General features: G+C 38.8%; 5 protein-coding genes across 13 annotated transcripts; 3 read left to right on the top strand and 2 right to left on the bottom strand.

Annotated features, from left to right (window-relative positions):
* The first annotated feature begins 1188 nt into the window (after positions 1–1188).
* On the top strand, positions 1189–27561 carry DHX32 (DEAH-box helicase 32 (putative)). Its single transcript, XM_030029866.2, has 11 exons — positions 1189–1559; positions 4334–4527; positions 5985–6357; positions 9080–9325; positions 11606–11705; positions 11813–11971; positions 21680–21871; positions 23562–23711; positions 24805–24995; positions 25874–26055; positions 27369–27561. The coding sequence occupies exons 1-11, from the start codon at positions 1290–1292 to the stop codon at positions 27559–27561; spliced, it is 2250 nt and encodes a 749-aa protein (XP_029885726.1). The 5' UTR covers positions 1189–1289.
* A 227-nt stretch (positions 27562–27788) lies between these two features.
* LOC115348008 (BRCA2 and CDKN1A interacting protein) lies at positions 27789–39509 on the bottom strand. The gene is made up of 7 exons (XM_030029863.2): positions 39366–39509; positions 36000–36074; positions 35234–35314; positions 34009–34101; positions 33280–33467; positions 31765–31942; positions 27789–28202 (listed from the first exon to the last, which is right to left on the bottom strand). The coding sequence occupies exons 1-7, from the start codon at positions 39507–39509 to the stop codon at positions 28032–28034; spliced, it is 930 nt and encodes a 309-aa protein (XP_029885723.1). The 3' UTR covers positions 27789–28031.
* Positions 39510–39913: 404 nt separating this feature from the next.
* Positions 39914–60430, top strand: UROS (uroporphyrinogen III synthase). 5 transcript variants are annotated; one of them, XR_003925709.2, is made up of 11 exons: positions 39914–40113; positions 45360–45449; positions 46166–46249; positions 47260–47356; positions 49123–49197; positions 50443–50517; positions 54772–54839; positions 55335–55420; positions 57415–57513; positions 58142–58309; positions 59588–60430. XR_003925709.2 is itself a non-coding variant. In XM_030029864.2 (10 exons), exons 2-10 carry the CDS (start codon positions 45387–45389, stop codon positions 58286–58288), a joined length of 810 nt encoding a protein of 269 aa, XP_029885724.1. In that variant the 5' UTR covers positions 39914–40113; positions 45360–45386; the 3' UTR covers positions 58289–58950. The 5 variants fall into 5 exon arrangements, 2 of the variants coding, with proteins under 2 accessions (XP_029885724.1, XP_029885725.1); XM_030029864.2 differs by lacking the exon at positions 59588–60430 and having other exon boundaries at positions 54772–54855; positions 58142–58950; XM_030029865.2 differs by lacking the exons at positions 46166–46249; positions 59588–60430 and having other exon boundaries at positions 54772–54855; positions 58142–58950.
* Positions 60431–63402: 2972 nt separating this feature from the next.
* Positions 63403–91555, bottom strand: EDRF1 (erythroid differentiation regulatory factor 1). Of its 5 annotated transcripts, XM_030030752.2 has the most exons (25): positions 91349–91555; positions 90277–90485; positions 88110–88176; positions 87062–87187; positions 86420–86544; positions 85788–85947; positions 84412–84513; positions 83999–84120; positions 82892–83003; positions 82014–82161; positions 81831–81939; positions 81375–81486; positions 78630–78890; positions 77063–77134; positions 76800–76950; positions 74352–74540; positions 73091–73291; positions 72483–72701; positions 70380–70603; positions 69818–69976; positions 69381–69530; positions 68548–68701; positions 68159–68274; positions 67256–67419; positions 63403–64251 (listed from the first exon to the last, which is right to left on the bottom strand). In XM_030030752.2, the coding sequence occupies exons 1-25, from the start codon at positions 91412–91414 to the stop codon at positions 64080–64082; spliced, it is 3690 nt and encodes a 1229-aa protein (XP_029886612.1). In that variant the 5' UTR covers positions 91415–91555; the 3' UTR covers positions 63403–64079. The 5 variants fall into 5 exon arrangements, with proteins under 5 accessions (XP_029886612.1, XP_029886614.1, XP_029886615.1 ...); XM_030030754.2 differs by lacking the exon at positions 84412–84513; XM_030030755.2 differs by lacking the exon at positions 78630–78890.
* A 3871-nt stretch (positions 91556–95426) lies between these two features.
* On the top strand, positions 95427–101278 carry TEX36 (testis expressed 36). The gene is made up of 4 exons (XM_030031507.1): positions 95427–95534; positions 96360–96491; positions 99101–99181; positions 100505–101278. The coding sequence occupies exons 1-4, from the start codon at positions 95484–95486 to the stop codon at positions 100751–100753; spliced, it is 513 nt and encodes a 170-aa protein (XP_029887367.1). The 5' UTR covers positions 95427–95483; the 3' UTR covers positions 100754–101278.
* Positions 101279–144179: the final 42901 nt, after the last annotated feature.

The raw sequence follows: 144179 nt of genomic DNA on the forward strand, positions 1-144179 counted from the left end.
TGCCAATAATCAGCGTGTTTTGTGAGCAGCATATAATTGGCCTTATCTCACTTGGATTGAGATATTCAGACTGCTGAACAAAAGATTTTCCCCTACTTCTCTTTGTTGGTTTTCTATGCTGCTGTCCTCAGAAAATGCATTAATAGCATTGTAGCCAATATGGTCCAAAGCTATGAAACAAGAAAAATTTGTAAGAAGAGGCAATAACTTTTATTATATTACTTAGTGCAGAAAAAGCTTGATATAGAAAAAGCATACAAGCTTTGTGCTCAGTCTGTTCAAGACATTATCAGTATCATTGTTCAACAGGACACTTGCCTCTGGAACTAAAATAAAAAATGTTATTTAATATTTTTGTTACAGTACAGATCAGTCAAGATTAGGAGACTCTATTTTGTTACTTTTGAGGCCTAAGAGTTGGAGTTAGTTTACGTCAGTAATTTGTTCTTCCCCCATCTTTCAAGGCCACTTCTGGTGCCCTTGAAGAATTAGAATTGGCATCTCTCTGCTTTCTTTAATGTATTAAGTACATCTTAGATTTTTAATTGTGGCAAAAAGCTGTTAAAGCCTCGCAAGACTTCGAAGTTAATACACAGAGTACATAAAAAGACTCTTTGCTACTCCAACTTTCTAAACCACTACAAATAACATAAAATAAAAACACTGCCTGTTCCTGACAGACGCTTTCACGCAGCAGTTACCTCCCGTTAACTGCACGCTCGCAGCCCCTGCGCTGTTTTTGCTGCACCCATTTTTGGTGAACCCCATTGTGCCGGGATTAGCCGGCCACATGACAATCTCTGCAATCACAATAATCGCCCCGTAGCCTCCTATTCACGGCAGCCGGGGCACAGGCGAGAGCGATAAAGGTCAGGCTCAGCGTGCTTTTTCCCAGTTATTCTCCAGCCCGGCCAAGCAGTAGCAGACAAGAGCAAACACACTGGCTGGTACTCACGGTCCGGCTTTAACGTGCTACTAAAGGGCAAAAGCTACTCGGCTTCTGTTTAACGTCTTTTGGTTTAATCACTGGTATTTTGAAGAGTTTGGAGGATTTTTTTAAATATGTTTTGTCGAGGTTGTTGAACCACTTGAAGTGTGACAAACAGACCACAAAGGCGGCAGCTGGATCCCAAGACTGAACTTTTAAACTGAAGAGCTGGGAAATACTAATCCTGAAGCAAGCAGAAATGGATTTCCTCAGGTTTAGGGGGCCTGAATGATCAATCAGTACACAAAGGACCCCTTCTACTAATAATGTTTTTTTGCTGGGAATAATATATGTAAGAAAAATGGAGTTTTTAACCATTTCTCCAGAGATCCACTGCTTTTCAGAATTACTTGACTGCAGCGATGGTGATGAAGAGGAAATACTAGTATGCGGAGAAGATTTAGAGCTTAATCCTTTTGATGGCTTGCCTTACTCTTCCCGTTATTATAAACTTATGAAAGAAAGAGAAGAACTTCCAGTATGGAAAGAGAAATATACTTTTATGGAAAGTTTGCTCCATAATCAAATTGTGATTGTGTCAGGAGATGCTAAGACTGGCAAAAGCTCCCAGGTCAGTACAACATTTGGTTGGGGTTTTTTAATTATTTTTAGAACATTTAATGTTGTACACTTTTCAGAGTTACTATTTTACTAATAATACATATTTTTAAAACAGAAAAATCTTTTTGCAATTTACTATTATTTAATATTTATTATATTTACTATTTACTATATATATATATATATTTACTATTTTTTTTACTGTTCACTGCTGTTTCCCTTTACTTATGTTAGGCACATCAATATCCAGATTTATATTATACTAGTATCCGGTTTCTGTCAGTAGTGGACTATTGCTATGCCGAGTACCGTATGGCATTGCAATACAATAACATCCAGTTCTGAAGAGTTCAGCTGCGGTGTACACACACATAATTGTATTGAGTTTAGCAGTTCTCAGTGTAGAAACAGATGTGCAGGCATCTATTTTAATGTGAGGTGTTAAGGCCAGAGAGGGAAAGTGAAATATAGAAGATGGCAGAAGACTAATGCAGTCAAATATAGATTTAAAATACGTATATATAAGCATATATTTAAATAACTTCTTCAAATACTCACAAACAATTGGCACTTACTTTACATTTGTCCATTACAAGCTGTTTTTACTGGGTTAATGATGTCTTTTGGGCATCCGGGTAAGTTGAGCACTGAACAGTAACACTTCTCAGACTGTGATTGTCTGACACAGCTTCATAAACAACTGAAAAATCTCCAACTACAACTTTTTATGTACTAAATACTAAATTTAAAAATATCAAGCCCTTTCTGAACACTGAAGACCACATGGATTAACTACTATAGTTTAAAATTCAGAACCAAATATACACATAACCTTAGAAAAATTCTGTATAAAATTTTCTTGTATCTATCAGTATGTGCACTGTAAATTATTGCTTTGTTTGTACATCTAAACACCACATCTCAATTTGTAAACCTATCAACTATATACTTTAATATGTATTACAGAATGTATCAGCTAAAATCCTTCCCTACTAAAATTACAGGTGTATTTCTACTGTCTTCAGAGAGGCCATAGCTAAGTGTAAAATACTTTAGGATTTATTTCAGATCGCATTAGTATTTTATCAATAAACCATCCCTTCTACATTTGGCTGGCCACTATTTTGTTTATTTGGAGAATTTTATTGCCTCCTCCTTAATAATGACTAAAGTTGTCATTTTATTCTTTTTTTGCCCATCATCACATTGAACGCCCAGCGGAATTGGTAAACTCTGCAATGCCTGCATTGGATTCAATGCATATTCTTACTTCGAAAGTGTGTTTTGGTTCTGATTAGTGCTATAACAGGAAAAAAATACAGTGGATTTGCAGGCAGGTCATAAGAGAAGGTGAAAAAATTTCTCAGGGAATGAAGGATTGAAATCAGTAGGGCTGTTTCTCAGGGAGAAGTAATGGTCTTTCCCTCACTTCAGCCAAGAGCAAATGCTTTTTCCAAGAATACACAATTACTTTACAGAACTCATATTAAAAGGCATCACTGAAGCCAAGATCTCAGTTGACTCTAAACACACAAATATCCCCTAGGACTATCAAATTCTTTTGTAATAATATATAACAACCTAAGTCTGTTACCACAGCAAGCGGAGAATTTTCAAGCAAGTGTTATAAGCCAAAACATTATTGTTTATGATTGGGATCAGGCAAAAACTTTCCTGCAGGTAAAGCTGTAGGATAATTACTGTTGCAGGGCATCTCATATCTGCCAGAGACTTTCATGCTGGACACTGCTAAAGATCACATATGGAAGTAGAGACATCATACTTCTCATTGAAAATTCCTATGCTCCTATAAAAAGGATACACACCTACCTGGTGCCTGGAATATTTTTTGGAGTGCAAAGTCTTTAGCCCTTGTTATTGACTTCTAATTTATACAAAATAAACTTTGTGTAATAATAAACTACATGCTAAGATACGTTAGCTTTTTCAATTGCCCTTAAACAAGTTTAATAAGATGTAACACATTGCTGGCTGTTTTTTAAACAATTTTAGAAACATAAATAATTATACAGGAATAAATTATATGTGGCTGATGCACCTGGTTTATATATGTTGATTAAGTAAAGGATTTGAAACCTAATACATCCACTACAATAATATCTATAATGTAATTTTACTTTCTCATGACAGTAACACATTAGCATTTTCTAGTGTTGATTTTTCTACCGTAAATATATAAATTAGAGAGCTACTGCATAAGTTTCTGGAGCAGTTCAGTTTCATTTTTATTTGTTTACGGAGTAATCAATCTGAAATTACATATATTTACTATGGCATCTGTCAGTTTGAAATCCTCTTCTTCCTGGGACATGTTTCTCATGTCAAGCACCTGAATATGATATAGCACGGGCAGTTTTACTACTGAGCCAGCTGAGAAGCCCCTGACAACAACTGCACTAACATTGTTGGATCAATCAGGAGATGCTTAAGAACGATACTGCCAGTGTTACCTGCTCCCCAGAGGCCAATTCTGCCGCTTCTGCAATATATTCAAACTAATCTAAGTCCAGTTGAGAAATTCCCAGGTAAACCTTCTGGCCCATGTCACTCCAACTCTTGACTACTTAAGAGATTTTGGGTCTGGACATTTATCAAGGCAGATAATTTCTGTGTTAGGTGCAGCTCATCCATCAGTAGTCAGGCAGATGATAAGAGGCGGGTGCTCAGGTTGATTTAGTTCTTCCACACTGTCTACTTCTTTTGCGTTACAGTCTCTGCTAAGTGTGTTAAATACCAAATATGTCTGTTTTCTTATTTACTTAGATTCCTCAGTGGTGTGCTGAGTATTGCCTTTCTGTCCGCTATCAACACGGCGTAGTCGTATGCACCCAGGTCCACAAGCAGACAGCGGTGTGGCTGGCACTGCGTGTAGCTGATGAAATGGATGTCAACGTTGGCCATGAAGTGGGCTATTTTGTCCCATTTGAAAGCTGCTGTACAACAGACACTATCCTGAGGTTTGTGTGTTTGGTTTTCAATGCCTTCAAACTAATATGTAGCCTATAGTTCTTTGCAAGTGCAAAAGTTTGCAGCTGACAGCACTCCAGTCCCTAGCTCTTCACTGCACCACTCCACTAACATGGTCAGGACAGATAACCTAACCACCAGGGGGAAACATTGCTATAGTTGCAAAAGATTTTTGCATACAGTATAAAAACAAAAAAACCAATTCTGCTTTATAAAGTTGTGTATAATATTTTAAAAGGCAGATACTGGAGATTTTGTGATTGATCAATAAACTGTAAAAGGCTTGAAGGAGGTATTCTGTGCTAAATTGTAGTAGAGATTTAAGTGGGCAAGGTTACCGTCTGTGCAAAACTTCATTAAGCGCCTCAGTAACCTCCATATCATTCCACTTTTTCTTTCTCTGTTTTCCAGTACAGGAGTGTTCATTACCATAAGAGAACATGGGATAATCCATCACAAAGTAAAGGTGGAATTTAAAAGCAATCAAAAATCATGGCTAGAAAACAGTATATTCAGTAACAAGAGAAAAAAGCGTTTAGGAGGATTTTTAAGAGATAAGAAATGCACTTAATGTATTAAATATAGGCAGGTGACAGCAGCATCACAGGGATTCAGATTTTGAGCCTCTCTGAAAGTTAGGACAGTTATTTTCTCTGGTTCCTTAATATGGCAGGCACAAACTATAACATCTAGATCATAAGCCTTTTTCCCAGTCACTGATTTCCAGTGGAGAAGAGGATACTCTACTCACCACTTCTGAAAATCAAGTTCAACCACTCTTCCTTTTGTGTGTCCTTTCTCTTTCACGGAGAACTCTGTAAGCCTCATCCTGCAGCACATCTTCCTGCAGCTGCTCGTGATGTGAAAGGGAGATGAATCCTACCCTCTCCCACATCGAAACTTGGTTCAAGAATTCAAGTCCTGCTGAGCAACACAGCAAAAAAATATAATTAAAAAAAAACTTTCAGTAGCAGGAATAATAGGGATAAAAGTGAGGAGGACCTTACGGTATGAATTAATCTCTCACCTTGGTTCTGGCACTGTCTCAAGTGCTCATGTACACCTTCTTTTCCTCATCTAAAAGTATTAGTTCCTAGCTCGAGAATTGGTTATGGCATGCAATATGCTTAGATAGTTTGGAAGATGAAAGGCAATATAAGTTATGATTTTAGGGCAGATGTATTTCTTCTTTTGCCTAGAGCATCCTTTCAACCATAGTGCCACTTAGTGTCATTGAATTACATTGAGTTTCTAGTTACTTAAAGGAGGATTTAAACACGTAGTTGAGACTGTGATACTGGCTACAAAATAGACCCTCTGTTCTTATCAAATCTTTCTTGTTAGAACAGAAAGAACCAAGCTGCCCCCAAGACCCTGAATTAATTTCTTACAATCAAATCTGAATATTCCAAGAAACTTTGTAGAGTGTTCTGTTTGTATGTTGCAGATACTGTACAGATGATATGCTACAAAGGGAAATGATGTCTACACCTCTTCTGAACTATTATGGTGTTATCATCTTGGATGATGTGCATGAAAGAACTGTTGCAACAGATGCATTACTTGGCCTTCTTAAAGATGTCTTGATATCAAGACCAGAACTGAGGCTGGTAATACTCACTGCGCCCCATATGTCCAGCAAACTGCAGAATTATTACGGCAGCATCCCCTTCATAAGAGTGGAAAACAAACACCACGCAGAGGTTGTATACTCTTGCAGCATTCAGAAAGACCACTTTCTGTCTGCACTAAGACTGCTCTTTGAGATACATCATACAAAAGAGAAGGGTGACATTGTGATCTTTCTGGCATGTGAACAAGTAAGTTATTAACTGATTCCAATATTTCTGATATTAATCAAGAAACAATTTACATCTGTGTTTTTATATGACCTATAAATATCTTGTTGCCAGTATCTAAGACACCAGACACTGCCAACAGTTTTTATCATTTCAGGTTTTTTTCTACAAAGAAGTTACGGTATACATAACACTACATTTTTTATATATATATATATATCTAGCATAAACTAATACAAGGAACTACCAGATTGTCTGTAGGCTTAAAGAAAGGCCATCATCCTTCTGTGTGATGCAAAAAGTAGCAAAGGCGGCACACAGGGACAAGGGCCATAGATGTAGGGAGTTAATACATCACAACCTATTCTGGCATTGGGTACACCACACTTTGTGTTATCCCTGTTTTGCAAGAACAGACAGCTGTCCAGTTTGCATAAATGTCCTACTTCACATGAATGTTTTTGCCTTAAACCTGCCTAAAAGGTTCTTCCATTTGCATTCTCCTTTATGGCTGCAAACTTCCTAACCATTTGTGTACACAACAGCAGGAGGCAAATGTCAATCCGAAGGTGCTACAGATAATGCAGGAATCTGCATGGGCTTGGCTATTCTAAATAGTGGCATCTCTGAATCCCTGAAGACAGCAGTGATGCCCTAAATCCACTGCTGCCAGGATTGCATGATCAGGTCCTACTCCAAAAAATTTCACAGTACTTTATAGCTGTCAAACAATCTGCCCATCAAATATACATTCCAAGACTTGAAATTCTTATAAATTATTATTATTTATTTCCTGATAGTGATCTTCAACCTTCCACTTTGTATCATTAAATCTGCTTTAGAGCAACAAATTCATGTTAGTAGCTCCAGGAGATAATGACTTTTCACAAGCAAAGATAAATTGCCATAAACTACCCATGTAGAATTGCTTTTCACTGTAAAAAGGGATGGACATGTAACACTTTCACTAATGCTAATTATCAGTTGTAAACTTTAGAGACACAAGTTTTACAAATGATGAATTAATGAATTCTCTGTATCATTTCCCATATTTACAATAAGTAATGTAAAGAGACAAAACACATAGTCTTTCAATTTCGAAGGACTGGGAATAAAGTCTTATTTCTGCTAAAAAATATTTGATAGGCAAGTCTCACACAATACTAAAATAATAATTTCTTTCTTGCCAAGAAGAGATTACTTAGTTCTCTCTCTCATGATGAACAAAACACTCATTATGAACTGTTACCACACAGTTCACATCCCATGCATTCTTGCTTAACTGTGATTTAAAGTTTCATATTGCTAATGGCTCACTGTTCCCTAGCACTCAACTGTCTTTTAAGCTGAACAAAAATATGAATAAACTAAGAACATTAAGATTTATGTGTTGTCTTGGTGCCAGCCTTGCTATTAGATGCCACTGTCGTATCTTCATAAGAGTTTTTATAGAATACTTTCAACCTATAACTACTATGAATGTAGTGACATTCTCAAATAGAAACTCAATCTGATTTCTCAATTTTGAAAAGTGTTTGCTAATAAAAATGCTTTTGAAAAAAAAAAATCCCTTTCAAACTGAACAAGTCTATGAATGATTTTTGTATACCTTTAAAAAAAAAAAATCGTTGACAACACAAATGATTTTATATTTTAAAAATAGACTAAAACAACAACAACAAAAAACCTTTTACAATTTATATTCGACCCCTGAATTTGTGGACTGTTTTAAAGGTGATGTTCCATTAACACAGCTTAGGGACATTTTATTGACTTTATTAAGCTTTCATAGAGTTTATTAATCATTAGGAGGGACCCCCCCCCCCCCCCAAACAAAAAATCTTCACAATACTTATATGTTCTTAAACATAACGATTAAGGTAAAGTAGGGAGGTTTCTGCATACTTTGATCTTTTTATGTATTGTAGTTGGACTAAGAACATAATGGCAGTTTCCAAAGTGCCCCAAAGAGGGGCTCTGCCATTTTAGCCCTTCCAGTGATGGGGACAGTAGGGATTGGAGAAGGTTGGAGCAGTGATTTGCTGTGATCTGGTCTGACTCCAGGAGCACCCGTGCACATGGCACCTTGGCCAGCAGTGCAGGTCACCCCGTTGCCAGCCCTGAGGTGCACCGTGCACATATAGTGAGCTATTTCCCAGAGGACACTGCCACTCAGGGCACCCCACGTGCATAACTTTGGTTCCAGCAAAAGAGAAAACATTTTGGGCACAGCAGTGGGGTACCTGAGTACCTGCTACAGCATTACCAGCCCTACACACACAACAAATTCGCACCAAACTCTCTGGCACTAAATCACTGATGTGGATGCATCTTACATGTCCTATATACATAAAGTTTAGTGACCTTTTTGTAATTTCTCAGCCTTGCTATTCCTATAGTATATTTTTGGACAACTGTCTTCCCCTGGAGGTTGGTTTGGATATGACTAAAGCCAGAAAAGACTATTTTGAAAATTGCAGAAGAGAAGATGACATTTCAAAAAACAGCCCAGCTTTTCCCTGGTCTATAGTTAGCGGATACAGTCAGTAAATTCTCATACATAGTTCTGTTCCCTTTTGTTTTCCTTTAATTATTAATCACATAAGATTTAAATGTTGTTATACTTTGATACATAGTTAAAATTCATTTTAAAGTAAAGAAGTTGCTTTAAAATTAAATATTGATATTTGTTTTACATATTTGAGAGGAAGGGAAAAAAAAAATATCTTTCTCCTGATTACAGGAAATTGAAAAAGCTTACCAAATGATCAGACAGGAACAGTCTAATTTAAATCCTGACCTTGGAGAACTCATCCCAGTTCCTTTATACCCCACAAAACAAGACCTAATTCCCAAACCAAATCAAGACAAACAGAAATGCTGCAAAAAATACAGAAGAAAAGTGCTACTCACCACAAGCTTTGGAGAATCTTTGATTTGGATTAAAAAAGTAACCTTTGTCATTGATGTCGGTGTTGAAAGAAGAAAGGTTAGTAAAGTTAACCAGAATCAGTATGCCAAAAAATGAACTATGCATAAGATTTTTTTCAGGGTGGGGTAAAGGGAAATGTGCAGCTAATAGACTGATGCAAATGGTTTCTAAAGGATCAAGTATTTTTATATTCTTTCATAAGTCAGATTCTATAATATTTTTAACATTCAAATTAACAAAATTTAAATACCTTTCATGGACATCTGATGTGAAAACCAAGCAAGAAAACACAATTACTTCCTAAATTCAGTCAGAAAACAAAATCTTCAAGTTTCTAAAGCCAGATTAACACTCCCAGCTGAAACTGCCATTCATTTGGGCACAAAACAATTGACATTTCACTTGCAAACTATATCTCACTTTAGTTTGGGCCTATCAGTCATAATTATCTCTTCAGTATCTTATAGATAAAGCAAAATCAGTTTTGCAGATCAGATAAAGCAAAATCAAGAACAATCAGTTCTTGGCTACCTATTGGCAGATTACCTGGTTTAGTAGATTAACCTCATCCCTTGTTTAACAACTTTGTAATCAGTGTAGTGCCACAGATCATATAATGCCACAGGATGCTCACACAGGGAACCACTCACTTTTTAAAGCTGCTTGTGCTCCTTCCGGATACGTGCCTCCATCCAAGTACCTCAAAATGCTGAGATTTATCAAATTAATCTTGACCTTTTACCTTTCATTCTATGTATGTCCTCAGTTCTTGTTTTCCACCCTGTCCTGGGAAGGACTGGTGCAGCTGCAAACACGTATCTCTTGTTTCTTTCATTTATACAAATCTGATGTCCTAAAGAATGAGTGACCATGTAGGAACAAGTCATTACATGAATTGGAAAGCTGCACTACTACAGGCTTTGTAACAGTCCTACGTGTTTTGCTAGTCAAAATAAATATTGCAGGAATAGGCAAAAGAAACAATATAATACAGTTTCTTTATACAATCCAGAATGGAATCACCAAAATCAAAGTTAAGTGTTCCTGAAATTTTGGATCAGGCATCATTAACCCTGATTAGCCTTGAAAGTAGTTCAGGCAAAAGCTTGGGAACTACCACTACTTTTCATTTGCAAAAAACTGTGTCTAACACTGTCATTTTTAAAGGTTCTCATATGGGAGTTTTAAACTAACTCAGCCTCAAGTCAAGGAAAAAAAAAATTGTCATACTTTTGTGTGAAACTAACAAAAGCCTAAAAGCAGTTTTCAGTTAGGCCGTGCATAACAACTTATTTCTGGAACTACAGTTGTCTTGGATGACGGAAATGAATCTCACTTCCACAGTAATCTGAAGCCCAAAGTAAAATTCTGTGCTTCCAGACTCCTGTGAATCAGAGATATGAAGCAACGGGAACAAATCAGTTTCAACACAGTCCCGATGGCCATCAAATCACCTCTATTAGTTATGCAATTTTTACCCTTTAATTCAACTATTTTGTCCTAACAGCTAAAGTTTAGTCCTCTAATATTGATGCCTCAGCAATTCAAATTCACATTCAGTCCACACAGCTAAAAGTCAATAGAACATAGAGGGAACAGGCAAAATTTTGTGCAGAAAAAAATCCTGCATAAGTCTTGCAGTTGGGTTATATAATAAATTTACCCAGAGGAAAAGAAATTTGTCCCCTGCACTGAAGCTCATTTTATCTTTTTTATTAAAACCCTGCTTAAAGTAGACAAAGTTGATTCAGATGACATGATTAGACAGTTGCCTTATCCAGATGTTTTATGTCTTGCCATATACTACAGAAGCTTATGGACATCATCTGGTGGTCAGAATAGTGAGTGAATTGGCTCCTCAGTTTAATCAAAATAAAGTACAATTAAGAAAAAAATAAAATGGGGCATTGTACACCTTTGTTACAGTCCTTGTCTCCTGTACTGAAGTGACAGATTTCAGTACTAAGACTACAAGCTGGAGTTATGGAACAAAATGCTATCAGACAACGTTGTCATTGGAAGAAATAAATAATCTTTTTTGATGCCTTTCTTGATTATACCATAGATATACATTTTGTGCTTTAGTGAGGTACATTTCTTCAGAAAAAGACATTTATCTTAGAGTATATTTACAGAGTTATTGCAAAACTTAAGTGTCTGTCAATTTATCAAAGTGCTGACTGCTCTCATTTCCAAGCTGGTGAAATATGTAGTATAAAAAGAAATGAAAATGTTACTACACTTTCTGTAAAATGACCTAGACAAAAATTCAATACAGACCATTAATATTTTTGTAGTCTTCGCTTATCTGATGCTTAATATCTCTTTCATTTAAAGGTGTACAATCCTAGAATCAGAGCAGACTCTGTTATAACGCAGCCTATCAGCAAAAGTCAAGCAGAGATGCATAAACAAATTCTGGGCATGTCTTCATCAGGTAGAATTATTAGCTCAAAATTTAAATCCATTAGCTCAAAGTATTAATAGAATCAATGTGGCAATGCAAAAAAAAAAAAAAAGTAATTTTCCTGAAATCTCTTCCAGGAAAACTCTTCTGCTTATATCCTGAAGAATTTACATACAAAGAAATGAAATCACATCTACCAGCTAAAATACAGGAATCTAACCTAACTAGCATGGTTCTCTTCCTGAAGAGGATGGATATAGCAGGGTTCAGACACTGTGACTTCATAAGCAGGCCAGGTAATGATGATGCACCAATTTTCCATATTTTTATTATTATTTTTGCAGTTATTTAAAGATTAATTTTGTCCTGTTATTCACAGTACTGTTTTTTATTGAAGTACTTGTAACAATATTGCTACTGCTTTTATCACTTATCCGCTAGAACCATGCACAATGCAATAGTTGCACTTAGAAAAATGGTACCGTGTATGAACTGTTTGCTCTGAAAAAGGCCATAAAGTATCTGAATGGAATTGGAATGAAAAAATCAATATTCCAAATATCTTCTTATCTAGGTTTCATATTATTTTCCTGGAACCCACAAAGAAAATTTGTCCCCCATTGTACACATATCTAATAAAACATATGCCTTTAATCAAAAGTTTACAACCCAAATAAACTACTGTTGTTACCTAGGAGATATATTTGGAGGAAATCAGCTTTCTTCTTATCCTCCAGCATCTCCCACCTCAAATTTACAATAAGCCGTTACTTAAGGACAATAGTATTTATAAAATAAAGCCAAATAAACTTTCAATACTAGACAGGGAATACTCTGAATTTTGAAGTAAAAGTGTGAAGAAAGTGGTTGCTTTTTTTTATTATTTTTCTGACTTCATATTTTAGGGCTTTTTCTATAGAATGATATTCTCCTTTGTTCTGACCTACCACAAAACCCAAGTACCACTGCAAATTCTGCTATTGATTTGAAGCCAATTAAACTGAGGGAAATAGTACTGATTTCACTGGTTTGGGGATCATGTGACCTACCGCTAGCTTCATTTATGATAATTTTCCAGTGCAAATAGGAAGAATTCCTATATTATCCTCCCTTTCCTCATGCACATACACAAAATTAGAACAATCACTTGTCTTCTACCTGTTGTGCACTGTAATTAATCAGTAATAAAGAGTTTAATTTCCACTGTTGCATGTTGTGATAGATTGTAAGTAGAATTTTTAAGTAGAATTTATTCTACTTTTCCCTTGACTGCCTGTTTAGCAGAAACATGCCTAAAAGAAATGTGAAAAAAGCATTGCCAGTCTGAGCGGTAACTCATCCAAGACTGATGAGAATTAGAGTATTTTGGCCCTATGAGTGTCACCTCTTGTGTCGAATCTAGGAAACCTTAATGGAAAATTGTTATGGAATACAGTTGGCTTCCACTCAAATTTAGGCAGTATTTTACCAAAAGAAAAAAAAAAATTCTAAAATGTATTGTTGCTTTTACTGAAGAGAGGTTGTGGCTGCCCCATCCCTGGAAGTGTTCAAGACCAGACTGGATGGGGCTTTGAGCAACCTGGTCTAGTGGAAGGTGTCCCTGCCCATGGCAGGGGGGCTGGAACTAGATGATCTTTAAGGTCTCTTCCTACCCAAAACATTCTGTGATTCTATGATTTAAAGGCACAATGGAGACAGTTGGTATTCAGAGAGAACGAAACGCTAGAGGCATTTAAGGAATTCACAGATGTAGGAATTCTAAGTTTTGTCTGTATTTTTGAGATAATGCAGCTGAAGAAAGCGTCTTGCTGATGTGTACAAAATTGTAAAGGCATTTGATGAATGCATCAGCTTTACTTGGATTGGCATCAAATATGAAAAAGTTTTTGCTAACTAGATCAAAAGTGCAAGGTCAAGGTATTGAAAAGTTTGAGGAATTACTGAAACAGCGTGAAGGAATGTTAGACAAACTCTTTGAACAAAGAAAAAATCCCACAAACACTGTAGGGGGTCCACTGAAAGGAGATGAGAAAGTCTGCACAATTTCCTCGTCTCCTTCCTGTCTTAAGGCCCCACACAATTAAACATTTGAAGCATTGCTTTAATTGTCTAGTACAACGCTTCCTTTATCCTAGGATAGATCACACATTGGCTTTTTTTGCCTTGGAGCTTTCTTTTTCCAACTTCTGAGTGGGCAACAAACCTCTTCCCTACTAATACTTAAGTTATATCCCTACCACAATTCTCCAGAGATGACTATAAAGCTCACACTATCGGAATACAGTTTGAAGTATCTGGTTGGTCTGAAAGAAACAGAAATACTGAAGGAAGCAAATTTGTAAGGGGAGTTAGTTATTGCATTAGACCAACTTACAGAACTCAAAATATGTCAAGCTTTCAAGCACATAAAACCTTCTTTTGGGCCCTCCCAAGAGCTTTGGGTCAATGATCTTAGCCTGTGAAAGCCCAAGTTTTCTCATTCTGTGCTGAGATAGCCCCAACCGGTCGTACACACTCAATGCCACACAGGTCTCCAGTGGCTAAAGAAGCACGACCTCCTCCAGCAGAAGTAGAGACCGAACCTAAAGTCACACCATGGAGTCCTTGCTGCCCAGCTCCAAATACCTCTGGTATCCAGTTAAAGGGTAGCCCTGAGGCTTTTTCATTGCTAGTCATAAAGTCAAATAGATGTTACACCATTCTGGATTATGTACTGCGGGAGAGTGTTGCAGAGTAGGCAAAGAGAAGAGCTATCAGAGATGGAAAGCATCCTTTCTTGAGCAAGGGATTTTAGCTTCCCAAGAAGGTTTCATTATCTTTGCTGCAGTTGGTTTAGTTGCATAAGCCTTCTGTAACCTGAAGTGATGAAGAAGGCTGAGGAAGAGGAGGAGGGCTCTCTGAGACGGTATACAGACCTAAGTGAAAAAGATGAGCAACAAAGCTCACAAAACAAGCAGTGTGGCTTTTCTGACCCTAAGAAAACTCCTGGCCATATCAGTTCTTATTCACATCTACTGCCAATGCATACAAAGCCAATTTGCCCACCCTCGACCAAACATCCCACAAGATCAACTGGACCAAAAAAACCTCCCACAAACAAGCAAACAAAAAGACATGGCAGTATTTCTATATGCTCTCATTTGACCTGGCCAAATCATACAGATGCTAAAAACACAAACAGCCTTTCTATTTCTGCCCAGCAGAGTTTGTCCTGGGCTTGGCTATTCCGTGTCTCTTCACCTCCTTGGACTTGACTTCCCTTTGAGTAAAGCAAGTAAACACATTGCAGCATCCCCCATGTGCCACACATGCCACAGGCTTTCCTATCCACCATTTCTGTTCAGCTAACATTCTCAAGTTTTCTTTGCAATTGAAACAGATGGAGGCTTTGGGTTCTTTTAACCCAAGGTGAATTTTTCCTAAACAAAATAATGTTTTCACTGAGATGACAGAGTAATGTATGGACATGAACTACTGAACAAACAAATCAAAAGTACACTGAAATTCATAGCAAGAATTCAAAGAGAAGTACTTCACAGTCCATTCCCTGTACATGAAGTAGAGAACATATAGCAGATAAGTAAAGAAACAAAAATTACATCAGTAAAACATTTTATTTCTGCTCAACAACAATGTGCATAAGGTTTTTTTCTGCTGCTCTTTGAGGAAAAATAAAAGCCTGGATTAACTCTGACTCATTACTGCATTGTGAAAGCAACAAACATGTCAGGCTTACAGCTGCTGCATTTAATTCACACTATAATCGAGATGAGCAAATGCAGTGGACTTGTTACCCTTTTTAGAATTCATGAGCCATATGAAAATGTATTTGGCACTGCAGCTCTGAAGTGCATTATTTGAATTCCTGTGCCACTATCATAGGCATGTGTTTACATTTTTATCAGTTAATCAGCTAGATCTTTACTGTGTTATATATAATGGGACAAAAGAACTCCTTTCCCATAGATTGCAGCAGCATTATGTATTTTTGTAAATCACGGGAAAATCCTTATTTAAAGTATGCAAATCAGTATAAAGATGAAGCCATGTAAAACTTCCATAAGAAATCAAGGTGAAAGCAGTTTGCATATGCTGCATTCATGCAGAATTACCATAAACAATTTTCAGATTAAAATATTTGTTGATGGTCATGGATACCATGACTTTTGAGTGCTATGCTATTATTATAACCCCACTAAGAATATATTTCTAGAATATCCATAACAACAAGAGTTGTATAAATGCATATAATTTCAAATTGTTTCAGAAACAAAATTTGTTTGTGTATTTTTTCATTAGAAACAGACTGTCAAAGACAGAAACTCAATGCACCATGTAAAGTCTGCTCAACAGAGGTCACTTCATGGCAGATTCCTTATCTTAAGTTCACTTGTTGATTCTTTGATGTCTTAATTTCTCCATTTCATCGATTAAATAGTATTATATATCTCCTAATGAAAAGCTTTCTGATAGCATAGACATGGCCACATACCTCATAGTCTTCACTACACAAATCAGTGGAAAAGCGTAAAAGGAATTGGAGGAGGTAAGGACCAGACAGCAAACACGCACAGGAATCAAAGTATGGACTAGACAACCTGATGCTTAGCAGCAGTCCCATATCTATGGGATAAGAGGCATCAGGAATGGCAGTCAGGGCAGTATGTATAGCCCAATAACTGAGCACATACCACACTGAATGTAGACAATTGTTTAGAATAGGGAGCTGGTATCACAAAGGGCATCCCAAAAATGAGAAGGGGTAGCCCTCATTAGTAGGTTAAAGCTGGACTACTCTCACATCACTTACTAGAGAGTAACAAAAGAAACCAAAGTGATTCAAAATATTTTTTATGCCATTATAGAATATTCTTTAAATTATACTCTTTGTGGATATACATGTTGCACAGTCACATACATGCTTTGAGGATGACACAAAGCAGATAGAAAACCAACTTCACTAAACAGTCAGTGCTATCCCTGGTGTGCGGATATTACTCAGTATATTTGTGTTAGGAAAATGCAGGTCAGCCTCTGTCCTGGCTGTCCCTGCTAGCAGAAAAGCACAGTAGGGACCATTACCAGCCAGCTTGGAGGAGTGAAGACACAACATAAGGGGGAATGGAAAGATTGCAAGGTATGAGTTTGGAAAATTAATTTTTAATCATCAACTATAACTCTAATTTCAAAATAATAGTTATGGAATTGGTGATGTCAGAGCATGACAGACTCAAAAAATCCTACCTCAGAAGCTATAGGGGGGAAAAAAGAGAATCAAGATGAAGCCTGCACACAGAAGCTTGTCCTTGCAGAAGAAAAATCTTTGCATAATTTAAAGAAAACTTGGCACTAGATTTCTCCATATCTTCAGTTTGCTATCCAAGGAGCAATGTTAAAAAACAGTAACAGAAAACGCCATTCCCCAGAACTGTTCTCCCTGCAGTAATTACTTTGGCAGTTCTTCATGCCATTAAGCCTAACAGAAGCTGGAAAAACTTGTGGTTTGCCAGGCAGTGAATCAGCTCCTTAAAGACAACATCCCTTCACCTGAAATTCATGTCAGCTCTAACTTTATAACAGTTATTTCCGTGGAAAGAAAAGATCTGTCAAGGAAAAAGTATTTTACGTACTCAACATTTTCACAGAGCAGGAGACCAGAACACAGGACCTGTAGATCCTCTAGATAAGCATGATACAGCAGTTAAATGGACTATTAAAAATCATGAAATTTACGTTTCATTCCTATCTCTATCATTCACTTATTACAGAACTTTGGGTGAATCACTAAATCACTTGCTTCCTTACACAACAAGAATAATACTTTTGTATTAATCTTATCACACCTTAAGCACTTCAATTTCATCCATGTCAGATGTGATACTGAAAAGATTAAAGGTGCAGCTACCTTTAGAAACATAACTTACTCTGTTCATGTCAAAGTTACAAAAAACTGTGAAATAACAAATATCATTTTAAGTCAGCCTGAAACTCTCAGAGAAACCATTTCAGTGCTAACAATAACATTTAGTTAAGTATTTGCTTTACTAAGCCTAAGTATGATCAAGAGTAGGATCTGTATTTATAGAAAACTGGTCAGATTTCCTGAAACAAGTCCAGAGCAACCCAGTCTTAAGTAGCCAAAGAACACAGGGAAGGGAAAGAAAATATCAGATAAAGAAATACCTTTTAAACTTCCAGGGATGTGATGGTTTCTTGCTGAAAATACAGGACACATCTTGAGAGCTTCTTTTTAACTTTGCTCCCGTGAAAGCAGCAGTCAAGTCACAAAGCCTTGTGGTTTGCCTCGATGGCAGCAGTGGTTGGCGTTGGCAAGCAGCCCTAAAAATAATGACTCTTGCTAGAAATCATTGTAAGACAATGCAGGTTTCTGTTCCTTAAAAAGAGCTTTCCATATCTAAACGCTTACACTATTGTTTTATCATAGTTTTTATTTAAAAAGGAACCATACCATAAAGAACTCTCAAATGAGAGTTTGCTGTTCTTACAATGGCTTTTTATTGAGTTTGTGCCTCAAAATGCAGACCCATACCTGAAAGCCCTATTCTGTTTTTCTTTTTTTTTTTTTTTATTTGTTCCTTCACCTGCTGTAATCTACCTTTACTATCTTGTCTTTTCTAGCACAATAAAACTCCAGGAGTCTTCATTTTCTTTTTTTTTTTTTTTTTTTTTTTTGTAACACTCATAGAAAAATAGGGAAGTAATTTGTGCTTATAAATCTCAAGGCAACTAACTCCAGGGCATAAAAATGCAAATTACTGATGCTACCAGGGGATTGAAAATGGCTGCCATATAACCATATATTTTGTAGGTTCTAGCACAAACTACTTTGTTGATTTCTGGAAATTAGCTTTCCATGATTTCCTAGTAATTACTATATGTCTGAATGACCATTTTACTCTCCCTGTATTTTCAATCACCGATACCTATTTCCTGCCACTGACTCTTATTCTTCATCAGCCGTTACTTTTCATTTCTTTAAACTTCCTAAGTATTTTCTTCTCAGATGCTTTAGCTATTGCAAGGGCTCATCTTTTATCCCATTAAACCTCATATGTCTGATAACAAATGTTCTCTCTAGACAGAAACCCCTCATGTTGTACAGGCAGAGGTACGAACTCTAATACTGAAATGAAACAGGTCCACAGTTTTAACAGGAATTTACAGACTCATGAGAGAATTTCTCTAAAAACTAATAGTAAGTGTTTTAAAATTAAGTGAAGTCACAACACTAACAGATTCACAGGCTGGAAAAGTTCTGCAAAAGCTCACATAAGGAGAATTAATAAACTATCTTTTCCCTTCAAACATTAGTAAAAGAAAAGGTTTAAAAACAACAGGTGCTTGCTTGCTTCCCATTTTACCTTTTTCTTTACCTTATTATAACTAGTTAATTACAGTGATGGCAATAAACTAGCAGTTCACTGCTAACGAAGTAAAAACCCAAACTCAAGATTTTCTTGCAGGAAGGCAGGGCACCTGAAGGGTGGCGTTACGGCTAAACATGACGTACCAGCTCCTTACAGGCTTGCTTTTTCTTTTAATCTTCGTGATGAAGAAGTAGCCTGCCAAAGACAGGTTCCCGTTCATACTGAATTCAAGCAAGAAATTATTTCTAGTCATCTACTAATGGAGATAAAAGAACAAATACACAATCTGCCTGTGTGGGTAGCTGTGGTTGTGTTTTGGTTTTTTTATTTAGAGATTTTTTTTGACATTAATATGCAACGTGACAGCAGCCCACAGAAGCCTGAAAAATTGCCGGTGCAGTCATTAATTTCCCAGTGCTGGGTATGCTCGGCTGGGGACAAGGCCAAGTCCTGCTGTAGTGGAATTTTTGCCACCAACTTCAATGGGACTAGAATTTAACTTGTTATCCATAAAACAGAGAGAAATATCGAACAGTCCCTTAAACTGGAATAAGGAGAAAGTTGCTGCAGTGATAGGAGAGCAGTTATGAATTTAAATGAACTGGCACTCATAAAAGATATTCACCATTACAATAAGACCTCAAATAGAAAACTACCTTTGAAAAGAGCTGGGAGGAAAGAGCCTTCACACTTCAAGAGTTCCCGAATTTCCACCGATGTCCTTCATGCTCTAGCAACTACTTTTTGGAGAATGTAGGCTTGACAACTTCCACTCAGCTTTCAGGTTCACTCTCTCTAGTCGCAGGACTGTAGCCACCGTGGTTGCACATAAAGCATTTCTATGCTTGTTTTGCCAAAGGGACCTACTTGCATCAACAGCAGATTTCCTACAGACCTGCTTGAGTTCTCATTTTAGGTACCGATTTGCTTAATCCTGTCCTTTCAGACATGTTTTCTTATCACTGCAACTGTGAGGGTCCTGAATTCCTTACACCATTCATTCAGCAGAACAAAATGCCACTGAGAAAACACTTAGACTAACTTTTCAAAATCTGAAAAAAGTCAGAATAACACTTCAGATTCTTCTGGCACCATCTATCAAAAGAAAAAACAGTCAATAAGAGTAAAAGGGTTAGGGTATACATAAGCTGATTCTGTCTTCCATTGCCTCAGATGCAGAAAAGCAAGAGAAAAATAGTGGGAAAAAAAGGTAAAGGAGAAACGCAGCATGATACTTAATGAGAAAGGAGAGTCTTTGTCAAACTCCTTCATTATTTACTCCCACCCAGCTGAGAGCTTCAGAAGAGCTACTACAAATGCCATCTTTTGGTGTATCAAGAAATAACTGATAAGATGTAATGATAACTGATGAAAAAGGTGTATCTGTGTCCATGGGGATAAGCCACTTCTCCTGTATCTTCAAATCTTGTGGGTTGTTGATTTCATTCACCCTCATCCATGAAAGAGGAAGACAGACCTATGACTTGTGCAGGTACTCCTCATAGAATAAGCTTAATATGCCATTGATCAAAACTGAATTAGTTGAACAATTAACTGAATTAATTGTTGATGCTCTAGCAGTCTTCAGAAAAAGCACATGGACCACTTTAGCCTGAAAGCTCGGTGTTCAACATACGCAAAGCAAACCTTCCTACCAAACATTCCTGGCAGGCCTCCACTTGCATTTACCTAACTTCTAAGATACAAACCCCATCACTTCAGTCTTTGTTCTCCTCTGCTTTCACTGTTCAGATGCCCATCTTAAACGCTAAACCCTAACTCATTATATCCTTCATGTTTGCCTCTCTTCAGTCCATCTCGTATTCATGCTCCCTACTCACTGTGTGGTCCAAATTCACTTATTTCCCACTTTTTTCCCAAATCAGTTTCTCAGCCTACCTAATTATTTTCCTATATTCACTCATCATTTTTTCTGCCTCACTGTTCGCACTTCTAACTATGGAGGTTGTAAGGAAGTTATAACCTACAATAAGGGAAAATTGAACATTTAATTTTGGGCAGTGAGAAAGTACAGCCAATTGCTAGGGAGACATTTTCTTTTACTATGTTCCCATTTTTCTTCTGACATCATGAGAAACTGTGTAAATAAATAATAATAGCAAGAAAAAAAAAAAAAGGCAACCAAGAGAACTCCAATGCAAGAACGGCAAGACATCTACAACTTCTGTAGATGTTTGTGTATCTCTCAGCACCCCTCAAATGTGACCACCCCTCTCTAAAATGAATGAACGTACACACAAAAAAATACCTGAAGACTACCAATAGTGGAAGGAGTTTTTGACATAGTCTGGGCGCAATACACTATTCAGCGCTGTGTCTGGACTTTTGACAAAAACTGTTCTGACACAAAAAAAGATCAACAAAGTTATTTGCAGCCCTATAATTGTTAGCCCTTATTTTCTTCCTCTAGAATGTTCTCAGCCTTCCGTTCGTCTCATTTATTACTTTTTCTTCTTACTCATTGTGAAATAATAGAAGCTGACTTCCATTATTTTCACACAGGAAATATACAACTGAAATACTATAATGAGAATTCAGACATTCATTTATATGTAGCCATTCTCAAGAATTTGAATTATCTTTCCTTTTTATTAGCTCCCGAAAGCCTGATGCAGGCTTTGGAAGATCTCGATTATCTAGCAGCCCTGGATAATGATGGAAACCTTTCTGAATTTGGAATTATTATGTCAGAATTTCCCCTGGATCCACAACTATCAAAGTCAATCCTGGCTTCATGTGAATTTGAGTGTGTTGATGAAATGCTAACCATCGCGGCCATGGTAACAGGTACTCGTAAATAATGTCTTACTGCATGGCTTATGCCACCTGCCAAATCCACGTAGACTCTTTCAAAGTCTTATTCACAAGGGCAACCCAAAGGCAAACTTTTGTTATTCACATCCTGCTTATTTCAAGTAAATTAATATCTTTGGCTGTTTAAGTCTTGACTTCAAGCATGCAATGAAACACAAGTAATGAATCCGTAAGTAGCGCTCCATTTCCATGCTTCAGCTGCCCCATTAGCTTCCAACCTTTTGTCAGAAAGCATACACAGGACATCCCTTCAAAATGAACATTCTTATCTCACACTCATGTACATTTGTTACAGACTGGAGCAGCAAATTAGGAGAAACTCTAATTATAAACAATATTGAACTGTTGACCTACAAAGAATTACTTTGTGATCTTGTTTCTCCACTTCAAATATTTTATAAAACTAACATAACCTTAAGTATCCATACCATTCTGTCCTGATGGATCGCTCTGCTCCTACATGGCACTGAGACAAACCAGCTGGCCCCAAAGACTGGACACATGAAGTCTGGACTGGAACATTTATATTAGAAGGTTGTTAACTATAGAATTGCTTTCATATGATGCAACAGAACTTTCAAACCAACGCATAAACCCCAGAGATTTAAAACTTTTTCATTCTGCGAAAGCTGCTATTGAAATCTTAATACATCAAAGATGTACAAAATCAAAGATTTTAGGATAACCGAGAGGAGGGTGACTCCAGAAGTTCAAACAGCAAATAACGATGATGACTTCTCAGGATCCTACCAGACAGTGCAGGACAGGGCTAGACTTATATCCCCTCGGGTCTCAGTGTTACATAGTGATGGTGGCTCCAGCAATATTTAGCTGTCTCACTTCTCTCCACAGCAGTCTCCTAACCATATAGCACTATGCTACTGATTTTACTGCATAACTCTAGTACAGAACCAATGCTTGAGAGCTATCTACTGCTCAACAGCCACAGCTTAACCTTGCCTGTAGAGAATGTTTTAGCGTGGCATTATTGTGCTCTGCCCAGAGGGAACATCTTAGGCCCAGAAATTGGTGAGGAGTCTTAGACAGCAAGGACATGAACACACAGGATACCATGCTGAATTAGTTGTTTTCCTTATAGAACAACTTGGTTTTATGCCTAAACTGGCTTGATTTTTAATAGTGGGCCTAAACTTGTGATAAAATTTTTAAGTACATACAACAAATGTAAACGATTGAGCATAGGCACACTTTAGTTTTTAAAAAGCTCAACCATCTCAAAAGACACAATTATGTAGCACAGTACCACAACAGAAGTAAAATGCACTGAACGCACAAATTGCAACATACAGGACCAAGTAAAGGCATTACATCCATAGATTTAGTTTCTTTCTATATTAAAGAAACCACATGCTTGGATTCTGGATAAATTGGAACATGCCATTATGAAGCATTTTTGGCACCAGTCTAGGAGAAAGCTGCTCACCTTCTTTTGTGTTTACAGCACAAATTAACTAAACAAGATTGAAAGAACATCCACATAAATAAAACCTTAGTGAATGCAATAGATTCAGTTCTTCAGCAGCAATCCAACACTGAAGATTAAAGGGAACCGAGAAAGGAAAAAAACAAAAATACCAGTGGAGTTACTATCTGTGCATGCACCTGCGTGTCTTAATAACCACTGGCTTGATTTTTTTCTAAGCTCCGAATTGCTTCTTACACGCACCTCCTGGAACAGAAGAGATCGCTCTTACTTGCTGGCGAAAATTCTCTCACCCTGCAGGAGATCACTTCACCCTTATCAATGTCTTCAATGCCTTCAAGGAAGCCAGCACCAACTCTGCAAGCCAATGTAAGTGTACCCATACCAGACAAAATGAAGCACATTGTAACCAATTTTGAAAAAAACAAAACAAAAATCTGAACAGTCGTTGTTATCATTAATTCATAAACCCTTTCTGAATGATTCCTTCTAGAATTGCTAATTTGCAGGGAGAAGCCCAAAATAGTAGACATTGCAAATGAGTATTAGTTTTAGTTTACTAACTAATTGAAAATGACCTAGGGCAGCATACCTCATCCAACAGGGATACGTAAGCACTATTACAATTGTCATTTTAAGTGATACTGTACAAAAACAGAACGATGGTTCCTCCTGTAAGAGCACATAATCAAGGTTTAATATGTGAAGTGACAAAGTTGAGGAGGGACTTGATTCCCCCAAGCAGCCTAACAATTCTGGTGTTTTCCTGATAGCTGTCAACTATAAGGAAAGTTTAAGGGAAAAAATTGAAAGTAGTAAAGTTCACATTTACAGGAAAGCAAATAAAAGCCAGGGGACTGCACAGCAGACAGCAGCTCTTCACAGCATTTTCCTGTGCTCAAACATCTTGCTCGGGTTCACTTAGCCTGAGTCCAGTACTTGGAGTGCTAAATTTGCATATACTAACTAAAAACTTAGAACAGTAGGATTGTTTCACGTTCAGTCATGCTGAATGCTGAAGAGAGGTCCAAGAGAACCTGTCCTTCACCAGCATGCAGGATCATCACCAGCATTACAGATGTGATTTCAGTTCCATATCCTGGCCTGAATCCAGAAAGCCTGAAAACAGAGTTTCTACTCATTCCATTTGAAGCTATTACTTTTTACAGACCAAATAAGGGATTTTGAATATTTTTATGCAGAAAGATATAGCTAAAATTCTATAAAACCAAGTAAGGATATTGAGTATTGCCCACTTACTTTACGAGCAATATCAACGAGCCTAAGCTGCCCACATGGCTCGTTATCAGAATTTTGGACAGCTCTGACATAGCTAGTCGCTCCAAAATGTTTTTAATCTATTGTACCAGTCAAAGAGCATTTTATAGTGCAGTATCTCTGTGGATAGTACCTATCAGTAAGACTTTGCTTTAAGCCAAAATACTGTTTTTTTCCTCCACAGACTACAGTAATGAGAAATGGTGTCGTGATTATTTTCTAAGCTGTTCCGCACTGAGGATGGCAGAAATTATCAGAGCCGAACTAGTAGAGATTATGAAGCGTATTGAACTTCCCATTTCAGAACCGGACTTTGGATCAAAAGAAAATATACTAAGCATTAAGAAATCTCTCTTATCTGGTTACTTTATGCACGTAAGGAAAAATACTGTGGTTTCATCTTACTGCATTGTTAAGTTATATAGAATGCTTTCAGAGAACTTAAGTTAGGTAGTGAAATCTCTCGATCATCAGAAAGGATAAAAACCATTTTTCCCAAGCGTACCAAACACTTCTGCCGATGCTAATTTTCTGTCTGGGGTTCAGCTATCACAGCATGAAGTCCACACACTTCCCCACAAGAGGAAAACTGTCAATATGCCTTTCACTCACAAAACTCTTTTACCTCAAAAAATTCTTTAACTTGTAATATTCTCTCAGACATTATTTCCTTTTCGAAGATGGTTTTGTGAAAATACCCTGGAAACAGAGAATCGACTTGTTGAGTATGTTTAGATATACATAATATACAGTTTTCTTCATCTCAACCAAATGAGGTACTCTAACTGTAATTGTAAACATGAACAAGAAAGATTTAATATAGTCCCACTCGAAAACATGCTTTCCTTCACATCACTATGCTCCGCCTAAATACAAGAATGACTCCTCCAAACTACACTACTTCAAGTAGTATTTTAAAGTCTTACAATTCTTTAAGAATACATCTGTTTTCACACAGACCCTTCAAAGCCAAGTTCAGATACTTATTGTGTAAGCGTGCCCTCATTTGTTGCAGACAGTTCCCTTTCAAATATACTGATCAACACTTTCTTTAACCCTAAGCCTCATTTCATAGTATCCAGTCCCTAGCTTTCCCACAGAAATTTGGGAAGAGGTTTAGGCTCTCCAGTTGAAAGTATCTGAATACGAGTTTAATTCCTGGGTTTAATATAACAGGCAAACACTGATCTATGCATCTCATACATTCAATTAAGTAATGGATAACTCCTTGCATTTTTTTTTTTTTTTTTTAGATTGCTCGTGATGTAGATGGCTCAGGTAACTACTTAATGTTAACACACAGACAAGTGGCCCAGCTTCATCCTTTCTCATCATATTATAACACCAGAAGGATTCCTGAGTGGGTTTTATTCCACGAATTTAGTATATCAGAAGACAATTCCATCAGAGTTGTCTCCGAGATATCACCCAATCTGTAAGTTAACAATGATGAAACTGTTTCTTCACTCATACCTCTATCACAAAAGCAAGTTAACTTAAGTCACAAACAGGATAAGAATGCGTGTGTACATTGAGAGCAATGCTTGCAGAAGTCAACGCCAGTCATCTCCTTTTCCTTCATCTCTGCCATAAAAATAGCTATCGTCTGGTTCTGTTGAGAAAACATTCCAAGCGTAACTGATTCACTCTAGGTACGGATGTGGGTTTTTTAAAAAAAAAAAAAAAAAAAAAAAAAGAAAAGAAAAAAAAAATCAGTAAAATAGGCATAAGAGAAGAGGACAATTTTCATACCTAGTCAAGCAACAAGAGGAGTTGGCATCACTGGAAGGGTGAAGAAATTGTTGCTTCTCATACTTTTTATATTCACCAGTGATTATATATGGGATAAATTTTATTTCTTTGTTGCCAGTATTGTTCTGTCACTGTGTGTAGCTTTGCTTGATGTCTTCATTTTTGTTCAAAACACTCATTGCATTAGAGCTCAGAACTATTAAAAAAGGGAAGAACTGTGATCTCCCACCCTTACTATTCTTTCCATGCAAACGAAAACACCATTTAAGTCAGCCTTTTTTATTTCCTAATGTGTGCTGATCTGTTCAGGTAATGAAGTAAGTCTCAATGTCTGCCGCTGCAACTGTAATCAATTCATCCATTGAAAAAACACCTTACAAGTTGCAAAAGTTTCTTACAAAGTAAAATATACAGGAAAAAAAAAAAAAAAATCAAGGAAGAGTTAACACAGCAGTGTACTCATAGATTAATCTAGCTGGAAATTTCTTTGTTCCCTGAAAAGCTATTTTCCAGCAAATCTTTTTCTCGACATGTTTTATGTACCCAGCCAGCTAAATCATCCCATATCAACTGTTTATGGATTCAAGAAAAGACTACAGTCTTCCTTCTGCAAAAATCTCTTTACAACGAGAATATACATTTCACTGTCCTATCTTTTCTATTTCCAATGTTTATAAGAAAGGCTTTTTCATAATTTTATTGAACCCAAAATATGTTCAAATCCAGAAAAATTACTATTTAATGTGATCTGCAGCACTGAGAACTGAACGACAATCACCTGAAGTGTAGACTGATTACATTAAGTGCAAGTCTACTGAAAACACAAACTACTACTATATCTTGCAGAGTTTTGGTTTTGAGTTGAAATACCGACTTTGTAGCTTTATGCATCAGCATGTTGCTGATGTCTTTTGTACAAGCCTGGAAATAGCTACTCAAACATTTCAAAATTCAATTAAAAAAAAATAATAATGTTTTGTTGTCTTTCCTCACCAGATTCGTGGAGCTGGTACCTCAGTATTATTTTAGCAATCTCCCTCCCAGTGAAAGTAAGGATATTCTGCAGGAAGTGATCAATCACTTGTCACCTGTTTCAACCACGAAGGAGGAACAGAAAACTAACAATGACAACAAAGAAAATGAAAAATTTCCCCAAAGTCCCACTGAACAAAGATGTATTATTCAGTGATTTTAGACTGAACTATCAAATATTGGACAAATATAAATAAAAGCGGTATATGCAATATACATCCCCATCTTAACCCATGTAATTATTTCAAACTTTTGACATAAACACATTTAACAGAAGAAACATAGAAAAAGCACTTTTCTCAACAAAAGGAATTGCATGCATTATTTCGTAACAAAAATATACGGTTTAGATTTGTTTAAAAACATATTGAGCAGATCTTCAAGTTTTCTTGTAACATTGGGGTTTTATTGACCGCTTAATGATGATACCAAAGCATAGTAAGATAAAATATTTAAAAATATTAATTTGATGGATATTTTTAATTGTACCATCTACTTGTCTTCTAAGTGTACAGAGGAAGCATTTGAGCAGTACAAAACCATTAACTCAATAGCAGTCTTCTGAAAACATTGTGAAATCATAGTTCTGCATGGCTGCTTTATAAAAAATCGTGTTTATAGGAAAGTTCAGACTGAGAGATAGTCTTTGAGTTTATCCATAATTACATTAATTCCATCAGCTGGAACTATCATAACAGTCCGCAAAGGTTTCATTGGTACATCATCAAAGGACCATTTGCCGCCCAAACAGGTGTCACTTTCCTCTTGCACAGAGTAGCTGAACTTCAGAAGGGCTTTCTAAACAACAGAAATAAATGCATTAGGACAAAAATTTTTAATTAGCATGAAGATATTACATCATCTAAACAAAGTAAAAACGACCCTATTATGCACATGCTTATTAAGAAGTTATTTACTTCCCTCTCAAAAGGTCCACCAAAAAATCCTAGAAGAGAACCCACTATTAAGTGTTTCAAATTATTTGCTTTTCACAGAATTTATATCATTCATATTAAATTCTAAAATGATTGCTATCTTTATAGTTTGGTATCAGAAAAAAGACCTAAGGGGGGGGGGGGGGGGAAATCAATGCCCCCTTTATATGCTTAGTGTGCCTCATTTTAGATGATTTTAAGACAGCATTTCATTCCGTGTTATCACATTAAGAAATGCCAACCCTCAGAAGCTATTGTGCCAACTAGCAGGGATCCTTGACCAGTAACAGGAATACCAGATTCTTAACAGACTTTCAACCCCAGAACAAGAGCAAACCACTAGCTGTGTAATTTTGAGAATTAGCAGATCAGTGAAAACCCAGGTAAAAAGAACAGCGAGAAGAGTGCAGGTAGAATAGAGCCTGCATTAAAGATGAAAGCTTGGTGTAGGCAACATGTGGCAGGCCTGTAGCAATGAATAGGCTCTGCTCTTCTCATGGCCAACTCTGAAACTGCTCAGAGTCCTAAAAATTAACGTATCTGTAAGAATATGCCATACAGTAATCCCCTCTTTCACACTGCCAGTAGAAATTAAATATTAAGGGGATGGGCACTAATACGAATTCTGAGCAGAATTTCAAAAAGCTCTTGGAAAGTCTCTAGATGGCTGGAGCCACTGAAAGACACACTGATAAAGGATGCTTCTTCAAACAGGTAGGTATCCATAATGTGTATTATTTCTTTTCAGTGATATATACGGCATACAGATAGAACAGTCCCTATTTATTAGCTTTCCTAGACAAAATGCCTGATGGATAAGAAAAACTTAGACCTAGCAAATGTTCCTAGTTCCCACACAAGTCAGATTAAAAAGTATCAACTCAACTCCTAAGCAGAAAAGCTCATCTAACCTCTTCCCTTTGCAAGGAAAGTTAAGATCCAGCCTCCTTTTAGGCTTGCTATTTACTAACAGTATCTCAAGGTTGTAAATTTAATTTTGGAAGAACCATCACATTATTTGGGTGGCTTTGTGCAAGAACAAACAATTTGAGCAATGGAGGCCCTAAACCTTTAATCAATTCCAAGTCGGGTTATAATAGAGCTTTTCTTCTGCTCCCTCAATAACATTTTAAGGAACAGAATAAAGCACAGGGAACTGACAAGTGCGAAAAGGCTTCTCTCTGTTTTATAGGGCTCTAAGTGTCCGCCTCACTGCATTTAATACTATTTTATGGCAATCTAATTAACGTTATATGTAATCAGGGAGGATATACACTCCAACACTAATTTAACGCATATACATTATTAAGTACAGAGACCCACTTAATCTAATATCCTCCATAATGTTTAAAATGAATTTGTTAAAAACACTAGAAAGACTGTTGAAAAGAAAAGCATGTTCAGTTTGAGTCTATTCACTTGAGTTGAAAATTATTGCAATTTAGATAAAAGCACACAATTAGTCTTTAAAATGCCACTCAAAATAACAAAACCAAGATAAATACAAAATAGGCCTTCTAGAACATAACACCCATGGACACATGGGCATCACAGGCTTCTCCCGTTCAGTTTTTCAGTAACACGTTTACATAGAGTTCAAGTTCAGTTGGTAAAGCTGCTGTGGCAGGAACACAAAAAGAAAATCCCACACTGTTACTGCATAGAGGCTACAACAGTATTCCCTATAGCCAACAATGAATTCACCCACTTACATTTTTCTTCTTCCCAAGAAATAAAGTTCCAGCCATATCATAGCCTCTAACAGAGAATGTCATGAATGATTACATACAGGAACCTTTGCCATTAACCATATGATGCATGTGCAAGTACTTTATCCTGTAGGCACTGCCAGAAATGAAAAATAATAGTCTCCTGACAAAGCAATAATATTGTAGAATAATATTTTTAAAGCTTTGAAAAAAACATAAAGAACAATGAAAACTTCTTTGCATTTCAAAGTACATTTTAAATTTAATTTCCTGCATCTTCCCCTTGCCTGATCTGGCTTGGGACCAGCAGAATTGTGTAGACAGGTTGCCTTAGGAAATCGGAAGTAATATTTTCATCTCAGTGTTTTAGCACTTTTTATTAATACACCTGTCCTGAGTAGAATAGAGACAGAAAAGCAAAGTGATAGCTAGTTGTTTGGATCTTCAAAAGTTTTTTATTCTGAGCATTTTTTGAAAGTAACAGGTATCAGAAAGGAAACAGATAAATCAGCTTTCCACATATAACCAACAAAGACACAAATGCAGAGCTTTGCATCTGTTAAGTTTCTTGGGAAGAGATCTCAAGAGAAATGCATTTAACTGCATTACCAAATCCAAATAAAGCCTCAACAGCTGTTTTTTTTCTGACACAGGACTAACTATGTAGAGGGAAGGAAAAGAGATCTGTGTATTTAAGCATTAACATGCACTGCAGATGCTGATCCAGACTGTAACAAGAGAGATTCCTCTGCATTTTTTTCAATCTTATTCTTCCAAGTGCTTAAAGATGTGACACATGATTAAGTTAGAGCACCCTTGCAAGTTACTACCTGTAGTTTGAGCTGCCACTCTTAAATGTTTGCAATGTAAATCATGTCAGCTTGAATCTCACTGACAGATATTCAAGCTAACCTGCACTTCCTGCAATTCACACACCCACAGTCAGTCTTCCCTGTTCAGCTGACACAGCAATTTAACAAGTCTTTCACATTTCTTATTATTCAGATTAAAGAAGACAACTGCACTGTTCCCCAAACAAAAGGAATTTCAAACTTTCGTAAACTCAGAAGTCCTGGGACATGCTGCTAAATTCAACATCCAGATTTATTACCACTTGTTCGTCCTAAAAATGTGGACATTTCATTCACAGTATTTCAACAAGTCTGACCATTATTACATTCAATTCAATCTCTTCAGCATTGCTATATGAGTAAAGAGATGAAGTTTGTTAATTCTTTGAGGCCAAGACACTGGCCTCAAGACAAAGTAACACCTGACCTTTCCCCTAAAGTCTCTGCTTATTTCAGGTACTCTTTGAATTTTTCCATTATCCTCATAGCACTGGAGGCCCTATCAGGTAGTAACGCTGCCACAGGTGGTCTATGCCATACCATCTTATAGTCAGAGTAATTGTGACCTGATACAAATAACATATTAGTAAATTCATGCCGATACAGAGGATTAATTTAATAATTTGGACTTAGGGATAGCACACCTCTCCACGATTCTCTAAATACAAAAGGTGTTGTGTTCAATACATAAAAATAGGTTGCTTGCTCAACTCTCAACACTACTCTAAAGAAAGCTGGATTTAATTTAAAAGATATGTGACCATATCTTATTAAAAGCCCCCCTTGAATTTAACATGAAACACCTTTTTTTGCTGATATGTAAAGAAAAATAAACATTTTAAATTAAAAGAATCACATATGTTACCTCATAAAAGAATTCTTCCTCTGCATTTGCAAACATTAATTCCTCCTTTTGCTGATTTCTCCCTTCCCTCCTCTTAGAATTGCTCTTTGTAGCTTCTGTAAAGGTCTTGCTGATAAGAAGATAGTAGTGGCACTTTCCACAAGGTTTGTTTGTTCTCTGTGCCTCAGTCAACTCTTTCCTAAAGATAAATAAATGTGTACAGATACAATTTAAAAGTACGTTTACATACACAATTTAAACCCTCAACAAGCGTGTAAGTAAACCTTATAATGTGTTAGTATCGAAAGGATATTCATATTGCAGCCTATTCTGAGTGACTCAGAAAATAAACTTTGCATATGCATTCCTAGTACTTAAAAATACTATTTGCACTTTAAAACAATAAAAATATGGATGTCTTTCCACATCTCACAATATAACCCTTTTTTCCCAGAATCTTGTTTATGGTAGAGAGTCTGTGAAATGATTCTAAGTGCAACTCTCCTGAAAATGCATCACACTACCACTTCCATGAGGAACTATAACTGAAGAGCCAGAAAATACTCTTGCCCACCCTTGTGTTAAACATGTTGTCACTGCAACTCTCCAAAACCTTTAAGACAAAGAGGCTGAGATCTCAATTTCAGTTGTGACAAGTGCTGTACTACTGGTAAACCTCAAAGCTAAGCCATCAAGCACCTTATTTCTTTCTCTAAAAACCTTCCTGACCAACCCTATCTACATGTTTTCTTTCATATCAAGGTAGTAATTCCTTAAAGGTCTATTTTGTTGTTTAAATGAGCTATGATAGCAGTCAACTTAATCTGACTTCTACTCTCACCTCGCATGAAAGAAAAGAAGAAAAAAAAAAAATCTTCGTTTGATTACTGGAGTTCCTTATCCAACATAATTTCCTGGTTTTCAACACAGCACTAAAACAATGTAATGCTGTATCTCAGTGGATTTATTTACTTACTGTCACCCAGCCTATGATATAAATCCATGCACTGGTAGAGATCAACCAGCACCTAACCTGCTTTACTCATTTACTTGAAACTAATCAAAACACTGCATATGGTTTTCATGGGCCAGAACTCATCCACCTTGTAAGCCTGTCCCTCAATCCAAATCTTCCATCCCAGAGCCAGACATTAACACAAGAGCAGAAACATCCAAGTTGCTCGTTATCAGCATGCTACAAAAAGTTCTCATTTTTAAATTTTCCTAGATCAAGATGAAAATAATCTGCAATACAAAGATAAACTACAATATACATGCAGCTATTTCTGCAATAGAACAGCACATATTCTTAAATTATTTCCTGTATTTTATAGAGTTTGAAAAGCCTAAAGGTATTAAAATATTAAAAAAATCAACTAAAGATCTTACACAAGATTAAAGTAATTTTTTCTGTTCATGGCTCACACCTATAGTATCACCTGTCTTAACATAGTTCTATATACATAAGATTTCTGAAAAAATATGAAGAAAAAGTACTATTCAACATCATGTCAAAAAAAACCCAAACAAACTTACTGAAGCTGCTGGTGCATCGGCAGAGCAATCTGCGGTGGTACGTTAATGAATCTTTCACTGAGCAGAAGACCCACAGGCTTAGTACTGTCATTTAGGAGTTTATTCAGTTGTTCAACTACATGCTGTTCGCAGCTCTTCTCACACCGACTTAGAATCAGCTCTTTGATTTGTTCAGCACACTGTGTACCCTAGAATCAAAAAGTATATTTTCTTCACATTATAGAACAATTATTTACACAAGAAAACCTTGAATGTGGACTTCAGGGGAATATTCTACAGACCTATTGGCAATTTCCTTAAGCAGTCCCTAAAGCACTGTACAATTTCTCTGAGATTATTTACCAACCCTGAAACTGAGGGCAAACAAAGGCTCTTAACCGATAGGAATGCAGCTAGGAGCTGCAACACCAGTACACTCAACAGCAAAACTCAAAAGCTGCAAAAGGTGAAAGTAAAGAAATACAAGAGGCTGACAGCTCAGTTACCCTGGAACTACTTCTTAGACCTAGTTTTAACACTCTCTTCCACTCTTTGCTTTATGTTTGACCTTCAGCAAATTACACAGGACTAGATCCAAAAGAAAGCTAAGTGATGTGCAACTTTTAAGACCATAGTCCTCCATGGTGGAATTTAAAATCCTGATGTGGTTGTCTAGGCTTGTTATACAAGGCAGAAAGGCAGGACACAGTCTCACTTATTACTGTCTAGATGTTAATGAGGAATACCAACCTTCCTTTCCATTAAGTTTAAGCAGCTTATAAAACCAAAGACTTCATCATCATCTTCATCATCATCACTACTGTCTTCCTGGACTTCTGCTTGCTATTTAATGAAACAAAAAGCAACAACTCATATTGACATTCTATTTCCACTCTCTGCAGCAAGAAATGTTTTTCTTTCCAGAAGATGCTCAGCAGATGACAACCATCTAGGTAATCTGTACAAACACACAACCTACAAATTCTGGTTACGGTTATGAAAGTGCTGCATCATTGAATGTCTCTGTGTACTTAGAGTCAGCTATATAGAGAGCCAGGTCATGTATCTTCTACAGCAGGATCTTTTGAAAGGCACTAAAATTTGATAGCTCACATATAATAAGCAGCATCTCGGTACAAGGGGTGGCAATATCTTAAGCAAAACCAATTTTCTTCAGTTTCTAACGTAGGGAAATAAACCTGCAAAGTCTTTAAAACCACAGAGCAATAGAGCTTTGATAGAGAGTGAAACAAAAAGCTCAACAAAACTCTGCAATGAAAAACTTGGGGAAAGAACTGGGAGTCATGCAGTTGTAATATAAGGATTGTATTAAACTTGGGCAGGCAAACTGTTGCCGCAGGACAAAAAGGGAATGTATAGCAATGATACCATGCAACACGGTACAACAGCACAACTGTGCCATGGGGGCAGCTTGTTTGGGTTTGAAAGCAATGTGGCCATGACATCTTGAGCACTATACAGTGCTGAACAGCCAGGAGTAACTCAGGAGCCTCTGCAGAGTGCTCCACTGCCATAGCTGAACTTGTTCAGGACTCGTTTCAGGATCCTTTCCTAGGCCCAAAGAACTCTGCACAAAAGGAAACTGTATGCAGGATATTTTTGGACTATTATCTCTGTACATCCTGAGAATGTATGGAAATCACAACGTCCTATTTCTTATGGTGATGGTAACAAACTTCTCCATAGCATTTTCAGCATTATTACTCTACTACACCAAAATTCAGAGCAAAACCAAAAAGCTTTCCATATGTAAAAAGAAATCAACCAAAAAAATAAATCAAATTCCTTGTTTGGTTGAAAGTAGGCATGGAAAATTCCAGCTCCCATAGAAGAATTATTCTCAAAGCAAGAAAGCATACAAATTACAAAGACAGGATCCCCTTCTGAAAGTCTGTGATGTCATTTCAGCATAAAAAGTGTCGTACTTCATTTACAAATGTAAATTCTGTCTTACCTTGATAATACTTCCAATATGATTCTGTTGTATTAATATATCAGTTAATTCAGCAGTGTTAACAGGAGCTTTTAGAAACAACTGGAAAATAAAAAACAAGTATTAAGAAGTTTTTGGCCTGATGATATATCATGGGCAACTTAGTAGAAAATAAAGTCAGTAATTTCTCTAAGTTGTTATGCAATACTCTGTTCCATTTTTAATTTCAGTTTAGTGAGTTTGTTTATTTAACTTCCTTCAATACAATACTGTAAAGACTAAAAATCAGCTTCTTGAAGGACTTGCTCCTTGACCTTCCACAAGCTGGCATTTTGCATACCTGGTACCCTTTTGAGTTTGGTATGATCTGAATGCTTGCTGAGCATAGGTTTACAACAGAAACATCCAAAAGAAGACTGGAAGCTGCCACGTTGAACAGACAAGATTACTTGTTTGTCTGTTTTTAAGGGCTGTAATTTTAAAAAAAAACAGCTCCAGGAAGCTGATTAACATTGAATGAGGTTTTCTGGGCAGCAACTAACACAATGAAGATGGAAAGATTACACACACTGTGGAAGAACAGCCCTACAGTTCATTGGGTAAAGTTTTTGAAACCATGGTTTAGAAGACACATGTTCTTTGTGGCTGTAATTGTTTAATCATCATGAGCTGAAGAACAGTAAAACTATGAATCAATACAGATAATGTGAACTGATGACTCTGTGTAACTCTTTAGATACTATTTATCAATGAACATATCAACCAAGCTAACAAGAAGTCAAAGTACCTGTTGTAGTAATTTCTTTATCCCATTAAAGTCATTGTCTGATATGGAATGTGCTTCGAATTCAATATTCACTTCCTATGAAGAAGTAAAATAGAGAATATCAAACATACCTGGCAAGAAGCTATATCAAAACAAAGCTAAACTATAAGAAACTTGAAGACAAGTAACGGTCAACATCAGAAATGGAACTTATTTACATCTTTCAGTAATCTCAGCAATTGTTACAGTTATAATTTCTTCTGTAATCTTTAGAGAGCACCTGTGAAAGTAACTTTTTAAAACTGTGTTGTGAACAAACTTTTAATGCTTTGTTCCTGCAATCTGGTTCACACAATTATGTTTACCATAGCCACATAGACTCTTACTGCAGAGAGGCTTGATCCAGACAGTTAAACTCTTAAAACTGCAGGATTGGAGTGTAACGCCTTGGCTAAAGATGAAGATTACTGCAGACATTTAAATAATTACACCCCAAACCATACTTCTGCTAACTCCTCAAATCCTAATGGTGTCATTAACCCCACTCTGGAAGTCTGCTCAGTAGGCACAGGATGAGACCTCGTCACAGCAAAACAGAATGTGAACTTCTGCTTCTCCTTCCAGAACAAATGCTGTGCACCTACCAAACATTTCTACTGGTATTCTATATTAATAGTACTGCCTGCCAAGGCTGCTTTGCCTACCTATTCTTCTGTGAACCACCGTTTGAGATCATCCACATTTACTTTGCCTTGCAACTGCTGGTTTGGATTCCACTTTCTGAACAATCTAAGCCACTGAGCCTTACTTTTGTCACCAATGAAGACTCGGAACTCTCTCCAGTCCCATATTGAGGTCATGGTCTTTATTGTCCACTGGGAGAAGGGCCTTACAGGCCAATTTACAACGTAGAAAGCAGGCATACAACCACTTTTGAGGGAAAAAAAAAAAATACAGATCGGGTGACACACTCAGATATTCTTCTATGGTCTAGTAAAGCAAGGATGCTCTATAGAAGTAATACATAAGTGACTTTCTCAAGGAGGGCACATGATTTACTTGAGAAGCTACTTATACAAGAAAACAGATTGTATCTTTGGAGTATATAGCATTCACTCCTGGCATCCAGGAACTTTTTGACTGCTTTGAAATTCAAGGATCTCACTGAATGATTAAGCCAGTAAATTCTGAACAAAACACAGTTTACAGTGGTTCTGAACACTGTGCAAATCATAGCCGTAAAACTGATATAAACCATGGGAGCACCAGATGTTCTAACACTGGTCTTGCTTCATGGCTTTTCCACTACCCAAAATAACAGCCTGGTATGAGAGTTTACAAACCCTCCATCTTTCATCTATTAAAAAAAAAGGCAAATAAAGACTCATCATATATTTTGGTGTGTCCTGTCTTGCTACTGTGTAGTTTATTCTCGTCCCCTGCCTTGCACCCAAAGCAAAGCAAGAGCCTGCAAAGCAAGCTGTTACATGCAACAACACTCTGCTATGTACAACAATACAGTAGTGTGCAAACCTCCTTCTCAACAACCAGGCCCTACTTGGCAATCATATTATTGTTCTCAGATTGACAGAATTACACATGCTTCTTTCTACAAAGAAAACATCTGCATGAAGGAAGAGATTCTCCTTTTTCCACGTGAAGTGGTAAGAGGTGAAGGGAAAGGCTAATATGGCAAAAACAAAAATGCTGAGAATTACAGAGAAACAAATGCCCTTCAAGTATATGACTTTACAAATTTCTAAGTTTGTACAGTTATAAGTGTTCAGTACATTTCTTTAATATTAGCAATGCACACCTTCATGTCTTATACAAGAATTGAAGGAAAGTCAACACATCTTTATATCAACACTTCCAAACTGAAATAGATGTAATAATGATATATCATCCTCAAAATCTGGGCTACTAACTTAAAACAAGTGTTATATTGCAAATTTTAGCCAGTGCACAAACAATTGCAAATAAAACACAGTAGTGCACACCGGTGCAGGACATACAGCAACCATCCTCAAAACCTCTGTCACTGAAGACTCAAGAAACTTCATCCACAAACACCACAATAAAAAACACTGTCCTACCTATATTATGCAGGAATGCTGAGCACAAAAAAAAAAAAAAAAAAAAGGAAAAAAAAGGATTACTGCCATTAGCTTTAATTTCATAGCGTCTAGACACTAGTGCAACATCTTGTATCAGTTTACAAACACCAAACAGTACAAAAACTACTGGCAGTGCTAGTCAAGAACTTCACAAACACATCAGCTCAAACTAAGTCAGTACCCATTTAACATGGCACACATTTCTAGCACATGGTAAACGCGCTTTTCCATCATGTTAGTATGACTGATAACACAATCAAACTTACACTTTTTATCATGACATAGTTTTTAAAAAAGGTAGGGTTTGTTTTTTTTATTTGCTAACATAAGGTAACTAAGGCCTCATCTAAGAAAAAGGAAGATAATTAACTCAAAGTGAAATCCTAGTGAAGACAATCAAGTTAGCAAAGTATTTAATTTGAAATGTAAGTTAAAACCCATAGATACTTTTGTTCTTCGGCCCTTTTAAGCCCTGTGAAAATGACAGATTGCCTTATCACCCAAGGATTTTAATAAGAGTTCAAAGTCAGCGCATATCTCTTCCTTTCCTAGAAAGGGGGACTCCTCCCTCAGTGTTGTGTTTCACAATTAAATAATGCATTTTCACATATGTCCAGGTGCAGATACAGAGAGAACGAGCAAGCTCAGAAAAGAAATTAATGTTTGATTTCCGTGAGGTCTGGTGTTTTTTCTCCCCCCCCCCCCCCCCCCCCCCCCGCCCCTTACACAAAAAGCAAATTAGAGCAAATCTTTTGTGTTGAAAGCATTATTTTCAAGTGGCTGCCTGCAGTCCCACTCAAGAACGACGCAGACAGGCTACACGCAAGGGCCAAGTCTGTACGACTGACTGCGGCCTCGGGGATTCCAACATTTAAAAAAAGAACAAAACTATTAAAAAATTAAGACCCTCGACAACTTTTAACGCAGCAACAGGAACCCACGGCCCCACGCTGGCCCCGTCCCCGACCCACGGGTGCCTCGCAAGGGGCTTTACAGGGGGACACCCCCCCCCCCCCCGCGCCTTCCCAACAGCTTCCAGTTACGGCTTCGTGAGCCCGGCTGCTTGTTTCTATCGTTTTACAACTTATGTTAGCGACGGTGGATCAAAAGAGGAGGGGAAGGCTCCGGAGGAGGGCAGGGGATGGCCGGGGCGGGGGGGGGGCACCGAGGGACTCTGAGGGGAGGAATGGCGGGCGCGGGCACCGAGGGAGCCTGAGGGGAGGGAAGGCGGGCGCAGGCCCCGCGAGGGGCCCCGCTCCCCCCCGCTCACCTCATCGATCCTCTCCTCCTCCTCCTCCTCCTCCTCCTCCGAGTCCGAGTCCGAGTCCGACTCGCCCGACTCCGGCTCCGAGCCGCGCTCCTCGGCGGCGGGTTGGGGCTGAGGCCGAGCCCTCCGCTTCGCCGGCGTCGCCATGTTGCCTTGGCGCGCAGGCGCTCCCCACAGCCGGAATAGGCCGCGGACGAGAGAGCGGCCGCGGGCAGGCGCGGTGCCCGCTCGGGGGGGGGCCCGGCTGCCGGCACTCCGCTTTAGGTGAGCGCCGGGCCGGACACCCTCAGCAAGGGCCCGGCGGGAGGGCTGTGGCCTCGGCCGGGCCGGACACCCTCAGCAAGGGCCCGGCGGGAGGGCTGTGGCCTCGGCCGGTCCGGAGCAGCGTCGGGTGCGGGCCTCCGGCTGTGTGGTGACCGCAGCGCGGTAAACCTCCGCAGGCGGGAGTTGGGGTTATGTCCTGCCTGCCCGCCGTGAATCCCAGGGAAAGGCTGTGGTAAACGGCCAAGGGACGGGGGTTGAGGGTCCCGGGGCCGGGCCTGCCCCCGCCGGGGCGGCTGGGGAGCTGGGGGGGGGGACGGACACACGTCCCGGTCCGCCCCTCTCCTCGCTCCTAAAAAAAAAACAAAACCAAAAACCCAAAAGTTGGGATTTCCTCTTCGTGCTGCTGCTGTCACCTGCTTTAAAAGAAATAGAGTATTCTGGGAAAGTCACCCGGACTCTGCCGTGACTCCAGACACGCTTGGAAACGGTACGTGGAAGCGTGGGTGCGTGTGAATCGTTGTTGCTGCCTGCCCTCTTTAAAGGCAAGCGAAATAATTGACCCCTGTGACAAATGTCTTCAGGTTTCTTCTAGGCTCACCACCTCTGTTCTTGGCCTGTTTCTGTGGAACCTGTCCATTACACCGTTGTGACGAAAAGAAAGCCAGACGGAGGCTGAAGTACAGTACAGGGGCCTAAAAATCTGTCCTGAGCATCTATGACATTAGTCAAACTGCTGAAAGCCAAATTAAAAAAGGAATCAAGTGCTTAGTTAAAAAAATAATTCCCAGACTTGTTACATGTAATTCCAGGCAAACAAACAGAAAAGGCAGTGAGGTGGAATACAGTAAACACAATGTAAATGTGGCTTTCATAAAAATACTCATCAGGAAAATGTGTTGAAAAATGCTAAGCACTAAAAGCATAGAAGTGGCCATTAATGTTTGAGCTCATTCATGCAGACCCTGTTCCATTTAAGTCTTCATGTCTAGTTAAGAAAGGTAGGTGTTAATGAGGTCATTTGAGGAAGAGGATTGGGCATTTGCTACTGCCAGCCAGAAGAAATGCAAGGCATTGGGATGTAGGGCCTGGGATGTAATTCTGGCTTTATAAATATAATCCAAATAGAATTTACATGTCTTTTTAAAGTATCAAACATGTGTGTGTTTATTTTTTTTAATTATTTTTTGAGAGCTGCGCCTGCTCTCGGAGCACTTAGGTCATTTCCAAAATACAAATACTGATACACAGGGAAAGAATTAAGTGTGGAGAAAGATATATTGGCAAAGCCCTTTACTGCTGCAGTAAAACTGCCTCTGTGGGGATGCAATCTGTATCTATATACAGTTTTCCATTTTATTTTTGAAACTGTATCAGTCAAGAATGACACTAATTACTAACACTGCTTTTGGTAAAAGTCCATGACGTAGTAGAAGGATCTGAGTCCTTTGCTGCTCCTCCGGATTGCCACTTTAAAGAAAGTTTTGTTGTTGAGTTTTGCGACTTAGACACCCAAACAGTAGGAATTGTTGTGAAATCTTTTGGTGGTTGTTGTTGTTACTTGATGGTACAGGTATTACATTATCTGTGAATTTGGTAGATTTCTGAACCATACTTCATGGCAGCCTTACAGGTAGGCTTTTTTTCTTCTCTAGTTATTAAACCCATCAAATCATAGTAAAAGAATATTGGTAAGAAATGCATAGCATCAAAAATCCTAGCCCAGGGATTTTTAGAGGTTTTTTAAAAATCATATCTCAATAGTGTCTCCTAATTCATTTCCATTTATGTTTATGATGGAACAGACAATTCCCTTTGCACTTGGCAATCAAACCTTATTGTGTGACACATACAGTTGCTTATAATCAGAATAATGTTAGAAAAGTTTAATATATTTTGCAGCTCTTGGTGTCACGTAGCAGCAAGAAACAAAAGGACCCATTTATTTCTTTTTGCAAGCTGTCCTCTATTAGACATAGTTGGCAATTAGTTTGGGGACAGCTTTTGAAATCAAAGTTGAATGACCCACAGACGCGTTCTTTCTGTACAATGTTTTATATAAAAAATCTGCAAAGGTTTTTTTTAATATGAAAGAGTATTGCTCATTTTTACTGCAGTAATATCAGGCAGACACATTGTAATTAGCTATATATTTTAATTGAAGGCACAGGGATGTTGAATTTTACTGTGTGATGCTGTGAATGGGAAACATTTCAATTATGTCTGTAAGCATGATGTTCTGAATATGCAACGTGACCTAAAATTACCCTTCCTCTAAATTAAGTAAGGTGGACTTAAGTAATGTGAACTCAGAGAAATAGCACCAAACTGGTTTTAGCCTTCAGTCATGATGCAATGCCTCAAACACTCCAGTCACTCTTGTAGTTTGTTATCAGAGCTAACTGGATGGTTCCCAAACCTCCGATTGACTAATACAAGTTTTTCTTCATCTTTGTGTCTGTGTGCTCAAGACAAAAAAATCTGTTATCTCTTATTAGCTGTTTTCAAGCGGAATGGTTTTTAAATGGTATTTTTTTAACATTTGAAGAACAATCTTTGCAGGGTTGTTATTGGTGCTCAGGCAGACAAAGTGCTTGTTTAGTGAGCCAAAAGTGGGCAGTCAGCATCATCCAATAAACAAAGACTTGGCAGTGTAAAACTTATTAAGGTTATTCGTACACATTCTCTTTTCCAGATACAGATTGAGCACTGCTGGACTCTGCTAAGTCCATTCATTGTTCTAAATAGAAACTTTTAATGGTTGTTCAGAAGTTTGTGCATACCTCTGATTAAATATATATTATATAAGATATAATTTATAAACAAAATGTATAAGATACCTAAAGTATATCTTTGTATTGTAAGTGTTTCCCTCAGAATACATCAAAAATTACCGAAGATGCTGCACGTCTTCTTTATGTGCTTTCTCTTAATGCTCTTTTATTCAAGAGGAATGTTTGTCAGGGTTCTTGACTCTAAGTGTATTTAGCAGAAAGCTAGCTGTTTGGAAAATTGTATTTCAGTCATTTGTAGGGCACTCCTTAGTAACATCTCAAGGACACAAGTAAACCAATAAATATACTGTATTTCTCTTACCATTCCCAGTGCAGTGGGACCCCCGCATCATTGCAGCAAGTCACAAAAACTTCGTACGTTTTTTTTCCCCACAAAAAGAATCCATCATGAAGTTTTAACTTGTTCACCCTTTGAATGTATATTGGCATATTTTTGGTTTGAAAATGTGCTCATGTGCGCTTGTTCCTCCTCGGGATCTTGTGGGCCTTCTTTTCTGCCTGCCCGTTAAGATGGCCTTTTGCCCCGATTCACAGCGATGTGTCAGTGGTGGTAGGGCACACTTGCTAAGAAAGTGTTGGGTGTGATGACCAGGCTTTTGGAAATGGGTATATTCCACCAGTTTTCCTTTGGCCACGCCTGTCACCAAATGCGTGGGAACCTCTCTGAACTGTGTAGGCAAAAAGAACAGAACGGTCTGAGAAGTTTATGGCTGTGGAAAAGGAGACTAATTTTTTCAGCAGTAAAACCAAATGCAGTCAGAAGGTAGTTGCAGATCAAAATACATGTTTTTCATGAATGCACAAACTTACAGATTCTCTAGGTCAAATTTGTCTTCTGTTGGACACTTGCAGCCCCTTTTTGGGGTCGATAAATGAGCTGCCTTCTGGCAGAATTGAAAATAAGCCAGTGGCTTCTAGGAGCGCCAGAGCTGTGCAGTCTTGCTCTTTATACAAGTGAGCCAGATGGCTGAGTCCAAAATACAGCTTGTATGATTTCTTTGTAGAGGAGACAGCTAGGTAATTGCATCTGGCAGTAGTTCATGATATTTTATGACTTTGTAATTATTGTTTGGTTTCAGTATATATTTTGTATGCAGGATCTAAACAAAATAATTTGATTATTGTAAGTCACCTTGTTAAGCATGGGTGTTTACCCATTTCTTATTGTTATTCATTACTTGACACAGTAATAGGGCATAGGATGGGAAGTTAATTTGTTCTAACTACCTAAAGTAATTAATTAGAAATCGGCTTTCCCCAGGTGTACCTGAATTAACTCTCTCATGTCATCTGGGGGTTTTATTACAATATTTTTGGAAATTGCTCTTTCCAGAAAGTATTGTTATCTTGTATTATACAGTTTGGAAAGATTTTTATTTTTTTTCTTACATTTATGTTTTGTTGACTTCCTAATGTTATTAAATCTTATGTATTTTGGAAATAGGAAGGTGTGGTAAGTTAGAGTTAACATTTTTATTGGTGCTGTTAGACTTTAAGAGTACTAGTAGAAATGTAAGTTTATCATACTTAGAGCATAAGCACTGAAGGTGGAGTTACAGGAAAGATTGTTAGTAACATCAGTATCAGAACAACAATCTGTACTACAAAGAACTATGGGCAAAGAATGTTTTTATAAGAATGTTGGATTTTTAAAGTGAAGACTGTTACAATGTTAAAGTAACTGAGAAAAGTCACTTAGCCCTACCTTCTTCAAGCTACTCAAGTATTTGGGTGTCCAACTCTTGAAAGCCATGGATGAGATCTACTTTGGGGTCTACTTTGGCATTTGCTGTAGTTTGAAATTGGCGAGAATTACACTTTTTGAGAATATGGCCCTCGACAAAGTCCTTGTTTCTTCTTCTGTGTGTGTTTTTAGTCGTTCCCTTTGACTTCACTGGCCTTGGTATTTCAGAACTGCAAAGCCATACCAGTTCCCATTGTGTCAATACTGAGCGCTGGAAGACTTGTGGAAACGCAGACTTCCGTGTCTAACGGTTAAGACGTTTTGTCTTTGATGAAGTTTTGAGGATTTGAATGCATGTCATGCAAATGAATAAAATTTGAAATGTTCTGTACCTTTGAATATTCATAATTACTAATTTTAAAGTGAATTTGCTAGTATGTAATGTATCAGGAAAGTAACACATAGATAGTTAAGGTAAATGTGCAGTTAGAGAATGGATTTTTGTTTGTTTGTATTATCACATTTGTTTACTTTGATGCTTGGTATATTTGCTTACCTGTTGTAGCAGACTTTGAATTCAGCACCAAAGTCAACTTTTAAGGAACTGACAACTATCATCTTCTATTTTAATGACAGAATATATTTTTTCAGTCTTGCCTTGTTTACTATAGATATATCAAAGAAGGCATATGAATATCACACATATTATATTCAGATGTATAAATGTGTGTATATACACGCACACATATGTTTGTATTTTAAAAAAAAAAAATTGAAACACTGCCTTGCACGTTTTCCCCCATGGAAAGGGTGAGACCCCAAATGCATCAAATTAAATCACTTGATACATAAGCCCTTGCATACTCATTATGATGAGCATAAGGTGGAAACTAGCATGGAAATGAATAGAATAGAATAAGTTTTTATAGATAGGAGCTTATTACGTTGCTGAACATGACTGCATTGTAGGGGTTGTTACTTCCTTTACAAAACATTCTCCTTTAAAATGTACTCTCCTTGATGACTTTCATTACAGCTTCTCCCTTAAGCAGTATTATCTAAAGACAGCATGTTATTTGTTGGTCTTATCAGGGTGGATGTTCATGCCCAGAGAATGTACGTTAACTGCTTACTCATTGTATAGAGAGCAGTGCAACTGTTAGCAACCCAGTTTCTTTGAAGCTGAGCTATTAAAGTCGCTGTTGAGTAGAAAGACATCTAGATCTAATTTAGATAAATTCTGTTATTATATTTCAGAGTTCTTTTGCAGTTATTTGGTAAACAATGAAGGTTCTGTTGCTGAAGGATCCCAAAGACAAAGATTCAGGACCAGATCCGTATATGAAAGTGAGTAAATTTTTTAAAAAGTAAACAATTGTGTTGTTCAGCAAGAGAGATTAATTTAATTGTTTCAAGTGAAAAAAGTGCTTAAACAAAATCACAAATGCATGTCTGAAATTATGCTAAGAAAAAAAGTATGCTAGAAAATTTGCTGTTACTGAAAAAATTATTTTAGTTGTGGGGCATTCGTACTGAATTCACTGTTAAAGCTCTCAGCAAAGTACTGATATTAAAACAATTTCATTTTAATTAATATTGATTATGTTCATATGGATAGAATTAAGGTTACAAAAAATGTTAGTAGTCTTACTGGGAATGTAATGTGAAAAAGAGTTTGTGGTCCTTTCTGCTATTGCCTTTAGTCATGTGAGCAGGTCTTACTTGTAAAAGCAGTTCGATTGACTTTAAAGAATTACAGAGATGTACAAGAATATTTGCAGGACTAGGTGATCGTTTGTCACATAGGGACTTCAGAGTTATGTGCTGGTGTATACTGTAACTATTCAGTAGCTATGTAGGAGGCCTCAGTTTCACAGTTGTTTGTTTGGTATTATGTTGTAATACTAAATAACTAACAAAACCAGGTTCACTAGTAAAAGGAAGGAAGATGCCTTTGTATTTTACTTTAGTAAAAAGAAATATTTGTGCTTAGTCAGTTCTTTGAAAAAGAAAAAACTACTGTTTGAAATCTATTTCAAGAGCTGTAAACCTTTTTTTGGTAGGAATTAGGATTATATGGATTTGAAGCAACTTTGATTCCAGTTTTGTCATTTGAATTCGTATCGCTTGAAACCTTATTTGAAAAGGTAGGTTTTAAATTATTTCAGTTGTCTTATTTTCAACAAAATTTAGGCCATGGTTCCTAAGAAGCCGTGTCTTATCTTGATTTAATAATGCCCTCTGTGGTACCTTTTTTTGTGTTTCCACAAACACAGTTGTATACAATACAGTATTGTATACAACACAATACAGTATTGTATACAACATCAAGTATGTTGCCCATACTTGTTGAAGAATTAAGTTGGTCAGATAGAAATCATGTTTAGGGTGATGGAGCATAGGTAGTCATAGGTTGGGGCATTTAGTCACAACAAAAAATGAGAAGACTGTAGTGACAACTAAAGGTTACCTGAGGTTTACCCTTACATTGTACTGAAATAGTGTACTGCATGTCCTAGTTACATGGCATAAAATTGCATAATCAGTGTTTTCTTTCTACTCTTTCTTCAATGTATATATTTCATTTTAAAATGTTGAAAAGGTTTTCCAAGGAAGGTTCCCTTTATTGACAATCTCCAACAGCACTGAACTTTCTTAGGTGTTTGAATGTATCATGATCTTCATCTACGAGTGATCCAAGAACATTTTTCCTTTTTTTGTACTGATCTTTGAGAACCCCTTAGCAATCTTAACTGTTCTTTGAGGGGGCAGGGGGCAAGCAGCTGTCTGGGTAGTACCCTCTGTGTTACTACTTGGAATAACAGTTCATTTTCTCTTGTATGAATTTTTAAGTACCTCGTATGTCGTTCACCTTTCCTTCCAACTCATTTCAGTGACAAGAATCCTTGTCCATTCCTACAAATTCTCAGAAGTAATATAATCTGTGCAAGTTTTGTTCTGAATTTGAGCTTTGTTATACATTTCTGTTATAAATACTCTGGCTACTGATAGTAATGAAATATTTGCCCTTTTCGGTTTCAGACACTTATTGAAGCTGGTTTGTTCTTCACAAGTTTATAAAGAATTGACCAACTTAATTTTTAAATTTATCTATTAATTTTTTAATTTACTTCTTAAATTTACTGTTTGTAAGTAGCTGTCTCATCCAGAATGTTATGGAGGCCTAGTTTTTACCAGTCCAAGAGCATTAGAAGCCATCAAGCTATGTTTAAAAGAGAATAGTAAAAATGAAGGTAAGTGCATATTTATATTCCTTAGTCTTTCTGTTTCAGTATTTTATGGAGTCTGTAATTTTATTTCACCCACCAGTAGGTGTTTGGAGTATGCCTTTTTTAAAAAGCTGTATATCATAGTTCTTTTGGCATCATAAAGGCCTCGTGAAATTGAGCTTTTAAGGGGTTGAGGGCTGGGTTTTCTGCACTTATGCTGTTGTTAGAAATGAGAGAGCTTTTGGTGCAAATTACTAATTAGTGTGAGCTTTTTCAGTTGTGGTTATCTTTGCTAAGAAGAGTTGTAAACAGAAACTCATGCATGAGGAGTATTTTGCTGCAGTGCCTAGTTTTGCTTACTAACCACTTTCCTCCCTTAAAGAGAGGAGCATTTTGTAGAAACTGGCCACTGCTATTTCTGTGTAGTCTTCATATGGAGTCTTACAGAAAAACAGATTTCTCTGTCTTGAATATAAAATTTTTCAAGTGAATTTAGCATTAGCTAAAAAGCACTGAAGACATGGTGATACATAAAAGCCAACAGATTAGTTGTAAGAATCCTGCAGAATGCCAAATAGAAATTACCATACCAATGATCTATCAAATCCTTGTAAACTCTTCTGAATTCCAATGCTAAGTGTTAACTACTGGCTTTGAGTTTATGCGTGCACTTAAATTGTATCATTACTTTATCTGCTCCATATTTTGGCTGTAGTCATACACTAATCAATGTACAGTGAGTAAGGTTACACTCCTGAGTAAATACACTGTCAGCTCATTTTAGCATTTTCAGCAGCAGAGGGCTATGTTTTAGGATTTTTGGTCAAATGTAGTATCTTACCTAGAGTTCGTCTGTAGTTCTGATTAGTAATTTGGGGAGTCTTTAGTTCCTATTTGGGTTCCTTTCAAAGGTAATAAATCCTTTTCCTTCTTTAGAATAGTTTCCTATGATTTTTTTTATTAGTGTTGTAGTTTCTATTTCTAATTTTTTTTTCCCCAAGAATACTAGAAAGGAACTCAATGTCCTATGCTGTACTGTTTTAAGACAAGATAGTAAAAGACTTAGTGTATCTATTTTTGACCCGTTAGGATTTCAGGCATAGGGATCAGGTAGCTGGATCCAAGAAGTGTAATCTATAAGATAGAGCCTGAAGGAGGAAAACCACTTCCTAGTAATTTTATTTTGGTCTCTAGTAGATTTTATTTCTGAGCTGATAACTTTTTTTTGGTATATTTTTAAAATAGAATCAGTTTCTATATTTTTCTTGTATAAGAAGGAGTTGTGTTATAGAGTACTGTAGTGCATGAATATAGATTTTTACCCTTTTATTTGTTGTCATATAAGATTATATGTGAGTTTTTTGCCTAAGCCTTCAGCTGTAAACCACCAGTTTGTATGTCTAAATCTCCCTTTGTACTATGTGCTGTTTTTTCCTATAAGTTTTGATGCTTTTTAAAATTCTTAATGCCAAAATATAAATTAACATTGCAAGTTGCGTGTGATCTGGCATAGGGCAAGTGTGCATTAAAAATGCTGCTTAGCAAAAGCAGCTAAGAACTGTTTATTCAAATTAAGCTTTTAAAAACATGTTGTAGACCGCTGTTTACACAATGAAAAAAAATACATTAAAAATTCATTTTGTACGTCCAGATTTGCTGAAATATGTAGTGGAGTATTAGTTGTTATTATTATTATTTTGCTGTATTTGTAGATTAAACAGAAGTCCAAATACTCATTTAGCATTTGTATTTTGTTGCCACATGCTTAAATTTAATTTAATGTTTTTCAGCCTGGTCAAAATCTCTTAAACAAAGATGGAATACCAAACCAGCATACGTGGTAGGAAAAGCTACAGCTTCTCTAGGTAAGCTGGGGTTTAAAAAAAGAAATCTTAGATAAATCTGTCTTGTAAAGTACATTTTTTGGAATATTGGCTGCTATTCAAGGGTGCTTAGAAGAAAATATAGGGAAGTTTTATAAATGGATAATTTTGAAAACAGGTAATTGTATACACATTAGAACTATATATGCTTAGCTCAGCTAAGGTTCTAGCTTCTGCTTTTTCATTACTTTTGTATTGTGATGGTAACTGCTTCAAAAGTTTGGTCAAAAAAAAGAAGAAAAAACCCTTTGTTCTTAATTTGCATGTGGGTTTTTTCGTTCACTTTGGAAATTAAATTGGATGAAGGGGATTATAACATGGTTGTCTGAGACTGTACAAAGTGTGATGCACTGGCCCTTCATTCCCTCAGTGTTCCTGTGAGGCATTTGCCAAACAGAAGTCAGCAGTATACTTCCCATTGACTTCAGTGGGTCAGCTGCTTTATTCGTCTTGACACTGGTTTTAATTTGATGCAATACATATTTTATGTACATAAAAAAATGCAACGTAGATTTTAGTTTATGAAAGCCTTTCTTATTGTAAGAATGCATTGTAGCTTTAGCTTCCACTGAACCACACAGGAAATATTATGAAAAGACTAGCATTTGAGAGTTTTAAGCGACTTGATGTTTTTCTGCTTCTAGTACAAAAATAGTTCAGATAAGTACTGGCTACCTCTGTAAAAAGCATATTTTTTCAGGCAGGTTGGTAACAACACTGAATCACTAACTGGTAACACCTAACAAGCATCTTGAATCAATCAAGTCCCAAATTAGTTAATTTATCAGGAATTCATCTTAATCCTACTTACTGGTTTAAGAAAGACCAGTGTTATACTCAGATTTTCTGGTAGGATTTCAGCTTTCACTACAAAGAAGAGCGATACACTCGTTGGGAAGCTACCTGCAACTGTACCATGCCAGGAATTGCAGCCCATTCAGCGCAGTCAGACAGTGCTTTCTGTTTCACCGCTTCAGGTAGGAGAGTTTAGAAACTCTCCAAAACAGCTTAGCTATCCCCAGAATTCTTCTTTTGTACTTTGTCTTTCTAGAACCAAAATCAAATCTTTCGTAGCATGTTACTACTTCAAAGGCTCTGATTTTTTGCTTTTCAAAGAAGTGAGTGTGGATCAAGTTGTGTCTCCCTTTTCAACCCATGTTTCTGCGATAGTAAATCTGAATTGTTCTCATTGATTTAAATGTTTTTCTTTGCTGCTTTTGGTTATAGTGGAAGAAATTGGTCTTATTCCACAAGGAGAAAAGTCTGGAAATGCTGAAAAATTAGCTGAATATATTTGCTCAAGTAAGTATCTAAAATCTTCTACTTAAATTAAGCTAATGTACCTTCTGTTGTTTTGGAATTTCCTATAAATCAAGTGTACGCTGAAGCGGAGAAGTACTTACTGCATATATCTCTTCTATGCAGAACCCATGAATCAACTTCTGGTAATGCAGGTGATATCTTTAAAAGATGATAAAAAATACTTTGAAATATCTATGCAAAATACTAATTTACATGAAATCTCAGACTCTGTAATTGATCAATAATACTATATGACCCAGTAGAGAAAGTATTTTTTTACTAAAAGATCAGAGCTGTAATGATTGGAAATTGCTGCTTAATCATAAGATTTAAATGATTGTGACTGTAGGTGTGCTGCTTCTCTGTGAACTTTGGGTGACCTGACTTCTCTTGCTTCAAACCAGTTGATGCTGGGGATTTCTCACCATGCCATAGTTCCAAGTAGATAAGGGGAACTCCTTTCCTCAGAATGGACATGTGGGTTCAGAGGAATATCTTTTTCAGCACCAAAGGAGAGTGGTTTTGAAGAAGTTGCAGAAAGGGTTAGTTAAAATGATAGTTTGTTTTGTTTAACCATTTTGTTATGGTTAAAGCTGGATATGCTGATCTGTTTGCTGCTTCTAAATGTATTATCAGATTGTTGGGTAATTTTTAAAAGTTTAGTTAGTCTACTGCCTCGGGGTTTTTTTACTGTAGTTTGTTAAAATTTCCAGTAGTAATAAGAAACATTTTTAGGCTTAGGGGCTCATTATCTTTTGAGTGGGTGGGTCAGTACAAGCTGTGAAAAAAGAGGCTGTGTTTTTGTACGGCCTAGGGTATAGGAGTTGGGTGAAGAATGTCATAAGCGGGAGCTGCCAGTGCAATGAGGTTGACCTCGGAGCTTCTGACACACGTGGTGGTGTTCCAGGGGATCCACGACTGAGGTGCATGCTGCCTTCGAAGTGTCCGTCTTGAGCATCGGCTGGGAGGAACAGTTATCAAAAGAAGCCAGCAAAATTAGTCCTCAAGCACTCTGAAACTCGTTGCTAAAATAACCTCTGTACCAGGTGAAAATCGCACCTAAGGTTCAGTATCTCAGCAGCAACCTGTTAGCTGGCAGATTCTTCTCTGTACTTTTACATGACCTGGGGTGCATCCCTGCTCATGTAAGAAAGCAGGGAGCTGTGTAGTGGAGCCTCATAGTGAAATTGGAGGGTAGCTTTCAGTCTGATACCAAGGTATGTCCTTCGCTGAAGGACTGCCTGCCCCAAATTTAAAGGGGGAACAGAAACCTTCATCTAGAGGCTCATGCAGTGTCCACTAATGGGACAGAGAATGACCAATGCTTTGAAAAGCCATGTTATTCAGTCAGTCAAGGTAAATAGCCTGCCTTTGGCTAACCCTAGTCAGAGAAACAAATGACAGTGCAATTATTCTAGATGTTGGATGAATTATTGTATCTGCTGGTTTAAGAGCCCTACTGCTGACCACGCTTTATGAACTTGCTGAATAAGGTGCTAGGTGCTTCAGTAGTGGAAATGATGTCAAGAACCCTGACACGTTATTTTTGACTGTTAGGCATGTTAGATGTGAAAGAGAGTGTTGATTAGCAAAGTCTGCATAGTAGCAGAGATTTATAGGTAAAAGAAAAATTGATTTGAGCTGGCAAGTATTGTTTTTTATGGGCAGAGTGCTCTGTTATTCATTGGCAAATAAAATATTTTAACTATATGGAATATTTCATGATAAAAATTAGAGTTGCCAACACAAGATTAAGTAATAAATTCTGAAAATTAAAAATGAAATTTTCAACACAAAAATGCCATAAGTGAAGAATAACCCACATCTACTCTTCAAAAGATATTTTAAAACAAAGACTGGTTTTAGCTGATTTTTTAGTGCTAGGAAATTTGCTTCTGGTAATGAATTAATGTTTGCCAGTTTGCAGATGGAGGTTTTTTTTGAGAAGGAAGATGAGAAAAATACCTGTCTCTCTTGTTGCATGAATGTGAAAAAAACCTAGGATCAGGTCTAAAGAAAACAGTGTGTGTAATACCAGGAGTGGAAAAATTCCTCATTGGTGCACCTGTGACTGGCACACTTAATGCATCGTAACATCTTCTTGGTTATTTTCTCAGTCGAGTCGAGGATCATCCCGGTTCTTTCTCCTCCCTTGGGAGCTGCTTGGTTCACAGACCCTGTTACTTCTGACGATATCTGATCCCGTGGCTATTTCCCTGCTTTGCCTGCACCCTCCTGCCGAGTTAGGAGCTGGCAGTCACAGAGGGAGCCGGACAGGGAACAGCACTTTCTGGTGAGAGCAGAGAAATTCCAGAGCCAGCAGCACCTTCTGGTAGCCACCACAGAAAGAGAGAACTCTGTGTTTACAGCCTTTTACATAGAGTATCCTGAGGGCAGTTTCATACCAGAACACCAGCAGGCTATTTAAATTAACACAATGCTGCAACATTTCCATTATCCTTGCAAAAATGACTGCCTTTGAATACCCTTTGGTTTTGATAACCGAACAGTGGATTTCAATCATTGGAGACTGCCTGTTGTTGATACATATAATCATACTCAATGATTTATTGGATTTTGCATACTTAGGCGCTCTCAATTTATCAAGTGGTTTATAACAACCTCTGAAGTACAGATTAAATTACATCATGTTCCCTATTATGTATATATTTAATTTTTTTAATGCATAAAATGATAAGTAAATTAAAAGAATAGCTCTAAATTTGTTACATCATTAGAATTTATTGTCAGAATAAAAATAAAATCTGAAGCAATGAAATTTCTTCTGGTATTCACCTTTTGTGCTGTGGTACCCACTTCAGCTTAAGTGATTGGGAAAATAAAGGAATTTACTCCTTAACTACCTAGTTAGCTTTACTCTCTTTTCAAGGCAAATATTTTTTCAGTTTTATTACAGTGTAACATTTGCGTTGGTTACAGAAGTAGGGGATACCATGAGGGCCAATGCTTGTTGTATTGTTCAGGCCTACTAAGGAATTTTTCTGTGCTTTGTAAACACAAGTCAAAAAGGATTAGTGTTTCTTTACAGATATGATACTGACATTTCAATTAACTGACATGAGTTGCAGGAGGATTAATGCTGAAATATTTAGGTTTTATCTTATTATTTTACAATCTCTTTTACATTCTGTCCCAAGTTCATTCTTCCTTCCTGTAATTTATTACAAGCATATCTATGGCTTCTAATAAAACCTCAGTGTGCATTTAGGACATATATATTAGATATATCTGTGTTGACTCCTGCTAGGGTCTTTCCATTTGATTTTTACTATGCTGTCCTTCCCCCCACCCCCCGAGGCATCTCTGATGCCTACTGTTATAAACCAAGACTCTACTTACAGCACTTAAAAAAAAAAAAAAAAGCATTTATTTTTCTAGTAGTCGTCTCTTAAACATTTGTATTAACATATCTGAATTAGTAATAAAAAAATGTGTTGAGGAACTCTCATTTATTTTGAAAGATGAATGCAAAGTTGTGTGCAGCTGCGTAGAATTTCATCTTGAAATTTTCTATGTGTTTGTTATTTATAGGAAAGGCAAACTCTGTGCAAAAAAAGCCTGCTGTTAAATTGCTATCCAAAGATCGAATTCTTCCTTGATTAAAATGCTCTTTATCTTTTGCAAAGTGTTAATATTCACTTTTATTAGATAAAATCTAGCAGTGAAAAACTTGCCAAAACAATTAGTTTAAGCCCTAAACCCAGCAAATTATTGAGAATCTCATACAGACAGTGCTATTTGCTAGTTTCAGATAGATTGAAACTTTTCAGCACAGTATTTCTGTCCTCTTCTTTGTCTGCCTGAACATTCTTTTATATAGAGCAAGCTGTCATGTATTGAGGGGGACTAAGATTTTAAATATAAAATTGAGGAAGATTGTGTTTCTGAGGAGGAGGAGGAGGAGGTAACTTGCACAGTACTTGTTTTGCTTTGTAGAATGGCAAGGAGAATAGAAATGCGGTTTATCTTTTGTGCAATCTTTTTAGCCAATGTATTCATATTATAGTTATGGAATATTTTTTAATTTACATGCTAAGTAGCCTCTGTCCTCTGAATTGTGGATGCAGTTGCACTGCAAATGTTCTCAGTTATCTTACGGCTGTGTCTGTGATGAAGCATGCAGCATTTACTGCAGTGTTCAACATCTGTTACCTTTAAAATGTATTAAATGTATCATGTTTACTCTTTATTAAAAACATAAGTTAATTAAAGTTCTTGCTTGTGTATTTACAGGAGAGAAACCTAATTCCTCAGCTCTTCTTTTTCCTTGTGGAGCCCTGAAAAGAGAAGTACTTCCTACGGTACTTAGAGAAAAAGGTTGAACTTCCCTTGGAGCCTCATTTTAATTAGTCAGTTATGAGAAAAGTTGTATCTAGAGCTTGTGAACCAAATTTGAATAACTAAAAACTGAATTTGCTATCAAGTTGGCTAGAAGTTAGAGGATTGGAGTAAAAACCGCGAGGTTGGATTGCTGCCCACAGCGCTAGGACTGAGCTGTAGCATGACGTGAGCAAGGTTATTTGCCTTGTTCTTCACCTGCGTTCTCTTCTGTGCGATGGGAGATAACTCTCAGAAACGCTGCAAGGCTTGCCAGTTTGCCAAAGTGCTTCGAGGTCCTCTGATTACAGATGCTTTAGTACATCTTGAAACTCTAGAAGTACCTTTTCTCTATCTTTTTAATCTTTTTAGCCTAAAATAGTACACTTAAGTGCAGTTACTATGTTGAGAGTGGTTTTTTGAAATAATAGAAATTTAATGAAACCCTGTTTAATTATGAATGTATATCCTGATTCCAGGTATACCTCTGGAAAGCCTTACTGTTTATCAAACAACCCAACACGCTGACCTGCAAGGATCTTTGAGCAGTTACTTCTCACAACAGGTATTGGATGCTGATGTAATTTGAGGGTTTTTTGAGGTATATGATAATACCTAGCAGAATGTACTCCTTTTTTTTCAGCTGTCTGTAAATGGTAATTTTGGTGATACAGGAATATCCTGCATGGGCTTCTTGTTTTGTTTCCCTGTTGACTACCAAGAAAATCTTTTAGCAAAAGTTTCAGACAGAAAGTACGAGTCCCTCAGTTATTTCTTGTGTCTTTTGGGCTCGTTTACAAATGTCATAAGAAAGAAGAAAAACAAAACTTTTCACATTTCGTCTGACTTTCAAAATACATGTATGTTTCAGAATTACTGCATAAATAATTACATACATAACTGCATAAATAATTACATATTCAGTTTATTCCTTTGAGCTGGACAAGACTGCTTTTTAAGTAATACCGTGTCAGAAATTACATTTAGTGAGGATATTTATTGAACAGCTTTATTATTAATTTTTATTAGTGTAATTGAAATATCACTGGACATCTTTGCTATATACTACAAATCAGAATCCAGTAGTAATCTGCCCTACATAGTTTCAGTGTTCCTTCTCTGATTATCCAATTTATGAATGTAGTGTTCTCATTTTAAGTGTTAGAATTCCAAGTGGCATGCTGTTGACCAGTGTATTGAGATATATTTGCTAGAATTATCAATGTTTTTCTCTTTTTAAAACTCTCTAGTAAATGTCATTAATCAAGGATCAGTGCATAATAAAAGATTTGAAGGTACTAATAATGGCTTTTATTTTTTCAAGACTGGCTTTCTGAATTTTCCATTTGTAGGAGCCTACATGATATCTAGGATTAATTTTATTCAAAATGCAGGCCTTCCTTCTTACAGAAACTTGGCCTCCTTGAGCGTGTTGCACCTCTTTTTAGAATCTGTGCATTAATGTCTTGTTAAATTACATACTGATTTTGAAGTTCTTTTTCAAGAGGTCCTAAAAGGTTATGGTGTGGGCAGTCTAACCAATACACTGTAGTATATCCTGGTGTTCCCCAGTGGATATTGCAGTTCTGAACCCCACAGTATTTGGTTTATAGCAGTTACAAAATTGAGTCAGTAGTGCATATGCATTTTGTAACTGTCTGAACTCTTTTTATGGAACTCTTGCTTGCCGCAATTAGATGTTAGTTTCAGTGTAAAGCTGCTAAAATGTGTTTCTCATGCGCTTTTTAGTTGTTCTTAACTGATGATATCGTGGTTATATATTTAGTGCGCGGAGAGCTGACATAAAACGACAAGTGTTTAGCACTTGGTGAGACAATGAAAAGCACTGTGTTAAACTGTCATTCTGGCCTCCATGAGCTAAGGCTAGCTTCCAAGTCATGCGCTATAAAATAACAACAGATGTAGTTTGAGTGGAATTAGTGTATCTTTCTTGTCAGACAGAAAATCATGATAAAGGAGGCATGTGCTTTGGGTCCGCAGCTCAAGAGCTTGGGCCCTTCACTCCAGACCGAATTTTGCAGTCTTCTTTTGGCTACAGAAGGTTCCTGCTGCTATCTTAAGGCAGGCTTATTCTGAGAGCGAGCGAGCCCTTCCAGGGGTCTGCAGTTTTAAGGCAACACCTCATCTTTGCCAGCGCTTCTCAGGGCGGGCAGAACTTAGGGTAAACCACATGAGCTAGGAAACAGAGAATATGTGCAGAACTGAGATAGATGGGAATTGATTTAGGGAAATAGCTTGCTGAGTTTTCTTGCTGAACAGGAAAATAAGTACGGCTGCAGAACACTTTCAGTACATTTATCAGCAAGTGCTTGTTTGACAAAGTATTTGTTTCAAGTCACACCTGAATTTCAGCATTCTGTGGTATGGCAGGCTGTCTGCACCACAGGAAACCCTTTCTGTTGGGTTAACTGCTGTTCCTCATTAATAAAAACACTTCACGTCCATATAGAGACAGTTGAAAGGATTTATGTGAATGTGTACTGATACACTGCTGGAATAGTGAGTAGTATATGCCAACCTATGGTTACTTTTACTCAGGGATTTCCAGCAAGCATCGTGTTCTTCAGTCCATCTGGTGTCAAATTTTGCCTCCAGCACATTCAGAAGCTTTCGGGGGATTTAATCAACCATATCAAGGTATCTTCTCTTTAAAAGGGGTGAAATACAATAGGGAGTAAGTTTGGGGTGGGCAAATGAGAGATAGGAAGGCTGTTAAACCCTTTACAAACCTTTGTTTTCTCTTTTGTTTGTGTTTTATTTCTCTGAAAAAACAGATTATAGCACATACATAGATAGCAAATACAAATGTTATTATATAGCTGAGAGCCTTTTTTTAAAAAAAGAAAAAGTAATTGTTTTCACCTAGAATTTTTTTCCCCGACTAACTTGCCAGTCTCCACTGGGTATAGGCTTTTTTTTCTGTTAGTGATGTGAAGGTGTGAATAGTTCTTGCTTGAATCTGGCTGAGGCATATTAAAATTCCTCTCACTTTTCCTGTTTTGTGGGACTAAGAGCTTTAAATGTTTATAATGGCGAGATAAATAATAATCTTTCCTAAGTAAATTCTAAGGAGCTCAATTGATAGGTGGTTTTTAATGCTGAAAATCTTCAACCTGAAATGGTTAGTACAGTTTAGTAAGCTCAGCCATGCAAGTTGATACACTGACAATGTCAGCAAAGAAGGAAGGATGTGTACCCAAGTAACTAGTAAGAGTTGATGCCGTAACTGACTACGCTATGATAACTGTAAATAATGTCATTTCAGTTTGCTGCTATCGGTCCAACAACTGCGGAAGCCATGGAAGCAGCAGGAATCCCAGTTAGCTGTACTGCAGAGAGTCCGACTCCCCAAGACCTCGCCGCTGGGATCCAAAAAGCACTTCACTTACAGAACTGCTGTTTAGCTAAATGAGAGCACAGCATGCGTTCGAAGGTGAATATGGTGCTGTAGAAGACTTTTCCATTTTGCAGACCTGTTGTCCTCCAAGAAAGTATTTTTCAGGACTATGCAACACTGTCCTTGTCAGGGCCTTGTGTGAGAAGCTTGCATCTAAACGTCTAAGAAATCTAGAATTTGTCCAGCATATTTTAAAGCATCTAGCTATTCCCCTTTTTCTCATGTGTGCAGTGTAAATATTTTACGTGGGCATTCCTTGAAAACTAGTTGTGAGAGGCTAATCTGCATCATAGTATACTGAAATAAATGTATCACCTCAGGTATCTCCTAGCACACAAGGTAAGGATTTCCCTTCTCTGTATAGTCAGTTTTACATGCACATCTTCTTTTTCTTTTGTAGAAGAAAAGCATACTTACAGTGAAGTATTTTCTGTTGTAAAGCTTACTTCTTCATTGTTCTGCTTTTCAAACATTTATATTAAAATGATGATTGTAGATTCTCAGTGGAATAGGACAATGCTTGAAGTGAAGTTGCACTGCATGGAGCTAATAGCAGGTCAGCTGTTGCCACTCAATATCCTTACAGTACAGGGTCTTAAAAAATTAGGTTTTGGTTTCTATTTCTCTAGTGAAGGATGATTTATTAACAGAGAAATAAACTGGCTTATCATCATTAATAATGGTGTTAGAGTTGTCTGTTTTGGATGTGGTTTATGCTTTAATTGTTTATCTGTGAAAGGAGAAAAAGTAATCCTATTTAGTGCTAATGCTAAGAAATTCATAGAAGATTTAAATCATAATATACTCAATTATAATCCTCATGGAAGTCATTCATGTTGTTAGTATAGTGCTGAGGTTCATAGAATAACAGAGAAATCCTCATTTGCTGTAAGTTTCTATTAGCTTAATTCTGAGTATATGACCTGAATTTCCAATTAGGTAAGATGCTCTGTACCTAGAATAAGAACCCAATTATGTTAATATAAACTGAAGTAATTTCAAATTGTGTATGTGGATTCATCAGTCAGACTGGGCACAATATGACAACCATTTTGCTTTATAAAGCAGTTCAGTTTCTTGAGATGAAATAGAGTCTCAGAAGTATACTAATTTCTGCAAGATAATGTTGAACAGTGGGAGGAATACTTCACCATTAAAGAAGAACATCCTGTAGGATACTAGAATCGCTGTGGTAACTGGATGTAGCTGCAGGATGGTGTAGACATGCCCCGGGGAAGGAAGGAAGAGAATGGTTACACAGCAACTGTTGACTTTGTGCCCCCCCCCCCCCCCTTTTTTTTTTTTTTTTTTAAGATGAGTGAAGTTAAGCTGTTGAACATTCAGATTCAGCTGGGTAGCGTCATTATAACAACGAGCATGCAGTACTGTTCATCTCTTCATTCAAAAATAAATCCACGGCAGAGTGAGGATTTGGAAGTCTGTTCAAGTGCCCTGCAGTACTGCTCACATCTCTAGTGTCTGACACCGTAGAGGGCAGCTGGGAGAAGTTTTGTGCGAGTCCGTGCCTTGGGGAAGAGGAAGAAGGGGAGACGTGGTCAAGAGAAGAGGGTGAGAACCGGAAACAAGCCAACCATAGCCTTGCGCTCCCTTGCACTATATGCCAAATCCTTTTGCTAGCGTAAGTTACATCTAGTTGTTTGTCTCCCTCATCAGCCCAGGCCTATTTCTACATGTCTTTCCAGCAGAAACGATCAGTAGCCATCATGGCCAAGTAACACGTACTCATCACATTTAATAGAACAATGTAAAACCAAGACTGCAAAGGGCTCTAGGAGGAAATCGGGTTGTCTTGCTTCTGTCACTTCAGATAGGTAGCGTGCTCCTTCTTGACCTGTGACAAACAGAAGATAACTCAGAGGACTTGACCTGCAGTAGAAGAGGTTACCCTAAGTGAGGTGTGGCTGGCATTTGCTGTGGGATGTGGAGGCCACGCGAACAGTTGCTGTGACTCGATAACATCTCTGAATCTGAAATTCAGACATAGTGTTTGTCAATGAAAAACACCAGCTGGAAAAAACACCAGTTTGAGAATACCAGCTCTATACCTTGGTTCACAGCAGTACACAGTAATGTATTGCAGTAAAAAGAGAAAAGGGAGTAGAATTGCAGCAGCTGAACGGGTTTTTATCCCTTTCCATCCAGATCAGCTATGTAGATGCCTGGCTTGGCTCTATCCAAGGAACCCTCCCACAGCTGAAACCACCGTTCCCAGATCACCATTGCTACCGAGTTCTCCCCAGGCTGCGGCTGGGGAATTCATCCTCGTGGAAGATCCAGACGATATTCCATACGATGGGCCCTTGGTTATTTTACCCGCTACCGACCTGGCTTTAGAGCACTGCGCGAGCCTCCTCCCCGCACACAAACGCCGCTCTAAGGAAGAGACCACGCTCCCAGCCGCTGCCTTTGCAATGCCGAGCCTGCCTGTGTAATTAAGAAGCAGGAGATGTTTTCCTGCGGAGGATGAGTCTTACCCAAGCGCTGCAGCATTCATAAACCAGGGAGGGCTTAAGACTTTTATTAGTAAGTAATTTGGCAGGTTACAGACCTGATCTATTCTATGTATGTGACTCAGCGAGGTACTGTAAAATAGTACTTCCATTTTGTTACAAGGAAGCAAGAAGAGGTTACACAACTTCCCCCACAACCACAGGAACAGACAATTAACTGGTTCTCGGGGCTTATGCTGAGGCTTTTCTCGTCAGTTGGCTGACAGTCATGGGCCTGCAGAAGCACACAGTGGTATTGATGCTAGCAGCTGCTTCTGAAATCAGCAGGATAAGGGAAGGTGTAAATGGTGTTTTTCTTCTGGCTACTTTCTACAGCACTCATTTTGGTCTGGGTTTTTTTTTTAAATTGCAGAAAAATCCACTGCCCCTACAACCCCCACCCCTTTCCATTCTTCTCTTCTGTATTGGGTTTGCATGGCAAGGTTTTGGTAACGGGGGGCTACAGGGGTGGCTGCTGTGAGAAGCTGCTGGAAGCTTCCCCCATGTCCGACAGAGCCGATGCCAGCCGGCTCCGAGTCGGACCCGCCGCTGGCCAAGGCCAAACCCATCAGTGACAGGGGTAGCCCCTCTGGGAGAACAGATTTAAGAAGGGGAAAAAAAAGTTGCTGCAGCACAGAAACTGCAGCAGAGAGAGGAGTGAGAAGATGTGAGAGCCCCAGCCCTGCAGACCCCCAGGTCAGTGCAGAAGGAGGGCAGGAGATGCTCCAGGCGCCGGAGCAGAGATTCCCCTGCAGCCCGTGGTGATGAAGACCACGGTGAGGCAGGCTGTCCCCCTGCAGCCCAGGGAGGTCCACGGGGGAGCAGATCTCCACCTGCAGCCCGGGGAGGACCCCGCGCCGGAGCAGGGGAAGAGTGAGGAGTCCTCCCCCTGAGGAGGAAGGAGCGGCAGAGACAAAGTGGGATGAACTGACCCCAACCCCCATTCCCCGACCCCTGCGCTGCTGGTGGGGAGGAGGTGGAGAACTCGGGAGTAAAGTTAAGCCCAGGAAGAAAGGAGGGGTGGGGGGAAGGTTTTTTAAGATTTAGTTTTTATTTCTCATTACCCTTCTCTAATTTATTACCAATCAAATCAATTTTCCCCAAGTGGAGTCTGTTTTGCCCGTGACGATAATTGCTGAGTGATCTCTCCCTGACCTTACCTCGACCCACGAGCCCTCTGTTGTATTTTCTGTCCCCTGCCCAGCTGAGGAGGGCAGTGGCAGAGCGGCTTTGGTGGGCACCTGGTGTCCAGCCAGGGTCAACCCACCGCACCTTCCATCCTAAAGCGTGCCTGCTCCCTCAGATTTTCTCAGGAGAAAGCAGTGCCTTTCAGCGTGGATCAGTGCAGTGCCTGTAAAATGCATTCAGGCAGGCAAAATCTCTTTAAAAAAAAACCCATTTAGGGAGTTTCAGTTCCAGGAGGACCAGAGATTACACTCTAGTCTGACACTTTTCTTTGGGACAGACCTTCTCGACTGTCCCTCGTGAATGAAGTGAAAACTGCAGCACTGCGTGCACTGACCTCTTGCATTAAGACAGCCTGCTAGATTGGATCTGATCCATGGGTTTCAGCTAGAATTTCCCCTTACCATCATGAGTCTGCCAGCAGCTGTCAGAGCAGTAGACTGTTCTCTAACCAGGACTCACTCTCTCTCTTCTCTGCAGCCAAAACACTGTTACTGATCTCAGCAGTCTTCCTTAGTCACCCCTCAGCTCTTCTGCTCTGAAGAGATTTTTGTCATGAACATATTGCTTCTACCCCTCACCCTTGCCAGCCTTCCCGACGACAACAATTTGAAGCTTAGTGCTTTTAGCCTTCTTACTTCAGAAACCCACTGATTAATTTTCTGCAGCTTTGACCTCACCAAAAGTGAGGGGATGTAAGGGGTGTTGCATGGAGCCAGCCCTGAGGTGGAAGGCAGGAAAAGACACAGAACCCTAAGCCCCCAGTCTGCTTTCTTTTTGAAGTGAATCATTCCAAATCGGAAGCAACAGAACAGAAACATATGATCTTTCCTCCCTTCACAAGGTGCTTTTGCTTCTCTCAGGTGCATTTGTGCTCTGTGTTGCATCAGAAAGATCTGATTTCTTCTGAAGACAGATCTAAGGATGCACTTGTAAAACCATGTTTAAATTGTCAGGATAGAAGTGTCTACAAACTGGGGTTTTCTGGGTGAAAACACGCCCCATGCAAAAAAGCATCGGTCTGTATCTCTTACCATGAGAGTAAGAATCACCTCCTCAAAACAAGCAGCTGAAATAGTGAATTCACTACTTGTGTCTAAGTATAGAGATTAAAAAAACCCCACACATGCATGTGTACACACATCTAAAAACTGTTCCTACCTTTAAATAGTGTGTTTTATATAATAATGCACCACATTTGTAGAAAAAACATTAAGACATCAGATGTTATATTTTTGAAAACTTTAAATAATACACATTTCCAAAAAACAGAGTCCTTGCATGCTGAGATAAGACTACACTCATTTGTTAGGCCTGATTTTACAGATTTTTTCCAGCCCCTACTGCCTTTCAAATAGTTTTAATTCTGTTGAGCAGTTTGCTTCTCTGATGAGGGTCATAACAGTCATAAACAATAAAAACAAGGCAGACTGATTCAGGAGTTTATATTTAATAAATAAATTTTTATTTAAAAATATGCTCTCATTTATTCACAGTTTCAAGTCTGAAAAAGGTAATACTACTCTTGATCGATTCAAACACAGCTAAAACCATTCACTTTCTGGGGTAAGTGAAGTCCCAGTGATGGCTAATATTTGCAAGAGTCTTGCATCAAAGCTAGAAAGGCACACATTTTTGTGCAGGATAGTAACTGTAATAGAAGTAGTGTGTCCACATATTCAACAGAAATTTCCTTGTAGGATTTCGGTTCATGTTACTGGTTAAAGTGTTTCAATGAAGCCTTGCTTACAAAGTATATTTCATTAAATATCAAACCAGAGCAACTGTGAGATTACATTTTTATGCAAAACGTTTACATCACTGCAAAGCCCATTATCTGTAAGAGAAAAATCATTAATTTCTCCAACGTGAAAAATTATTACGTTTATATCCAGAACCCCAAATTGGCATTTCAAACAAAGAAACGCTAGTAACTGAACCACTACAGAGTTCTCGCAGGATAGAAAGGAATTCCTGTTCTTTCCCAGATGTACAGTGTAACCACACAGGCGTTATTATTGCCTTCAATAAATACAAATATCACATGGGAAAAAATACCACTGATCCCATGCATAGCAAGGCACTGTTTCTGCTATTTTGCAGCACGTCAGTCACTGAATTGCTCCATTACTAGCTTCGTTATTTTGAGCCAGCTGTTCCAGTAAATTTAAGATTACCTCTATTCGTTCTAGCAGAGTCATACTTTTGTTAGCAGTTGCACGCAACAGCAGGGAGTAAACTTGCTTGTTTGTTTTAAGAACAACTTCTTCTTCATTAATGCCCCTAAAAAGAAAACAGATAATACAAACTATTAACCTGACCACAATATTTTATTCTGCAAATTATCAAAACAATTATTACATAACAACATTGACGACCATCTCTGTGAAACCACATGGCTGGCGTTTTGATTTGAGTCTCTTACCTCCTCAGTTCTTATTTCCTACCATTTCACAGCACTGCAGTCAGAACCTCTGTTTATACTGCAGGAGGGATAAGGCGTTCTGATTTTTATTCGGCTCCAGTCCATTTGATTAACTCATAATCCCAAATCACGTCATAAACCCTCCAAATCCAGCTCTCCACGCCAAACCTCTGTACTTCTGTCTACGTTAGCATCTGATCAGATCATGCCAAACGCAAACAGACACCTGAGCACTCGGGAGACACGGTCTCTTTGCTCCCCCCTGCCATTAGCTGTCCCCTCTAAACCACTATGGACATCATTTTCCCGTTCAAGACTGAAGGCCGTGATCTGGCCTCATTCTCTCAAGTTCCATACATCTAAGCTATTTCCCTATGATAGAGACTTTCCCGTGTTCAATACCTCTGCACAAAAGAGCTCTCTTTCGCCAGTCTGCAGTCTAAGCTCCCACCAATTTTCTCCATTTGACAAACATCATTGTAAATCCCTTATCAGACATGTGCTGGTCTTCTGCTTCAGCACTGTCACCCCTCCTCTCTGCCACCCTGCTCTGCTACATTTAATGTCCAAGACTAATAAGTAAGTGACCCAAACCAGAAAAAAGAAAAATAAAAATGCTGCCATTGATATTATAAATAAATAAAGCATGTATGTGTTCAAGCAGCAGTCAGTTTAATTGCAAATGTTTTGGGAATTACCAAGAAATGGTGAAGCAAATTAAATTCATAACACTTGGCAGAAATCAGACAGGTTTGTTTATTAAACAGAACAGGTAGTCAATAAAAAGCCACTGAAATGCAAAGTATTTCCAGGATAAGTTACAACAATTCCCAGAATGAAACATTACTTTCAATTACTTCTTTCCTCCAATTTACATAGCCAAGTTCAGTTATGCTTATGTATTTAACTTTTAGAGGGTAAAACTCTGATTTCATCCAGTTTTATTGCTAGTCTGCAAGTTTCACTATCAGACATCACTTTTACCACATGTTCTTCTGTTCTCTGCCAAAGTGCATGTGAGACCCTGAAATAGCATTCGTGAGCTCCAATTTCCTCCCTTTTCAGCCTATTATTAAAACAGAAGGCAGACGTTATCTTCTTCTACAAAGCAGAACTGAGGAAACGTACGCAAGATGTACACAAGGTACTAGAAAGGTTGAACAAAAGGTAGTTTTAAGCTTAGCCTCAATCCACCATCATTTAAAAAAGTTTAACACGTTACAGCAACACTCCCATTTCACAGCATTCAAATTAAAACTGTAACGTGTTCCCTATATGGAATCTTCAGTACAAAACCCCACTCGGGAGAGACAACGATGAGGAAGTAAATGGGGAAAAAACCTACAAAACAAAAAAACAGCATTTTTTTGTTTTACAACAGTTACCCATATCCTAACAGAACTAAAACAATTTACTCCATTGCTTGGGACATCTGCTTGGTTACATATAAATTATACTTTAATCCTCTGCATTTCACATATTCAGATTGCCACCTTGTGGAAGGTCTTTTTTAAAAAGTGAAAGCACCAAACAATGCACCTAAACCACTGCTAAGAAAGCACACAGGCTTTCTTCTCATCTCACGTTTTTCTATTTATCAGTCTCCTACTATCAGCAGACAAGTTACTGTGCAGAATGAATTAATTTCACAGTTTACTTCTAGCAAAATAGCACTTGCATCAGCAATGCTTCAATCTGAAAAACTATCAACTTCCAACAATAAAAGAATTCTCTAGAACTATATACTAGAACTAATGCCACATTTTCATAAATTAACTTTATATAACATTAGAAACAGCAGTAGTATGCTGCTGTTAACTTCTGCAATCACACACATTTGCTGCTCAGGGAATAAAAGGTATTTTTTGGATCCCAAAAGCAACAACACACACATTCAAATCTAACCAACAGAAGCAATAGTGGTGGTGTAAGGAATTCCACTGCCGTACCTAATGCCAACAACACTTCAAGGTCAACACAAAAAGGAGAAGCCACGTTTGTTTTCAATCGCAGCAGCAAGATAGAAGATTGTTTTTTCACTGCACTCCATTAGGCATTAGAAAAATTCTTTAACGCCCACAAGTATCTTCCCCATATACATTCCTCTCTGTTTACAGCGTTACTGATGTGCCTACATTTATTCTGAAGTATTTTGCTTGCTAAACTATGCTGTCACTGATATATTTTATCATCAAGATATATCAAAAGATCAGCAGTACACAGTAGTTTCTCCCCCACTAACTTTCAAGTGCTCTGTCACAGATGAAGACCAATGTCAATTAAGATAAAGGACACCATATACATGTACCTCATTCCCTGAACAAACATTTTGATTAAAAAAAACCCCAACAGTCAATGGGAAGTATGCCAGCAAAATTACAGCAGTACCAGTTAAACTGCTTTGTGTATGAATTTATACCTGTGAAGGACATAGGATTTATATCCTCTAAAGGGTAAGTTAGATATCACAGAGCATGATAAAGCATCAGTGATTCATAACTGTACCATGCATTTCAGACGACAATTACAAACTATTATTTTCCTATCTGAATATAGCCATTCAAGTCTGACTTTTTTGTCCTCGCTCAGTCCTGGACTGCTATCGTGAAAGAGGAGAGAAAAAAGCTGTCTAGACACACTCAGTAAAGATGTTTCTTGGTCATTCCCTCAATTGCACACAAAAACATAGAAAACTTGCAAAATTTAGACAATCAAGGCATATCTCGGCTCCTTCTCCACACAGAAGAGTCACCTCCATAAAAGAATAATTATCACACTGTCTAGCATGCTTAAGTGTACATAGTTTGTATGGATTTATGGATGAGAATCACATCTACGCACACATATCTAGGTTCAACTTACCCAATTTTTTTTTTGGTTGAAGTTAACAATTTAATGGATTGGAGGAGAAGGAATGACATTCTGGACTCAAAAATACTAAGCAGTTTCAATACTTCTTCTTTGTTAAGGCCAGTAGGGGAATCATTAGGTGACACATTCTCAGCACTACTTTTATCATTGCTTTTCTACAAGAGGAAAACAGAAACCATTTAACTCAACCCCACCATTAAAATGCACTGCAGTTAAGTCATACAACCACACTTGCAGGTTAGCTTACTCTTCACAGGAGTGGTACCAACATCACAACTGCTATGACACCCCGTTTATGAGGCTTCAGTAGTTAGCTCGTATCCACACCGTACACAAGTTATGCCAACTGCCTGTGTTGTACTTACATATTGGAGTATTTAGTTATAAAAATGTCAAGAAAATATGGACTTGACTACGACATCTGTTGCTTAAATTGTCAGCAAGGGATGAACACGTGTCAGCATACGTTGCAAGTAATATAGGCATCAAGAACCTATTAAAACTAGCTACAGATAACCTCCCACGCTTTAATATTTCAATATTAAATATACTATGTAGAGACAATCCCCATTTGTATTGTACATACATTCTTAAGCTCTTTAGGAAGACTTCTAAGGGATAATACAGAGTTCCACAGAAACCCATTCACTCAGACAGTCACTCAGTATACATCCATATACAAACATGTTTTAATCCATCTCCAGATCATGTTCTAGAGTAATTTTTTTTATCCACTTCCACTTAAAGGCTAGAAGACAACCCTGTCCACACTATTTAAGCAACTAGCTCTACTGAAAAGTAACCAAGCAATAACTTAATTGCCAAATGACCAGTTTTACATGAATGCAAGAGATACAAGGGAGCAGATAATCAGACCACTTGACTTTTTTTTACCTGTTCACTTTCTGCCACTAGCTCCTTTCTGATGAGCTGGAACGCACCCTTCGCTTTCACCATTATATCTAGGGCCCCAAACAAAGTCTTTAATTTCCCAGCACTGCTGTTCTGACCTAAAAAAAGTAAAAACAAAGGACACAATTGGCTTATGTTATGGATTGTACTTTTTCTTCCATCCAAAGATTTCAAGAGTTCTCATGAGAAAAGCACGTACTGTCCTAGTCAACTGAAAACTGGTAAGATAAAAATGTCTCTTCTCTCTTGAAGAAAATTCTATTCTGAGAAGCAGATTACTCCTGCTCTCATATACAAAGTTATCTAAAAATGAAATTAAATAGATAATGGCACTTTGGAAAGCTGTTGTAGTAAGACAGAGATAGACTTACTTGCCATCTGGAATTCTGCAAATGCCACTCTTTCCAGCTGCACACGAAGAAACTCACAGGGTGCATCCTTCAAGAGTTGGAAGAGTCGTACTGCCTTACTATAATGAAGATCAGCAAGTACTCGGTGTTGTTTCCTCAAATGTTCATCACCAACCTGCACTCAAAGTAGGGTACATAGTAAATCCCAGAGAATTTGTATGTCCATGAGGTAACCATTAGAAAAAAACCTGCGTATGTTGGTACATGAGGTACTAACAATTGTTCCCCAGCTCATTTCATAATGGTTCATCTAAAGGTCTGCACATTCCTAGAATACATCACCAGCCTGTCATCTTTGAAGCTATTGTAATTTCATAGCTAATGCTAACAAATTCACACCAAGTTGAATTAAGTTAACCATAAAGAATAGTAATTTGGAAAAAAAAATTAAAAAAAAAATCAGAAAGCGACATGCAAGTCTACACTAAGGTGTTAATAAATCATATGCTAATGTTCTAGCAGAAGGCTGTCTGCTTATATATCAGAAGAGTGGCTCGGATGCAAAACCAAACCAAAGAAAATATTTATCATCAATGCTTCTGTTATGAGAGAATAGAACTACTTAGAATAGACAGAACCATAAAGCTCAATACACTCTATAAAAGACAGACTGCTCTTAAAAGTAACATTATATTTCACAATGATTTGCAAATAAACCACCTCATATTTCTTTGGTTAAATCCTTTAAATAAATATACCCCAACTACAGGTAGAAGGATAAATATCAATCTCCACATACATTGGACATGTTAAGTATGGAACCTATACAGAAAAACAAAAGTTTGTACTAATACCTGGTTTCTCAGGCAACTGTGGTACATTGAAGCAAGCCTGTGGTGGATGGTTGCAGCCCTGTATTGGCAGAGAGGCTGTCGTGCAGACACTGTATCAACATCGCAGTATTTCAGGGACTTCTTCATGGCCTCACTAACTTCTTTCTCTATCTACAAAATAAAACAAAAAAGCGTAGTGTGATTACTTTGAAACTAGAACACCACTATGTGCAAGTGTAAGGGTTAAATCTCTATTTGCGGCATTATCTTTTCATTAAGCAAAACCTTGAAAATACAAGTGACTAAACATTTTATAGTTTGCAAGAACTACTTCACAAAAGTTCTTCAATCTAATGAAGGTTTACAAGTTATTCCAATATCAATTTTGCTCACTGTTTAGTTTTTCAGGAAGACAATAGCGTATTTTACCAGATGTTGTCACGAATGCTCTTCATTACCTGTTCCTGAGCCTTTCGAGATAGCGGAGCATAATCCTGCTGTAGAGTTGCCATAGTGAAATATGTAGTAGACAGCTCCCAGTTCACAGAATCCCAAACAGCTGGATGCACATCTCTCTTACCCAGCGATCTTAATGCCTTCAGATAGTAGTCAACAGCCTACAGATTATAAAATAGTATACACACATGGTTACCGCTTTAATCATTCTCAAGGAAGCATTCCAAAATAATCTGTCTGAGCCTTCTTCAGCATTTTCCTTACACCCGTTTTGGTCATAACTTTAATCCTGACCATGCATTTCTGTCTGCCTTCTGTGTGGTATTGCAGTCTGTTAAACATCAGGATCTGAAAGTCACGGCATTTCATATAACACACCAATGGAAGCAAACCTCAACAACAATACTGAAGCCTATACAGCAAGGATTAAGATAACATAAAAGCAGGAGAGGTATCCCAAGTTATTGCATCAAGACTTACAGATGTTTACAAATATATTTACAAATGTTCTACGGTAAAAGGCATATTAGGGTACGGGCAATTCTAAAAATAGTATCATGTTACCTTATTATAATAAAGCGCCTCTTCTGGGGAAAACTCTCTTTTGAAGTCACCTTCAGTTGCACAGTGCGCTTGAGCACAAATTCGCATCAGTCTTCCCGTGTTGCACAGCAGCAGAGCAGCATTGGTTGCATCATCAATTGACTCAAAATTCTGAATTCCTTCTTCAAAGCAAGAGAAGCTTTTCTTCCAGAGTTGCTGCTCTGTCGTCGATACATTTTTACTCACTAAGGTTAAGACACAAGGCTTACCACCTCATTCAAATTCTTGAAAGATACCGAACAAACATTTCCATTATGTTCTTTTTCTCATTTTAGAGTTTAAGGGTGGTAAATGATTCTGAAGACCCAATTCATGTTAAATACTCTTAAGAAAACCTCAAACATTAAAATCTTAATACCTAAAGTGCACTATTACGCATACTATACTTTCAAAAGAATTGTGATAACATGACAGACAAAACCCAGGGTAAATTAACAGGATAAACATAGTTGGGGTTTTTTTTTCCCCACAGTAATATTCTGGGTACCACAGTTACTTCTATAAACATACAGTATGAAACAAGTAAAAAGTGACTTTTACAGGCAAGTGACATTCAGTATTTGAGCTTTGACTTCAGCTAAATAGCAGTTCTGCAAAACCACAGAGATTATGAAAAATTACAAAATTAAAAGTCCAACCCCAAATCCTTCAAATATTAATTGGACAAAGGTCACAGAAAAAAGCCAGTATTTGGGAGACAGGAGCTGTTTACAATGAACCACCAGCATCTAATTTGTTCTAGCTCATATAAAACTCTTACTTGCTGTCCTGGTTTCGGCTGGGATGGAGTTAGTTTTCTTTCTAGTAGCTGGTATAGTGTTATATCTTGGATTCAGTACGAGAAGAATGCTGATAACACACTGATGTTTTCAGTTGCTACTAAACAGTCAAGGATTTTTCAGCTTCTCATGCCCAGCCAGCAAGAAGGCTGGAGGGGCACAAGAAGTTGGGAAAGGACACAGCCAGGACAGCTGAACCAAACTGGCCAAAGGGATATTCCATACCGTGTGACATCATACCCAGTGTATAAACTGGGGGGAGTTGGCCTGGGGGGCAGATCACTGCTCGGGAACTAACTGGGCAAGTGGTGAGCAATTGCATTGTGCATCACTTGTTTTGTATATTCCAATTATTTTATTATTATCATTTTATTATTGTTATTATTATTATTTTCTTCCTTCCTGTTCTAGTAAACTGTTCTTATCTCAACCCACAAGTTTTACTTCCCCCCCCCCCCCCCCCCCCCCCCCCCCAATTCTCTCCCCCATCCCACTGGGTGCTGGGGGCAAAGTCAGTGAGCGGCTGCATGGCACTTAGCTGCTGGCTGGGGTTAAACCATGACACTTGTAGACAAGACATTATTGGTTTTGCTTTCAAAAAACAAAAACCCAAACACCTTACCCTACCAGGTTGCCCTTAGGCAACCTCCATTTCCTAAAAACAAAACAAAACAAAACAAAACTAAACCCACCAAAACCCACCAAAACCCAAACAAACAAAGAAAAAAACCCCCACAAAAAAAACAAACACAAAAAAACCCCAAACACAACAATACAAAACCCAAAGAAACAGAAAAAAAAAAAACCAAAAACAAAACCCAAGAAAACCCAAAAGCAAAGCCTCCAATGATTTACTTACCAAAAAATGTATAGACTGACTTCACTGAAACTATTCTTATGTTTAAATTAAGTTTACGCTTGTTCATGCTGGGCTAAACTGAACACATCAAGAATGCAACATGCCTTCCCTTCTATAACTGAGTTGGTTTAAAGTTTTGAGGGCATTCTACACACTTCAAAAGAATTTCTCCAAAGCTATAGATACCTTTATTCAGTTTAGGCTCAATTAAGTACAATGTACAAGCCACAGTAAATCTATTGTAGACAAATATTTACAATGGACATTAAAGTTGCATAACATCAATTACAGAAAAGTATTTACTACTAAGTTCTTTAAATGTCATCTTTGTAATCAGAAATACTCAAGATTTCTCGCACTATTAGTGAACATGATCGTTATTGTAGCTCCGCGAAATAGGAAGAAGTGGAAAAAAAGAATACTTGCCCAGTCTCTCAGTCTGCACTGCAGCAGCCTGGTTCATGTAAAACACTCCAATCTCGTTCCTGATATTGCCCATCCTCTTTAGTACCTGTATATGCTGCTCTGGGTTTTGGTTTTTTAGATTACTGAAAAGTAAAATTTCATAAGCTGCTTCGTAACATTTACAGCTGACAGAAAGTTGGCATTCCAAGTCTGTAGACAAATCTGTAGCCCAGGCAAACACTAGAAACAAAATGCAAAGCCTGCATGTCAAACAGTATTTCCAAACAAACTTACATCTATGATAGTCTAGAGGAAAATGCCAAAAAAGATGACCAAGTATAACAACCATGTCAGAACAATCCCACAATTTCTGCAGATAAGTAAAATTTACCCATTACTTAAACAATGTCTCCCATTATTTTACAGCTTTAGGCATGTCATACAATATCTTGACAACCTCCTTACGTATGACAGGCACAATAAGCTTTCTCTGAAGAAAATAGAACTGAAGCTTAATAAACCCTCCTCCAGAAATGTTACTAGTGCATGGTTTTGAGGAAGCACAATGAAAATTATTTATGTCTGTCACATAACTGCATTATGGCAGTTATCTTGTATCAATATCATACCTTGGCACCTGGATTCTCTATGAAGACTGTGTAATATTTCCTGATCGTCTTTTGTCTGGTAATTATACTCTTCAAGATATGCAGCTCTGTTGTTTGCATTCTGAGCAAGCATTAATTGGATATCTCCACAAAGGGTTAAACACTGACAAAGAAATACTAACACTTCAGGAAGCATGCTGGCGCAGAGACAACAGTAGGTATCTATTAGAAAAAAAATTCCATGGATGAGGGAGCAGGAAAGAAAAGAATTAAACATCAAAAGGTTTGACACAGATTGACAATATAATCGGTTTTTATGTAACCTGTCACACTTATTCTCTGTATGCAGACAACACATGTTCTTCTAAGAAGAACTAACCTATTTTAAAGTCATAGTTGCTCTACACAGCTGACAGTTTGAAAAAGAGCAGCTATGTTGACCAAGATGAGCAGTGAATCTGGTAATTACAAATGCTAATCTTAGATTTGACTGAAGGAAAACCAACTTTCTACAGATTAACTCAAATGAGATATAGCATGAAAAATTAAATTCCACAAGGTACAGTTTAAACTTGATTCTCAAGTCTTTAAAAGACTGAAAGCTGAAGAATGCTTTGAGTTATTGATAAGCATATTGATGCTTTGTGTTAAGATCAAGCACTCTTGCTTTATAAGCCTCCTCCCGCCCCAAGCCCTACAAATACTGAAGCAAAATAGCAGCATTACAGTACTAAGCTAATGGCATTTTCTAATTAGTTATTCTCATTATGGTAGTAATATTCTGAACAGCCTGATTTTCCTTCCTTCGTTTTCCTCAGTAATACTTGAACATGTATTTCGTTTTAGAGGAGTATCCAATTCAGCTGATGAACAAGTTTGGTATTTCTGAGTCAGGAATATATTTAAATGAAATGGGAACCACCAGGCATTTCCAGACAAAAAACATCTGCTTGCAGCGATAGCACTTAGACCACAGTATACTGTCTTGGTCTTGGCACCAGGACTGACTCTCCCAGCTTCAAATGCTCTGAAGCTCCAAATCTGCACTCTAAGTTTCCCAATCTGTCAAAATGGGAGCACCTTTCTACCAGTGACAGGAGTTATTCTTACTACAGACTTCCCTGCTGAATAATGAGCTAGACACTTAGTTTAACTAAACACACGGTTGTCAGACTTGTCACTGCATGCCACTAGGATAAATCATGCACAAGAGAAGTATTTGATATCATGAAAGGTTTATACAGGCAATGGTACAGATGACAAACACATTCTAGCAACTTACCATGGCACTGTAAAGCCAGCTTGATGTATCGTAATGCTCTCCCATATTTCTGTAGAATCATAGCAGCATCAGATAGGACATAATAAGCCTTTGATGACTTCAGAATGAGCTGGAGTTTCATTTTATATTGCCACGATCCAGGAATCATTCCTGACTGACTGCAATGCTTACCCTTCTGAAATGAGCCCACTGTAACATGGAACAGAACCTCATCAGTAAATCTCATCTCCATAACATATGCCAGAGGTTGGACACAACTTCATCAGCATACAGACAGAATGTAAACTGCCTTATTACAGCTCTGCACAAGTAGAGTTATGCCAACTTGTCTGCCACTACATTTTTCATCTGCAAAATGGACCCACTACTTGGAACTTTTCCACGTACTCCACCTGATAGTGGGATGCTCGAACACAGTAAGCACAGTGACAATGCAGCTAACCTCTCACACTTTAAACAGCCACGGCACCTGTGTTTCAAAAACTAAGACTATTCCGTTAGGTAGCAGTAGAAAAGAACAGGAAAGCCACAGGCATAGTTTGTCATGTTCTCCACCAAATCCTTAGGATACATGCTCTGCTTCCGTATGAACAGTCTCAAAGTGAGAAAGACTCCATTTGTGGGTTTAGCCTCCAGCACAGGAGGAACTGGATAACCCAGTCCTTCCCACAAGAAAACCCAATGTCTGTCTCACACTCATTTCAAGACATTCTCACCATGAGATTATGAAGGTTCCTTCTTCAATGCTGCAGCAGTTGTGGAACCAGAAAGAACAGGCCACTGAGTTTAAGTGTACCAATGGACAGAATTTTGTCCTGACAATATTTGCACACAGAAATGAATCTCTTGTTTACAGGTGGACCTACAAGGCCTGACTTGCAAGCCCACTATCTTTAGTAAGTTATAGAAGAACTACATGTTTACATTAGGACAAAGACAAATCTAATACAGTAACACCTCATGCAGCTGAAGACACAGAATGCACATATACTGTACCCATATACTAATCAGAAGTAGTTCTCTTCAAGAATTAAGAGCACTTATCCTTTCTGTATCTATGTAAACATACACATGTAGCAGAGAAACTACATAATTTGCATCACAGGAAACAAACCAACCCACACAGTGGAGAAGCAAAAGTTTCTCCCTTCTGTTTGAACTATTTTTCTCTAGGTTGAATTCAATCCTTACGACCTAAGCAAGTAGCACCATTGCTACTTCAGGAAAGAACTCCAGCACAGCTCCAGAAATCAACCAAAGTATTTTTTTCTGATCTGTGCTATATTTACCTCCTACATCCCCCAGGAAACACTTGTTTCTAAACAGAAAAAGTTAGCATGCGGACATTCTCCTTGCCAGCTGTCAAGCAGCCGCAATGTGTCATCAGTTCCAAATTCTTCTGAAGGCAGAAGACAAGAGCCTGGCTGCAGGAGAGCTGAAATAAGCACACTGTTCTTGCTGAGCTGACCTAGGTAAAATTTCTCAGTAAGTCTTGGTAAAAATTAGTCTCACAGTCCATATTAACAGTACCGTGCAGGATTTATGTAAGCTCAATATAATATAACTTTCTGACAGAGGTGTTAAATTCTGTGGTCACATATCTGATAAAAACTAAGGAAGTATGCATACATCTCCAGGTCATTGACATTCAAGACACAATCACAAAATTGGAAGTGAAACATGAGAACACTTAAATGAATAACTCGGAACTGAACTTGCTTACTATTTAGAGATTTTCAAAGGGGGAAGGGAGGAAAAAAGAATAAAGAATTGTAAAAATATTGAAGACTTAAATTTCTTTCTGAGTTATGCTTACAGGGCTTCTCGCCCTGCAGAGAACTCTACTACCTTCAGAAGAGTCTACGGCACTCCAGAGAAAAATAAAATACAGACTATAGTCTGAAACTTCTGGAGTTTGAGTATTTAAGCAAACAAAACATCTTTTATTTTCTGCTTCCTTCCACAATTGTAGAGGTACAAGAAAGAAAACAAAATCCTAGTTAGCATTTTATATGCAGTTCAGAAGCAAGCATAATGTAGCAGAAAAAACTGCCAGAAGTAAGAAGTTCTTCCACAAAACTTCCAAGTCACAAAAAAAGAATGAAGACTGTTCTAAAAACAACCCACACAACTTACAGGGCTCCACATACCAAACTCCAAAATACTAAGCCCTTATGGAAGTCATCTGCAAGCCATATCTAAATAGGGTCCAGTAAAATTATGTGTTTACTAATAAAGGATGCTTTGATATGCAAAAATATCCCAAATGAGCTATTCTTTTCATACTTAAAAAGGAACAGACTGTTCTCCAATTCTCAGTATACTGCTTTTGCTTATGCAATAGTGTAATTAGTGACTTCTAAGTACACTGTTTTGACAATCAAAATAAAGTAGCAGCAGTGTGTGTTGGCACTGGAAATGTCTTATTTGCACAACAATACAACTTACTTTTGTCTAAAAATAATGCCATCTGTTTTTCCAGACACTCGGGACCACCACTGGTGGATTCATCTTCATATTTCAATGGGATTGGTGTGCTGGGGTCAGCTGCAGGAAGGTCACCCTCTTTTTTAACACTGCTGTCAACAGACTTCAAGCCCTGCAAGAAGAAATCATTTAATTCACCCTGAAAGCAATATCTAGCAAATACAGAATACATCAAGAGTTGGGTACTAGGTGAAACATCATTAGAAAGTTGATGGTAAATTTACCTCCAGGACATAGTTGAGCACTAGCCTGCAGCGCTCCTCGGTGCCATGGCAGACAGGAAATGCACAGCTAGGCTTCAATTGAGGGGGCAGCCAGGGAAGAAATAAGAAGAAAATAAATGTTCAACACGTGAAACATCAAAATTACCGGCTAGAAGATACAAATGAGAGACAGCGTTAAGAAAACCTGTTAAGGGAACTGAACTCTACACTATGAAGTGTCACAGTATTTCTTTCCTTTATGTCAGTGAGCAATTCATATACCTGGTCATCTACACTTGGTCTCTTCTGGTAATCCCAAAGACAATGCAAAGAAGAGAAGAGATGAGATGATGCTATTCCATAACGGTAATTACAAAAGTATCCACAGATGGTCTGCGATGCAGACCCAGGAAGACAAGCAGATTCAATACTATATAGAAACCACTTCCTCAGCCTATACATCCAAGTTGCACTTTCATCACCTTTAAGCAACTCAATGCCTTGGGTTTGGGGTTTTGGGGGGGCAGGGGAAAGGGTAGGGGTGGTGTATTTTTGTTTTCTTCTGGGATAGAGTAGAAGGGGGAGAAGAAAGGGGAAATTTGAGTGCTTCTGCACCTGTACAAGTTGTTGTATTTTCAGCTGATGGACCTTGAAGTGTTAGAAATTAAGATAGCAACAAGAGTTACAATTTTTTCTTTTTTTGAAATCTTGTTCTTTGCACAGACATTAGAAAAAAGGTTTAGCTTTTCACCAGTGAGAGTCATTTCATAATCATATCCCTATATAGGTAAGACAAACAAAACACCAGAACAAAAGTAAAATTCTATGAACAGTTTCTTCACTGATCTTCCCAGTTTCTCATATTCCTCTATTTTGTTTCAATAATAATGCACAGAAAGTGCCATGAAGGTAGCAGTATTACACATCTGCTGATTCGTTTATGAAGCACTTTATGTCAATGAAGTTTCAGATATACTTATGGTTATGCACCCAGCTGTCCCCTTAGACACAATATACACACATGTGCAGAGTAAAGCTCCATCTCTCTTTTAAAATTAACTATAACCAGAACTTTAAGGAGTCAAATTGCTGTATTCTGACCAGTTACCGTGGAAACACAAATCAAAGAAGGAAATCAAAGACTAACTCTGTGGACATGAAGTAGCTGATGCTCTCAGAAAAAAAAAACCCAAACATTAATATTGCTCCAGGAAAAAAAATACTAAAATAATCTAGGTATCCACACAAACTTGCGGTCATCTACAGCTCATACACGTGGCCACAGTTGGCAATATTTTCTCTGCTAGAGCGACAGGAATAGTTTTTGTGTAGCCAGCTATGCAGAATCATGCCGCAACGGACACGTGCAAGGTAGCAGAGAAAAATCTACATTAAACCTGCTACACTGTAAAATTCAAAGACCTCAAATTTTATGAGCAGCTCATGAAAAGTTTCTTTCCCCACTGCCTCATGCTTCAGTTCACCTGAAGACAAAACTAACAGGTAACTGAATTTCAATAACAAACCTTTTTACATGAACTGAATCTTTCAAGAAACCCTTAAAAAAAAAATCCATGACTTCACTTACACGTATTCGATGAACAGACTTGTATTTTTCTGGTACCGATAACTCTCCAACAGATTTGATTATAGCCACTGCTTTATTGTCATCTGGTGGATCAGAACTGTTACTGTAAGAACCATTTTCATCACTGTCTGGCATTTCTTCCTCTTCCTCGCTATAACTTTCATCAGAATTTCCATTTATAGGGAAGTCTGTACTGTCTTCTTTTTTAGGTTCATCCAACTGAAAAAGCTCTGATAACATGTAGTTTGCTGAAGCAATAATCTTTTCAAATAAGAGAAAAAAGTAGTGTTTTATTTTCAAGTTAAATTTTTCTTTTGAGAGGCAGCAGCAATATAATTTGTCTTACAATAAGGAGTAAACAGTACATGCAAGTAGATATTTGATAAGCTGTAAATACAGCCTGTACATGCACGTGCACACACACACACTGTACGACTGTTTGTTTTAGCACTGAATTTTTAACAATATTTAAGAAACAAACCACTGCAGACAGTATGTTGTCAACTATCTGTATATGTGCGTGGAGCCCCTGCAGCCAAACTTGCCCACACTTGGTTTCACCCCCCACCTTACAAGGTCTTCATCTCCTGTTTTGCAAGTGAGGGTGTAAAGGTAAAATTGGGAATACAGACACCTTGGCCCAAGACAGCTTTGGTTTTTCCCTTTAAAAGAAAAGTAAATAAATAGGGGCAGCTCTTGATCACATTCCTTTCTTCTGCGTCCCAACATCCTCTCTACTTCTGACTGTTCAAAAAAGACATTAAATTTAATGCCACTGAAGCCCTCTATTTCGGACAGCATGGTTACTGTATGTGGTTCGCATGGCATGGTTTTGGTAACGGGGGGCTACAGGGGTGGCTGCTGTGAGAAGCTGCTGGAACCTTCCCCCATGTCCAACAGAGCCGATGCCAGCTGGCTCCGAGTCGGACCCGCCGCTGGCCAAGGCTGAGCCCATCAGTGATGGGGGCAACTCCTCTGGGAGAACAGATTTAAGAAGGGGAAAAAAACCTGTGCAACTGGAGAGAGGAGTGAGAAGATGTGAGAGCCCCAGCCCTGCAGACCCCCAGGTCAGTGCAGAAGAAGGGGAGGAGATGCTCCAGGCGCCGGAGCAGAGATTCCCCTGCAGCCCGTGGGGAAGACCACGGTGAGGCAGGCTGTCCCCCTGCAGTCCAGGTAGGTCCACGGGGGAGCAGATCTCCACCTGCAGCCCGGGGAGGAGCCCACACTGGAGCAGGTGGAGGCCCCCCCAAAGATGGCCGTGATTCTATGGGGAAGCCCACGCTGGAGCAGTTTGTGAAGAACTGCAGCCTGTGGGAGGGACCCCACGCTGTAGCAGGGGACGAGTGAGGAGTCTTCCCCCTGAGGAGGAAGGAGCGGCAGAGACAAGGTGTGATGAACTGACCACAATCCCCATTCCCCGTCCCCCTGCGCTGCTGGAAAGAATCTACAAAATACTTACTAATTTAGTTAATATATGCCATGTCACCTCTTGTAATCCATTTTAAATACAGTTCAGATTTTTCACATCACATTTTTGGGATCACTTTTCAGTTGAAAACAGCTTAAATCTGGACCACTTACACATAAATTAAATTATACTTTGGATGAGATTTCAGTTTCAGTATAGATATTTCTTTCTGAAATTTATGATGCATTGCCTATAAATAGTAAAAACGTTAAGTTACCGTGTTAATGTACCATAGCCTGCATAAAGCAGCTCCTGCCCAATCAACTTCCAAGCCTCCTGCAGTATCCCAGTTTACTTTTTTGTTTAAACGCATTGATACTTCCTTAAACCATTCTGAACCTACAGATTTCTCAATTTAAGACAAGGAAGAGATTGTGAATAGACTCGGTCAAAAACCCAACAAGAAAGCAGCACACTCCATTATCTTCTGCAACTAAAAAGGAAGCTACCACACCTGACAGTAGTAATTTAAGACACACACACCTTCTTTACCTCCCTAAACTTTAATAAACTACTGTCTTTCAGAGCAATTGGATTCCTGTTTTTCTTAGAAAAGGACCAGAATCAAGTATCTGGAATAAAGGAGGTCAATACAGTTTCATCTCCTCTTCATTACTTTTCTTACTCCTGCTGAAAGTGCAGGGCATCTCAAGGTACCAATGGCTGATGCAGTCGTCTAATGAACAGATCAAGAGTTTGAGGTTCTTTTTCTGAATCTCCCACCTAACACAGAATAGCTGAGGTTGGAAGGAACCCCTGGAGATTGTCTAGCCCAACCCCCTTGCTCTAAGCAGACTGCTCAGGACCACATCCAGTCGGGCTTTGAGTATCTCAAAGGATGGAGACTCTATAACCTCTCTGGTTGACCTGTCCAACATTCAGCCACCTTCAGAGTAAAAATGTTCTTACATTCACATTTTACAGTGTCTAGCTAAGATCGGCTTCAGTGTCTGTACAGCTTCCAAACACAAAAAGGCTCTTTGAGAACAAGAGCAAAAGAGCAAATGTAATGACAAGTTCCTTTTTAGAGCAGGACAGAAGACTCATGCAGCAATGATGGTCAGTGAAGGCTACTTACTGAAAGAAAAAAAAAAAAAAAGAAAAGAAAAAAGTCTGGGGCTTCTTTAAACATAAATCAATTTCTAAGTTTATAAATAAATTTAAATTCTCTCCCTTGCAAAGGGAGGAGGAACCACACAAAATATTACCAGGCGTATTACAATGACGGCATTTCTACTATATTTACACAAAGCTACAAGAAAACACGTAATTCTTACTTGAGGATGTCTGCCATTGTCCAATAACTTAAGACAATTAAGGAGCAATGTTCTGATAGTGCCATAGTGTTTCTTGTTCTGGTTTTTCTTCAGCATCATATTGCAAGCAACTCTAAAAGAAAGTTGAACAAAATAGTAAATCCCTGGATAAATTCTTTGTGCTAGAAGAAAAAAAAAAAGAAGAAAAAAAATCTTTAAACAATACTACTGCAAATGTAGATCTCCAAAACTTCAGGATGGGTCTACAAAACTTACTCAGCAAGAGTGTAGTTTACATGGAGAAATGGTGAAAACGAGAAAGTCTGTTTTGATTTAGTGAGACTGAGGCTTACCAAGCTTATGTGTAAAGGAAGATTTTAACTTCATGCATTTTCATTTCATCATAATTTTTGGTCTGTATTCTTAATACAACTGCACCAAGAACTAAGTATTACAGCAAAAATTATAAAAACTCACTTGTATAGAAGAATTGCCACTGGCATTGTAAAAGGGTTTTGGTATTTGTCTTCTGTCTCTTCACAAAGGGTGGTTAGGTCATAGAGCTTTACTATATCACTCCCACTTGCTGGAAGGTAAGACCTTTCATTAATCAACGTGACATGAACACAAATCTTTTCAAATTGATCTAAACCTACTTACCTTTAAATAACCAGTAAGTATGTCCTTCTTTGGTGCAATTTGATTTCAGAAAAGATAAGATATTTTGAGCAATATCTTTTATCACTTTGGTAGAAAAATTAGAGTTTTCCAAATTGGGAATATCTTCAGTCTTTATCATTTCATATTTCTGCAAGAAATATATGTTAAAGCTCAAGATTAGGAGGGTTTTCTGCCACCTACTCTCCCAAAATCTACAGATCAGTGTCAATGGCTAAAAGAAACAAAGGCTACTATTATGATACAGTGTCATAATAAACTGAGTTAATTTCTACGATTTACTTTAAAAGCAAGCACATCTTGATTATACTACTCAATAAAACCTTTAAAGAGGATTCACTTCTGTGACAAACATGGTAAATGGAGAACAAAAGGTGGAAAAAAAAAAAAAGTGGTGAAGGTGCAACATCTAGCTATCACTTCAATGAAACCTAGTCAGCCTAGTAAGCAACTATATGCTACCAGGTATAACAGAAAGCTGGTATGTGTGGTCTACTGTAAAATAGTAAAAACAAACCAAAGTTTAAAAAGCATACATCTTTCTTGGCAAGTGAACACTACGGATTTTAAGATGCAAGAAACTGATGTATTTCTGCTGCTACATTTTTTATTTTTGCCTTCACTCATATATCAGGTGAAGGAGGAATCTTGCATGCATGGAAAGGAAAAAAAAAAAAAAACCACCGCAGTATTTTTGGATGACTGTTGCAAGCTGCATAGATGCTTCTCACTCTGCAATAAAGGATTTTTGTAATCTTTTTGTGAGAGCCTTAAGATTAGAAAGAGATCTGTTACAACTGGAGCAATTTCAGAAACTGAAGAATGGCTTAACTAGGCATAATGCAAAGAGCCAGACTTACCTGAACAATTCCATTAACATGAAAGCACATCACAAGCTCTGGTACATTGCATATTAAGTTGTCCAACCAATAGTCAATTCCTGTTAGCACATTTATTGGCTTGTTGTTATCCCTAAAACCAAATATTTCTAGTATTATTTAAGTCTTTACTTACTCTTCAGAAAAAATTAGGGATGTTTACTAACAGAATTTAGATTTAAGTCACCCGAGAGTGGATGGATACCAAAACAATTATTTGTGAATTGTTATAAAGAGGCAAACAATGAGTCATATCAAACAAAACAGATGTACTGATCTCTCCAGTAGAATACACTCACATTCCCTCAGCAGTTTTGAATTTTTGCCCACACTTACACTGAAACTTTAAAAAGCTTCAGATGTCACATTATTACCAAGATAATAAGTACGTAAGAAGTTCTAAAGGAATATCAGTATTAGCTGCAACTAATTATAGCACAAGCCTTCTCCTAGACCTTCCAAAATTCCTTGCAAAGCAAGGTACTGTTAATTCCTAGACGCATCTTGAAAAGATGACAAATACACCAAACAAGTTTCAAGTTTTTGCTCATTCTTTCCGATGCATAGGCAGGAACAGAAAGACTGGTAATCAAGTGATCAACATAAAGCGAACAGTAAGACAGTCAGAACTTAGAACTACTATAGTCAAAAGTTTTAAGTACTTACACCCTACTAGCAGTTATTGAAACTCAGAATCCCAGTAGGAGAAATATTACTGCCCTCTTATAAAAATAGCAATAGAATGAAATTAAGGACTAGATGTACAGAAGCGTTTTAACACTTAAGATTCACACTGAAGTCAGGAAAGGTTGCAAACTGCCAGTACTTTCAAATACAGATTTATTTACAGAGCCAGAAAAAGCAGCAGAGCATCTCAAGTCCCAGTGCAGTGGCATGGCTTTGGGACTGCTTCTGTTTTTCCTGCACTTTACAATGCCATCACCACTTAAGTCTAAAGCATGAATTTTATTCCTTAAACTGCACATAAAAATTAAGAGTCAGTCAAACAAAATGCAGATAGCTAAATAGGAAGCAAAGCAACAAGTCAGTCAAGGCTGGCATATATATTTCATTAATTTCAAAACTCACCTGAGACGCAAGCTCACAGCAGGGTATCTCCCACCTCCAAATATAGGCATATTCGATCCTACTAACATGTGAATATCTTCAAAGGTCCACAAGATATTACGAACAAAGTCATTTTTAAGTCCCTTCGTTAAGAGAAAAAAATTGGTCTATAAATCACTAGTATAAAACTTGTTTGCTATAACATTCTATGGAATTATGAGAAAGCAAGAAGCAAAAGCAGCAAATAAAAGACAACACATAATGAACTATGCTACGCATTCACATTAACTTAAAAGACTGAGATCACAGATGCCACAAAAGCTACTTCTACAGGGGACTTAGTTTTTCTCTTGGTTCCAATTTAGACCAAATTTTAAAATGTTTGATTAAATTGGGGGTTCAGTGTTTGAGCTCAAATTTCACATATAGCATACCTGACTGTTTTCCCCGTCATTGAACAAAGTAGTCAGGTTTTGTTCTTTGGGGGCTGAGGCCACATGCCCCACTATATATGAGGGTTCAAGAGGCACACTTCCCTGTGAAAAGCACAAGGATAAGGAGTGATTCTGCTGCTGAGGTAAAGTTAGGCCATTAAAAAAAAAAAATCTGAACAAAAGCATATGAGGAAAAAATCTTTACCTCTAACATCTTTAAATAAATATGTATTGAACTACAAAAAGCCTCTAGTCGCTATAGAAAAGAAGCATTCTAGTCACCTAGTACCAAAAATTTGCACTTTATATTCTCAGAGGCTTTGGAAATAAATCAGAAAGTTTTTATAGAAACTCTTTATTACCCCAGGGTCAGCACCAGATTATCAGTCTCCAGAAGTAAAACTTCTATCCTGATATCTTATTTATAAATTAAAGGACACTGTAAAAATGCACAACAGCTTCTTTATGATAAACAGTCTGCTGTATTAGGCAACAGCTCCTCAAGAAGGTGGAAGAGAGAAGTAGTCCTTTTTCAAAAAGCTTTCAAGTACTGAAATATTTCTCCACTTTAGCATATTACCACACTGCAACATACACATTTACAATTTGATGGATAATGTAGGTTAGAGCCTTCATAAGTGAGCTGACCAAGTAATTATTTGGCATACCAGTTGGTAATACTGTCTACGTGTAACTATAGCATCATTATTACATTAATGTAGACTGAATACAACAGATCTTTCAACTTCTCAGAAATTTAATCAATACCTGTATTATATTACTCAAAACCCACAGGAATTAACAGTTTTCATAAATAAGCTTAGCCACAGATTGAAACCTTGGATTAGGGCCTAATACTAATCATAGTTTGTTGACAGTAATTATGCAACACCTTCATCTTCCACTTGTGTAATCTCATAGCAAGTAGTTGTAAATGTTGCTTAGTTGTTTTGCAAACATTTTCATAGATCTTCATTTTCCTCTTCACCTAATAAATTCAGGGCCACAACAGACTCATTTTAATGGCGGATTTAAGAAGAAAGGCCAAAACCTTAGGCTTCCATACACACCTTCTGAATATCAGATTTTCCTACTTTTAGGTAAAGTCATTGATGACTACTCCTAGCCTAATGTTTTGTTTCCCAAAAATGCATAGATAAATATGTATTTAGCATTACAGTGACAGAAAAAAAAAAATCTGAAATTTGGAGCTCTGAAACACTGGCATAAGCTAAACCGCACGTATTGCCAAGTCCTTCTACGGCCTTAGTTCATTTCTTTCAGCAAAAAATACTGCAGCAGCACCTTTAAAAACCTTTCAATATATATGTCTCTACGAAAACTAAGGTGCCATTTAAAACATTACAAACACTAACCTGGTTAGAGGCACCTGGATCTTCAGATAATGAAGAAGGCATTTCAAAAGGAGCTGGCCAGGAGGACCTTCCTGCTTCATCACTCTCACCTGAAACAGGACCCTCCTGATGCTGTTTTGAAGTGGAAGGAACAGGCTGAGCAGCTCCATCACCATTAATACTGACAAAGCAACATTAAAAAGTTCAGTCGACAATATGCAAACAGATCCTTTCTAGAATTGTTATATTTGATGCCCTGTTCTCAAACAATGACTTTGCTAATACGCTAAAAGATTGCTATATCAACAAGTTGTACAAATTTGAGCAATGAACAAAATTGCAGCAGGTGTCACAGTCTACCTTGCATATTTTAACTTGTTCTTCCCTCAAACCCATAAATATTGAGATATGCAGTTAATTAAGTCATGCTGTTTATTTTATTCTTTAATACTTCAGTTTTACTTTAAAATACTTCAAATTCTGTTAAAACATTTACATGTCATTTCCTGATGTCATCCCTCAATTTCCTCTGTATAAGGATAAATCAGTAAATAAGATAGACCATAACAGAATTTTATCATTTACTTCAAGACAAGAAACCAGGCAAAAGTAAGTGGTGCAGAGTTCCAAGATTCATGCACACATAAGGTTACCTGTAATACAAAAATTTAGAGAGTATAGCCTTCTGGTACCAATGTTCTTTACTCTTCTTTTTTCGTTGCCACTTCTGATCAATCAGCCTTTGATAAAACTCTTTCAGCCATGTCCAGTCCCCTGTCTAGGCAATATCATAAATACAAAATGAATATCAAGAAGCATCTGGAAAGTAAACCAAGTGCCTCACTAACTTATGAATACTCATCCACAACACCAACAAAAAAAACCCCAGAAAATAACTTCACAACTAAAGTCTTGAATTGGTCATTTATTGAAAATGTTTCTTCTAGGAAAGTTACGTTCTTACTGAAAAGTTGACTTCATTAGAAAGTCAGATACATGGTAAGAGGTTACACACGTAACAAATACTTATTAATAATAAAACTAATAAAATAGTATAGCAATACTGAAGTAATTACAGGAAAGTGGGGCATGGAATTTTAATCTTACAATACCATAAATATAGGACATCAGATGCAGTTTGTGGGTAAATCGACTGCTGCAGAGTAGAGCACCTTTTCTACTCGCATATGATTCTCAGGCATTTTGATACATACATGCTTTCTTGCTGGCTATAGTATTCTTGAAATAATACATTTTGACCATACGACATACTTAAAAAAAAAAAAATGGTTAACCTGAGATGATCTCATGAAGAGTTCTTGAATATCTAGCTCATCCAACAAAAGTGTCCGCCCAATGCGATGTACTGCCATGCTCACATGTGACTTGCTATAAGGTATCTTCAGAAGTTTTTTAATATTCTTCCAGGAGAAACGAGAACAGAAATAATACTCAATACAATTATACTGCATTGTAAGACAATTCTCAGGAAACCGTAAGCAAAGAATACACTACTAAAATTGGAGAGGCACAGGCAGGCAAATAAAACCTTGTAGTGCCAGTGATTTTAAGAAGGCCATTCTACAAGAAGTTGCATTTGTTGAGGTCAGAGAACGTGAATGACCGTGATAAAGAGACAAAGTAGTCAGTATAAACCACATACATGGTTTAAACATGGTCTCTCTTTGGATCATCACAACCAGGCAACTTCAAAAGTGACAAAAAATACAAGTGGATGGTTTGGATTTTAAAAGCTTTATCTCCACCACAGGAATAACAACACTTTGTCAGATACCCAGAGGAATCTGCACAGAGATCTAAGTCTGAATAAAAATCTGCCAAACATCAACACTGAGACAGTAAATGAGTATGTATGTTTCCTCTTCTGAAGAGCCTCATCTGAATTCTACAAGTATTACCAGCACCAAAAAAGCTGAAAAAATCAGAGGAAAGAAGAAGGTTGAAGGGGATCTATCTCTTCTAGATAAGAATAGAAAAAAAATCATCTTGAAAGTAGCAATTCACATTAAAATAACCGATTTCAAACACACAAGATAACTACATTGCAAGACTGATGTGCTGCATTCACTAAACCGCATACTTTAGCTGAAGATTATTTGTAGAAATCCACAGGAAATACAATTTTATCTCTACATTTCTTATTCAGTGATCACAACTCCCTTAAATGACAGAGTGAAAGTTAGGTAATCTGTTTGTGTTTCACTACAGGATCTTTACGTGTTCTCAAAGAACACAAAGATGACAGAAGCCATGACAATATCTTAAAATAAGGTTTATACAATGTAAGAGTTTGAATGATAGAACATAAAAAGTTATACATACCTCTGAATCAGACACAACATCTACATCATTTCCAACTGAGTCGATGAAGTCATACGCCATCCCAAAGCTATTTAGAAAATATTACAAGTTAAGACAAAGGCAGTATGACATTAAAGATAGACCTGTTTTTTTAAGTTTATTAAATCTTTGAAAGTTTTTTCTTGTCCTGATTTTGGCTGGGATAGAGTTAGTTTTCTTTCTAGTAGCTGGTACAGCCTTATGTTTTGGATTTAGTACGAGCAGAATGTTGATAACACACTGATGTTTTCAGTTATCGCTAAGTAGTGTTTATACCAAGTCAAGGATTTTTCAGCTTCTCATGCCCAGCCAGCAAGAAGGCTGGAGGGGCACAAGAAGTTGAGAGGGGACAGCCAACCCAAACTGGGCCAAAGGAGTATTCCGTACTATGTGATCTCATGCCCAGTATATAAACTGGGGAGAGCTGGCCCAGAGAGGTGGGGGGTGGGGGGAAGGCAGATCACTGCTCGGGAACTAACTGGGCATCTGTCAGTGAGTGGTGAGCAATTGCATTGTACATCACCTGTTTTGTATATCCCAATTCTTTTTTTATTAGTATTGTCATTTTATTATTGTCATTATTATCATTATTCCTTTATTCCTCTCCGTTCTATTAAACTGTTCTTACCTCAACTCACAAGTTTTACTTTTTTTCCCCCGGATTCTCTCCCCCATCCCACTGGGTGGGGGGGGGAAGTGAGCGAGCGGCTGCATGGTGCTTAATTGCTGGCTGGGGTTAAACCACAACATTTCTTCATTAAAAAAAAAAAAAAAAAAAAAGTGTAGCTAAAAATTACCAGGTGTAATTAGATCTAAAGTTAATTAACAAAATCATTTCATTTTTACATTCTGCAAGTTTTTCAAAGATATCTTTGGAAGTGCTTAGATCCAATTTCAAGACATTCTAAGAGGTAGTTTAAGTTTTGTTAAAATCAAGAAAATCAGAACTATTTAGTGTTTGTTAAGACAGCTATGGGAAACTGGAGAAATTCAGGTTTTAATTTTTTTTTTAACACTAAAAACAAGTCAGTTTTTCAAAGAGTTTCTCTTTAAGGCAGTAAGTACATTAAATACTTTCATTTTAGCAGCCATCATTTTATTTTACCTCTTATTTATGTTTTCTAAAACCGGCCTACATGTAACAGACACATCCTTGTATCTTCATCCACCCTCATTAATGCCTCTCTAAATTACAAGCTATTTAAGTTAGAATATTTCAATGTACAGATCATTCTTTAAAATTAAACCAGATATTACTATAACCCAAACAAATACATCATGTGCAAGTGTCCGAAGTTATACTTTCACTATTAGCTTTTTAATACCGACACTAGAGACAGAGATTAAACTGTCAGCCTCTATTTGACAAACAAACATAATATCTAAAATAAACAGGAAAAATTCATAAAGCCCTGGGGAACATGTTACTCTGCTCAAAAACGTACATCTCCTAAAACAGATTATGAGGATTTCAACACAGACCCTCCACAAACTGTTAGATTTCACTAACTACTTGACTTAGTGTGAATTTGCTTGTTCAGTGCAGGATTTAAGCCTCCTATTTATAAACACTCTGAACTCAACTCATCCAATTATTTAACAAATATCCATACCAAAAGGTTAACGCTGCTTTTTGGTTTTGCCCCTTATTTCACCTTCTGCATTCACTCTTGACATGACTATGAAATTTCTATTGCCATTAGTTAGCCAGGTCCAGTTTCTAAAGATCGAGAAGAGCCATAAATTGGCTCTGTAACTTTCAAGGGGAAGCACATTTTTTCCATTTTCACCTGTTATCGGAAGCAGAATGGCTGGCTGAACCAGTCTAGTTTGATTTTGGCCAACCAGCAACAGCCAACCAGGAAAGAACATGAAGTCAGTTTGACTCTGTCAGGCAAGGTGTCAACATGCACTTGAAAAAAAATAATCAACAGCATTACCAATATCATTAATCATTTACAAAGGAGTCAAGATTATGGCATACAGGCAAGAACTAAGGATGAAAAAGTAGAGGGAGAATGGTTAAAAAAAACAATAGCTAGTTGCTATGGTAAAGTCTGTACTTTATACCTTGAATTACATAGGGTCCAAGTTCACTCTTAGAATTATTCTTAAAGGCATGGAAAGAATAGGGCCTGCTGTTATTTACCTTGAAAATGGTTTACTTTTTTTGTTGTTGCCAAGAATGGTTGTACCTGCTGGTCCCAGCTTAGCGCTTTCACGTAACCAATTGGCAGGTGGAAGTTTCAAGTCTGTTTTCTCCTGAAGACGAGCAAACGCTGCTTGCGGTGGGGCAGATGAGTATTTCACCACAGCACTGCTTTTCACTTCGTTGCCTCCAAGAAACAACACCGACCCCTAGTTTTCAAAGGGAAATATTTGCTTATAAAATAACAGAAATTAACACTATCAGACTTGCTCTATGATAAGCTGTTTTTAATGGTAACCGACCAAAGGCCAGTGCTGCATTCACTCGTGATCTTCTCCTGCACACATTCAGGAGTATTTCGGTTACCCTGATTCCAACACTTGCGTCAAGCGTATGCTCCGCTTTAGGAGTTACAAGGCTAAAGTGCTATTAAGGACAGCTCCCCACGGAATGTGAAATTACTCAGAAAGGCCGAAACCAAAATACAATTCCCAGTAATGCCGCAAAAGTTTGTGAAAGTAAGTGTTCGCTAACAAACACCAACATTAAAGCTAAACACGTTTCTGCCTTTGTAAGTAAGCCTTGTGACCGCACATTTCTTTTCAAATGCAGCAAAACGCGCAGCCGTCACGCTCGCGTCAAGAGCTGCGAACCGATACACGTTAAGGGAAAAACAGATCCACGGGATACTATTTACGTAAACACAACGCAGCACACCGCACTTAAGCGTAACAACAGAAATACTGCTTACAATTAAGGCTTAATCATAATTAGCACGTTCACCTACTGCACACCAGTCCTGACAATAGCGTTCCCTTAACTCGCCAAACTGGAAAGTGGATGCACGCCTATGAGGCAACCGAAAACATTACTGTGGGCTGTGTTTACAGCCCCGCGCTTGCCGCGGTCAAACCGGCAGCGCCCGGCACCGGGCTACCAGCGGCGGCACCGCCGGGCAGCTGCGGGGGAGGCTGCGGGACACCGGTCCCCCTCAGCCGCGGGACCGAGCCCCGCTCCCGCCGTAGGGCACCGCGGGCAGAGTCGCGTTCCCCACACACCCCCCCGCCGTTACCTGCTTGGGTTCCTCCGCGTCTCCCCTCAGAGGGGCAGCGGCCCCCACGCCGCAGAGCTCCTCCATTTTCCGCTCGCTTATCCGGTGCCAGCCCGGGGCCGGTGCCGCGGCCGGCCGGGCGATGGAGGGAAGGGAGGGAACGGAGCGGGGGGGGGGGGGGGAACGCTCCCTCAGGCGGGGCGGGAGGCGGGGGCAGGCCGGGGGCCGCAGGCCGCTGTCAGCGCCCGCTGCCGGCCGGGAGGCGGGAGGCGCGTCACGCCGGGAACTTCTCGCGAGATTCACCCCTCCTTCCCTCCCTCCCTCCGAGATGGTCCCAGAGAGGCGTTAGGGGTGGGGGAGAGCGGGCTCCTGGCCAATAGGAGAGCGCGGAGGGTGGGGCTTGCGGGAGGGGCGGGACCGAGGCGTGAGGAGAAAGGCGGGCGAGGCGGGAGATGGCGGCTGCACGGGGTCGCCTCACGCCTGGGTTAGGCGCGGGTTTGACTTCTCTGGGCGGCTTCCCGCTCCTCGGGGGCGCTGAGCTGAAGCGGGTGGTTGAGGTGGGGGCTGCACTAGCACCACCACCACCAGCTGGTCCGGCCGCGGCACTCTGTGCCGCACCCGAGGAGTGAGGTGCTGCGGGCTTCAGGTTGTGCGTTTCTGTGTGGCAGGGAGCTGCCGAGCCTCTGGGGCCTGCTCATGCCCACTGCTCCCGGAACCCGGCTGACCTGGCTTGTCCCAACCCTGTCCTGAGAAAGGACTGGTACATTGCCGTGTTAGGTAGCTTAGGTAAGGGAATGGGCCTGTGGGGCTTATTGATGGGGTTTGTAGGCGTGCCAAATAACTGTAACCTTAATGAAACCAGTGGACGCTTGGTGACAGGGCACCGTAGGGTGTGGGGGGATCAAGAATTGTGTGCCAGCCTCTGCTTATGCACTGAATTTGACAAAAGCTTAGCTGTGATGGCCTATTTGAAGGCAAATGGTGCCTTGAATAGTGCCCAAAGGGTTTTTAATTTTTTTTTTTTTTCCTGTTAGATGACATTCTGTATTCTCCATGCCGCAAGAGATGGTACAGTTTCTGACTGGTCAGGAAGTACAAATGCTGGCTGCCTGTCATTCTCCTCCTAGACAACTGTCATGGTTTAACCCCAGCCAGCAACAAAGCACCACGCAGCCGCTTGCTCGCTTCCCCCCCACCCAGTGGGACGGGGGAGAGAATCGGGGGAAGTAAAACTCACGGGTTGAGATAAGAACAGTTTAACAGGACAGAAAGGGACAAAATAATAACAATAATAATAATAATAATGAAAGAATTGGAATATACAAAACAAGTGATGCATAATGTAGTTGCTTACTTGCAGACTGATGCCCAGTTAGTTCCCGAGCAGGGATCTGTGCCTCCCCCTGGAACTCCCCCCAGTTTACATACTGGGCATGACTTCACATGGTATGGAATATCCCTCTGGCCAGTTTGGTTCAGCTGTCCTGGCTGTGTCCCCTCCCAACTTCTTGTGCCCCTCCAGCCTTCTTGCTGGCTGGGCATGAGAAGCTGAAAAATCCTTGACTTGGTATAAACACTACTTGGCAACAACTGAAAACATCAGTGTGTTATCAACATTCTTCTCATACTGAACCCAAAACATAACACTGTACCAGCTACTAGAAAGAAAATTAACTCTATCCCAGCCGAAACCAGGACAACAACATACATAGCAACTGGGCCAGGGCCTGCCATTCTTCACTAGTGTACTTTTCTGACCTGCCACTGATCCTCATGGAGCTTAGATGATCCTAGTCATCTCTGAAATTCTTTCTTTCTCGTCAAAGTTGATAGAAAATAGCCTGAAGACTTGAAAATTATGATGGGATCTCATCAGACAGATGAGTGCAGAGACAGAAAGTGCAGTTGCATAAGCCTTGCTTCCTTTGTAAACCAAGCTGAAATACTCTAATTTTGCATACTTTTATTAACACAAAGCATGTCTTTTAGCAGTAACAACAATATTATAAATAGAACAATACACTTCGGTATGCAAATATACATATAGAATCTATTTAAGAAATATAATTATTTCAGATAATGTTTTAAAGCAGCTTTAGTCAAGCTTTTATTATATCGGACCTATGCCTACTGCCATTGCAGACTGGCACAACTCTTTCTTAATTAATTATTCCTTATGTTTCATTAGAATCCTTTTATGGTGTTAGGATGGGACCCTTTAAAGTTTCAACCTGAAACGTTTTCAGCTTTACCCATATCTCACTGGAAAACAGCAGTAAATACAAAACTGTTGCAGTTCTTCAGAAAAAAAGATATTTTAGTGGAGTAGTATTTTAAAAGCCAAAGTGCTGCTTGTTTGAGTTTGCAATAATGGGCCCCAAGTTACTGAATCTGAAAATGAGTAGAATGGAATGAAAACAAATTGTAGGTTCATCTGCCTGTCGCATTTTTTATCCTTCTCTAGTTGTTATCCTTCTCACTGGCTTACTCGGTCTTAAAAATAGACTGAGTTATCTCCACAGCCTTCTGAACTGATCCTGGCACATTCAGACATGGGCATAGTTCATTACAGTCAAGGCTGAGATGACAATACAATCATGAAAGTGTTTCAAAACATGTTGCTCTTACAGCTTGTTTATAGTTGTTCTTTTTTTTCCTTAACCAAAATTGCATTATCTGGAACAGCTTATTTTTCATTAGCAAGGTTTACATTATCCTCTGTAAATTGTCATAAAAGTAATTTACCTACTTTTGTACTTAAAAGTAACTTGCAGCATGGCATCATTAATAATAACAAGTTCCAAATAATCGCTCTTATCTGTATTATCAAAAGTTCAGCAGATACTTAGAGAAACAAAGTAGGTCATTTAAAAGAAAGCCTTGAAAAATTCCATGACGGCAGCTAGTATTCCCAAATATCATTACCTATGTCTGGTAGTAAGATGGAAAACTAGATTTTCCCGCAGGAACTTTGTAATTGCACTTTGTAAATGGCTACACCTGTCTGAATCATTCATACTTAACTAATACAAGAACCGTATTTTTTCTTGTTCCGTTTGCCAGCCATGGTATCTGATTCCCACGTAAGTTAGTCTTGATTATCAATGTATTGGAAAACTGGCCACTTACCATGTGAGTGTCATGGACTTTACAGTCTGTCAAGGCCTGGGAGGCAAAGTCTTGGTTTGTGCTTGGTTTAGTGAGAAGTTCTGCCTTGTCTACAGCTCACCCACCGGCTCATTTCACAGTAAGCAAGGGCTTTGTGCCTCAGTTTTTCTTTCTGTGAAATAAGAAAGAACCTTACATTTCGGTTGGTTCTCCACTTCCCCATCCATAAAAACGTGTTACAAAATGTTATACTTAAAAAGAAGTCTGCTACATTCATCTTGGAGACTATGTCTGTAATACGAATGAATGGACTAGGGACTTTTTTGGCCAGCAGGCAAGTGACATGGCGCAAATGGCATCCATGATCCAGTGCTGTCTGCCACCCGGCAGGGCAGCCACCCCCAAATTTCTTGAGGGACACAGTCCCCGGTGCTTTTCCCCAAACACCTGCCAGGGCAGTGCTTGCTACGGGGGTGTGCCGACAGTTAAATGGTATGGATGTTTACAAGTCAGTGCTCAAACTCGGAGGCAAAATATCCTTAAGGTGCTGTCAGGGTTGGGTTTTTTTTAACAAATATTGTGTATGCGATTAAGATGTGTGTATGTGTAACGCGATTTTAGAAAGAGCATGAAGTTATATCTTAAAAATAAGATACCTAATGTCCTTGGTTTTTTCCTCAAAAATGACCCTCCTTCCTTCAGGTATTACCACTCAGATTGTAAAGTGTTATTGAAGTAATGGTGCAGAACTAGTTAATTTTTGAACCGAACTCCATTCCCCTCCCGTTTGAAAACAGCATTCGATACTTTTACCAACTTTTTTTTTTTTCCCCAAACGCAGTCGAAGGGTAAGAGCAGCGTTGCCTTAGCTCCTCCGGCTCTTACTGAAGCACCGGGATCACTTAGCGACGCGGTCAGGGAGGGTCTGAAGTCACGGCGGGGGGGGGGTTCCCGTTCCTCTGTGAGCTGGACAAGCGGCCGCCGTGGCAACCGGGGTGCCCGGGGGGGTCCCGGGCAGAGCGGCCGGGGACGGCGGCGGCGCGCACGCATGCCCAAGGGCCGGTGCTCCCACCACTGCGAGCAGCGCGCCGACGCCTGGGTGAGGGCAGGGGGGGAGCCCCCGTGTGCCCCGCGGGGCTTTTTTTTTAATCCTTAAACTCTCGAAAAAGCGCCGTGTTGAGGGTGGCTTTGTCCTGTAGCCAGAAATGAGGTTTCCCCTTCCTGATGTTTATGAGGAAAAGGTGCCCTAGGTATTCAGAGGAAGTATGCTAAAGCAAACTCTGGCAGGATTTTTTTTTTTCTCCTCCCAGTTTTCCAACAGTGCTGGAGGTCTCTTCTTTTATATTTAGCCCTAGCTGATTATCTTTATCTTCTGGAAAATGCCAGCTGACGTTTGCCTCAGTTCTCGCCCTCAGGAGAAGTGCCCTGGCCCCCGTCGGAGGCCCTGGGCTGGGACATCTGGGCATCCCAGGGCACTGTGACACATGCCTGGCACAGGCTCTTCTTCAGTCTCTCAACCCCTGTTTGAGAGCCTAACGTTTGGCTGAGCTGTTCCCCAAAAGTTTTGTGCTTTCAAACCTACAGTTGTACAACAGCAGGAGCAGCATGGGGTTAAAAAAAAGTTGTTATAGCATAAGTGGGTTTGGTAGATGGATTATCACTATATAAACAATTTTTGGAAAGTTTCTGGAGAAATAATATTCTTGTCAGTTTTACTGATGTATGTCATGAGGTCTTTATGGTAGGGGTTGTGTTATGTGGGGGAAGCTCCTGATTTTTCCAGAGGCCGCTAGGTGCTGCTGCAATCCAAATAATAAAAAATAAATGGGAAAAGACGATTTTGCCAACATTTCTGATCCTATTTATTTGGGGTTTTGTTGTTAGCTTTTTTTTTAAATGGGTCACAATTTTCATTATTTTCTAGTTTGCTCATGTTGGAGTATGCCAGGATCAACCTGAGTCAACTACAGCCTCTGCACTAAAACAGGTCCAGAACTCAGGAGCAGCTCAGTATGTTGAGGATAGATTGCCGCTAGCATACAGAACTCGGGAGCAGGTGAGTTACTGTGGCAATACACTCAATCTACAGAGCTCTGTTTTGCAAGATATCACTTGCTAAGTTATGAGTAAGAATAGCACTTACGGTAGTTAGCAAAGCAGTCACTATGGTCTGGCAGACTTTGTGCCTCAGGGAGTAAAATGATTGCTAGCTGTGCTAAGGAAGAAACATATTTTGCTGCTACTCAATTATAATTTTGGATACTCAAAAGTCCTGCTGTAGTTATTGCTGATTTCCAGCATCAGTTACTTTTCCCTTTCATTAGCTACTATAGCTGTTTGAGGCACGTTTATGTGCCAGAATATATTCTGATGAATCTCAGTCCAAAACCTGCATGTACAGCCCCGTAAGAATGTTTAATTGAAATTTGATGGTCTGTTTTGAACTAAATGTCAGAAATTCTGTATATTCGGGCAAAAGATTTTTTTTTTTATCATTAAAAAGTTAGAAGCTTCCCAGTGCAAACATTTTTAAGGCTTGCTTAAAAATTTGGAGATTTGGGACAATTTTGGAAACAAACAAAACACTATTTTAAAATCACGAGTATTTAAAATGTTACAATTTCATAAGCACATTTTTATGGCCTGATTTTATCATCACACTGAGCTTTGCTTTACCCACCCACTTTGTGCACAGAACATTTTCTATTTTCATTTTCTATAAGCATAGCAATTATATTGAGTTCATTTCACAGATTTTGCTATAATGAAGAGCAGAAATGGGCTGGGAAGGAATATTTAAAAGGGAAGCTTGGGGCTATTGAAAAGAAAAAGGGAAGATTATACTGTAACATGAGCATACATTATGTTGATATTATGTATACCTTTCTGTGGAGCATCTGGCCTTAGCCACTGCCTGAAAAGGAGAACCAGGTTAGATGGACCTTTTATCAACAGTAGTATGACTGTTCACCTGATGTTTTATGTCTTGTATTTACCAGCCCTTCACTGTTGAAAAGAATTAGTGGGATTCCTATCTGTCATAAATCAAGAATTAAAATGAGATCAGCGGTGAGAGCATGAAGATGCATTAAAGGCTAAAATGTGATGTCACAGAACAATCTGAGGAAGTTTGTTTATGTGACACTTAAAAAGTGCTGTATAGAGTGTTTGAAGCTCACTGCATGTGAAGCTGGATGTCTCTAATCTCTCTGTATGAGGGAACTCACTGGCTGGGAGGTTAATTAATTTTCTCAGTAATATAGTACTGTTTAAGCTTATATTACCTCTTATTTCTTACTTCATGATAGTCCTATAATTATTCCGTAATAGATTTTTTTTGACCATTAGTTAATATGGGGAGTCCTTCCAAGAGCTGATACTCAATATTTACCATCTTGGTTTTCAATTTTCCTGCAGCATATAGGCACTAGTAATAAACACTATTCTTAAAATGTTAAGATTGACATGTAATTGCAGTAGGATATTTTAGTAAGTCTTACATTTTACTGACTTAGAAGGTGCTTATTTTTAAACATATATATGAGAATGTATCCGTTGAATTTACTTACCCATTGAACTACAGTCTGGTTGAACCTGTATGAGAAAACAAGTGAACGTGTGGCACGTACCTAAAAAAGGTAGAGAATCTGTCTAGTATACCAAATACCCTAAGATATGATCATGCAGCTAACTCCGTGCAGGCAGATTTTGTATTTGGTGATTCTTCTTGCTGGATCAGGCCTCCAATTACATTTATCTTTAGAACTGATTCAGAGTCACTTACTCTTGAAACACATTTTTTAAATTGTGTTACATTAAAACTTGCTCTCCTGTTTGGAGCTCTCCTAGTTGGAGGATGAAAAACATATTCCACAATGTTAAAAGTAAAAATTGCTAGAGCATTTACAGAAAAACCAAAAAGTTCCCAACATGAAGCAGGAAAATAATGCTTGGGGAAGAACAGAAGCAATCTAATAGTCCAGAAGAGTTTTCAGTGTTTCAATTTTTAGCTATTTTAATAATATTGCAATGATATATAATAAACAAACTTAAAAAAAAAATGTTAATTTACTTTCAGAATAGTTCTTTTGCAGTTGTCCTTTTTTTCTTCTAAAACTCTATTTCCATTTTAGAGACTGGATGAACATTATGTTAAAGAATGAGATTATAAATTAGTTATGCAGTTAATACCTCCTCCACTTCCCCTGCAACAAGCAGTGTACATGACATTCAGTACATAAATCATAGATTAATTCAGTTTTGAGGTCCCTTTTGTAGTTCATTTTAATTAGCTTTAGGCTTACTAGTGAATCAAATAAGGCAATCCTGACATATCTAGTATTTTGCTGCTTGCAGACAGAATGTATCATTTCTTATTTGAAAATTCACACTTTTATATTAATCATGTATATATTCAGCAAGTCAAGGGAACACAAACCCTCCTGATGGTTTTGTAAAAAAAAAAAAAAAAAAAAATACAGAGGGTTCACATTGCCCCTATAAAATTATGTGCAGTTGAAGAATTAACATATAAATATGACTTCTGTGTTAGAACATAGACAGCTGTAATTTCAGCATCTATCAGAATATAAAAACTAAGATTAGTAGACTCCAAACAAGGTATGTGAAAATTCATATTTTTTTGCTATAATTTCTTTTTTTCAGAGAGCAGTGAACAACAATTTCCCATTTTCTTCTCATGACAACAGACACTGTCTACAAAATGTAGGAGAGTATTTTGATTTTGTAAGTACCCAGCACTGAGAAAAATCAAGCAAGTTCATATCTCTCAGTCTGCCAGAGATTAAACAAAGTATCTTTTCTCTCCCTTGCAAATATTATAGATGCTAAAAATTGTGAGAAGTGAAAATGTAAACAGCAAAGAAAAACATACTTTTTATTAGTATAGTGGTGGGACTCCTCTGGGGCTGGCACAGGTATACCTCAGCACCCATGGTCATTGAGAGTGGCAGAATTCAAGGGGAACAACAAACTCATGATTTGGGTCTCTGACCGGCATCTTCTAGTGGTCCTGGCTGTTATGTCTTAACATGGTTTTGTACCCAGTTATATGTCCTATTAGTCTGCTAAAAGTGATTTGCCTTGTGATGAACTTTTGTAGGGCTCTCAGCCACTGATAATTCACAGTCCCACATATGTGGTTCAGACTCATCTTTATCATAGTTTAACCGAAATCCCTAGGGCACCTGCAATATATCTTCAGAATGTATAATTTTCCATTCCACATCTCTTTATAATATACCTGTTTAAATATATATTGCAGAAGCCACAACTTTGAATAGAATTTAAATTGTTTGGGGCTTTTCTGTATGTGCAACATTTTCGTATTTTTCCACTTTTCTTCGATTGTTGACGTCTTTCTAGGCAGCAAAACAAATAGTGCGGTTCACAAGATAATAGGTAGAGGAGGAAGCAGTGAATTGTGGTATGGAAAGTTTATCTGACTATGGGCTCTCTTAGACCTAGATTTTTTGGTATTCATTATTCACTGAGAAACCTCCATTTCTGTGCACTTTGTGCAGTGTCTCATAGTTTTAGAGATACTGATCAACCATAATTCCAAATAAATTTCCTACAAGCTATGGAGTGTGAAAATCAGGCTCTGTCTCTCTGTGTTTGGACATACAAGGGATAGCTTTGAAGATTCAGATTTCATGGTCTGTCTCAGTTTCTTTATTGCAGTCTGAACATAAAATTATTAACCTATCTATTTCTTTGGGTTACTCTGAAGATTCATTTAGCTGAGTATAGCTAAATAGGCTTGAGTATATAGTATGCTACAGAAATGCAAAGTATAAGGGGTTATTAGTACTAAGAGGTGGAAGGTGAACAGATTTCCCATTATATATGCAACCAGAAATGTTCATGCAGGCAAGTCTGACAATATTATTTTTGACTTGCTAAAGATGAACCATGAGTTCTTGAAATCACTGTGGTAACAGCTTCGTTAACTTCCCAGTGGGGTAGTGACTGTTACAAGATTCATCTGTGAAACTGTGATTGTAAGTCATATGTTTAAATGAATTTTTCTTTCAATTTTTTTGCTAGGGTATGGGCCGGAGGAAGGTGGAACCAGAGAGACGGCAACAGAACTCACAGAACTTCTTCCTATGGGCTCATGAATCAGTTCCTAGCAGCGAGGATGGCTTAACCATTTATCAGACATCTTTTGTGAAAGATCAAAATACCGAGAGTCCATTTTGTAGGCGGTATCCAAAACACCACTCAGGAAAATGTTGCACTGACAAACCTGTTCCTGAGAATGAAAAAAACCTGCAGCCAAACAAGTCATCTTAATTATAAAAACACCTTTATAGCACTGACTTACCATCATCAGAGCCTTTTCTCGAGATCTGAACTACTTGTTACTCAAATGGATGATGAAATAAACATTTGTGTAAAGCGAATGTGGTAGTACAGTTGAGAGTTCATTGAAATCAACAATCATATGTTACTCTGAAGACATACATTACTATAAAAATTTTAATGAAGAGGAGCATTATAAGGAAAAGCATGATTGTACATATTTTTAGAAATACCTCGATTAGGTGAACAGAGGTAGTGATTGTACTTGTGTTATCTGATAACTGGTTGACCCTCATCTTGATACAAAAGCTCCTTCAACTTCAGAATCAGTGGTGTGGCTGTGCCTCAAGCAGCTGACAGGATCTGTGTTGACAGAAGTGTATAATGAAACTGGATCCTTGAGGGTTTACCACAATAGGGAGCCAAAACTGCATGTTCAGGTAAGAGATAAACTTTTCTGAAAGGTTCCATGGCTATGAAGGCAGGTTACTAGCCATTAGAGAAACTAGATAAAAAAAGAAGCTCCACGTCACATTGCTGTGCAAAATAACTAATGTTCAGTTATAACACAGGAGTTGTGTAAGTAAAAAAAGAAAGCATGTTGTAAAGGATGTTTGCGTGCCTGTGCGTGCACTCACAAAACGTGAGTGTACGTATGTATGCATCATTCATCGCAGTAGGGAGAAAAAAAGCTCAAGCTGAATGTGGAAGGTTACATGAACATTTGAGTTTGAGGTGGACTGCATCTGAAAAAAACTCATGATTTTATAGTTACATGTCCCTAAGGAAGGGAATTCAGAACAAATCCTCCAAGCACTCTGCTCCCAGAATACTTACTGGCTTTAGGATATGAAAGGCGTTAGAGTCAGACCTCCAAATAATGTGTTTTCCTCTTCTGGATCATTTCCATTAATATCAATAAAATAATAAACCAAACTGTGCATCTTAAAATATACTAGAAATAAGCTTGTTGCCATGCAAAATAATGTTGACTAGTAAAATTTAAGCATAAGTTTATGGGATAATTTCCTTTGTTTACAAGATAAATGGAAAAATAAACCTCAACCCTTAGAATTCCCTGCATTGTAAGACATGCCTTGAGAATGAGCTATGTTAAGAAATGATTTCTGCCTTTCAGTGAACACATCTATCTATTTGTATCAGCATGCAATGGCTGACTTTTTGTGTGCCATCAAAATAGATTGTATTAGAATATTTCCCCAAACGTGTAGCAATTTTATTAGCACACGCTGAAATAATAAACTTCTTTTTTTTATGAAGTTCCCCCTACTAAAGTTCTTGGGGTGCTGCACAATACATAGAAATGCAAAACATTAACGAACAATGTAAAAACAGATAAAAAGCCAAGTAACATAGTGTTATTAAAAAGAATTATTTTTTCTCAAAGTAAAGACAGCCTGCCTGACAACTCTAGAGTCACAATTTCCAGAGCTTTAGCCAACAATTTCATCTCCAAACTGATTCAAAACTAAAGTGTGTGCCAATCACATGGTAAATTAAGTACCCCATGCTGTTTGGCATACTCAAGAGGGCAATCTTGGACCTCCATCAGAAGGAAGAAACACATTCTTGCTACATTAGTAATGTTTATCTGTGGTGTAGCATTACAGCTGGGTATGGTGAAATAAATTGCTGTAGTTTGTTATGCCTTAAAACACCAATAGAAAGATTCCAGATTTCTTCCCCCCCCTCTTTTTTTTTCCTTCACATTTTGACTCAAACATGGATTTTTTTTTTTTAAAGTAACTGTGGATTAATACATGTTCTCAACTATATTGCGATGCAGATTCCACAGGAGAAACTGGAGAGACCATGAAACCTCTATACAAACTGAAATACACTGTGCTGGGTTGAACAAAACAGGTGATTCCCACATATCTCATGCTCTGGCTTTTTCTTGGGTAAATAACATGAGATACAACACACTGAATTTCAAAATGAATGATAAATGCCCTAGATAAATTCCAGAAAGTCATAGCCTTGTGTTCTTTGGGTAGAAACCATCAGTTTTGTTTAATCTTGTGATAATAATGTCTCTAAGAAGGCCCTATTGAGTTAAAATATTTTTGCAATACAGAGTTGTTTTTTTTTCTTGGTGGATGGAAGAGAGAGGAGGAGGGCTGGTAACTCCCATAAAGGTTCCTAGTCAGTGCAGGAAAGTGGTCCCAGCTGGTAGTTAATTAGGATCAGATGGGTGTTGGTAGGCTCAGCAGAATGAGCATACTATGGGTTAACTCAGCCAAATAGTATTCTGGAGAAGTAGAGGTTATGCTCTAAGTGATGCTGATAAAGATGGACTTCTTTGTACCTTGTTTTAGTTCGGAAAAAAAAAATCCAAAAAACAAGCAAGTTTGTTGCAAAATTTCCTTGAACACTATTATCAAGAATTTGAAGACAGCTAAAACCTCTTTAGAGAAACAACAGGCTTCGTACTATAATCCTTTTGAATGAGAAGGTATCTTTGCCCTCTGTTTTTGTTCCTGAGCCTGCATCAATTTAGGGACTGTCTATACAGCTTTCTTAAGAAGTGTCTTTCACATTAATTTAAAAGTGTTTTCAGTATGTTAGCTAAATTCACAGAACTCAAGCAAAATTGATTAAAAATATTAAACCAAGGGGCTGGGCAGATGGCTGCAAGTTCCTTTCGTTTAATGAGTTGCTACTTATCAGCTGAACCCTGTGTCCTGGGTTAGCAACAGGCTAAGGTTGGTGATTAATATGGCTAAGCTGAAGAGTAGCAATTTTGTCACTTAACTTCCCATGCCCTGGTTGAAGACAGCTTGCTTCTGGGATTGCATTGGTTAGCTGCATTGGAATACAGTCTTATGCTTGTGTCTGCATGGTTATGTCTACTTGTTTAAAGTGTGTTGTTTTTTTTTTTTTCTTCTGCCCTGGTTGCTGGTAACTAGATCTGAGAAAATGGTCTCATTCAAAGCTGCTGTCTCTTGGACCGTGTGGCCTCCTGGTAAGCTGGATTTCAGTTTCTACAGCTGTTTCATTTATGAGGTGTTGTGACCTATGAAATGCTTTTAATAGTCATTTTCACCCTGATAGGCAAACTGCTGATGTTGTATGATAGCAGATTGGTTTTGGTACAATAGGAGGCAAGATTTAAATTTTGCCTTTTGTTTACTTAAGTGTCTAAAGAAGCTTAAAGAGATGCTTAAAGCCTGAACTGCCTGGCCTGTGGGGAGGGTTGGGTGGAAAGGGGAGTGCTGCTGCTCCTGGAGCTAGTAATTCAATGGGGATGCAGCAGCTTGACTTCCAAGTCATCCGCTGCTAATCTAATAATTCTGTGTTCATAATCGAATCACTCTGTGTAGCTGAAATGTTGTTTCTTAGCATGTACTCTCAAGGTTAGTCTGAGTGAAGTAACTTGGTATAGATGTTGTACTGAAGATGAGCCCTTTTCCTCCCCTGGGCTACACAGTAGTAATACTGTCTAAACCCCAAACTGGTGCTGATTTATTTAGGGTGATATTGTTCAAGTATGGATAATATTAAGCTTCTATAAACGTTCTTACATGGGTTTAACTTTTCGCTAGCTGAGCAAAATACTGGTATAACTGTGATGGTGCTAATGTTGAAGCAAAAGTATAGGCCTATATCTAATAGAAATGTTTATGTTGATACAGTGGCCATGCTGGTTGACAAGAAATAAAATTCTGAAATTAAGTAGAAACTTTGGATTAGGCATCTCTACCTCTAAATCACAGTCTGCAAACTTTTTTTTTTTATTATTCCTTATCCTCCCCCCTGCTGCTGCTGCATTATCTAATGAGCAGTAGATAGCAAGTACAGAGACCCATTCCACTCCGGAGTGGGAAAGGACTATATAGAGCTGCCTCATCCCAAGTTTCTTGTTTTATGCCTGTCTCCCCAACAAAGTAATAAAATAACGAGCTGTTAAAACATTATCTCTGGAATATCTAATTAAAGGGAAGTCTATTCAACAGGGAAGTAATCCTAACTGACATTAAGTTGGATGTATGGCAATAGCGGGTGTGAGTGAACCATTAAAGCACCCAATTTATGATTCAGGCAGGCAGCTGTGTAGCATTTATGAAAAGCATGTTATCAGCTTGCTCTCTTGTCTGATCATGGTTTGTTATACTTCAGTATATTCACCTGAAAGTGAAATATCTCAAATTATCATTTCTTAAATGTGGTGTACAGAAAGAGGTAAGTTTCAGCCGAATAGAATCAAAGAAGTGCTGCTTGGAGGGGACCTCTGGGACATGTCTAGTCCAGCTTTCTGCTCAGGCCAGACCCTTGTTAGCACAGGATTGGCTCAGCCGTGACTTTGTTGATCTCAGTCTAGAAAGCCTCTAAAGAGGGAGCTTGCACAGCCTCTCCAGGTGACCTGTTCCAGCACTACAGTGCAGTGCTAGAGAACAATATTTTCCTAATATCCATCCCAAGCCCCCCAGTCTGCTCTCTGTGACTGCTGACTCTTAGTGCATCATCGGGCTCTACCAAAAAGTTTGGCTGCATCATCTTTGTAACTGTTCCTCAAGTAGTCACAGACTGGTCTTAGCCTCATCTTCACCAGACCAAACCAGCCCATTTTCCTTAGCCTCTCCTCACAAGTCATGTGCCTCTGACCATTTTACTTTTTGCTGGATCCTGTCCTGTTTCACTGCAGCCCAAAGCTGGTCACAGTATTCTAGGTTCAGCCTACAATACTGAGGGAATAATAACATCTCTGAGCCTGCTCATGGTAAGTGATTCTCAAAACCTTAATCTCTCCTGAAGCCAATGGGTTGAAAACATCTGTTTGGACAGCCTGTAAAACAGGGTTTTTAAAAAAAAAAGGCAGCGTGAACTTGCATTTTCTCCTTCTTTCTGAGGTTACGCAGCTAATTCTGTATGTAGCAAAAGTGGAAACTACGTAGAATTTAGAGACTATATATATATTTGAACTTCTGTTAATCTGGTGGCAGATGCTAGAGACACCCAAGTCCCAGAAGTCTTCCATGGGTGCTTAAAATGCTACTTCTGGACAAGTCTAAAGTGCCTTAGTCTTGACAGCACCAAGTTCAAACTTGTATCGGGGAAAAGATCCACAAATTAATTATTCTCATGTCACCACTGTGCTTTAAATTGGAAGAATACTCAAACACATCAAGTTCTTCAGAGGGTACATGAAGAGCAGCTATTATCATGTCTGTGTGTAAGAGCTTAATTGTTACAACACCCATTTGAAATAGGTTCTATTCTTTCCTCTATTCTTGCATTGTTTCAGGGAGAGGGTTATGGCTTATTACACAGTGGTGCAAGTTTTCTTTACTTTCCTCTTCCTGCAGCTGTCTCTTGCATGGAATATTTAGGTGCTCATTAAATCAGCAAGAGAAAGTTCACATGTCTACATGAGTGAGCATGATGATCTAGCCCAGGCGTTAGGACACCCACCAGAGAGAGTGGGTTGCCTGGGTCAGGGTCCTTGTATGGCTTTTAAATTTGAAGTAAACATTAACTGAAGCAAGGACTGGAACTCAGGTCTGCCTGCTCACAGATGAGTGCCCAGACCACTGAACTAGAGAAAACCCTGTGCTTTCTTTCAAGCCCAATGTTTAACTATTTCATAGAAAATGTAGCAGCTCTGGCAGAAGGGGTATAGAGTGGTCATTTCTCCAGGCTACCTGAACCAGTTCAGAAAATCAGAAGAATCTTAGGAATACGGGTTTTTTCCTCCCCTTGCTGTGGGATGTCTAGAAATGGTGATATGATGATCATAAAGCACTACCCTAATAGCAATGAATTAATCCTTACAGTAGCCCCATGAAGTATTTAAGTAGTAGTTCTCATTCTGCAGATGACTTAATTGTGGCATGCTGTACTGAGGGTGATTGCTCAGTCAGCAGCAAAGCCATGACTATAAAATGGAGGAGTCCTGACTCCTAGACTTTTGCTGTAGCCAGCACTTCTTACCCTGTGCCTAGATTTGCTATGGAGTATTTAGAGCTTTGTTAGAGACCTACTTGCCTGACAGTGTATTATTTTAAGAGACTAATGGCTGTGTGTATGTTTTTATGATCCCTTTCGATATTCTATGGAATGAGAGACAAATTCTGTAACTCGAAGCATGCTATTTCTGAAACGGAAGGGTTTTTTTAAATTTAAAATGAACACCTGCTCTTCCTCTCTCATCCCCCTCACCTCCAAAAATAAAGATTGTGTTTAGATTGTCTAGCATATTCTAATACCTACAAATGGCAGTGCCTACTATGCAAACAGACTAACAGAAATATCAAGTACTGTGCTCAGATGTAAATTCTTGTGGGATCAGGCTCTATAATACTAACCAGACATTCATGCCTCAAATGGCATTTTAGGCATGCATTAATGACCCTAAGCGACAGACCTTCTCATCTTATTGCTTAATTAATCAATGGCCCAGTGGCACATTGGCAGTGCTCTTTTTCAAGCTGTGCCTCCCCTCAGATGGTAATCAGATGGTATATGGCTGTATCTACTTATGGGAAAGTCAAAACCCAATAAATAAAGTTTAATTTCCTGATTCCCTTGGGATATAGTGATTCTTTTTAACAATGCTTTTTCAGTTGAGTTGAAATTAAAAAACAGCATGATCAACATATTGCGTAATATTTCAAGGATGGAGTTAAGTACCAGGTTTAAAGACTTTAAAAAAAAAAAAAAAAAAAAAAGACTGGTGGGGGGAAGACTGTTGAAAGACTGTTGATACAGAAGCAGAATATTTTCCATCAAAAATGCCTAATCCTATTTTTATTACTGGTGTTAAACTCTACATTGTCAGCTTTTAAGCATTACTGTGAAGGTTTTCTGTACATGTGTGGCATTAATTTTCATTCTAAATTAAGTTTGCTATCATTTGGAATAGAATTAACTTAATCTTAAAAATATTTTGTAACATGCAATACAGTTAGGTACCATAGGAGGGCAGGTGTGTTGAACGGCTTTATTTTGGTATGAGTTACATTACTGTAAGATCTACTGTAGTGAGTTGAATTATCGGAATTGTACTGGTATCAGCAAGCTCTCAATCATGTCAGAGAAATGCAACAATTTGATTTGGACACAGGTGGCAATATGTAAGTCTCATGGGTTTTATGGATTTAAGTATCTTTTTCCAGTTGTTCATTTTTGATGCTTACAAAGTTTAAAGATTTTTCAATCCACAGTTATTTTGTTTTGCCTTTGAGAGCCTATAATCTGACTACAGTTACTTATTTAATCACTGACAATATCCAGCAAATTAACAAAATTAGTTCTTTAGTTTACAACTTAGATTTAATTCAACTTTTTATTTTTCTAGTATCAAGTTTTCAATATGTGCTAATTTATGCTACAGTTTTCTTTATGCTTCAAGTTAAATTCGGGCTTAAATATAAAAGAGCTTTAGCCTCTGAGTTAAATAATTCCTTATGAAATTTGAAATTTCATTCAATCTTTTTCAAGTGAGAGGAAAAACGAATGAAACTTGTTTTGTTAGAGGAAGAAATGTGTGTGCGTACTTTCATGACTTACATGATCCCGTCTTGCAGAGTAATTGGGAGGGACCCTGCTACAGTGATGGGTCTACGCACTGAGCTTGTGCCGAGGTCCCCACTGACAGACGGTTAGATTCAGAAACACTGTCTCGGAAAACAGTTGTGATCTCTCCAGTCTGTCCGTTTGGCTCTATTTTTCCTGACCCCTAAGTATCACAAAAGGGAGAGATCCCTGCTGAGTTGTTAGGCAGAGGCTGTCCTGCAACCTGGGAGTCCTGCTTTGCTGTAATGATTGTAGAACGAAGGCTTTCAATGGGCAATACTATTTCTTCTGAAAGTGGAGAAAAATTTCCAGCATCTTGAGCTGAAAGAGTAAGATGAACATTTCATCTATCTCATATAACGAAGTCCCTGAAGTAGAAGAGGGCTTGTTAAGCAGTGAAGACATTAAGAGGCGCAATTTCTAAGACAAATCCAGTCCTTCAGATGCAGGAATGACCGTGTGGCAGCCTGACCCTTTCTTGCTGTTCAGCTGACCCCACTTCTTCCTTCCGAGACTGGCCGAGTCTCTCTCGAAATACACGGTAGTACCTGCAGAAGGGATTCAAACAGATTTCCTGCAGCATGAAGCAGCTGTAAACTGCTGTGGAAGAAAATATTCTTAGGTCACAGGAGGATGATGTGGAAGAGTGGTATTCTGTTATCCTCAGCCCCAACAGCCCACAGAAAGCAAACGCTACTGAGCTCTAAAAATAAGTTGTCACGGGGTCTGTTAGCAGATGGGTCAGTGCTTGCTTGCACAAGTGGATACTTTTGTTCCTTATCCTTCTACAACACAGTTTTGGACTATCAAGTTGTTCCAAAACATAGTTTTGGGACTGTACCTTAAGGAGGAAGATCCTCCTCACTTGCATTCTCTCCCCTATTCTCTGGTTCCTTTTATATTTAAACTATCCAGATTCTGATCTTACTGCCAAAGTAGATATCAGAAGCCAATATGGCAGCTGTCATACAGGCAAAGATCCTGCTGAGATCTGTAAGAATAATTCATGTGTCAGAACACAGGCCAGCTGATAATTTTATTTATCTTGATGTGCAGGTGTCTTGTTGGATAAATTCAGAATAATCTCAGCCCACTGCCCAGTGTATGGTCTAAATGCTCATATCTAAGGCAGGAATACAATCTGTCACAACTGTTGATGTCCTTAATACACTACACATAGGAAGTCTGTCTTCACATTTTCTTTGCACTCTAATAACAAGTATGTACAGCTTGCTTCCTATAATGAAAACCTCTTTCCCATTTTCCTGAGCGGCATGACTGTAGGCTAACGTGCCAACATTGCTCTTTTACAAAGATGCTAAAACTTTTATAGCCAGCTATATGTTTTGCTATTTCTTCCCTACTTCTCCCCACTCCCCTTTAACTCCCCCCAGTAGGATTTTTGCAATACATTTCTAGAAATATTGTATGCATTCTGACACAAAACAATATCTTCAGCAGTAATAATAAATTAGACGCAGTGGGAATTTAAGCTTGTTCTTTTGTCCGAGGTGATATAATGGAAGTCATTCATAATGAAGAAAAAAGTAATTGTTATGCAGCATTTTTGTATTAAACATGCCTCCCCAAATTATCCAGAGTATAAAAGAGAATGTTTTTAGAGCTTTGTTACAACCATGGTTGAGCAAAATGCATGTGAAAGTCCTCTTATTTGCATAAATAGGATTTCTTAAAATACAAACCATTTGTATTGTGTTAAGCTCCCTCAAGCCTTGCTACCTCACAAGACGTATCATAGTTTTATCATTAATCAAAACAAAGCCCAAATCAATAAACATGCATAATCAGGAGTCTCTGATTCCAGTATGCAAATACACTACATATTGATGAAATGTTTCTGAATCTAAAATAGTTTTACTCTTTTTTTTTTCCTCTCAGAAGTCCCTGAGCCTTTTAATTTTAATATTTTATGCATTGCAATGCAAACAGTATGACTTCATGTATCGGAGATAATAAGTTAAAAGATAAATGTTGGCTGAATCTCCTCTTAGTTTTTGTTTACTTTGTTGACTTTAAAGGCAGTTTATGCTTCTGAAAGGCTGGTAATTACTTGACCTTGAAAGGCCCAATCCTGCAAAAGCAGTTGCTCTGCCATGCACTTTCCAGCCGGTATCAGAGCAGGGGCAGCCGGGTCCCCGGGCCCTGTGCCAGGGCTGTTTGTTAATTAGTGAAAACCAGTTGTTCCTTACGTGTAGGGCAATCAAAGTGTTACATTACAGGGGGACTGATATGATGTTCAGTCAGGACAAGTTTGTGTCCTTGGCCTGTGGCTAAGATAGTGATCAGTACCTGCAGCTTCACGGAGCGAGGGCACTGTTTGGGGGGGTACAAGCTCTGCTTCTAACCATGCTCAAAGCTCAGCTCTTCTCACATGCTAGCAGATCATGCAGATCATTACTGATACGTATTTAGTGCTGCCCTCTGTAGTTTTAAATTCCTTATCAAACATACGCACATTATGATACAAGGAACATTATGGTCTGAAGATGGATCAAAAAATAAACATTTCAACAAGAGACTCAATAATTTCATATGTTTCAGGGGCATCACACCGCTACAGTTAAGAACCTTGATCAGTGCGTGGCTCAAATTAATGCTGCAAATTCCTTTAATCTGAACCACAGTTTTCGAACAAGTGAGCTGTGATGGGGTAAATCTTATCAGCAACTACTGCTTACCTCATTCTGAAGCTGTACGTATCCATAGCAAGTACAAAACACAGAACCAGGAAACGGGCACATCAACAACCAAAGGATTAAAATAAAACAAAATTCTATGAAGGCCGAAGTTAAAGGAAAAGAAGGATGAAAAAGATCAGTGGTAGAAAAGCCAGGCTGCAATTAAGTTGAAAAAGTTCCTTGTTTGCTAGTCAAATAATAAGCCGTGTCAGAGCTGTAGAATTGGCTATTCTAGCGTAATTGCGTCTCTTGTGTATCTGTGGGACTCTGTTAACCACAGGCACGATCCTCTCGTGAGAGTCATCCCCTCTGAGCTGATTTATTAGCAATGTGAAAAGTTTAAAGGTGTGATGTTTATTTTATATCCTAATAAAATAAATGTGGCAGCGATCATAGATTAGGAAGCACAGTTTCAAACTGAGAGTCTTTTAGGCTTATTAATTTGCTGTAGTTGGGTTTCACAATGGGTATGTCTATTTGCCAAGTCATGCTTATTTACATTTGCTCAATGCTTGTTTTCACAACCATGGAGTGTGGAAAAAAATTTCTTATGCCTTTGGTGGGAATAGGTGCTCACCTGAAGAGAAATGGTAGATCCTATGTGTAGCTGCACTCCGTATTTATGGAAGCAGCCCCACAAAAGTCAACAGGATCCTGTGTGTATATATACACATACATACAGATAGATATCTAAGGTGATGGGTGCAGTGAGCTCCTCAAAGTCAGTTACTTCTTGACTCTCATTTCCTACAAGGATGATTTATGGGAAACTTTGTAGTTACACTTTTTTAACTGATTCTTCAGTGATCTGATCTGAAACTTTTCTTTTAAAAATAGGATAGCAGTTTTAATTTTCATGGCAAATGCCTCCACTAAGGAGTGTATTTGGCAAAGGGAAGAATAAAGGTTACTGCAGCGATGGGTTGATGATCAAGAGGAACTGACGTTTCAAGCCAGAACATCTCTTCATGATGTTCTTCACTTAAATTGCTTTACTGCTGCTTCATAGTGCTTGGCACGTGTTTGCCTACCTCTGTGTGCCTTAACCACGCTGCTTTTAGAGGGTGGTGGTCTCTGGCAGCAGCGTGCTCTGCCAGGATAACTGTGTGTGCTAACAACGCTCCAGAGAGTGTGGCAAGTTATTCCTCAGCATCTCCCTCACTACTTAATTTTGCGAACCAGCAGCAAAAGGAGTGAGAACAGTTTATCTTTGTTTCAACCTTTGCTTATACAGTGTGAGGTAGAACTTAACCTCTAACTTTTTCCTTCCTGATTTTGGTAATTGTAGTGGATTGCTGCTGGACTATAACATGCTTACAGTGGCTGTGTCTGCTTTGTCCACTGTCACTTAATAGATTGCATGCATGAGATATAATGTTGAGTCTTCTACATATGCTTGTTGTTTATTTTAACTGTAATTTCTCATTTTGGTAGGTCTAAGGCTAATAAGTAATTGTTATGACCTGATGTAACTTGCACACAAGTTCTGCTTTACATCTATTTGTACTCAGTTATCTTCAGAAAGGAAAAAGAAAAATCCATCAGCCAAACCAGGAGAAGCAAACTACAAAGTCTGTCTGTTTTTGGCAAGGATGGTAGAGGAAAATACAACTGAGGCCTTTTCCTTATTGCTTGTGGAAGGTATTCAAATAAATAAGAAACTAGACAGAATGAGAGTGGTGATGCAAGCAGTTAATATTTTTAAAGCTCTTGGGTTTCTTTGGCTCAAACTTTCTGCAAAAGGGTGGAGTATTAACATTAATCACAAGCAAGGACCTTCAGTCTCCAGGACTGTCAGTCCGGCACCTCTTCTCATTGCTGCATTTAAAAAGGAGGGAATAAAAAAAATTATCTGGTGATCTTGCAGGAACATTGCAGACGCTAACAAGCTGTGGGGTAAAGGAAAACACGATCTCTTCATCCAGGTCTGAGGGCTGTAAGTTTTAACATCTGTATTGCAACTCAAAGGAATGAATCTCATTGGGTTTATTAATCTCTAGCTACATGGACTACCACTTACGTTTAGACTCGTACAATGTTTTGTGTTTTGAAATTATTTTTCACATGAGACTTCTGAAGTGCATTGAAGAGAATAAATGGACCTCTCTCCACCCTGGAGAGGTATAATTAACTACTTGGCAAAGATAGGATTGGAACCAAAGAAACCCCTCGCCTTTATCTCCTTACCCAGCTCTAAACATTTTCATGACCTTTTTTGGAAAAGTTTTGCAAAAGTAATATCAAACAGAGGACTTTTTTCCCATGTCCTCCTCTGTTTTGTTGCGCAGTGTGGTCTGTTTTAAATAAGCTCTACAGTGCAGTCATTTAAGGAAATGAAGATATTTCATAGCACGCTTAGCATTTGCATTTGAATATAGGCCACCCTGCTGTTTGATTAAACTGGAGTTTAAGAAAACTATAAGAATCGAGGTTCATATGCAGTGCAGTACTTCACACTCAGATTGCAAAGGTTGTTGAAGGAAAAAAAAATGATAATATCCTTGGAAGTACATGACTAATGAGAATATATATAGCACTTCTGAGACAGCTCAAATATATAATTATTGTGAAGATTTCACAGACACATAAATATAATGATCTTCAGCTAAGTAAATTGCTACCTACCAATGAAATAAATATGGTCCCTTCAGAATTTGAAATAATTCAGTACTGTAGGTGGTGGGAAATGATTCACCTTAGCTGTTATCTCTGGAACAGTAATATAGAAATATATCTGCCAGTACTGTTACATTTACATTGTTCTTCATATCCTGTGGAGTTTGTCAGAATATCTGTGGTCCCCGCTGATTTCCACCCCCTTATTTTGATAAGGCTCCACACAGCATGGCTCAACAATGGGTTGGAGCAGCTAATATTGTTTACCACAGTAGGCATCTCAGCCATAATATTTTTCCAAGAAACACTGATGTGTTTAAAGGTCAGGTTGATACTGATTTGACTGCTAAACATGAATTCATTTTTCTAGGAGTAGAAGGGTGTACATGCCTTGGGATAAAGGTTAAACTGTTGTTTATGCACTCAATAGGTGGAAAACACAAGGCTTTAATACACAAATCATAATAGCCTATTCTGGTCAGTCAGGGAAATGCGGTGCTTTACATTTAAATGGAAGCTTTGAATCCACAGGCTTTCTCTGACTATTGCTATGGAAGAAAACTTATTGAAAACTTCAGCGCTTGCCCGGATGATCTAGACTTTGCAACCAGTTTAAACTTTTTTCTGAGCATGGTAGTCCAGAACTCATCCAGGTCTTTCAGCAGCACTGGTAAAATAGAATTTTGCTACGTCTGATGAAGTGCCAGAGACGGGCCCCTCCTGCTACGGTAAAGGGAGTGAAAGGAAGGAGGGAGGGAGAGAGGGACAGCCCTACAAGTTTGGATTTGTTGTTCTTGCCGTCCTCAGTGGAGTGGGAATGATGCTTTTGCCAAAACGAAGGTCCTGCTCTCCCCTTGTAGCTACCACGTCTCCTGTTCAGGTGCCTCTTTTCATGGCAATGAAATCGTGGTCAGTAAGGCTGGCTTAGCCATGGACGCTTCTAGCAGGCAGCTGCACTAGACACCTGGATTTAAAGGAAGAGGTGATGTGTTCTGATAGCTTCAGCTGGGCTGGCTGGGCTCCCTGGGAAGGCAAAACTTAGCCAGAACATGCTCAGTTCCTGATTTCTTAGAGGTGACCCATCAGATGGAAGTGTGAGCACTCAGTGCTGACCTGTGCTCTATCTGCAGTTCCCTCTGTGCTCGATCTGTGGTGTTCTCCAGGCTAGGTGAAGAAGGTAGCGCATCCCAAAGCTGAGAAGGAGCCTCTACAACATGAGTACAAATAGAGACCAAGGATACACAGGCACATCCACATAGGTGCCCATCTCATCATTCTTTCCTGGCTTCCATCTTCCAGGTACTTATTCTTATTTAAGTATCATTTCCTCCAGCCTCTGAAAAATTATGCTGCTCTCAAGAGATTTTAACCAGACCCCATGCTTGTTTTTGTGGGAAATGTTTTCTGCTTCCTTCAAAGGGTGTTCTTTGCCAACAGTCTCCTTTCTTTCTTGCACTGTATGCACATCAGTCACCCCCTCCTTCACTATTCCTCTGTTTTCTCTTCCTCCAGCCTCTCAAGGTCTGAGTCACCTCATTCACCCATCCTGTTTATACCTTTCCTGCCGGCTTTCTTCTTTCTTTCTGTAATGAGAAAATCTTTAATGTCAGGTTAGAAAGAGGTGATGGTAGCCATGTGTATGTTAGCCAAGCTAACATACTTTTCAAAGAAATAACCAGTGCTCTCTGATCACACTATGTATTTCCTTAACCACACCTTTTGATATTTTGGGATAGGGCTTTTGGGGCTGTTTAGGCGTGTAGAGGGGACTGTGTCACAGGTTGTCTGGTGCTGTTTTCAATACAGTATTCAGCTTCTGTTTTCACTGGAGCAATGGGATGCCTCTGCAGTAGACCAACGCCAGCTCTGAAGATGTATTTTAAGAACTCAAGTTTACTATCAGCGCTGATAAGCACACAATTTCTGCTTTTAACTTTGCCTTGTAAAAGCATCAGTTATTTTTTCACTTTTTTTTTTATTTTATTTTTAACTTTCATTGATTCATTTGGGTTGCAAACTCTGCTTGAAAGCCTCAAAGTCCATCCAGGATTGTTCCTATTGAATTATCTTATAAATGTTTTCTAGATGTGTTGTTGTATTTTGTTTCTACAGATTTTGTCTCTGCAAAGACTCCAGTCCTGGCACAGCAGCTCAGGTCACTTCTTTGTTCTGGTTTTCAGTGGAATGTTCTGACACCTTGACCATCTTGGCATTTGCTTTGAGAACAGATGGAGAAAACAGTCCATAATACGCCTGTTGGCCTAAAAGCAGAGAATCTAGTAGTGCCATGAGTGGCTTGCTTGCTGACATCAATAGCACAGGATACTGTATTTGATTAGCTTTGCTTTCACAAGGAAGACCCACTGTATTGTTTTGAAGAATGTGTTCAGTTGTTTTAGCAAACTTAAAAATCCCCTGTGGCTACAGAAATAAAACGTTCAAGTGAAATGGCTGCCATGTCAGGGATAAAAAGCCTTGCAAAATGTTCTGTCTACAGATCACCCTTAATCCTAAAGCTGTATCAGTTCAGAAAAACTTCTGGATTTCTTTTTTTCTTTCATCTTCTGAAGACAGATAAATCTAGAAACCCTGCAGGAGGATTTCTGACTTAGCAAACAGAGCTTGACTGCATTTTGGTTTGGTATTTTAGCTCAGCATTACAAATACTTGTGTCAAAGATCTTGGCTTGAATCCTGGAATTATTTCAGATGCGGTGGTGTGATAATAAGAAAAAAATCCTTCCTAGTCTTTCATGCCTCCCTCTTATTTCTGCCAGGTTGCCATTACTCTCTTACTGAAGAGGAGACATTGAAAAGCTAACATTGTATTCCTGAGGTTTCTTATGGGAAGATGTTTCCATGGATGTTGTTTAAGGAAACTTCTTAGGAAAACATGACACAGGAGAAAAAAAAAAAAAGGTCCACTTGAGGAAAAACAGCACCAGACTGGAAATGAGAACCTTCATTTTCTCCCTGCTGTATGTTTTTCTTCTTCCACCCCCGCTCCTCGGGCCAAGGAGTCCCATGCCCTGTTTCCGTCCTTAGTATGAATCATCCTGCACTGATAACTTCTAATTGCTTTCTTAGAAAGCCATCCCTCTGACTTCCTGATAAGTGGTGCCTTATCCCTTAAATGTTGAGCAATAGTGACAGCCACATGTTAGATTAAATCCAGATATGGATTTTACAGGGGTAAGTCCATATTTCTTAAACATTTTAATAAGTATTTAAAAATATTATAAAAAATAGATATTGTATCTAATATCTACTTTCGTTGGTCTACTTTTAAGGAAGTTAAGTGAGTGTTTACATTTGGTTGTTATTTTAGAAATATAATCCTACAGATTTTTGTAGAAAGCAGAAAATTGAAAAATATGGGATAAATATCGTTCCATGTTACAGTTGTTTCAAACCAGAAAGAAGAAGAAAAAAAGCTTAATCTGTTAGAGAGATGCTAGGTTTCTTTTCCTTTTTAATAGCAAGTTACACATATTCACCACAAAGTGTTAGTTTAAAATATTAATTGTACAAGATAGAGGATACAATTTGATTTCCTGTTTACTGGTGAATTTTATATCATCCCCATTACCACAGTGTCTGAGCATTTTTGAGTCACCCTTTAAGTGACATAACTGACATCTGTCATAGTTTTCATGTCTCTTCTTATGGAGATTTGTTTATGCACGTCATACTTTGGATTGGTACAGTCTCGATTAGGTACTTTCCCCACCTCTGAAAGGTACTCACCAGGCAAATAAACCACATACCGTGTAGTGAAAGTAGACCGTGAAGTGTATGATGAATTTTTGGATCCTGAATTGCTGATCAGAATAGTAGGTTGAGTGATGCCTCGAGTCTGAACACTTCCTAGTTTTGCATCTGTTTTTCACCAGAGCATTTATCATTGCTAGATAAGCGTTTTCTTTAATGGAAACATAGAAAGCATAATGGGTAAGGAAGACATAAAAATACAACATAATGCCTGGTTGTATAGGTTGAGACGTAGTATTGCACTGCCATGTTGACACTGCCTTGAAAGGAACTAAAAAACCTAGTGCTTTCTCAATAATAGCACAATACAAACCTTTAACTATGAGATGTTGCCTGGGCAAGTGTAAGGCCTATTTAATAGTAAAAGGAAAACAAACATCCCAGATTTAAAAGAAAAAAAAAAAAAAAAGTGAAGAGATTGTGGTTCTTGTTAATAGTATAAGGCAAGGATTGTAGACACCTTCAGATTGAAAAAGGCAATTAATATTTATTTCATATCAAAGTAGATTGCTAATTAGGGCTGTGCTCTTCCCATCCCCCAGGGAAATAATCAGATGAGTGAATCTCATCTGGAAAGTTCACATATGGCAATGAGAAGCTCATCACGAAGATAAAACCAGAAAAGAACCTGGACGACCTGATGAGATGTTCAGCCTATCTCATAGACTTTGCTCTCTAATGGGGTTTAAAAGACCTAGTATTAGTGAATTTATTTTACTGGTTTTCTGGTGACACTTTCTAAAAGGCCATGATTATATATAGCTCAGTCACTTGTCAGTGTCCTTTCATTAACATGCCTAAAGAATCTTAATTGCTCAATCAGAATAGCAGATTTTTCCTCTGCTGGTAAAGTTTAAGAGGTTATTCAAGCCAAACAGAGGAAATGGAAATCCTGCCCAAATGGATCCAATAGAAAGAGCAAACTATTACAGGAAAAAGTCAAGCAAGACTAAGAAGGAAATTGAAGAGCAAACAACTGAAGATAGAAAGATAAACAAGAAATTATTTCAAATATACCAAAAGCAAGAGTGGCAGGGGGTAAGGGACAAAGGCAGTGCTGGATATTGATATGTCAGAAAATGACAGAGCTGAAATAAACCAAAAAATTGAAAAACAACATATAAGCTAGACTAGATGGACTTCAACATTTAAATGTTTGAACTATTAAATAAAATACAGTCTTTCCTACCTGCTGGGTACAGTGCCATCTTATGGGCGTTCAGTTCTGTGTACCTTTAAGTAAACACCCAAGTGATTAAGTAAGCCTATCTTTGCTATAATGATGAGTAGGAATGATGTAAAATTTTCTGTTAATGAAGAATGCCCCCTTTTTTTTCTTGACAAAATCTTGTCTGTATGTGTGCAGAAGCAGTTTGTTTTCCATTGGAAAACTTCAATTCTTGCCAGCCTTCCCAATAGCACCATCAAGGTCCCCTCCATTGAAAATTGAATGTTTGGGTTTTGGATGAAAAGCTCATATTTCTGTCTTAAAAAAAATTAAAGAAATTATTTGGGAAAATTGCTGTTTCCAACCAGATCTAATCATAACTGCACTGTAAGACATTTGGGAAAAATATAGCTGCTTTGAAAATCATGCCCTTCTGATCTAGTAGAATTTTTTTTTTTTTTATGGTTAACTAGTTAAGATAATAAATTTGGACTTTCAAATGTCTATGATAAGCTGGGAGAAGAACTAAGTTGTCAGGGAGAGCGCTAATTTTTCTTCAGTTTTGTAACTACTTTTTAATCTGAAAAAAAACCCCCAACAAAATCATCAGAACAACAGTCAACTTCTAGTGTGACAAAAAATTAGCAGAGATCTATCCCAAGGATTCATACCACATCTATTTCAATCTCTTTACATTCAGGATACAGTGTGAACAAAAAGACACTAAAATTTACAGATTAAACAAAATAGCTACTTACTGAAAACTAGAAAGGCTGATGAAACTTTGAGGGAACCAATATACATTGGTGTTTGGACATCATAAAAGAAATGAAATTAGGTGTTAAAGTTGCATTAAAGCATATTTAAAAGAATCATTATAACTAACCACATGGCTGTAACACAAATAATTTCTAAATTCATTCCAGACCCTCAGGAAAAAGATCCAGAAGTCCCTGTAAGAAGATTAATGGATAACCTTTCAGATGTATAACTTTCAGCAGTTAAATATAAGGCTGTTTTCAGAAATGCATAAAAGTAAAACTGAACTATTGTAATGTCTTATGTCCATTCTATGCACAGCATTACCTGAATTGCTTTACTTGATTCTGATCAACCCATATTAGAAAAAACTTAGTGGAAATGGAAGAGCTAACATATTATTACACCTATGGGAAAAAACTTCCCCAAAGAATTTGAATAATGAATAATAAACTCATGTAAACAAAAAGCCTTCAAAAAAGTTCAAATAAAACCTGGTAAATTTAGTAAAAGAACCATGCAATTTTCATGATGTTTTCCTGAGTGGGTGTGTATTTAAACTTCTTCAAGTTGATTCTTTGATGTTTTGTAGATTGTATTATGTGCTTTGAGGTATTCATGTGAGGAAAGGTAAATGGCTGAAATTTTTTCTTTTCTTTCTTTAAATGCCCTGTTTGCTATTTCAGATTTAACTGAAAGGTAGAGGTTGTCTCCTAGAAGCTTAATGTTATTACATCAGGAGCAAGATGTCTGACATGGTTTGGCATTGTTCTTAAAAAATAATTAGACAGTGTAGTGGAGTCAACCCCAGTGGACTACAGGTATATCTGCTTTATAACCTTTAAGACACGAGTCTTAATTACACTGTGGCAGTAGTCACTTCAGCACTTCGGTCCATTTTGCTGGATGTTGACCTTACCAAATTATCTCGTGTTCTAAATGCAAAGTAGCTGATTTTTCCTAAATGCATTTCTTGGCAACCGAGAGATAAATTGGTCTGGTTCCATTTTTAAGAAGGGCTTTGTCCTTTAATGGTCCTTAAATTAATCTGGTAATTCCACCTGAGAGGATGGCACTTCTAGAAAGCATATAACAAAATAGTGCATTGTATTGCTTGCACGCATTTACAAATATTCTGTAGTCTGCACCTATTCACACAGAAAAGAGATTTCTACAGTTGTTTAAGAACTGATATATAAATAGATTAATAGCATTGAAGAGCAGCCTTCCTGTCTTTGAATTTAATGGTAGAGCTTTAGAGGAAGTGGAGGACCGTTTGTCCGAGAAGAACGTGAGTTCATTTTCAGCAGAACTAGATCCCTTAAATTAGGTGATAGTGATACATTTATAGGTATACAACATAAGAATTTTTAATACAGCTCCAACCCACATTCCTTAGTCCATCTTAATTCTTAGACTGATCCTTTGGAATAAGAGATTGTTAATAACCTGTCTTATCTAGTGAAGCTGTAAGGATCAGTGTTTGGGGATTTACATCCTATTGCCTTTGCTCCTTTACATAAGACAATTTTTTAGCTCAGAATTTCAGTGGCTGTTCTGGGATTAAAAAAAAAAAGAAGGTGTGTTTAGGGGAGCCGGAGCAGAACCCAAGTCTGTCGCTCATTCCCAAAGTCTCTCCACAGAGTCTTTTTTTTTTTTTTCATATCTGTGATCTCATAGGGCTTTGCAAGTATTGCTTTGGAGAAAAGTGGATGCTGTGTTTAACAACAGGGAAGCCGTAGCACGAGAACTGTTAAAGAACCAAACCTGCAAGGTACTAATGCCAAGAGCTGGGCTGGATGTTCCCACATCATATGATGCAGCCATGCTTTCTCCTTTCCTTCCACAAACATAGATACTACCTCTACCTCCACTAATCAGTCTGTAGTTAAAGTAAGGCTTTTGTCTTACACCCTGTGTGCAGGGAAAGGAGACCATGTTGCCTGTTTCTTCCTTTCTAGTAACCTGAAGGACCGAGAGAGTCCAATGACAGCCTCAGAAGAGAGATCTTAACGTAGCACTGACTTCATGAAGGCCCCTCTGAGCATCATGTACAACAGTGGACAACGTCTACCACTTGAAACTGTTGTCACAACTTTGCCTTTCTTTACTTTTTTAATGTGTAGAAGGGATGCATGTGTAGTATGGACTGAAGGCATTCTCCGGCAGATGGGGCTGCTGCAAACTTTTGCATAACCCAGCACACAGCTCATCCCTCGGGAGGTACAAAGAGGGCAGTTTGTCTGTGTACACACACTGTCTTAGGGCATGGATGTTTATCACAAATTTCCCGAAGAGGTCTTTCCACCTGAAAAGACTCCAGAAAAAATACCTGCCTTTACTTAACATAGCATAATGTGTTTTGAGCACTGTAATTACAGCTATGTATGCCAATAATAAATAAAGCAATGCAAAAAGTTACTCGGCAATATAGCAGCTCCATCATTTAAGATTAGAAGGACATCAATCTTGGTGCCTTCAAAGAAAGACTTCCTTTACTGGCCACAAAAAGGAACTAAATCAGTATAAACAAGCTATTAATAAATCTGTAATAGTGTATCAGAAAAAAGAAGGGACTCTGCATGCTCCTTTTCACTTGATTATGGTATCGGAAAGTCTTTATAGTGTGTTATACAAAAAAAAAAAAAAAAAAAGAGGGCTTGAAGAGTATCTGTACTTACAATCCTTCTGTCTGATTTCTGTAAAGGTAATTATTTACAGTTCTGTGATTTCAGGTTAAGACAAATAAGTAAGGTTAATAACAGTAGTTCAAGCTCTCTTCCTGACTGCTTTTTCTCTGAAAATTTTAATGTTAAATTTCCTTATTTACACAAGTAAAGAGGAAGGAAAGAGCTCTTAAAAGAGTTAAACTTTCAGTTCAGTATCTGAAACTTTCTCTTAAAGTCCAGGATAGTTAATGGAGATGTTAACACTGTCCTTAATCAGCAGGATCCTAGAGGCCTCAGAGAGTTTGGATTTGAAACAGGGAAGTATTTATCAGTTAGAAGATTAGCAGTAGATTAAAGTGTTGCCTGCATCAGACTTTCGCAGTTATTGTAGATAAAGTTAGCATGATATGCTACTTTTAAATGAATACAGCTAAGGTCCCATCATACCTCACTTTGAACAAACCTCCTATCAAAAACTGAGCTGGACTTTCACCTCTCTGCTGAAATGCCAATTGCAATGAGGGCAATTAAATAAAAAGCAAAAGCCACAATACTGTTTTCACTTCCGTCTTCTGGATTTAGAGTTCTGCATTCATTCCTTTGGGAATGGAAGAGTTTGTATGGAATGGGACCGAGACTTGGGAGCAGAGACCTGCCCACATGGAATAATACACAGAGATAGGCAGAGCAAATGCTCCAAAGAGAGACTTTTGTGTGTGTTTGTCTTCCTGGTTGTCTTTGATGGGAACAGGGCAATATTACAAAGTAGTTAAGAACGTATTTTGCAACTGAATTAAAATGGTTTAAGTCCATGATGCTGCCAAAAGGAGGATCTGGGCTTCCTCCTGGTTCTCAGGCTCATGTCCTAGTCTGTCTAGAACTGACAGCAGTGCTCAAGTAATTATGCAGATGCTCAAATCAACAAGATGATGCTGCTAAAAGCACACTCATCTGAGAAAGGAAAAGGAAAGTTTAGTTTCTTGCATGGACCGCTAGAGCTGAAAGCAGCACTGGAGATGTGCACTCAGGATGAAAAGCAGGTCAGGATGACCCCTTTCAGAGCTAACATAGACTTAAGTATGCTTCAGCTGGCTGCCACACTGTACCCATAGGCATGTAAATATTAAGTAAAATTTACTGACTAACTCCGGAATGGAGTTCCCGAAAACTTTAACTTCCTGGCTATGTAGACCTGAAGATGCCCAAGTCTTTAAATGCTTCTGTTCCTTACCTGTGTTTGCTAACTGCCTGAGAATTGTCCTTGATCTCAATATCAGCTTTGACAAGACCAGGTGAAGAGCTCCAAGCATAACTCAAACCTGATCCCCAAGAAGATTCAGAGCTGTAGCTGAGGAAGGATGGAAGGACAGCAGAAGGAGGGAAGTGATCTGAACACCAAAATGTCTTGTAAATAGCTGTGATCAGACTACTGAAATAAGTCAATGTAATGTGTTGCATAAATAGAGAGGTATGTCCCATTTCCTCCTTTGAATAGTGAAATTCAAATCTCATCCCTCAAGTGACTTATTTGAGTTATAGATGGATGGGGCAGGAGCATTACTAATTTTTCCTGTTCAAGATTCATTAGTCCAGTGAACACTAGTAGGAACAGGAGTCCACAACCCAGTACATAGGGCAATGACTTTGAAAGGGGAAGGGCTGAATGGGATCTGTCTTAAATCTAATGACTGTTTGGCTTGACATACGGAGGAGAGATGCTCTAAAGGCAGTCTAAAACCTATTATATATTGAGTTGCTGTGTCTCTGGGAAGTTATCAAATCTTATTAATCCTAAAATCAGACCTTAATGTAATTTATTGAGGGATCACAACTTGTGCATTTATCTGCTTGTCATACTATTTGCAATATAGTGCTCTGTTTTTTTATGACCCTCTGTGGTGGTATCATCTGACTAAGAATACAGCAAGCCCTTGGGCAGAATGATTGCTGTAGGTTAACTTTCTGCTATTGTGTGTATGAGTGTTTGCACTGTAGCTGAATTAGCCACCTACCAGGTCAGCAGACAGCTGGAAATCTCAAGTTTCAGGCAACCCCATGTGAGAAGTGCATGTACAGAAATGGTTTTGGTTGATTCTGCTGAAAGATTATTTGGTTCAGTCTGAACAGTGACTTTTTTAAGACCAAATGTGCTTCAGAAGCATTGCTGGAGAGATTGAGGTTAGAGGGTTGGTTGGTTTTATTTATGTGGGGTAAAAATAGGGTAGATTTTAGAGGGAATGGCAGTATATGCATAATGATGTTGATTTTAGTACAAACTGAGCTCTGCATCTACTTCTGGAAGATAACAAAAAATGGGACTCTTTTCCCATAATTGTGGTTAAATAACTGCCCTGTGGCTGCATTTCTGATGTCAAAATTAACTAAATATATTTTGCATTGCTTTTATTGCCACTGGCAAGTGAGCAAGTCACTAATAGTAACAGAGCCGTTGTGTAATCAAAGCTAATCCTTACTCATGGTAAGAATCGGAGTCAAAAGCCTATAATCCTACTGTAGGCTACATTCCTCTGTAGGTTTCCTCTTAATATCTCTTGCTTTTTGCTCCTTGTGAACTATTTTCTGTATTTTTAGATTAAATTCTTGACCTAAAATTTGTATTGTTATTTTTTTGAGGTTTTTTCCATGGGGAATGTGTTCTTTGAGTTTGCCTCAGTGCCCCCTTCATTGCGTAGCAGTCTGCTGTTATGTCTTCAAAGACAATCACAGTACTGGCAGCGCTTACACATTTCATTGCAAGCCTTGCTCTATTTGCTGCATTGCTCACATTCCAGATTTTTAGATTCCTCCTTTATTTCTGAGATCCTCAGCTTTTATTTAATAAAGTAAGAGGAAATAAAGTCTTTGTGGCTGTGGAGAGAGGTCTACCATAAAGGCATATAAACCAGAGAAAAATAAAAGAACTTCAGATTCAGTCCCGTGTTTTTGCAGACCTGATTCAGAAGCTTTGAATGCTTCTTCCAGCTTCATATCTTAATGTTTGGTTTACAATGGACTGTGGTTAAAAGGGACATTGTGCACATGCACACGTAGGTGTTTGCAAAGGCTTTTCCTCTTGCCATCATTGAACAAGTGCATCTAAGTCCTCTGCACTAAACCATTCATTGGTTAGTGGTTCTGGTAACAGTTGCTGGAGATTAATTATAACTCTTTAGTGCCTGTATATGCTGATTTCCTGACATACTGAGTTTATCAAATCAGTAATTAATCAGTAACATCTGTTCTGTGGCTTCTTGCACAGAGTTATTTTTTTGGAATGATGTACATCAGTTGTGATCCCCAACTCTAATATATGGCTTCAGTGCCTATACTGGAATGGACTGTAGATCCATCGAGTGTGCTAACCAGTCCTTACCAGCGGCTAACATCTCAAATTGGAGAAAACAGACCGCAGGCAAACCACAGCGCTCACAGACCAGCTCAGTGCATGGCTGTGTGGGAAAATTCTTCTCTGAGACCTGTCGGCAATCATCTTGCAGCCTGGAGCGTGAGAGTGAATACTTCTTATTATCTTGATTTGAATGGACACAAGCTCTATAAAAGGTAGAGAAGTCCCCCACCCTCCCTTGCTTGTGTGCCTGACCTGGGGCAGGAGGGCTCTCTGCAAAGGCAGTCTGCCTCTTTGGGTAGTAAGGTGCCTGGAAACAGTGGAGAGTGGCACAGCTCAGGCAGGTCTCACTGCACTCTGCCAAGAGTGGATGACTACTGTATCATAGAAGGTGGTGCTAAAAAGGAGAACTAGCCAGAAAAACCATTGCCTAAACTAAAACAGAACATTTTCCTTGCAATTTTTTCTTCTTCCTTTCGCCAAATGTGCGTCTCTGATTGACTGACCCAAATAATATGAGAAATGCAATCCTGAAGTGGCAGCACATTAACGAGCAGAAGGCTCACGTAGCAGCCAAAGCAGTAGGTTACTCTTGTGCATCTGTGTATATGACACAATTCAGTCATTAGATCCCTTCTCCCCTGCCCCTGGAGGCTGCTCTCAGAGGTTACGCTCCGAAGCATGCTGCCGAGCCTCTGCTCTCTGTTCTGCCCTCCTCCGTGCCCAGCGCTCCTTCAAGTTGGGAAGGAGATCCCTGGACAGGACCCCTTGTGTAGGGGTCACAGTTCCTGCCTCTGGACTGCCTTTGCTATTATCATTAATATGTTTGGGCTTGGTGTAACTTGTTCTGTGGGAAGGAAGCAGACGAGCAGTGCCGCTTGGCATAGAGGGTTACAGGTAGGGTCAGCACTGTCACACTGGAAGTTCCCAGGTGAACTTTGAACAAGGACAGATGGACTGTGGCTCTGGGCAATGCTAGGCCTAGATCAGGCCTTCTGAAACCACCAAAAGTCAATTTATTGTTTTTCTGTCCTCTCTTCCTTTCTTCCTTCTCTGTTTTTCCCATAAACTACTTAGACTTGCTCGTTTGGGGGTATTTTTCCTTTCTGAAACTTCTTATAATTCTTGCAAATATAATCTTCAGTATTGAAGGACAGTAAAAGGAATCACAAATCGCTTTGTAGCCAAAGAATAGCCAGTATGTGAAACAAAGCTGCTTTAAAATCTTTTTTTTCTGGCTAAAATAAAAAAATGGTTAAAACTGGGGGGAAACTACAGTGTTATCAATGATGAATTGAATGAGGAAGTTTGCAGATGGACATGCATTGGTGATTAATTTGATCAGAAAACAAGATTTATGACCAGTCTGCAATGTATTCATACTGGTTTAAACTGTATTGAAATTATTTAATCTTGTATTAAAGTTATGTAATGCTGGTGGAACTGAGATCCATATTTTTCTTCCAGTTGTTTTAGGTGGAAAAGAAGAATAGAAAAAAGTTTATTTATGAAGTTTTGAGATTGTTAGAGCTTCAGGTACCAAACTCCCAGTTGGATATAGTGCCATACTCATTCTTTCACCTGCAACAATCAACACTTCATTATCACTTACCTTATAATCTGGAAACTTAATTACTACCATCAATTACTACCACCGAGCAACAATTTCCCACCACTTACCCTTCCCTAACACAATACATGTACTAAACTCCATGCCTAATGTAGAAATTAAGTAGAAAACTTTCCATGGAGTTTCAGACAGGTATTTTGGATTTGTCTGTTCATTAGAAGTATCCTGTAATACTGCATATTGTTATATGCCGCCTCTTGTGTTTCCAAATAAACTATGGTAGTGAAGTGTGAAACCAAAACCACTTGATACACTGTGTCTTGAAGTCACAGGGAATTAAAATAAAAAGCTTTATTGTCTAACAAAGAATGCTTGTTGCTTGTCATCAGCAACAATAGATTTTTTTCCTTGCTCTTAGAGTTTGAAAATCTCTGCCAGTACATGACCATGAATGAAGAGTTTTTACACAGCCCCAATTTTTTCCTTTTTTTTTTTTTTTTTTTTTTTAGATTAGTAGGAGTTTTGTGTATTTTGGAATGCAGGACTTCCCTTGAAGGTTTATTTTAAATCATTTTAAATCTAGAGGGGCTCTACAGGATGAGAGATACACAAAGCATTGCAATAGATCTTATAGAGAGGTTGTGGCATCTCCATCTGTGAAAGTTGGTTGGCCTCAGAAGTCACTAGGTATCACGATCCTGTTTGTTGCTTGCGATGAACCAAATGACCTCAAAAAGTCCCTCAAAATTCTATTATTTTGTGATTAAGCAGTAACTTGCCAAAGTTTGCTCTCATACACATCTTGTATAAACCCAGGCTCCTATCACCAGTGAGATAAGGATATATACCAGGATGTTTCAGAAGCAAATTAGGAAGCCCTGCAAAAATCCAATGGCAGTTGTCTCTTCTGGCACCTCATTTGTTTTTTGACTCCACAGTCCTCAGAGGCAATGAAAAAAAAACACAAGACACATAACTATAAATATAAAGACATCAGAGGAAAGACACAGTGGACGGGTATAATGAATGGCAAAAGATGATTCAACAGGGAGGAAATGTCCGTATATATTATACATAGGAGACAAATAGCTTTTAAAATCAACAGTTTATTTTGCTGAACTTTGTTCGTTGCAAACATGTAAGCGAAAGGATCAAAAAGCGTTAGAACACACTTCATCTCTGTTAGCGTCTGATAATAAAGATTGAATCGGTGAATATTATGGTGAGTTTCCAACAGTTCAATTCATTGCCTTTTCTTTCATGTACATATATTTTCTAAACTGTAGCAATTAACACTTGTGTTTCTGAACAACTCCCTTAATGTGAATAGATTATTATTTTTTTTTAATATTAAACTGAGTTGCATATAATGCATCTCTTTTGCAAATGGAGGTGCTTTGGATAGCGATAAACATCCTCTTCCTGCTATCAAGAGTTTGGCCCTGTGATCTGTCTTCATCTTGTAGCTGTCTTACTCTTGTGTAGCTGGTGATAGGAACTGGTGTTTACTAACTCTGCAGACAAGGTGAAACACTGAGATCCAGTAGAAAATGACAAAAGCTTCACCGGAGACTTTGCAGCATTTTGCATGCATTTTATTGTGCAGAATGGTGTTTTACTCTATTCCAGCTTTCACGAACTGACTGAAGAATAATTTTGTATTTAAACTAAGTAGACATTTTAAACTGGCTAAACTGCTTTATCTGTCAACATTTGTGCCTCCTGTCAAATGGCTAAACCTTGCCCTCCAATGTATTTGCAATTTCCTTTTAACTATCATGCGTTTGCAGAAAGTAGATGGCCCATATGCTACTTCCGGCAAATCTGTTACTTCTTTTAAGCCAGAAATGGTCATTAGATCTAGTTTAGTCTTGTATGTAACATATAGTCCAGGATTTCACCTGGCTATCTTGTTTTTGAGTGCAGTCATTTTTCATTGAGGAGGAAGAATCTAAGTTCCATTTATTAAAACAGTCTTTGTTCTCATACAGGAGGAGAATATAGTCAGAGATAATCCTTATCTCCCAGTCTCTTGATATTACAGAAAAGCAGCTATCTTGAGAGCTGGCTTTCAAGTAGGATGGAAGAATCAGAGATTTTTTTCCTCATGAAACTTCATTTTTAATTTTTAAGTAATTGGAAAATATCAACAAGAAATAATTGGAGGAGGTCAACCATTTGTGATTACTGCAAATAAACTAAATAAATTACAGATGGCTTTTTTATTAACAAAATGTTCAAAATGCCTCAATTGACAAATATATTTATCTAGAGTGTATGATAAAAGTGATGAGCAAGTCAACAAAGCAAACCAAAAATAAGAGATTATTCCTTTTGGAGATGATGCACACGAATTGCAACTGTTGATAGAAGAGCACAGTAATCAGAACCAGCGGATTAATCTGCACATAATGAGGACTAGGCTCAAAGCAGGAGGAAAAGTTTCAATAACAACAATGGGAGCATTGTTGGGAAAAATGCAGAAAACCCATCTGCTGAAGACATGTGACTGAGTCATACACAAAAATGCAGAGGAGAACTGTGCATCCCAGAGAGCAATCTGGTACTCAGCTGAGAGAAGATCTGAGCTAGAGACAGGCTGGACCTGCCTTCTTGAACACCTTTCTAATGGGGGAAAAAAAAAAGATCCTAAAAAGAAATTTCAAATAAAAAGTTCCCACTTGTTCAGTTGATGGAGTGACCTTTCCAGAAACTCTTACAAATTTCCAACCTCTGAGTCTTAGGTTTGAAATATGAATTTAAAAGGGGGGGGGGTGGGGTGGGGAAGGAGGTAGAAAGGGAGTGTGTCATTTCTTTTGGTATTTTGTTTCCAGCTCTATCCTTTGATCTCTGCAGCAGTGTAGTTCAGACAATCTGTAGAAATATTGCTAAACCAAGTTACTTTGTTATATTTTACTTCAGCCATTTGTCAGCATATGCCATAAAAATTTTAGTTTTCTCTCTTGATCTTTATCAGAGATTGCTGTTTCTCTTTGATGTCTCCCTCCTTATTTGACATTTGGGTCTGGTTTCCCATTTAATTATCTAACTCTCTATTGCTATTTTAGTTTAAAAGTTCACTGCAATATTTTACTCCTCCTGTTTCTCAGTCCATTCCTCTGTGCTCCAGCTGAGGCACAAGAAAATGATGAGGGCAGTCACCATGTCAAGGAATTTTGTGCCTGAGCCCTCCTGTGAACAGAGGGGAGCACAGACCTGTTGGTCAGTGAGCATGGGCTGCAAATGTAAGCTCAAAAGCTGGGTCTCCTAAATCAAAATTTCCAGGGGCCGTTCTTTAATTAAATGGTAAGCTTAGACCATTTCCTGTAGGTTTGAGAGTCTGAAATGTAAACAGAAATGTAGTCAAAATAGCTGTAAAATACGTCATTTAATACAGTCACAGTTCCTACAAACCACCTTATGAAAATACCATCTTCACTGGTTGGCTGTGTCAGAAAGCAGAAGGAATTCCTCCCATTTTGTAGCCTAGCCGAGAAGGAGATTTGCCCTCAAGAGAGTCAAGCTGAAGCAAGGTGGACAGTTTACCTCCCCTCTGAATTTCTAGGGGCAGACTGAACTGGTGAGGAGCTGAGACTTAGTGCGACAGTCCAGCAGACATTAGGTGTCTGTTGTATGCACTTATTCCAGAAAGATGTCTCATTATAGCTGGAAGCTCTTCAGGTCAGCTGGTTCTTGGGGCTGCTTTGCAAGCTGTAGGCCATTGAACTAGATGGGGGTGACCAAAGAACGAAGGATAACTTGATCTGGTCACTTAATTGCTGCGTAGTGTGGCCACGTGAATGTGATATATGAAGGACTGTCTGTCTGCTGGCATGGTTGGAGAAGTGCATGTAAACCAGCGAGGTAACCATGCCATGTCAGTGGTGTGATGAAGTCCTGGTAAGCTCCTACCAGGTCACCAAGTGGAACAGAGAAATTTCAGCTTCATGCAGAACATGACAGGTTAGAGGAAGAGAAGTCTGGGCATTGTTTCTTGCTCTGGGGTACAGGGCAGGTTAGAAAAACCTCTCTATGGGTGCTCTGAGATAAAGGATGAAGATATTTCCGTTGATTATTATTAAGAGCAGAACCGGGGCCATGTACAGCTACAGGGTAAGTCCTGCCATATGGGCTGAGGGTCTTTAGTGGAGGGTGCGGAGCTCTGTCTGGCAGGCCCAAAAAGCATATCCACTGGGAGCCCGCAGCAGAGCCGCTCTGCAGACTGAACATATTGTGCTTCTGGCTGGGTGACCTCCTCCCCCGCCCCAAATTTGGCAGCCAGACTAAAACAGTGGAGGGAAATACTAGGTTTGATCAAGCCATTCTTTTTTTTTTTTTTTTTGGGGGGGTGTGTGTCTTTTTTCCCCCTTTTCAAATGAAATCTTTGAGAGCAAAGAAGAAACTAGGGAAGTGATGGTCCCAACCTGCTTACGTTCAAGAGTCAGAGTGCGTGTCTAGAATCAAGCAGACCTAGGTTCAACCCCCTCTTTTCCCTGAGAAGGCTGAAGTTCGCATTTCCCACTGTTAAGGAAAGTAACCCAACTACTGAGATATCTGGAGATGTATTTAGATATGTGGAGATATTTTCACGTATTTGCCATGCGTCTTTTCTGTTAAGCCAGTTCTTCTTTGTAGGAAGTACTCAAATATTGATGGAGCAGAAGAGAAAGACTGTGAGAGTGACTCCCTGGCATAACGTTTCAAGCCAAGAAGTATTTTCTGCTCTTTGCACTGCAATAGCTTATTTTTGTGTGCCAGATGAGGCACTTCCCACAAGATGGTGCTCAGAAATACACTTCTTTGGAGACAGGCAGAAAATATTCTCTCGCCTATGGATTCCCTGGACACATCCAAGGATGGAACACCCCATGTACCACATCTGAACAGGGTTGTGAGTCGGTTTGCTGCCTGTGTGGAGATGAGGCTCTGCATTTCCCTCGCCCTGATTTACCTTGCCTCCCAATGTGAACTGGGATTTAACAGGGAAACAAAAGAAATGTTTGAAACTCAAGGTAGGTGTTTGGTAACAAGATGTAAGCAAAATAAATAATTCTATGGTCCTGCTCAGTAATTGAGAGGGAGCTGTTCCCTAGTTCTTCCCTCTTACTCATCTAGATTGTGGTTTTGGGGATATTTCAGGTGAGTAGATCTCCTTGGGTGGTACAAGGAACTTGATCCCAAGCCGTTGGGTGTGAAGGAGTGTCCTCTTATCTGCCCATCAAGTTTTATTCTAGCTGAAGTTATTCAGGATTTCTTGGGCAATTTCTAGGTTATTCTAGTTTAGTGTTCAGGGGTTTGGGAACAGAGTTGACTGTGTTAATTAGGAAGAGGTCATGATTTTGTGAAGCATTTTTTAAAGTACAGGGAGGAGTTTGATACTGGGAGAGATGTTTTTCAGTAATATTTTCTCTTCTTTGGTGTAATTCTGTTCAAGTCAACTTTCAGCATGTATAAAATGCCTCGTCTCTAATGGGCAGTGACAATAACACACGAATGACATTGGAAAACACCTTTTTCATTTAGCTTCTCAAAATGCAAGAAATGTGAGTCTCAGGGATCTCAAACTGTTGAGCTGTCTGTTTTCCCGCTTAAGGTCAAATTTAATCTCATCCCTCCCGGTACACCAATAAGCCTTTTCCCTCTCTTGCACACAAATCCTTAGTAAGTGGATTTTTGTGTGAGGACCTGCAGGGGAGCAGGAGAAGTGGGGATAGCTGGTCCGTCCCCACTGACACGGGCAGAGGAGTGCTGCAGTGTGGGAGCCCCATGGGTGGCCCATGCAGGGACACCAGACAGGTCCCTGGCTCTGCATTTTGGCACATCTCCTGGCTTGCTCTAACAACAGGCTTTGCATCCTTTGCACAGAAAGGATAGTTCAACTTCAGGTGACTGCAGAGCTGTATTTACTTCCCTGGCATCTTGTGTGTCCCCGTGGAGGAGGGAGTTTGTATTTGATTTGTAGCCATGCGTTGCTTTAAAAAGACCGCTAATATCTTTCTAAGTTTCCTTTCAAAGTTATCACAGGGGAAAAAAGAGAGCTAAGGCATTAAGGACATTACACGCTCAGAAGGACAGCAGCAGAAAAACAAAGAAACTTAATCTGGGATACACAAAGAAGAAGTGGGGGGGACCATGATGTAGCTATAATGAGAAACGGCAAGATTGACATGAAAAAGATGGGACAGGCAGCAGAGTATAAATAGTAGCTGCAGTTTATTTGTAACTTTCATTTTTAGGTGGGGATGATTGACACATGGATGGGCTGGATGAAGGTAACCTCCCTGATCTTTAACTTGCAGGTCACATGGAGAAAACTTTGAGAAAATACTCCAACATGTAGATGTCAACTTGAGTGACAGCCGCATGTGAGGTGAATTGCATTTACTGGCTTTTTTACATGCATCACTTCACAGAAATGATGGCTGCCATTTGAACAAAAAGACATCCTTCCCGACCGGGGTCAACAAACTGACAGTGCCCACCCATTAATAGAAAACACTGTCATTTAAAATAAAATGCTATGGAGAAAACTTCAAAAATCTATTAGCCAACACAGTGGATAGTATCAGTTTATGCACATGAATTACTGTATACCATTCCAGTGTTAACGTACAGCGCAGTGTGTGGTACAATTTTCATCTGTAACAATATATATAGAATGCCATATGGCTGACAGCATGTACTACACATGTCAGGCTCTTCTGTTTTCTAGCTCTGTACATCTTATTTGCTTCTGTCTAATTATCTTGTTCTGTTGAGGGGAGGGAGAGAAAATAATAAAAGCCAATGAGAATTCAAAAATCAAGGGCAACAAATAGTGCCAGTTACTTAATTTCAGTGTTAATGTGTTTCTGCAATATTTCTTAAAAGATGCAATTGGACATCCGTTGCTCGAGGTGGAATGTGGTGCTGTAATAAAGGCTCTAACTGTGGCATTTTAAAAAAAAAAAAAGGCAGGCAAATGAGAAGGAACAGCCCTGCTTTATGTTGTCCGCTTATATTGTTTAATTCTAGGCATAATTTTTCCAGCTGCTAGAATGTGCCGCCTATATTGCTTCCTATTCTTAACTCTGTCTAAAAGTAGTATCTGGATTTTTTTCCCAGCAGAAGCAAAATAGAGCTGAAAAAGAATGCTATAGAATTGGACCCCAGGATCTGAAATGGTCTGAGGAGCTCCTCAGAAGTTTAAGCCCTGAATTTAAGTTTTTCTGAGGGATCTTATATTGTTTAAAGGTCAAAGCCCCACGATTTGTCTTCAGAGATTTAGTCCCGGCTCATCTGTCAGTCAGTCTCACCCTCGTAAAGGCCAGAGGCAATTGCCAGCACCCCCCCACTTGCTGCGCTCGCCTCTTGTTGAGCACTTGCTCCACTGAGAAATATCTTGCTCTAGACTGGGAGGAGGAAGCTCCCGTCTTTTCTGTAGTGAGAACTGGAGATAGAGAAGAAAAAAAATGGGACTGCCACCTACTTGCAAAGATCCTGAACGGGGAAGAACTACTCCCACTGTTCTGCTCCTCTGGCAGTGATTGCAGTGATGGAGTTGAAGACTGTTAGGAAGATTGCAGGGTGACTGCAGAGCTGCTTAGAGGGTCTGGGATGTGTGGGTGCCCAGGATCCCTGGATTTTTACTCATTTACAAAGCTCATGTGTGTATTTGCCTTCAAGTATTAGGCTGCAAAAATCTGTTGGATTTTGTATATAGATTCTGAGTACATTCCTTGTGATAGCCCTTGAAGAAGGGCAGGTATTACTTAGTTGGGATTGAAATGAGCTTGTATTTCACACGTGCGATGTAACTTGTCAAGTACCGAGTACTTCTAGGTGGTGCTGCCCAAGCGGTGCATGCGAGGGACCGGAAAGTTTGGGGATGCGTGGCTGCTGCAGCCTTCAGGCTTTGTGTTCTTGCAGGGCTATGAAGCAAAACCCTTAACTCCATGGTTAGAAATGATTGGTTGGTCCACCATGAGCTTAAAATAGTAACATTTTTGGATCATTAACTTTTACTAGCTGCTGCTTTCGAAATGAAGCTCAATGCTGTGCTGAAAAGTCAATACAGTTAGAAATAAATTATAAAATTGGTCAGGAAAAGCAAATGACACAAACAACTGGCTTGGTGCACCGATAGGCTGACAGATGCTAAATAGTACTAGTTAACATTAGTCTGCGTATATAGTACATTCATGAGTTAGGGGCATAAAGTGAACTCCATTTTTAATCCGCACAGCGTGGTCTTCCAAGCAGGAAAAAAAGACTTAATCCATGAATGTGGTGTTCAGAGCTGCCTTGGTGGGGTACCTATGGTCTATGTGATTGGGATGTTCCAAAAGGGGGCATTCTTTGATCAGTAAGGCAATTTTCTCTTAATGTTTTCAATGGCAAAATGGTTTTTATAGTAGAAATCTCATTGAAAATTCAGGAAGCAGCCAAAGTTAACAGCACTCTGCTCTGTTGTGTGAGGATCCCTTGCCATATTTTCTCTTAAACCTAATTAAACATGACTATCCATTTAGGAAAAGAACCCTAGTATCAATTTCCAAAAGTTTTCTTAATTCAATATATTATCACTTTATACCATGACATTTTGCTCAGTGATAGGGCCATTTCTGCTAAACTTATAGCATGATTGCAGCTGGAGTTTCCTACTCCCAGAAACGTGTGTTCTTCCTATGAGTTGTCGTGATCTTTGTATCAATTCCAAGTACATGATATTTCATTAACACACATTTCTTCTCGTTCATATTTTTGTTGATTTTGTCAGATTCCTTCTGCACAAATTCCATGGTAATTATGAGGAAGAAGCATGTTCCACGCTCCCATTTTGGTGTGAAACCTGTTCCAGCAAATGGCATATAATTCCTCTCTCCCGATTTTAAAGAGGAGATTTAATTTTCACACCAGAGGTGTCTGAAATTCCAAAATAGGGGCATAGTGCAGCAAGGCAGAAATAGAAAACTTTTAACATAGAAAATAGGAATATTTGATAGAATAAAAACCAAAAAATTGAAACTCTTAAAAAAACACTCTGAAGCTTTAAAGACAATAGCCCCTGTCTCAGTGATGGAGAGGCCATGGCAGAATTTTCTCTACATCCTGCTCACTGCAAATACTCTGGTATCTGGTAGGGGTGAGGCACAGAAAGACAGATTTCTTACAGATGGAAGGAGTCCTAGTCCTAGTTTTTATATTCCAGAAAAAGTAGTTATTGCAAAGTTGAGAAAGAGATTACAACAGCATTGAAATACTTTGGGGGAAAAAAGGGCCTGGGGCAGAAAAGCAAGGACAGGGTGACCCTGGAGCCACAGGAAGGAGAAGTGAGCTGTGCTTTCCCATGTGTGTGCTCACTCAGGACACAAACAACGTTACCTTTGCTCTACATTTCTATTTTTCCCCCACAAAAAAGGTAATTTAGAAAAATCAAAATATCAATACATGTTTGAGTCTGAGCATCTTACTGAATAACCACATTGTTATATACATACTTTTACAAATGTTACATACTATGAGTTCAAATCGGCTTTTTCACCCATAGTCATGGAGATTCAGCCCTCCCAAAATGGATAGTTGACAAAGACGTGGTATGAATGGAAAAAATAGCTCATGTATCCATGGCAAATTACAAGATCAAGTTCTACTATGTTTCATTAGTGCAATCCATAGTACTTCAGTTATTTGAGCATCATTTCTCTGGCTTTCTACCAGGGCAGCTTAAGCAGTGGAGTATACCATGCTCTAATGTCTGTCAGACTGATCAGGCTGAGGAGTATTTTGGTATTGAATAAATTATTTTTATGACATCTTGAAAATAACACTGAGCTAGGTTACCCTGTAGGCTCAGGCAAATGAGGCAGTTGCCTGGAGCAGGAGACTGTATGGGAAGCGAAATGGCCATGGCCCTTATCCACTGCCTGCTTTGCTACAGCAAAACCCCGGGATAGCCAGAGCAACTTCTGCTGCTAAGCAAAGCATGATCCTGGAGGGAAAGCATGGCAGGTACGGCCAGCAGGAATAGGGTGTAAGGAGTGCCCCCACAACAGCAACAGTAAATCTCTCTCTTTTCCCTCCCGTGGTCAGCAGAGAACCAGCCAGATGCCTCAGGGCCCCTGCTCCCCTTCCTGTACCCCAGTTCTTTGTTTCAAATATGCTCTCTGCCTTTTTTCCTTCTATCTTGCTCCTCATAGGCATGGCCCAGCTGCAGCTCTGGCCAAACCCTGTGCTCATATCTCCAGGATATGAACGTTCAATATTGCCTGTGCTGCTGGGAAACCTGTGACATATACCTGTGATGGTTAGGATGCCTACACGATGGTCATAGATGTCATTTTGTGACAGTAATATCTCAATAAGCTGACCTGCAAGAATAATATCTCCGATGCCTCTCCTGCAGGTTTTATGCATACCTCCTGTAGCTAAAGCTAAATGTTGCCTACCTAAATATTCCCTCCTTGTTAGTAGATCACGCTGGGTTTCTCCTTCCCTCCAGCCTATTGCTGTGAAAAGACATTACAGAGCATCTCTGTTTCTGTCTGAGAAAATGACTGTATGCATTGGTGTTTGCTCTAGAGCTGGCTTCTGGGTAATATTAATCATTAATTCTAATGAAGTTAGTGGTTTGGGTCCCATTTCTGTGTTGCAGTTTGGTAAAGAACACTTATATTCTTAGGATGAAAGGTTCAGAATAAATGCGAGGTATAATCTGTAATGGGTATGAATAGCTCACTTATTGAAAACAGTGTGAGTGATTAACTTTGGCTGTTTGGTCATTAATTTTGGTCACAGGCACTTACAAGAAAGCAGAAAGCCTGCAGGGAAATCACGCCAGGCCTTTGCAGCTGCCCTTTCCACCAGAAAAGACATTCCCTCTTCCTCTCCTTTGTGACTACAAGAGCTATTCCACAGGTGGAATGGGTTACCATATGGATAGATTCTAGTTACATGACCCTATACAATTGTTAGTTGTGTATGTGTGTATAAAGCATGTATAGATCTCAGTGGCTTCCCCTGCTGCTGCCAAATAACTCGGTACTGACATGGATGGGGAATGGGGAGCCCATGGGACTGCAGTTCTGAGGGGCCAAGTGGAGACACTTCCATGGTGCCAATATCTCCTGCTTCTTGGGAGAAGAAGCTTCTTAACCCTGTAGGCATAGCAGCCTGGTCAAGCTGTTTCCCATAAAACCTCTACAGTTGTGACCAGGGAGAGGCTATTGCAGAGAGGAGAAATGGCCTGTCTCATTGTAGCAGGCTCTGCCAAGTGTGGGAGCCTCAAGGAGATAAGTGTGAGACAGGGCCTGAAAGGAGTCTGGGGGGAAAACATTGGGTCCGTCCAGTCTGGAGTCTGTGGTCCTTCTCTGGCACTTGATGTAGAACATCCAGAAACTGGATCCGACATCAGCCTTTGCTCCGGGTCCTGTTGCTCAGACTTTCAGGAGATGTCGTGGGTGCACCAGGGGCCATAGAGCTTGCCTCTGTTGCTGCAATATGCTGCTCGTTTGTAGGTTACACATCTCTGCCTTTTGTTACATGTCTCTGCAACACTCAGGCCCCCCAAACCCAGTTCATTTCTGGGGAACAAAGCTGTTGCTGCAGGCCAGCTGTGTCTGGCCTCACTTGTGCAAAAGTTTCCCTATTTCTCCCCAGCCGAGCTCCAAGGTGAGCAGCGTGCTTCATGCTGATGCCTCTATCTGTGCTGTCTCCTCTTGACTTTGGTTGCATGTGAAAATTCATCTATTTTGCTCCTTCAAGGACATGTGTCTGTTCTGGGACAGGAGGTGTATTTGTGCTTCTAGTTCTCGTTACCCAAATACCACTGTGTTTCTATTCTTTCAGTTAACTTTTAATCTGCTATTGGAACTGCCTACCCTATGGTAATATTTCCAGCCTTGTGTATCTGGCTACTCAGTGGGAAAGACAGTTCCCAGAGCAACTGCTGCAATAAATGCTTTTTGGCATCCAGATGTGTATTCTTTCATTTCCCATGCTGTGCACGTGCTGTCTCTTGCATCCGTGCATCAACAAGTGTGGACAGGTATAGAGGCATATGGTGGTGTTATTTCATTGCTGACACTGAAGAGAGGCTTTCTCATAAGAAAGAAACCAACTCAGCTACACCTGCATTGTTACAAAGGAGACGTCTTTAAAGTCAGCGGCAATTCTGTTCTTTGCTTCAGTATTGACTGGCTTGCAAGTGGGCAATTTGCTATCCATTTCAGCCACAGATATGGCTGAAAGCATCCCGCTGAGAGATTGTGTGTATGCACTGTGCTGTTTGTTAAGCAAATGATTCCCAGACAGGTACGCTGGGATAGGAAGCCGATCTTGACGTGACAAAGCCAAGCTTACATAAATGTGCTGTCATTAATCCTGTTTTGTGTTGGATTGCTCTTCGAGAGTGACCCTGCGTTACAGAAAGTGAATGCAGAAGAGACCTGTGATTCTTGGCGGTGGTTTGTGCCTCATTCCTAAAACAGCAGAAAACATTTAATCCATTTTATTCCAGCAAAATCAAATTTAGATACACAATTAAGAAAAATGCCTCCCATGGGATTTCCTGCACCCGCATAGGTGGATTTCTTTTCTGCTGCTATTCTCTACACATGGTATGCCGATATTGTATAAAGGATCTACAGATCCAGAAGCTATAATGGGGGACTTTCAGCTCTTTGAATTTCTTTATTATCCTTCTTCTATCTGTACCATATGCTAAATAATGCTGTTAAATTTGGCTTTGATTTTTATTGTTTTACAGTCTTGTAACATTTATAATCTTGGCTAATCCTAAGAGTGTTTGTTTGGGAGCCTTATTCATTATTTAGGCCAAAATATTAAAAAATGTCTGTCAGTTCTGGGGCCTTGCTTTTTTGTGAGTTTCATTTAGGTTTTCTGGACTTGTTTTTTGCAGCAGTGCAGAGCATCCCTCTTCCACCTCTGAGAGCAGAAACTTCAGAGGAGTATTCCTGTCTTGGAAAGTGGAGGAGCCCTCTGCGCTGCACTGAGTACCGGGTGCACGATGGGTCTTCTCTGGGGGAGACGTGCAGTGACCTCTTGTGATTGCCAGGCACTGGGCCACGCTTTAACGAAAAAAAAAACCCAAAACCAAAACAATCTTTTTGTTAGCCTGGCCGTACTCTGCGCTAAGAAACTATGTTTGCTTTTTGTCAATTCCCCAGCAATGTCTGTAGGACACAGCATTCCACAAAACCTCCTGCCTAAACCCTTGTATTCTAGTTATGAACTCCTGAAAAACTATTCTGCTTCATCCCTGAACTGCTACTTTTCAGTATTGAGTAAACTCTATTTCAGTAATGAAACAAATAGGTTTTCCAGTGTTTATTTTATTCACGTTTCCTGATGGTGCCTAAGGGCTGACTGTTGTACAAACGCAGAGCAGCAGACAGCTCCTGCCCTGCCGAGTTGGCGACCTAAGTAGACGAGACATGCGGTAGGGTGGAGGGAAGGGTCTGACACGCAAGCAGGGCGAACGGCGCGGTGGCAGCAAACGGCATGCCGGCTCCATGGCTGCGTGTGTGCTTTGTGACTTAGAGTGGGGCTGAGGCACCAAAGAAGTGGGGAGAGAGAGCAGAGGACAAGCGAGAGAAACAGGAACGAGCTGAGCCTGAGAGTCAGCAGGAAGAGATTCGAAGTGAATAGTTAGTAGAAAGCAGTAAGAGCCCTCTTTCCTGTCTCAGAGTGTTGTGGCAAGGGGAAACTGGTGCTACTGAAGCTCTAGGAGCTGTACGTGGAGGAGTCAGAGTGGTTAGGAGCTGGATGTGCAGGCAGTGCTGCCCCTCGCGCTCACCAGTGGTACCTGGTTCCTTTTGCCAATGCAATTCTGCACCTGGAGCCCCAGGTCTTAGTTCTTAGCCAAAGAGGTTGCAATGTGCTTTTCTTCCTCCACAAAGTACCTCCTGCAGTACATACCCCCGTGCAGCCGTGGCTGTGAGACGCTGCCATGTATACCCAATGCTATAGATTAATAAACCTGAATAACAGAAGTCTATAACGACAGCAGCTTGACTAGCCAAACAGCCAGCTTTGTGAAGCAAAGTGCATTTACTTCCCATCATGAGTTCAAAGTGTGGCAGTAATCCTGGACACTGAATATATAGACTTCCACACAGCACATGTACTTGCCGAAAAAGGACATCTACTACAAAACTTGTACATAGCCAAGCCTTCCCATGCTGGTGATGAATATTTATGCCATGAATGTAGAAAGGAAGGTGGCATCTTCCTTGATGAATTGGGGGCTAAATGCTATGACTACATTATTTAGAGCGCTTTATTATAAGGGGTTACAATTTTTATTGCCTGTTGCAAAGCAGATAGATACAGTAGATCTTCCCAAAGATCAAAGTGTGTCTCTAGGGCAGCCAGTAAATTAGTGGAGATTATAAATGAGTGCATAGTCATTGATGTCTTGAGAGCTCGGCTCAAGAGATCAGAGAGTATTCTTTCCCCCTTTCTGTTCATAAGTCTCTTTCTAGAATAGATTACTTTTTTTACACTTAAAAGCAATATTCATGGACTTCATAAGAACAAGTATTTCAGTAGGACATGCTCTGATCACATCACTCCCTGTTGTATATGGTCTTATTATGGACTGATGCTTCCCTGTAATACAGAGTCATGGAGACTGATGTCAGTGATGTGTGTTTGGGGAATCGTATCACTTAACTAATTTCATCATATTTTATAGCAAGTACAGCCTCTGTAGGAACTTTTTCAGCAGAATGGGAGCTCTTTGAATCTCTGTTATGAGGTGCAACGAGTGTATGAAGCAAAATAAAAGCAAATTAGAGAACACTTCGCTATCCTGAAAGAGGAGATTATAGCTATGGTGGGGAAAAGTAAATATAAAACAAATCACACTATGCCAAAAATTGCAAATAAAAAACCCAAGAATAAACATCAATTTCATGAAGGGATTTGAAGTTAACTTTTAATATCCAAGCTGGGAGAGAAGTCAGAATTGTGTCTTTGTGCAGAAAATTGAACAGAGCTCTCATTTACTGTAACAAATCTGGAGTCTGTATATTGTAAGAAAACCTCAATCTGAAACATTTAAAAACTTTTTAAAATGTTTCTGTGTATTCCATGAAATAGAAAGAAAAAAATAATCCCAAACCAGAGTTTTCTGGACCATTCAGCTTTAGAGAAATGCTTCGTGTGGAAATTACCACTGCGGAAATAACTGAGTGCTGGTGTCAGTGGAGATAACCGTTAGGTTTTCAGGGGCGGCTTTGATTCATTCATTGTAGCCCTATTACAGGAGGTTTCTGCTGTCGTCGCAGCGGATGCTCTGGTCTGGTTGGTCTGAGAAGTTTAACCCAGGTGAGAGGTTCCTAGTGGAAGGAAAGACTCCTAGTGCAATACGAAATACAATGAGCAGATCAGTTGATGGTGCTTTTCCACCTGGCTGTCTGCTCCTGTCATACGCAGAATGACTCGGACAATATTGCAATTCTTCATTTGACTGCCCTTGGGCGGCTGAGTCAATTTTGGTTAGGAATATGCTACCTTTTCCTTCAGGCCTATTCTGAACCTTAAACCAAGTTCCCCTGAGTTCAATAAACCAGACTTTTTTGCCTTTGCAATGACAAGAAGGTCAGCTCCGTTAGTTTTATTTCTTGTTTAAATGAGTATTGGCCATCATGAAAATACTACACAAGCTGTCAGGTAGAGCAAACACAGTTTTGGTAGGCTGGGCAATCTTAAGTAGTATGAATATCTTGCTCAGTGGACAGGTTATGTTATCTGATCTTCTAGTCTTGACTTTGCCTGCTGGGGCCAGGTCCTGTGCTTGGGCTGCAAACGTGTATGGGCACAGTGGGATGATGTTTTTTATGGAGCGTAGCATCTCATGACTGGCCACTGAAGCCTGTGTGATTGCAGGGTAAGAGGTTACCAGCCCTCAGGACTGTTTCCAAGTGAATTGTACGTTCTTTTTTCTAACTTAATCCATGCCAATGACTCGAAGGAAGCCAAAGATGTCACAAAGATGCCATAAAGTCCAATGTGATTGAAAAGTACTAGATGAAACACAATGCCAGAAGTAGCTTCTTGCCGAGAACAGGTTTGTCAATAGGAGATGAGTCATTGTGGCACACTGCTGAAATGCTTCACTCCTCACTGGAGGGACTTTAGATGTGCCTTTGTCTTTTGTCTCCTCTTGCTATGACTGGTAGGACTAACCAGGACGGGCAGTTAGCACCAGCAGAGCAGTGGATTTTGTTCTGTAGATCAGCATGTTCTGGTTTGGCTCCAAGTCACACATTGCTTTAGCTGAAACACTACTACAAGTTGTAGACATCCGTTGGCCACCCTAGCTGCTGCAGGAAAATTAGACATGAAAGTTTACGAAACAGTGCTCTGTCTTTGAAGATGTTAACATTTTGATGAGGAAATCCAGTCTGTAAGAAATCCCTGATGATACCTGTTGCCGTGGTAAATTGCATAAAACAAATTGCTAGCTGTAAATAAAAGTGCGTAGGCTTTGTTTGCTATGTTTGCACTATTACCCAACTTAAATGAGTGACATACCATAAAGTGACATGCTGTCCTGAGTGCGTCGCTTGTGCAACACAGTTCCTAAGGGCTTAGCACTGAAAGCTTCATTTAGGTGAGTGTCTTAAGCTGTAACATCTGCTCAGAACTGTAGCAAAAATGATATTATTAGTTTTTACAGAAGGAAATTCCTACTCCCCTTGTGAATTCCTTTGGAATTCGTTTTCCCTCTCTGGATGCAGAAGATTTAATGAGTGACAAACTACCACGTCAAGAACAGGTCTGATTATTGATGCTTTTTCATATGGAGAGGAGTGGGTTATTTGGGGAATTTCTTTGCTTGCAATGTGGATCCTATTTTCTAAGGTGATTCCTGGAAGGATTAAATTTTTGTCATTACGGTGTTGTGCTTTTCTACCTAACCTTACAAAATATTTATCCCATTTTTTGAGACTTAATGTGATACTTTCTTAAATGTCAGTTGGTACCAACTTTGATGACATCTGCTGCTGCTTTCTGTGCTACTTAAACTCCACTTTAATTTCCTCTCTGTCTTTGTTCAGAGGTCTTGATTACCCACTTTGGTTGTTACACAGTGTAACTGTTTGCTTTATTGTTAAGATCCATCTGAGGACAAGCTAGGTTGAATGGCCAATGCAATGTAAACATGTGTGACTAATCCGTCTGATATGGTGCTGTTTGGTCTTTAATATTCTGGGCTGAAAGATAATGTCTGGATGCGCCTGTCAAAAGGGGGTGGGAAAGGGGCAAGAACCAGCTT

The sequence above is a fragment of the Aquila chrysaetos genome, chromosome 11 (assembly GCF_900496995.4).
Source record: "Aquila chrysaetos chrysaetos chromosome 11, bAquChr1.4, whole genome shotgun sequence".
Lineage (NCBI taxonomy): Eukaryota > Metazoa > Chordata > Aves > Accipitriformes > Accipitridae > Aquila > Aquila chrysaetos.

Coding starts and splice junctions, on each gene's coding strand:
- DHX32 (XM_030029866.2), top strand. CDS start 1,290: ATGGAGTTTTTAACCATTTCTCCAGAGATCCACTGCTTTTCAGAATTA. Junction 9,326..11,605: donor TCGGTGTTGAAAGAAGAAAG/GTTAGTAAAGTT, acceptor TTTCATTTAAAG/GTGTACAATCCTAGAATCAG. Junction 24,996..25,873: donor TATCTGGTTACTTTATGCAC/GTAAGGAAAAAT, acceptor TTTTTTTTTTAG/ATTGCTCGTGATGTAGATGG.
- LOC115348008 (XM_030029863.2), bottom strand. CDS start 39,509: ATGGCGACGCCGGCGAAGCGGAGGGCTCGGCCTCAGCCCCAACCCGCC. Junction 34,102..35,233: donor ATATTGGAAGTATTATCAAG/GTAAGACAGAAT, acceptor TTCATTAAATAG/CAAGCAGAAGTCCAGGAAGA. Junction 28,203..31,764: donor AGGAAGAATTCTTTTATGAG/GTAACATATGTG, acceptor TCTGTTGTTTAG/AAAGCCCTTCTGAAGTTCAG.
- UROS (XM_030029864.2), top strand. CDS start 45,387: ATGAAGGTTCTGTTGCTGAAGGATCCCAAAGACAAAGATTCAGGACCA. Junction 46,250..47,259: donor TTGAAACCTTATTTGAAAAG/GTAGGTTTTAAA, acceptor GTTTGTAAGTAG/CTGTCTCATCCAGAATGTTA. Junction 49,198..50,442: donor AAAAGCTACAGCTTCTCTAG/GTAAGCTGGGGT, acceptor TTTTGGTTATAG/TGGAAGAAATTGGTCTTATT.
- EDRF1 (XM_030030752.2), bottom strand. CDS start 91,414: ATGGAGGAGCTCTGCGGCGTGGGGGCCGCTGCCCCTCTGAGGGGAGAC. Junction 83,004..83,998: donor GCTGTGAGCTTGCGTCTCAG/GTGAGTTTTGAA, acceptor ATTTGGTTTTAG/GGATAACAACAAGCCAATAA. Junction 81,487..81,830: donor GTGGCAATTCTTCTATACAA/GTGAGTTTTTAT, acceptor ACTTTCTTTTAG/AGTTGCTTGCAATATGATGC.
- TEX36 (XM_030031507.1), top strand. CDS start 95,484: ATGCCCAAGGGCCGGTGCTCCCACCACTGCGAGCAGCGCGCCGACGCC. Junction 95,535..96,359: donor AGCAGCGCGCCGACGCCTGG/GTGAGGGCAGGG, acceptor ATTATTTTCTAG/TTTGCTCATGTTGGAGTATG. Junction 96,492..99,100: donor CATACAGAACTCGGGAGCAG/GTGAGTTACTGT, acceptor TCTTTTTTTCAG/AGAGCAGTGAACAACAATTT.